The sequence below is a fragment of the Drosophila tropicalis genome, unplaced genomic scaffold, assembly GCF_018151085.1.
Source record: "Drosophila tropicalis isolate 14030-0801.00 unplaced genomic scaffold, ASM1815108v1 contig_859, whole genome shotgun sequence".
In the NCBI taxonomy this organism is placed as follows: domain Eukaryota; kingdom Metazoa; phylum Arthropoda; class Insecta; order Diptera; family Drosophilidae; genus Drosophila; species Drosophila tropicalis.
In genome coordinates, this window is record NW_027173353.1 from 12,790,424 (window position 1) to 12,934,602 (window position 144,179).

At 39.1% G+C, this 144,179-nt stretch overlaps 7 protein-coding genes across 26 annotated transcripts; 3 read left to right on the top strand and 4 right to left on the bottom strand.

Annotated features, from left to right (window-relative positions):
• The first annotated feature begins 14,071 nt into the window (after window positions 1-14,071).
• zfh2 (Zn finger homeodomain 2) lies at window positions 14,072-55,741 on the top strand. Of its 7 annotated transcripts, none has more exons than XR_011033283.1 (12): window positions 14,072-14,100; window positions 16,205-16,587; window positions 36,817-38,607; window positions 40,982-41,163; window positions 41,296-42,969; window positions 46,648-48,153; window positions 48,275-48,948; window positions 49,008-49,151; window positions 49,248-52,241; window positions 52,855-53,458; window positions 54,721-54,791; window positions 54,862-55,741. XR_011033283.1 is itself a non-coding variant. In XM_068296894.1 (11 exons), the coding sequence occupies exons 3-11, from the start codon at window positions 36,845-36,847 to the stop codon at window positions 54,632-54,634; spliced, it is 9,564 nt and encodes a 3,187-aa protein (XP_068152995.1). In that variant the 5' UTR covers window positions 14,072-14,100; window positions 16,205-16,587; window positions 36,817-36,844; the 3' UTR covers window positions 54,635-54,640. The 7 variants fall into 7 exon arrangements, 4 of the variants coding, with proteins under 4 accessions (XP_068152995.1, XP_068152996.1, XP_068152993.1 ...); XR_011033282.1 differs by having other exon boundaries at window positions 54,721-54,787; XR_011033284.1 differs by lacking the exons at window positions 54,721-54,791; window positions 54,862-55,741 and adding an exon at window positions 52,525-52,703 and having other exon boundaries at window positions 52,855-52,995.
• Window positions 55,742-58,797: 3,056 nt separating this feature from the next.
• Tdg (Thymine DNA glycosylase) lies at window positions 58,798-72,200 on the bottom strand. Of its 2 annotated transcripts, none has more exons than XM_068296190.1 (6): window positions 71,765-72,200; window positions 64,961-66,827; window positions 64,162-64,863; window positions 63,896-64,079; window positions 63,453-63,815; window positions 58,798-62,572 (listed from the first exon to the last, which is right to left on the bottom strand). In XM_068296190.1, exons 2-6 carry the CDS (start codon window positions 66,640-66,642, stop codon window positions 59,960-59,962), a joined length of 5,544 nt encoding a protein of 1,847 aa, XP_068152291.1. In that variant the 5' UTR covers window positions 66,643-66,827; window positions 71,765-72,200; the 3' UTR covers window positions 58,798-59,959. The 2 variants fall into 2 exon arrangements, with proteins under 2 accessions (XP_068152291.1, XP_068152292.1); XM_068296191.1 differs by lacking the exon at window positions 71,765-72,200 and adding an exon at window positions 71,485-71,642.
• Window positions 72,201-72,936: 736 nt separating this feature from the next.
• Window positions 72,937-76,511, top strand: Zyx (lipoma-preferred partner zyxin). The gene is made up of 9 exons (XM_068296525.1): window positions 72,937-73,050; window positions 73,522-73,933; window positions 74,006-74,474; window positions 74,537-74,850; window positions 75,168-75,221; window positions 75,294-75,603; window positions 75,673-76,021; window positions 76,078-76,198; window positions 76,258-76,511. The coding sequence occupies exons 2-9, from the start codon at window positions 73,700-73,702 to the stop codon at window positions 76,387-76,389; spliced, it is 1,983 nt and encodes a 660-aa protein (XP_068152626.1). The 5' UTR covers window positions 72,937-73,050; window positions 73,522-73,699; the 3' UTR covers window positions 76,390-76,511.
• Window positions 76,512-77,499: 988 nt separating this feature from the next.
• Window positions 77,500-90,546, top strand: CaMKII (Calcium/calmodulin-dependent protein kinase II). 12 transcript variants are annotated; one of them, XM_068298054.1, is made up of 16 exons: window positions 77,503-77,679; window positions 80,419-80,654; window positions 80,721-80,815; window positions 81,326-81,385; window positions 81,484-81,538; window positions 82,044-82,369; window positions 82,548-82,642; window positions 82,706-82,828; window positions 82,902-83,028; window positions 83,085-83,177; window positions 84,845-84,901; window positions 86,529-86,594; window positions 87,967-88,045; window positions 88,110-88,204; window positions 88,264-88,378; window positions 88,451-90,546. In XM_068298054.1, the coding sequence occupies exons 2-16, from the start codon at window positions 80,590-80,592 to the stop codon at window positions 88,593-88,595; spliced, it is 1,596 nt and encodes a 531-aa protein (XP_068154155.1). In that variant the 5' UTR covers window positions 77,503-77,679; window positions 80,419-80,589; the 3' UTR covers window positions 88,596-90,546. The 12 variants fall into 12 exon arrangements, 11 of the variants coding, with proteins under 11 accessions (XP_068154164.1, XP_068154155.1, XP_068154159.1 ...); XM_068298058.1 differs by having other exon boundaries at window positions 84,848-84,901; XM_068298059.1 differs by having other exon boundaries at window positions 84,848-84,901; window positions 87,970-88,045.
• A 2,823-nt stretch (window positions 90,547-93,369) lies between these two features.
• On the bottom strand, window positions 93,370-96,057 carry ATPsynbeta (ATP synthase, beta subunit). The gene is made up of 3 exons (XM_068296758.1): window positions 95,918-96,057; window positions 94,730-95,044; window positions 93,370-94,659 (listed from the first exon to the last, which is right to left on the bottom strand). Exons 1-3 carry the CDS (start codon window positions 95,979-95,981, stop codon window positions 93,518-93,520), a joined length of 1,521 nt encoding a protein of 506 aa, XP_068152859.1. The 5' UTR covers window positions 95,982-96,057; the 3' UTR covers window positions 93,370-93,517.
• Window positions 96,058-100,646: 4,589 nt separating this feature from the next.
• Window positions 100,647-112,502, bottom strand: PlexA (plexin A). 2 transcript variants are annotated; one of them, XM_068298129.1, is made up of 10 exons: window positions 112,373-112,502; window positions 109,501-110,954; window positions 108,001-108,635; window positions 106,303-106,913; window positions 103,815-106,151; window positions 103,562-103,757; window positions 103,026-103,361; window positions 102,833-102,963; window positions 102,625-102,770; window positions 100,647-102,519 (listed from the first exon to the last, which is right to left on the bottom strand). In XM_068298129.1, the coding sequence occupies exons 2-10, from the start codon at window positions 110,740-110,742 to the stop codon at window positions 102,352-102,354; spliced, it is 5,802 nt and encodes a 1,933-aa protein (XP_068154230.1). In that variant the 5' UTR covers window positions 110,743-110,954; window positions 112,373-112,502; the 3' UTR covers window positions 100,647-102,351. The 2 variants fall into 2 exon arrangements, with proteins under 2 accessions (XP_068154230.1, XP_068154229.1); XM_068298128.1 differs by having other exon boundaries at window positions 103,026-103,412.
• A 3,307-nt stretch (window positions 112,503-115,809) lies between these two features.
• On the bottom strand, window positions 115,810-134,931 carry toy (twin of eyeless). The gene is given in 10 exon segments (XM_068297553.1): window positions 115,810-117,319; window positions 117,381-117,598; window positions 117,730-117,878; window positions 117,944-118,213; window positions 119,956-120,038; window positions 120,110-120,206; window positions 120,208-120,284; window positions 123,610-123,847; window positions 127,204-127,384; window positions 133,959-134,931. Coding segments are annotated over 10 exon segments (1,662 nt in total). The 5' UTR covers window positions 134,213-134,931; the 3' UTR covers window positions 115,810-117,224.
• Window positions 134,932-144,179: the final 9,248 nt, after the last annotated feature.

Below are 144,179 nucleotides of genomic sequence, written 5' to 3' on the forward strand. Positions count from 1 at the left end.
GTAAATCGTCAACTGTTAAGGCACTTAACGAACTTAATTGAAGAATTTAAAAACATACCGACCATCCCCCGCATCACACAACCAGCACAGCACCCCTCCAAGCCGCATTGTCTTCGCACAGTTCTTAGCACCACATGTAAGTCAATAAGTTGTTTCCTTAATAACTAACCAGTCATGGTCAAGTGGTTACGTTGACTTCAACTCCAACGGGTTTTCCATGAACTTTTCCTGTTTGCCTGAAGTTTTCCGTGTCCTTGTTGTGTTGTGTTTTGTTTTGATTTCCAACTGGCTGTGCGTGTTGAGCCATGAGAATCAGCTGTCACTCACAAAGCGATAGTCCGACAGACGCAGACCCGTCTATATATGTACGTATCTATGTATGTATGTGTGTATGTAGGTAGGTATGTGATGATGATGATGACATTTTGCCGGCCTCTGTGGGGCTCCGCCGCAAGCGAAAGGCTACAAATGAGCAAAAATCAGTTTAGAGTGAGGAATTCCCCATCAATTGGTTTTGTATGTGGTATATGGTGGATGAAAAGGGATAGAAACACCGCCAGAGTCAGGTATAGAGTTCGAGCATCAGTGTGGGGGAAAAGGGGTTCTAAATTGATGACGATAGAGATAGAGGGGAAAGCTATCCTTTTGCAAATGTCTTGCCTACGCCCATGCATCACACACTCACCACTGGCCTGGTCGACGCACTCACATTGAGGCAAGTTGGCGTGGCACGCGCCTAAATTTATTACAAGGTGATAAAGTTTTGCGATAACACAAGTCGCCCGAGAGCTTGCCAGAAGTACGATGTCCATTCTGACTTTTTGTCCATTTCCTTGACCACTTTCAAGCTGCGAGTCCAGCCGAAGGTTGCTAACACGACCCTTGTATATACACACGCACACACACACACACACACGTCAAATTTCGGTCAAGTTCAGTTCATTCACGTTTGCTTTCCTCTATTGTTGTTGCTATCAGCACTACATACATATAGTACACAGGATAGGTACATACATACATTCATATATATGTACATAGGTATTTCGATTGAAATTTCATCGCTTCGTCTTGTTATCTGATTTGTTCTCTAAATTTAACGCAAATATAGATAGATCAATTTCATGAGGCATATGTAAATGAATATAACCAAAGGAAGAAAAGGATATTTAACCAATCTGAATCTCTGTAGCCATGTTATGTGGATGTAGCTCTTTAGCCCAACTTCACCAGCCAATTTCGCATAACTTGGCTAGTTTTCATTAAATTTTTATGATATTTCGTTTACCAATAGCCAGATACAAAGCGGAAGATAGAAGGATATGGGCATATAGGCATCATATTGATTCGGTACATACTGAGAGAACGTCCTCTACACTAAATTCTCTGTCCAGGTTCATTCACAAAGAAACTAATACAAATTTTCAACGAAATATGTAAAATTTTACAAAATTCTGCAAAGAAGCAGAGAAAGGAATTCTCTCTCACACACACACAGCCAAGATGGGCTGGAAAAGAACAAAAACAAAAACATTAAAGTTCACACAATCTAACCGGTGCGCAACATCCATAATGTTATTATCATCTCGGCAGTGTTTGTATAAACAACCCTAGAGTTGGTACAAATGACACAGGTAGAAGAGGAGGCAGAGGTAGGAATGAGTGGGATGAACGGCCAAGACTGGCCGGGGCTGGTGTAATTCTTGACAATCAAAATGGGAACGGAGTATCAATAAATATAACCTGATCACTTTAGATCCAACACTCAGTTGTCGTTGTATCAATATCAATGGGACATCGGATGGGGTATGGGCCCACATGGGCACACAACAAAAACTAATAATAAAAAGACAAAAAGAAAACAAACTCTGGACTATAAGTCGGAGTGCAGACGACTTGATACCCTCTACTGTCTGCTTAGTAACTGAATCGAAAGCGATTCTAACTCCGTTTGAGTATAGGTAAAAAACGATGGAAACAGGTGCACGGATCTAAAGGCTTTCTGATCTGGATTGTGGGCAATTCCATATACCCTGCCAATTTCATTTGAATAGGGTATCAACGACATCAACTCGAATACAAATGATCAAAATTCAGAGTCACGAGAGAAATCGAAATCATAAGCACAATCGAATCGAACTGGATAGGCGATACTGGTGCTCGCTCTAATCTGTCAGGTCCATAGATGACCATTCACATACCAAATATTTATGGTCAGACAAAAAACAGATACAGACGCAGTCACAGAAACAAATAAACGCTACTCACACACGCACACACTCTTGTTATGTGATTTAAGGCAGGTACCACTACCACCTACCTACTAATATGTTCTAATCGTATTCACGCTGCTTATTAACTCTCAAATTTACGATTTCATTCATACTTTCGGTCGAGAAACACTCACACACACACAGAGAAAGAGAGAGAGGGGGAGACACCTGTCTGATCTTTCCCAAAGTTAGGATAGACCGTTTTAGGCAAGAAGACTTATATTTGCAAATTTTCAGCTGAAGCTGTCCTTGGAAAAAGCTAAGATTCGTATAATTAGTTAAAACATATAGCTAGATAAGTGACAGACAGATTGACAGATACATATACATACATATGTAGTATGTCTATTAATATGGGTGTGTGCCCGCTGGGCCCTGATCCGCTATACATTTGGACAAATTAGCATTTTATCGCCTCGAATGTTACGGTACGAACTCATCACAAATTCGTTCGAACTGTGAAAACTATCGCTCTTGTCTCGCTCACACCGATAATCGGATAAAACTGATGGGTTAATGAATGGGGACCTCATCTGAATGAATTCATAAATATGCAAGCAAACCGGTCACCGGTGTGGACCAACTGAGAGTCGGAGTTGGAGAGGCGGCCCAAGGGACTGGGGGCAGCACCTAAAACCAAGCCCATGAATGAAGATGGTGAGATTAATCTGTAGGCTGGGCTGTGGTGACATCTATGTAGGTACAACCAGCAATTACCATTAGCCACGTGGTATTTCAAATTCGAAAAGTATCTGTAGATACATATTTAACACTTTGACTCACATTTCGAAAACTTTGTCCAGAAACAAAGCCGAAGACAACCTATCGACTTATAGAAAGGCATACAATTGGTATTCAAAATAGCAAGACAGATTAAAATCTTCGAAACAATCGTATGCGATTCTTATTTTAGATGCTACCAAAAAGTTATACAATTGATTTGGGTTCGTTTTTTCTCTCTCCTTTGTTCTTTGTTTCAGCGAAATCGAAGGCGTTAGAAAAACCCGTTCGGTAGGTAAAAAGTGTCTTGAAGTTGTAGTTTGACCATGTGCGATGTGCCATAAACGATTTTCTAGGTGTTGATGGCTCTTTCACAATTACATCAGACTCGAATTGGCAGTGTGAATAGAGCAAGTTGAAATCACGAGTCTACAATTCGTAAGATGCCCTGACGTTTATTAACTTGGTTAAGGAACATATACCTCAACTGACTAAAACGAAGTGGAAGAATTATAGATTTTACAGAAAATGTCCTTCTAACATGGAATATTTCAATTCCAGTTCCTTGATGATGTCATAGGTGAAGACAATATGTTGATGATAGCATGATTATGGCCATATCCAAACATAGACATAATGCAATAGTTAATGTATGTATATGCAATATTATGTAGCAGGTATAGTAAAGACTTCACTTTGAAGTCTGTGAGTTTTGTTAGGCTAACTGCAAAAACTTTGACACATTTGTGGTACCTTCTCAAAGGACTTTATCGCTTTTCGAGTGATCCGGAGAGCAAATTAAAACTGATTTCTTTAATTTCGAAATTAAAACATTGGCTAGGACCGACCATGTTTTATTCTCTATATCAATCGTAATTCAAATGAGAGAATGACAGTGTAATGTAAAATATGTATATACATATATAGTATGTAAGGTAGTATAAAATCTGCTCAATACACACATTAGATGATCAACGGAAAATGTTTTAAACGACTTGGGAACAAGTATTATCTTTTAATGACTTTGATGTGTCTTGCTTGTATTATATATTAATGATTTTTACAAACAAATCGAAATTTTAATTTTAAATCTAATTAAAAACAGAGTTTTACCTTCGAATCGTCAAAATATAAGAAACAGACAGAATGCATAGATTCTTGCTTAGCCTCAACAGCCAAACCGATATAGCCGGGTCCGTACTCTGACTAGCAAAACTATAACCCAAGTCTGGAGTCGGTCAATGATTGAAGCATTTCCGTACTGAAACAATATATTGAATTTAGAATTGGCACCAAACCGATTCTTCCTTTAGTGCTAAAGCAGTTCACATAAAGAAAACTATTACCTTAGATAGTTTGAGCACATACTAACCATTTAATCATTGACTAGAGCCACAATCCAAGTGTGTGGGGACCGAAGTTTTGTTTCTCTTCGAACGAATAACACTTTAGCTTATAATATTAATATTTCAACATACTGCAGAAAGAATGTCTTCGAATGGGGTAAAACATATGTCGTTTATAAAGCATTTTTCTAACACTTTTGGCTTATTAAAGTTTAATTGTCGATTCGATATTTTATGATACAAAAATGTTTAAAATGTTAATTGTCGACTAAAACCTATGAGAGTAACATTTGGCCTTCTCATTTCTACTATGGGTGACCAAATGACTTCAGACTTTTGGCCAAGAGAGTTGAGTAGTTGCAAAATCAAACGGTCGAAAGATCATCATTGTGGGATAACTTTGAAAGAAGTTATGAGCTACCCAATTGGAGACCGTAAACTGGAGCTATATACTTGGCCCTCGCTCAACACGGACTCTTTGAACACTAACTTGGTCTTACACGGTTACAAATTTGCTCCCATCTCCCCATCTCTCCCATCTCGAAACATTTTTTTTTTTTTTGCTGTCGATTATAAGGAGTGCTATAAGGAGCTTTAAGAGTCACCAAACAATCGAAAATGACTGATTTTTTTGATAAGGAGACACCAAAAAAGAAAACATGTTGAAACAAACTGTCTTAAACTATAAATGCCAACAAATGCATTTCAAATTTGATTTGAATTGAAACATATGATCACCTTAATTTTTAACATTTTGAAGTTTCTATTAAGTTTAACTCTTTAATTAATTATATGAAGCATCTTTTTTTATTAAATACCAATTAATTAATTTGGAAAATATGAATGTTATGCATTTATTAAAGGCATATACATAATAACTTTTAATTAATTTTGAACAAATGTATGAAACTTTAATAAAAACAGACCAAACTTGAATAATAACAAATTTTTTCTCTGCCAAGTTTGAATTTTGAGAACTTAACCCCTTATTTTGTACTGAATCCATGTTTCGCTTAACACGAGGATTTCTAGGAACGTAACCCCCGTGATAAGCGAGAAAAACTATGCACACTTGGCCCTCGCTTAGATCTCTTAAAAATTCGGAGACTTTAAGAGCTTGAACTATCAAATTCGCCTTATAGTCTTATAGTCTTTGTGCTGTAACGGTACATACATTGTGTATGTGTCATATCCTTAACTCCTAGCATCATCGGACCTTCCCGAATTACTAATGAATAAGTTTATAAAAGAAATATATTGATTATTAGCAAGCAGTTCGTCTATTGATAAGCTTGATGGGATTATAAACCTAACGGGAACTACATACATACATACATAAATATTTGCTGTGAACCAAAGTGGACTGTGTCTTTTCATAGAAGTTTATATCTTTGTTTTTCAACTTTACTGAAGTTGAACTCATATAGATTTATAGAGTCACTTCTCCCCCTCTAGGAAATTGAACCAATTCATTTCCGAATTTATAATTAACATGCATACGAATTGATATGCCCATGAACGATGCATATTACCCTACTAGGCAAATGCATTACCTCCAAGTATAACGAACCGATTTGGAAAAGTCTGCGTACACGATTTGTTTGATCACCTGTATTTATTTAAAATGCCTATTTAGTACGTAGGTATGGGTGTCCGTGTGTTTGTGAGCGATTGCCATACACATACACACACACACATGCATAGATACCTACATTTTTGGTGTCGGATTGACGTTGGGGTCTGTGTCTGGCTCTGGGTCTGGGTTAGAGTCTGGTCTGTGTGTTTGTGATAAGCACGAAGAAACTATGGTTTCTAACAGTCAAACAATCATTTTCATTACCTCACTCAAGCCCATGCCCATGTTTACCCATCCCCCTTTCCGCCGCTTCTTTCCACCGCCCTACAAACGATTTTAGGAGTGGTCGCCGGGCATCTGCTCTGCGTACAATTATTTGTTAATGATTTGTGTAATTAATTAATATGCAAACATTATACACTATGTCTCTGGTTATGTGAGTGTGTTAGAAAGCGCGCTAATTAGTTAAGATGATACTGCTCTTGGTTACTAAGAAACCTTTTAGTTGTTCTTTAAATTATGGAAGGAAAAAATGGTAGCATATATCAAATACTACTCCTTGTATACACACCTACATACATATGTATGTCTTTGAAGAGTTATGCACCATAATCCATCTAGACACAATCTCAGACACTTTCGTTACCCATACAAAAAGACGGCTAAGTGAAATGGAATGCAGGAGAAGGCCTTAAGATAGTGTCTTATTTTAGAGGTACATCATCATCTTCTTACCATGCAAAGGACAATTAAGGAGGGATCCTGTTGGGCTGACTATCACACGGCAACTATCGTGTGGACTAATAGACTAAAGAAATACAAACTACAGCCATCTATGAGCTAAAAACGAACCGATAGATATAGTTAGTAGAGGTATAGAAGACTTTGAGGATTACATATATATTATTTGGTATTATATGATTAGAATAAGAAAATTATAAATAAATATTACAGCAGCTTATTTGGCCTACTCTCTCATACAAATTAAAGTACCATAACAGCACGGACTGCTTGTCCTGTATCCTCCAGATCACACGATCTGCCTTCTTCATCAACCAATGAGCCGAATGATTCACTGCTTAGAGTGATTAATAAATTGTTTGTTTTTTTCATTAAGTCAATAGTATTATCATTGAAAGAAATTAAAAATACACCAATTGAAGGGCATATGGATTGAATACTGAATTTTATAATCTATAAATTGGATAACTTATTTAAAACATTGTCCTTAAATGCAGGTACAACATTGTACCCTTGTGATGTTGCTTTAACCAAATTATGCCTTTGCCAATAATAGCCGATATATTAGCCCATTAAATATAGAAAATTAATTGTCAATCTCCGATTGGAATACATAAAATCTAAAATGATTATCAGAACAACGACTTACAACAAGAGTCATATCGTCTAAATGGTATCGAAAGGTTAGTTTGGGTCAATAACTTAGGCAAGTCTATTTTGCGATTTAAGCTGATGCATAAAATAAGATGCATATAATACAGCTTTTGAACGGATTTAGGCCTAGTCTGGTGCGTCTCATGTTGACCAAGACAAGATCCATTATCTACGACATGATATTGGAAATATGTATGTAAGTTAAAAGTTAATTAATGGCCCAAGAGTATGCCAAATCGATTAAGGACTATCGTTTAGGAAATGAGTGAAAATTGAGGAAAATTAAGATTGGTCATGCTGGCATCAAGACTGCAACTTTTTGACAATGGTTTGTATTCGACTAGGTAAATCCATATGTTTTGCAGCGTGAGACAAGGTTTAACATCGTCTGCATACATAAGCACACGCAAATGAATGATAAGTGATGAAAGACCGTTAATAAACAGTGTGAAAAACAATGGGCCCAAATGAAAAAAAGGTTCACTTGATGTCACCTGAATGCAGTTAGAGGACTTTAAAGGACCTAATGCATTCTAGATGTGAGTATCTAACAACGAACACACGTCAGTGCATTTGGCATCAATTTGTTTGTCATTTCTAATCCATTGATTGTCAAAATATTAGTTATGTTCGGTGGTTGTAGATCTTCTTCTAACAACCAATGTTCGGATGGTGAGCTGGAGATGGAGAACTACAAGAATATTTAATTGAGAAGCAAAACCTTTTAGAATTCACAACACCAGATAATTGGAAAATTCCCCTAAAATATAATTAAGTTAATTAATACAAAAAGCATTTACACAGAACATAGGCACAAACCCAGGGATATCTCAGGACCCTGGAGAATACTCGGGTTGAACTAGGTTAAAGAAGGAAGATAACTTTCATCAATCACTGAATTAAATACACTTTTAGGCTTTTTTAACTTCTAGGAATACCAATAATTTGCTTATAATTTTATGAAGGTATACATTGATTTGAAAAAATTCCGCAAACTTGATCACCTGATCAGTATTACCTGATATATATTACCTGATTTTTAAATGGCAAGAGAGGTTGGTGGTTAGATAAAGCTATAAGATAACGAAGGATCTTGCGGAAACTTAGTTGAATTCTTATAGCATTAAATATTAACTGCAAATTTTGGACTTGCGAAAGAATACGGAGTAATTCAGATTTTTATACCATGCACCCATGGGGTGAAATGGTATATTAAAGTCGCCAAAATGTATGCAACAGGCAGAAGAAGCTTTTCCAACCCCATATTATTATATAATCTAGATCAGCATCAACAGCCAGGTCGATTTAGCGATGTCCGTCTGTCCGTCCGTATAAACGCCTAGATCTCGGAGACTATAAAAGATAGAGCCACCAAATTTGATATGTATGCTTGTGTAGTATGTAAAGTGATCGAGTTTATTTCAAATTTTGCCACGCCCTATTCCGTTCCCATAATTTGAAAAAACTCGACTTTCTTCCGTAATTTTCTACCATATGTCATTTAAATTTAGCACACTAAAGTTTGATATTAATATCCAGCAAATTTGATTAAAATCTGACAAAATTAGCCACATTATGGATATAAACATTTTTCCATAAGGCCGTAGTTGGCCTTTGGCTGGTGGGGGCGCTAGGGTGCTCGTATGCTTGAGTGAGCGAGAAACTCAGTTAATTCTTGTAAAAAGCATTTCAACAGAATTTTTTGATAAATACATAAATGGATTTGTTATTATAAATTTATAATATTTGTTTCACAGGTGCATATAATACTTAGATCGGCGAGACAACTTACTTACTTCATTCAACTTGTTATATACATATGCTTTGATATTGTTTTTTAAGGAAACGTTGAAGTGGTCTTTCGCCATACCCAGCGTATCACAATTGGTCCTTGAAATTATTGAATTCTTTTTATTTTGATTAAATTAATAAGTCATCTTAATAATAATGCAACTGTTGAAAAGTCGTTTCTCATTTATTGTACCTAGTTACCTCATTCCTTTGATTCAAAAAGTCCTCACATATTTTAAGATATATTTCAAATTGGAGTAAATTATTGCTAACTTGAGCACAAACAAATAAGCGTCAATATTCTGTTGAGTATTTAAAAATAACTTAGAAACTTATCTGAAATATTTACTTTCTATGTAGACTCTTGCAGATTACGTAATATTTTAGATAAAGAGTAATAAGGGTTGGATTTTGGATATGTAGTTGTATAGACTATCAACCTAACTATATAACCTAACTAACTTTGTAGTCGAACCCGGATCCTCATTGCTCAGTTGCCTAATTGACTTGGCCACTTAGACAACTCATCTACCGAGGACTGCGGACTTGGTAAATAAATGGGATGAATGTCCTTTTCTACAAAGTATACTACTATGTAGTAGTTTCATAAGATATATGTGAATGAATAATCATCTTTCAAAAACTAGAACTAATCAATGCTGTCCATTTTACACATTTTTACTGTAATGCAAGGAACTTTTAGTGTATTTGTGACAATTGTAAGTAAAAAATCCTAAGGATAAGTTAAAAACTAGACTTTCTCAAGCATATTGCTACTCCTTGAGGTGCACCATTTAGAATAAGAAAAGCATTTGGTCCTTGAATAGTATTCTGAATCTCAGATTATTAACCTTTGCAGCCGAGGTGTTAGCTTTAGTTATTATATTCACAGGTTGAAGGACTCAAATTTGAACTTTTTACAATGTATCAATTATTTGAGGAAATGTCATCCACAGGCAACATGAAAAGGTGACCTTTCTATCTAATATTTCAAGTTCTAACATTATCCTGATGACTTCGAACCGCAATAACCACTGGCTAAAGCTACGGGAAGATTGTAACTAAAGAATGGACAGTCCAAGTGTTTACCTTGATTTGTTTGTGATGTTTATGAAACAATATTTTTGTAAATACTTACATCAAGCTGGTTAAGAAAGAGTAAGTTTAAAATGAATTGTTCTTAATACATAGTTACTATTGTTAGTAATGATTACAATCATTGAGATCAGTTTATTTAAAGTAGTTGGGGTTTTCAAATCGAGAGGGGGGCTGCCTATCTACCTATATTATTAGCTAAAAAGTTATTGCCAAAAAGTGTGGTTATTATGCGATGGGTACAGTACGGAAAGCCTTTGAGCTGTCTGTGTACACATTCGTATGTTTATTCGTATGTATGTATGTGTATACCTCCTTACAGTATATATACATATGTACATATGTATATATGCCAGTATTTCTTATTTTTTCTCGCACCCACCCCTCCTACCCCATGACAATACATAAAGCTTCACACACAGTTTCAAAATCGCAGCGTTTTCACGTGAAATTAAAAAGGAAAACTGCCTGCTGACGGCAGCAGCCAACCAACCAGTCGACGTGCTTAAAACCCACCCACTGCCGCCCACCTAGGACCGCGAAATGAGCAAAACTTGTATGTACATACGAAGAGTGTGGGTACACGTATCTACATACATACATATGTACATATGTGTGTGTAATATGTATGTATGTGTGTAATATGTACCAAAGTATGTGTGCACACAGCATACGCTTATGTATGCAAGCACATCTACATACTCCCCAATATACATACACACATACATCATACATACATACATACATACATAATTGCGAAGGAGTTAAAAATGCTTGCTCGTTAGTCAAAAAAGAAAAGGAAAAAAAACACGAAACGAAACCGAGGGCTCTGCCATCGTCAATGCCGTTCTGCAGAGTTGCTGGCGGCTTGCTGGAGATGTAGGAGATGGAGATTCTAAAATCCCCCAACCACCATATCCATGCATACACACACACACACATCCTCGTGTACTCACACACATGTATGCATACATACATCCACAGTACATGTGAGTGGTGTGTATGTGTGTCCAATTGAATGTGTGGGCTGTGAGGAAAGGGGTTTCCTATTCCTCTTCCTTTTCCACTCCGCTCCACTTTCCACTGCCATCATTTGCTTCCATTTGCTGTCGGTTGAGCTCAACTTCTCACACCCCGAATACCCTATGTAAGGCGAAAATAATGGAGATTTCAAATCTGTAAGTTTAACTTTATGGAAGCTTAGTGACAGGGTATTCTGAAGTCGGTGCCGCAAAAGCAGGCAACAGAATATTGTTCATTTATATTTAAAAGCGTAAACGCAGACGCGAATTTTATGTGTCTTCTCTTTTTGGTAGTCGAGTGTGACTTTTTCCTGCGAACTGCGAAATGAGAATATATGAATGTGTGTGTGTGCGTGTGTGTGTGTATACAGGATCAAGGCATACATACATACAAACTCGTGCTGCCCCCATATACATACATATGTAAGTAAGTGTATGTGTGTGTGTGTGTAACGTCGTTGTATCAGTGCAAATGATGGGATGGCAGCGGCAATGAAAATGAATCCAAGCACAAACACATCCAAAGACACACATATACATTTGTACGTATGTACGTATGTTTCAATGTGTTTGTGTAAAGGGTGGAGCATCATGCGGCACCTGCCCTTGTCCTGGTCCTGCTCGCAGTCGCATTGCCGCTACCAACAAATAAAATGGAGTTTGACAACAAGTTGGCTATTCAAATGAAGTTAGTGTCGATACTCAGAAAAGAGGATGAGTTTCGCCTTGCCACAAGTCCAATCAGCGAGCTGCAACTTGCATTTTTGACGAAACATGGAAGATTTATTGCCCAAAACTTACCACTCCAACACACGCAAACACACACATATGTACATCTACAGATAAAAATACATAGTTTGAAATTGGGAGAAACCTTTCATTACCAATTCCAAGCAGAATGAAAAAAAAGGTGTCAATAAGACACAATTTCTTATCGAATTCTCTAGTACAGTTTCTTCAAGACTTCTCTATTTCTCGTCTCTCCTCTTCTACTTATTTATATTTAACTTATTGTTTGTACTTTTCAAATCCTATTTAGTTAAGATGAGAGAATCAGATCGAAGATGGATCCAACGTAATTCTTATGAATGTTTTTCTGACCTATTAGAACTGCTAATTGGTTGAATTTAATGTGTCCATGGACCATAATGAGTAATTTTAGCATCTCATTTCAAAAGTAGAAGTTAACGCCAAATATATCAGACACCCCTCCCCATTAAATATTTTAAATATATGTATATGTATGTATATGTAAGAGTAGAAGTTATAATTTAAGCTCATCGTAAATTTTATATTTACAATATACACATTTTTTATGGGGTGCCAATTGCTTCCCTTTGACAAAAATCTAAGCAAAATCTTTTAAATATCGTAGATTCTAAGTATCAAATCTAGCCAAGTTAAGCCAAACTGAATTCGAAACAGAATCCTGAATCCTTTTTGTGTGTTTGAATAGTTGTGTTGAGATATAATTCTCATTTTATAGGTGTCTAATACCAAATTCGAGGCCTGTCCCACCTAGAATCAGGACTCCCGCTTATACACCGCAGTTGCTGATGCCGCAACTTCCGACGGCAGTTATACAAAAATAATGAACGATGATTGCATCGACTACAGCACCCACTCAGGCGCGAGCAGAGCAGATATATAAATACATACGTATACTTGTAGTCATGTGTGTGTGTGTGTGTTTATGTACAAAACAGAGAGACAAACACACATACAGACATACAATAAAGCACATTGGTACATTGTTTTATCACATCTTGTCTCGCTCTCTCGTAATTACCACTCTGCGTGGCAATAATTACCCCCATCCCCACCACCCCCATTGCCATTCCCATTACCATTACTCTCGCTCTCTTTGTATCTCTCTCCAACTCGCTCGCTCTCTCTCTCCCTCTCTCTTTCCTTTGCTCTTTACGCATGTTCATCGTTACTGTTAAGATTCTCTCCTCCGATTTCTCTCCCCACAGTCACAAGTTTCAGCTTTATTAATTCTATTGTTATTACAAAAAATGTTTCAAAAGTCGAGTTTTTAAAAATATATCGAATTTTATTTTAATTTATAGATTTTTGAACGATAAGAAATCGAAATTCCTAATTATTGAATAATTGCCAAAAGTATAAACAAAACAGAAGGCAACTGCTCTCCTTTCCTCTCCCATTTTTCGTCAGTTTGGGTCTCTCTTCACTTAACAGTCGGCCGGTGCTCTTAACATCGAGAATTGAATTGAAATTGAACAGAAGTTGAACGGAAAACCTAACAGCGGCTTGAGATACTATTGCTACTCTTGCTCGTGCGGCCGTCTCTGTGCCCAACGAAGTCAACACGAAGTACACAGGCTACACGCGAAGAAATGAATGTTCACTTGACAACTTTTAAAAATATGTTGCAAAAGACGAAGAGTGAACAGAGAAAGTGATAATATTTCAAAAAAGAAAACATTTCATTTAATGTTATTATGCAGAAGTAGCCAAACGAGAGCAATCATGAGTTTGTATGTTTACATTTTAAAAGTTTCGGTAAGGCAAGTAAGAGGGCGGGTACCAATCCATTTTATTTCAAGGCTTTTTTTTTTAATTTAAGTTTTAAGATCAACATTTTGTGTAAAGAACGGCGTTGAGGGTTAACTTTTTTCTTTGTTTTCTATTTGCAATTTGCGCAGTGTAAATCAACTTACGCACACAAGCAAACGCACACATACAACGACAACTTGTTTTGGCTCTCTTTGTGCCGACCCCTGCCCTATTGACGAACCAAAGTGCCCGCACGGTGCCGACCCCTGCCACAAGCAAAAGATACTTTTGCTCTTGCCTGTAATCAAAAACAACAAAAATTCAGTCGAAAAAAATCGTTGAACGAGTCAGACGCGAGTCGGATGGTGAGTTGTGTTAATTGTGCCGTAGCAGTGCGTGCCTGTTTCTCAGCGATTTGGATTAAATGAATATGGGATATGAATTGAAAATTGTATTTGAAAGAAAGATACTTTAATTTTTGAGAGTTCGCATGCTTTCAATTTCAAGTGCCGTGCAAAATGAAATGCAAAAGTGAACGATGGCAGTAAATGCCAAGAACCGCAGTGTTGGAATATCTATTACTGCCTTTGATTTAAAAGAATCAAGTGGCTTTAATAAGTGAATGCAGTCTCAGTGAATAACTTAACCTGGAATAACTGTAGTTTACCATGTTTCAGGTGTTACTCTCCCGTCGTACCTGTAAATGTCCCTGTCTCTGTCCCTGTGTACCCGCCGAAAATCGATCGTTAAAGTGCACCGTCTCAATAAAAGTGTTTGTGTGGGTGTAGAAGAAAAAAAAAAAACAAAACCACAATGTCGCCCGAGACTAATGCAATCGGGATTCGGGTTTGGAATACCGCAATTACCGCATACAGTGGAACAAAATTCATTAATAATCGCGCGTTCATCTCATCCCATGCCAATTGCGATCTCTCCTGGTGTCTCATGGATCGTCAAATCTCAAGAAATTTGCTGAAATATCAATTCATATAGAAAAATATATTTTGTATATGTACATACATATATAAGAAAGGACTTAGATACCTAGCAACAACAACAGTAACAACAATGGCATTTAATTCAAATCAATGGGAAAAGAGATAGCACATCGAAGTGAACACAAAAGAAAGAGCAACAGAGATAGCCACCCAAAAAAAAAAAAAAAAAACTTTTTAATTGCATTCCAAGCCGAAGTAGTCTTAGAACGAGGACTACGAGGACGAGAGTGTGCGCCGCGCTGCAGTAAGGGTGCGAGCAAGAAAGAAAGAAAAAGAGACAGCAAGAGAGAGAGAGAGAGAGAGAAAGGAATAGAAAGAGAGAGAGAGAGAGTGCGAGAAAGAGTGAGAGAATGGGACCAAAAAAGGGTGCGAGATGTGCTCTCCAAATCTAATGAGCACGTGGTCCATGAGAGGAAGAAGTATGCAAAAGAGCCAGAGTGTGTGTTTTTTTATAACGCTTCGACGCTGCGTCAACGCTGGCGTCGCCCCTCTTATTGCAAATACGAATGGATGTGTGTGTGTGAGTGTGTGTAATGTATGAAAAAGAGACAACTGTCTCGCTCGTTATAGCAGCCAACTAGGAGTAAAAGTGTTGATATTAAAAATGCAAAACGCAGAAGTTGGCAAATTAAATCGGCGGGCGTACCGCGCAAATGTGCACTATCTGGTCTCTCTCTTTCTCTTCGATCCAGCATACACACACACACACACAGTTGCTAACGTGCAAGACCCTGCATGTACGTGGGACATGTGTGTACTTGATTTAGCTTTTGTTTCATTTATGTACACATATGACAGATGTGTGAATACATACATACATACATACAATTTGTGCGTATAGCGGTAACATACAAAGGTGGTACCGCTTCTCGCGGTGATTTTCTCTCTTTGCCTCGCCTTATCCTTTTTCGTCTGTGTGTGTGTGTGTTTTTTGTGTGTTTTTTACCGCTTTCTCTCTCTCTCTCTCTATCTCTCTCTTCCAATTAATTGACGACGACCGACAGTTTGCCCCGAGTTTTTGTCAAGTGCTCAGCCAATGAGTGGGTAGCTTTTTAGGGAATTAAAACAAAATTTGCATTCGTCTTCCAAGTATGTGGAATGTTCCGTTACCATTACCGTTGCCAGAGTCGTTGGCTATCATCTCAGAAGGCCAGGTCGGTCGCTCACCTGTCACTGGTCACGGCAATTACACCCTCACCTCACCCTCGTTCGTGGTGTTGTTCTCTCGTCTGCTTTGCGGTCCCTTGTATGAGTTTTCGGTCCCTCGGTTTTGTTTTAGCCCTGCCTGCCATATCCTGCTCTCTGTTTAATTAGAATTCCTTCCGTCATTATGCAGTTCCTTCGCAATTCGACCGGATGCCGTTTAACAGTAAACTGCGAAAAGGATGTGAATGTGTGAATTACGATTTAATGCAAAGTTAACTTAAATTGTACATTTTTTTTTCGTTTTGTTGTATTCCTCGACTTCCAGGTGCACACCACTCCCAACTCGTCACGCTACATGCTCGATTCAAAGTTCCTATAATATTTAAGTCTAAAAAAAAATAAATAAATAAAACAGTACAAAATTACTTACGTTTAAATTAATTATCTACAATACAAAATCTACAACAACATAATCAAAATTAACAAAAGAAAACGCAACTAAAACACACAAATTCAAACTGAACTGAGATCCTTCTTACTTTAACGGCAATTAAAATCGCAAAGGAATATCAATGAGTAACAGGAACCGAACAACTGGATTTACAATGCAATTCTAAACCCATCACATGAGGTCATACATCATATGAGATCTCCAATGCAACAGAAACAATTAAGGCGCAACGATTAAGGATGAACTTGACTGTTTAGGTGAGTCCCAAGTACCTATCTTAAGATTTCCTTCCTTCCTTTCCAAAAAGTATGAAATTTGGTACATAATTAGTTAATAAGACAAAAAGTCATTTAAGGTCCTTTGTCAGTTTTCCTTTGTCAATAGTTAATGTGTCATTTAGAGTAGACTTGATCAGAAGCAGAGACATGGCATATAGAAAGGATGCACAAAAAATAAAATTTTAGCTTGATCAGTTTAATTTAATAATAAATTTTAAAATGGTCTTGATGAATTATTCACACATTTTATTCAAATCGCAAACATTTTAATAAATACTTTTATTAGTGGCGGATATTAATAACAAATTAAGAACTTTAATCTTCTGGATGAGATATTATTCTTTTTAAAATGCGTTTAGTGAACTTTTTTATAAGCAATAAAATCTTTGACAAACCTGGATTCGGCTTTGACTGTCATAGAAATAATACACAGATCCGACAAACTGATGATTCGAGCTGTTCCCTAGACAATATAGCAAGTTCATCGCTAAGTTGTAAAACTTGATTTGGTATTATCATAGTTCTGACCTGCCCTAAGACCAAACTTTAGGCAAGATCCAACAATTTGGATTAATTAAGCGAATCAAATTTCGGGCATTATCTAAAATAATATTTGTATCAGAGCTATGCGATTTGGCTAAAAAGACATGGACCTGTTCCAAGGGTTAATTGAGAAAAGCTCTCCCTTTTAGCGCAATCTTCAACAACAACATGGCCAATTAAAATCATTTTTGGGGCAATGACGCGATGCCGAATCACCCTTTGACTCGACGTTAATTAACAGCCACCTCTAATTAGCCAATGACGGAGCAGTTTATTTTTGTATATACAAAAGTACATGCATATAAAGATATATACTTACTTACGACGTATACACATATATATACGTGTTGGTTTGGAGGGAACCGAACCTCGCCGAGCCAGAAGCGAACGCGACTCGGTCGCGGCAGAGTAATTAAGCAGAGCCCCCAACTCAGTAGTCGTCAACAGAAACAGCAGCAGCAGAGGGGAATTGGAGAAGCTAAGACAATGAAATGAGAAGACGAACGAGAAGAGAACTTGAATATTACGCTCTTTCAATTTTATGCGATGCTGCTGTATGGAGAGCAAAAACAGAAGAGTAAAGCAACAGTGTGCGACAACCGCCAACGCGCAACTTGATTGGTCGGTCGATCCACTTCCACCTTCCCAATTCCCCTGCCTACTCATCCCAGTCCATGGCATCTCATACCCATGCCATTCGTATCCGCATCCCCATCGGTTTTTGTGCTGCTGCGGCTGCTGCTGCTGGCACATGTTCATATGTTTTGTTTGATTTTGTTTTTGCTCGCTCTGGCTTTCACATCCACCTTGCTGCTGCGCCTGCAGTGCCATATGTGGGCCTTGGTGTGTGTGTGTGTGAGAGTACGCGTACAGAAAGTTAATTGCTGCCTTTCCTCCCCCTCTCCGCCTATCCCACCACATCACACTCGATTCGTTTGGCATTGCTACTGGTTGGATCTCGCAATCCCGTGATTCGTTATCGTCACCCAGAAAAAGGGAGGAACTCTTGGGTCGTCATTTACTCGCCCAATGTTAATTACAAAAGCAACCAATTAAGCACTCAAGCGCTTAATACGTACATACGAATACATCTACAACTGTATGTCGTTGGTCGTGATACATACGATATATGTATACAATTTTATATTTATTTACTGTTTACTGTCTGTTCGCTCTTTTCTCCATTCCTCATTCGCATTAGTATTCGCAAGCGCAGTGAACACGTAGTTTAACCAATTAAAACCAAGCTCGAGCTTTATTTCCATCCCATCGAGGCGTAGTAACCCATTGTAATTATCAATTTATCGGCCGTGCGTTGGATAACTGATAATTGAAAAGACGTTGGATATCGTCGTCAGAGATGATTCTAGATACCTTTCTTGGATTCTTCTCGCACTAATTGTTCGCTTGGGTGTGGCCAAAATAAAGAAAATTTACATACGTATGTAGATACATGTGTAGTTACTTGCATACATATTATATATACATATATATGTATGTATGCACATATGTACATATATACATAGGTACATGCGAACATTTTTACTAAAACATCATCCCCCAGCCGGCAGTCGACATTCGACAGACCCCAGAATTTCATTTCTTGTAAGAAATGAGCTTTCGCCTTTGCCGTGTGTACACACACACACAACAGCGTGTGTCCTCTGCCTCTGCAGCGGGCCATGTAAAGAAGGCAAATAGCAAAGGGAAGGCGCAAAAATCGATAATGCCGAACAACGAAATTAAAATAAAAAACGACACTGAAACTGAAATAAAAAAAAGCTTCTTGGTAGGAATATTTTTGTCTGTGCCTGGGATTGTGTATGTGTGAGAGTGTGTCTGTTTATGTGTGTGTGTGTGTGTGAGTGACTGGGAATGGAAGTGTGGGTGACTATGTAAATGCGATGGGGAAGAAGGGAGAATAATTCCCGATGTGAGTGGGGGTGGCGTCTGCTGAGAGCTGCTCAGCTATTCTTTTTACTAAACGAAGGAGAAGGAGTTGGGGATGAAACAATTTTTCCTCTATGTGTGTGTGTGTTTGTGTTTGTATGTACATACATTCATATACCGAGGCAAACAAATTATAAACGTAAAAAGCAAGCGAAATGAAAAAGACTTTGAAATTCAACTCTACTTCTTCTTCATTGCAGGAAGAAAATGCCGACACTTTTAATCCTTCGGCCATTATCTTGACAGATCGTCGTTACTAGATTCATGCTCTTTAGGCGGACTAATTTTTGATTTCTTTGAGAACCGGTTCAAATACATAAATTTAAAGACAAAAGGATTTAGTGAAAAAGTTTCGCAAACTCCATTAAAAACTTTTGTTTCATTGTAGATCAACAAATTCTATTTATTTCGATCACTTGTTTTTTTAACTACATACATACATACATATATCCTTTTTAAGCAATTTTCTATTTAAGACAATTTCTAATTTAAAAATAAAATAAAAATTGAAGACCCTTTATATAATTAGTTCTTTCCATTCGTTGAGGGTCCTTTCACCCTATTCCTTTTGTATGTTAGGCAAAGGATGGAGGTGCATACACCGATAGGAGATAAAGGTTAAGGTTCGCAGGTACAAATTCAACAATAAGACAGACACCCTCACCCATAATCTGTGTAACATGTTTCTCCTTTAGTCCTCTATATTCAGGCAACTTGGAAATAAACGGAATAGATCGACATTCACACACACACATATACAGCTGTGTTTTGTATTAGATATCAAAACATTGCGTTGTTTATTGTCCATGTTAAAAATGATTCAATTCAATTCTTTGCTTCATTTCCCTAATAAGAGTCGTCCTTTAGCTTCTGATCCATCATCATACATACATCGATTCATTTTGAACTGGAATATCTATAGTTACATGTTCTACACTTTCTTTGAAGAAAAGTAATAATTACTATGATCAGCACACCACTAATACACCCTTCCAGATTGTGTGTGTGTGAGTTGGCAGAGGGTATAAAAAAAGTCCTAAAAAAGAAACAAAAAAAAAAAGGCCTGCTTGAAAGTGGGGTGACTAAAGCGGGTAAGGGTAAGGGTGGGTGGTTGGCTGCCTTGGTCCTGGTCTAAAATGAGATGAAAATGTGTAACCATAATAAGAAATCTCAAAAGCAAAGAAATATGAAAAAGACTGCAACAAAAAAAAAAAAACAACAAAAAAATATAATAAGAAATCGTCGCTCTGAGAGACAGACGACAGCAACAGCGACAGCGGCGCGACGCGACGCGCGTGTAATTGTGTACTTTATGTTCCTGCTCTTGCTCCTGCTTTTGCTCCTATGCGGGGGCTCATTCACCCCTCATTTCGCATTGCGCTGTCCCTTTTTAGCGACACCCACAAGCCGAAACTGCTTTGCTGCGTTGCCAGCGACGACGTTAAGTTAAAGCTGCATTAAGTAAGGGTAAAAGAGATAGCAACTATCATGGATGGCAATGTCGAAACGAAGCGCAGTCGGCGCAGTCAGCGCATTATGTATAAATTATTTATTTACATTATATTTATACTCGCACCCGCTGGATGGAGTGGGTTGTGGAGGAGGAGACGAGACGATGATATAAGGAGAAAAATCGTGCAAATGTCGACGTCGACGGCGACGCCGACGTTGTGCTCCTGCTGCTTCTTTTTTTAAGTCACAGCTTCAGCTGCGCCCCGCCGTAAGCCAACGTTATTGCCATGGCAGCCGAGCGCTGGTGTCTGCGTGTGTGTTCAATTACAAATACATACATACATAAAATAACAGAAAAAAGGGGTACAACACAACGAAAGCAGAAAAAAAACAAGCTAAAAGGAAAATGAGAATGAGAATTAGTACACGAACCACCCGAACACGAAGAAACCCGATTCAGATGCAGGAGACAGGATTGCGAATTATTCGGAAGAAGAGGTGGAAGGTTTTTTTTTTTTGGAGAGCGACGGCAGACAAAAATAAAAAGAAGAGAGAAAGAGCATTTTATAAAGAGAGCGCAACTGCAGTTTTTCTCTCTTTCTGGCTCTGGCATGCTAATTAAATTAAAAGCCTCGCTTGCTCGCACTCCCTCTCTCTTTCACTCGCTCACTCACTCTCTCAGCACTCTCTTTATGTACGTATACATTCTCAAATTATGTATACGCCGTGGGTACATAAACAAACCTCTCTCTTTTTATATGCTTCTGCTTGGCTAACTCTCCCACACGAGCGTGAGCGAGACGGAGATGGGTGGCAATGATTGTGCCGTTCTTATTGTTTTTGTAGATGGGATGCTGCTGTGCTACCGCTTTGTCGTTTCACTCGCGCTCGTTTTATGAACGCTTTTAAGGGGTCTGGGTCTCATTACAGTTACTGCTTCGTAACCCTAAATACATACATACATACGTACAAATAAACAATCATACATACATACATACAAACATACATTCATTTATATGTATGTATGTATGTAGAGACGAACAGTTCTTAAACCTGGGTATTGTGCGCGTCAATGAATGAGCCGCCGGAGAGTGGAGAGAAGCTAACGAACGCAGCTAAAGTAGGCGTGGCGTAAGAAACAGAACCATATTGGGGCAGACTCAGACTGCCTGGCTGGCTGGGCTTGGCTATAGTGACACAAATCTGCATATCGCACATAATTATCGGGCGTAGAGTTTCCTCCAAAATGATGTATGTATGTATGTACATATTGTCTATGTATTACATACATCTATGCATACATAATTAGGAGATGGATCATTTTGGTTTCATAATTTATATTGTCTCTTCTAATGACTATACTCTGATTCGGCCATACAAATATACTTTTGTTGATAATACAAGCCATTCGAATGTGTACATCCATATAACTTTGCTTTATGATGAATTTCAACTCTTTGAATTATTAAAATCAGCGGTGAAAATATGAATTTGCATGGAGAAGGAATCTACGGCATAGCCAAAGTAAGCCCGGCCCTCTGGTTTTAATTTATACACACATACATATACTACAGAAATGGACGGACGTAAATATGTATGTACACACTTCCAAACATTCATAAATATACACAATATACATACATATGTATATGTACATACATACGTCTTCCGTCTTTGTATGAATGTATGTATGTACACACAATGTTCTCATCCCAATCTCACCCACTCGTTCTCATACGAAGATGGGACTCACACACACACACACATGTCATGGGCATGAGAGTGGTGGTGGAGCTTGTGCGTCGAATATTCGCACACTAGTGCGGTCGCATCTTCTGATTGGTCGTCCACAGCGAGAGTCGAATGCGCCCGCGTCCCTCTTGGCATGACTGCTTTAATTAACTTTCCTATGCCGTAAACAGTGTCCATGTACTTAATTGGTTCAGGGGACTCAGCTATCAGGCCCGGACTCCACCCACACATGTCGTGGTTGACAACTAGACAAGGGGTCAATTCGACAGCGACGACCACCTCATTTGCATTCCAACTAAAAATCCATTCGAACCACAATAAATTGTAGTTATGATCCGTTGGCGTTCAATGTTTTATTTGATTTATTCAAAGAACATAAAAATTGGTTTGCCAAGGTGACTCCCCATATAGTCCTTCCCTTTATATGTTGACTTTGCCATATACTCAGTCAAAGGACATTGCATTTGTATTTAATTAGACTGAACAAGCGGAGTAGTATTGGGAGTCCACGGGAGCGGTCTTGGAAAGGTGTATACAAATGTTGATCAGTTTTTTCTACATATATACATGGTTTCCGTTTCCGTCATTGCCTGATTTAGTTAAGAAACGAGAATTTTTTCGGTTTCACTCACAATTTGTTGGGCTTGTCGCAATTACCGGGTAACCCAGACTCTGACTCGGTCCGACTTGCACTCACGTGAGTGCTGTAAACGTGGGTGAGAGTGTGAGAGTGGGTCAAGTTGCCGGGCGACGACGCGTCATCGTGGTCATTCACGTATATGTATATATATATATATCGCATGTTTGACCACAGTTTGTTTGTTTGTTTTGTATGTGTGCGTGTATTTTAGCACCTACTCCTCGTGTAAGTGTTCGCTTTTATCTTTACGGTCAATAAAGGTTTTTTTTTGTGTCCGAAATGTCTGCATTAGGGGTGGGATTCCACATACACACACACACATCCGAACGTACGCACATTCACCTATAATCCTGCTTGTTGAATGCTCGTTCTCGTGGTGGCCGCACATCAGCTGTCGAATCCGATGGCGATATCCTAGCAGACACACACATCCATTTGTATGTGCTTATGTGTTGTGTCACTGCCCATTTCCATCGGACAATTCACAACAATTGTTGTTGTTGTTGTTTCTCTTTAAGGCGACGACGACGACAAAACATACCATAAATCCCCAATTGAATACCGATTATCGGTGTGGGAATGGTCGACTTATCGTATATCGATTGCATAGGCTGGCCAGGATAACTTTAAAGAGTCCGTGGACTAATCAGTAGGTTTTCACCTCTAAAAGTACCCCCCTCTTTTCCCCTTTAAGTACAACTCTTATATAGATAAGCATGTATAAATTGAGCCAATGACAATCGCTCTGGTCCATGTACAATGTACATGGATGGGGTTGCCCGGCAAAGCATTAATTAGTCGCAGCCAACCACCCTCAATGCCGGTTTTTGGGGTTTAATTGGTGACGGCCACTAACAACGAACAACGAACGGCGAACTGCGAAGATGTCAGCCAACAACGACGAATGCTGTCGCTTGGTGCCAGATTGCGTCGAGGGGGAGAGACAACCGGACAAAGGGCAGAGCTAGATGTTGTGCTGGAGTTGTCGCAGAAGTTCTGTCCTGTCATTGGCCAAATCGGAAAAAAAAAACCGGCATTATCTGCAGAAGTGGATGTGTTTTTGTATTTGTCCTTCTCGGCTGCCAAGTTTCATTCGCTTATTAATGAGCAGAACCCGTTCTTAATTAAGGGCTGAAAGCTACTGAGTGGGAGACAAACCGTTCTCTTAGTGGTTATTAAATGGAGTGAAGCCGAGTTGAAGGGTTAATGTAACCCTTCGCATCGCGATGAAGGATATCCCAACAAGTGGGCAAAGTAAACCCCAAGGGGCGTGGCAATCAGCACTATCTTCTTGGCGTCCCCATTTGCCCATGTTGAGGATGTACTTGGTTACATGTACATACATAAATATTTTGATGACGATGACAAATTACTCTTGCTTATGAACATTGTAATTACATGTGAAATTAATATAATTAAATAACTGTTGTTTGAATGCACACATAGACACATACCTAAAAGACAGCGAAGGCGGCGATGGGCACACACACACACACACACCCAACATACAAATTTGTTGAAATTAAAAATTTCAACGAATTCCGAATTTTAATGTGACCATAATTATAGTTACGGGATAATTATTAGACAAATTATCATTAAATTGGCGAATCATTATCGTCTTCCTCTTCCACTTGGAGCGACGCGCACTCAGGTACTCACTGAGGCACCTAACCAAACCGAGCCAACACCAACACCATCTCCAACTCCAACACCAGACCCAGAAATTGTAGGTATTATGTGTATGTGTGTGTGTGTGTGAGTGTTTGGTGGTAGCCCAAATACAGTGGGTATTCGATATGATTGTTACGCCTGCATAACTTTTTAGGAACTCTTTCTGTGAATGATAGTGAGAGATAGCAGGTCTTTAAACGGGATTCGTTTTAAGGATTCTGATATTAGTTAGAACGAGCTATGACATGAAAATTGCTTCGAATTGGAATCACGCGCCCATCTCTAGTATACGATGATGTACATACATAAGTTAAAGCTCCTTCAGCAATAATCTCTTTTAATTATGAGTGAAAAGGCGTCTCGACAACTTCCGCTCCGCTCGCTTGCCTTGCCATGCCTTGCCTTGCCTTGCCGCTCTTATTGTTCAAATTGCTTTCCGAGTCATCTTCTTCGAATTACAGTTTTGAATCACCCGCAATCACACCTCTTGGCTCATACACACACACACACACACACAGATAAACACACAATAGCTTCCATCTCGTAGTTAACTACAAAAACAAGTTTACGAAGAGAGAAGAAAACAAAGAGCGAAGAGATCCATATTTCGGAAAAGAGTGAACGAGATACACTGATGGTGGGGGATAAAATGAGAGAGACGAAATACTCGTATAATTAGTACTGAAAATATATCAAACACTCAAACCTGGTGGACAATTTGACCTGTTGGGGCCTCCGATATTGACAATGGAGTGCATATAAAAAACAAAGTCTGGCCATGTCTGAACTTGGACTTCGGTTCGCGAGCGAGAACAAAAAGTTCTCATATGCGTGATCGTGATCGGACGGCATTATATGGCCGATCCCAGGCAATCAAAAAAAAAAAAAAAAAAACCAAAACCAAGAACAAAAACAAAAAACTAAAAAAAGGAACAAATTAACAACAATTATCTTCAATATCGCCAATTAAATTAGATTGGCTTCAAAAAGAAAACCTTGCACGGCGGGATATGGCAAAAGGTCCGGTCCATTGATGTAGTTAAGTCAAGGACCTGAGATGCACCAAATTCTGAAATCACCTAACATCAAGATCATTTCGAATAACTTGTCCATCGGTTCCCACTTCTAGTTAAACTAGAATCTTAATTGCCTTTTGCAATTCTCTTATCAATAGGCCAAAAAACAAAAGACGAATGCCCTTTCTCGAATTCGTCTCTTGATTTTAATTAATCAGAATGCTGTGTGTGTGTGTGTGTGTGTCAAGTGACACTCTTTGGCAAATGTTTAAACGATTATTCTCATTGTGTTGGAAACAACACCAAGACCACGTTCCGCATAACTTTTGTTTTTGCTGCTGTTGAAACTGCGCCGAAAATTCTCCGCTTGGCCAGAATTAAATTAAACATCGTGGTGGTGACAATATTGGTGCTCCACTCTGTTATTATCATCCGCGGGGACGTGTCGTCGAAGCAACTTCGTGCATTTGAAATAGTTCAACACCTCGCTCGTGTGTGTGTGTGTGTGATACAAATTGTGTCGTTGCCAGTTTTTGGGCATTGAACCTTCTCATTTCTTTTCATTTTTTAGTTTTTTTTTTTTTTTTTGGGCTTTAATGCTCCACATGCCCATGCGCATAGGAATACTAGTTTGATGGGAGCCACAGTGGCTCCGGCTCAAGTTCAAGCCGCAGCGGACTGAGAGTGTAACTCAGCATTATGCATACTGACAGCGTTTGCGAATAATACCTGAACCAGGTAAACACATATGTATATTGTCCGTCACATAAATACAGACATAGCCAATTACGTGAACACAATAATTAATTAGGGCTCGATAAATATGGCAGAAGGCGCAGGGCAGGGTAAAGTGAAATCGTAAGAAACCAGAGGGTCGGACCAACTTTTGATGATGTACATATCTAAATATATCACATGAGTAGACTCGTCTAGCAATTACATATTTGCCTAATTGGTCCCCTTTGAATTTAAACTACCAAAGCCGTTCAATCGGGCTATATTGAGTTCTGGACACCTTTTCTGTTCGTTGCCATTAGATAAGACTATATCTGAGATATCCGATGAGGTATCATCTCATTGGCCTGATCAGACACTTTAAATATGAATCTAGTTTACAGCTTTTCAATCAGTTAAAGCATATTTAAACATGAAATGCTTTCTTGATAAATCATTAAAATAATTCAATACACATATTTATCTACATAACGACATACACACACATAGATATGTACAAACATATATACATACTTGAACCGCATACATATGGTTCGTCTGCCTCCCTTAATTGCAAGCCTGACCACAAAACATTTTGTAGGGTTATAAAAGCGAGACAAGTTAGAGTGCTAGAGTAGAATAGGCATCGACTACGGGATACCTTTGAAGTTGTGGAGTTGTGGGAAAGGCAACTGGAGTCGTGGCAGGGTAATTAGCGTCTACTTGGCACTCCTGTGGCGTCCTGCAGGTACGAGAAGAGCAATCGGCAGGGCACTTTGTCCTAAGCCTTCTATCAGGCATGTTATACAGGAGGTTAATATGCTCAGTCTGCCCTTCGGGTTAGAGGGTATGCAAAAATTGCATAATAACACATAATTAGAAAGCAGCAGCTTCTTCTTCTCCTCCTGCTTTGCGGCTTTTGCATTGTCGATCGTCGTTTGTTTCCATGCATATGGTCTGCGAGCTTGTGCAAGGGTGTATAATAGCTTTGCATCACAACAACAGTGAAAACCTGCGGTCCTGATGCGGTGATTACCGTGTGACTGCAGGAATCCCTTGGCCGAATCCGAATCGAAAATTTTTGCAGGCTTGTCTTGTCTGGCATAGATGAGTACGTGGGCTAGCAACCAGTTTTTCCACATTCAAATAATCATACTCCAACGCGATCTCCTTCTTTTGGTCCACTTTTGTTCGTTTCCAATGGCGATTTTGGCATTCAATCATTGAACTTCGACATGTGATGAAATTGTTAGTAACTGTTGCTTCCAGTGCAGACGAAAAGGACATCTCTCTCTCCTAGTCCACCTCACTAAAAATCTAAACAATCTCAAAAACAATTGAAAATTCTCTCAAATAAAGCAAAGAATGTTACAACACTTTGTGTTTACCGCTTCAAGTGAGTATGATTTGTTAAATCGTTGCCAAAATTGTCCGAATTCGTATACAACTAGACAGTTTACATTAGGTCTCCGAATGGCTGTTCCGATCATTATCATTGCTGATTTGCTGGTTTCGTTCCTGGCCTCTCTCTTAAAATTAAGCTCATTATGGACGTGATGATGAGTCCACACTATTTGGCCATGAGCATCGCCTCAGTTTATTTGGTCAATGTACCGCTACCGAAAACCCATATGGGAAGGGGGCAGTGACAAAAATAACTGAATCATTTTCCAAATGGTGACAATGTAAATATTTCTTAGGTCAATCTTTAAATTGGAGCTGAAGCATTTTGGCTTTTTGGCCAATCTTCGATAGGGTAATGATATTCTTTATCTCTAATCAAACACGATACACGACAACATCATATTGATGGACTAAAAGTCTGAATTGAACTCGGGAGGTTATTCGATGTCAAATTAGATGACAAGGTGGGGGGAATTAAAAAAGAAATGTATCCATTCCAAACCCTGTCGCAAACTCTATTTGCAATCCATTTCAAATTAATCAAACTAAAAAGAGTTTTCAAACGAAACAAATCCTTTGCAAACACACAACATGTAGAGGGAAAAGTTTTCCATTACTACAGATACAAAGGAAAAGAAATGTATTTGAATTGCCATATCAAAGTACACATTTTGTCATAATTCAATAAATATGTATATCCATACAAACTCAAGTCGGATACTCGGCTAATGATACATGATATTAGAAAATCTTACATTTCTGCATTAGATCTAATCTTGGTATTTTCCTTCATACACTTTTCAAAGTGGAAACCCTTTAGCTGAAATGTCAAATTATAGATATAACGATCAAACCTGCAACTCCACCACAGTCTTGATTCATATATATCATATCTATATACTCATGTACATATGTATATTGAATCCTTTATGAAAGCTGCCTGCAAAACATGGAAGTCTAAAACTAAGTTATTAATAGTTGTTAAATACTTGACAATAAAGTTTGGGTGTATAACAGGACTTAATCAAAAATTCCAGGGGAACTATGTGATGATCCAATTCCAGCCTAGGTGAACTTCTCTGAGGAACTTCTCTTCTTATCGGAGATGCTTCCATCTAAGAGCTACACAAAATATTCCCAAATGATAAGCAAGTTGTGGGGTCCAAAATCTCTCAGTAATTTACAGTTATGTTCAAAATAATAGCAGCGCATATGTACATATAAGCTCTGACTTTAAGATTGATAAAACACATCATACAGCCAAAATTAGTGTATTTTTATCAAAAAGGGTAACTAAAAAATGATAAAAATGCCCTGTTCAAAATAATAGAAGCAAAAATCGAAAATGTTCAATGTGTCAACTAAATTTGATCTTGTTGCTTGTTGTTTGATCTTCATGCCTAAAATATAGTCATATTTGTAAGAAAAAGATGCCCTGCTATTATTTTGAACACAGCTGTATGTTTGATTTGGATAAGAAAGGATAATTTAATAAAAGGTCAAGGAAAGATGTTTTTGTTTTATCATTTGCCCTTTAAAATAGTATTTACAAATCATCCAACTTGAAAAATGAAACTATTGACTGATTGATTCTGAAAATTGAATGGTAGTTTTTTGCAACTGCTAACATCGGTTGAAATACCCTTCAAATTGAAATCGTAGATCTCCGCCACTGTTAACAAATACCTAAATGCAAGACATTCATAAATACACAGTCACACACACAAACACACTCACACACAGAGACGTTTATTCTGAGCAGCTATTGTTGTCATTGTTGGCACATTTTGTCCATTGGTTCTGTGACTGGAACTGTGACTTGGTTCTCCTGCTGAGGTGTACTGGTTGAGACTGCGCTGGTGCCGCTCGTCCAAACATTGTTGTCGATTTAGCAGCTCTAGAGTTGCTAGAGGTCTGCTCCTGCTTGCAACCACTTTGGCCTCCGTCTCCGACTCCGTTTGCGTCTCCATCTCCAGCTCAACTCTCCCTCAACTTCTTCTCGTCCTCGTCAGACATGATCCGCATTGTGTTTTGGTTTACCCTCTACGCACAGCACTCGTTCCTGTGTTACTGTTTCTCTCTGCTGGTTCTGAGAAAAGGAGGCAAAAGAAAACCATTCCTTCAATACAATACATTTTTCTTTTCTTCTCTTTGGGCTTTGTTTTTGTCCTTTTCATATTGTGTCCATATATTTACAGTGCATTAATTCGTTTTATTATTACTTTTTACTCTTCCTCTTCCATATCGTTTATTCCTCTTATTCTGGTCCTATCTTGCCAGTGTTGTGTTCCCCCCTCTCCTGTCCTCTCTCCACTCATTCACATTGTGTGTGTCTCAGCTTGCTGCTTATGAATTTATGGATTCAAATTGTGTTGCGCCTTTTGCAGCAAATACATATGTATACCCTATCCTCAGGTTGTGGCATCCACAAATAATGAGCCAATCTTAGTGACACATTGAAAGATCTCTTCGACTGTTTGAGTTCGCCAATAACAAGTTAAGGGTATCTGAACTTTTGGGTTTTTTTTGTTTTAATTTTCCCTCATCGGCAATTACAATAAGAAAGATTCCGACCCCGAAATATGTAGGCACAATCTTACTGAGCAAATAGAGGGTGAAGCGGGGAAACGACATTAAAGCTGGCTCACTTTCTCGTTATTCATTATATTTTTTTCGTTATCCTGATGGCCAATTTCAGGTTACTTTCGAAAATGATGAATTGCCAAAACGTCGATGGCCGGGATCGATGTCGATGTCGATGGCGATGGCAATGCTAATGTCTATGGGGGTGGCGAATCCTGTTTTTTTTTTACTTAATATGTCATCCCATCATAGACATCCCCATCAGAAAAGTTCTTTTGTATTTACATGAATTCATACATTTATGTTTTATTAGAAAGCACAAAGTCCTAACGAAGTCCTGTTGTCTTTCTCGCTATCTTTTCCACATACGCCAAGTCGGAACTAAAACAATGGACTTGAAGCGAATGCCCCATGTGGCTATAATGGCCAGTTAGTCGTTCCACATTAACCCTTCCCTTCACCCCGCCATCCTTACCTATATTATGTGTATAAAATCTAAGGACACATCTTGATTTCTAAACTAATTTCTTCAAGTTTCTCTTTTGATTGATCTAACCGCAATTAAAAATCGAATTAAGAATATCAGCGATCCGGGTCGTAACTTATGGAACGACCCTCGTTTATGTGTGTAAATATATATGTATTGTATTGTGTATATATGTATGTATTCGCATTTGTTAACAATCATTCATTAACATATTCATACGGTGGAAACAATTCGCGACAATTTTAATGAAGGCTTAAAATAAATGAAATTTATTGTTCTTTTTCTTAGCCCATTCGCTTTTGTCTTGACCACAGGGAGAATTTTGAAAACAGTTCATCACTGCCGATCCCGATTCCGATCCCCGATCCCGAGAACTCTTTACCTTTTGAGCCTCTGGCTTCCTTTTTGTCGCAATGCAGGGGAATCGTATCGATCCATTGATCTTACCGAAATGAATGATTGTGAAGCTTTTGTGGAAGCAAAACAGAACAACAAAAAATCAAATGTCCCTATATATACACAGAGATACACATATAAATAAACAATACACACATACACACAAACACACATACATACATACAAAACATATTCGCAAAAACACAAAACCATCGCCAGCCAAAGGGAAAAACAATGCAAGCTCAACACACAATCTCAGCCTCGCCTGCCTCGGCGGCAAAAACGTACAGCAAGTGACACTTTTGTTTTATATTCGCAACTTTTTATGCTGAATCGGAGAACAAAAGAAGATTTCTCAGTAAAAACCAACACACACACACAAACACTCACACACAGGCACTCATATAAAGCAAAGCGATGTGCATTGTACTTGGAGTCGGAGACGGAGTTGGAGATATCAATACCGGTACTGAGCACCCATATCCATTTGTACCGGTATCCGTTGCCGCTGCGCCAACCGCGGACTCAACCTTTGTCTTTTGTATCCTTAGCGTAGGCTGTATGTACATACATACATACATATTTATGTACTTTGGCTTTGTCGAAAAAGGTGCACATTCACATTCACATCACAAGGGTAATCTCTGTGGCCAGTTTGATGAATTTCCTACTCTTTAAAGCGAACTCTTCATATCCGCTCATAGCCAACCACCAAAAGAGTGAATGCCAAAGGGTCTATAGTACTTCAAGTGCAACCATCTGCTTTATATCAGCCTGAATACAACATCCAAACATACATACACACACACACACACACACACGCCGGTATATAGTCAAAACTAAGCCAAGACCCCATTTTGGAAATAAAATTTGACAAGAATTTCTAAAATTCTGGGTGTAGAATCCATTGCAAAAAGTCACAAGCTGGCAAAAGTGTTTTCTTAACATTCCGATTGTTTTTGCAGCTTATGCGTATATATTCCTGATCAGCAAGCGTCGACTCTAAAAATCGTAAACATGTCGAATTGGTTTTGGCTTGGCTTAAGAACGAAATCATGATTTGCTTAAACATCTAAACGGTCTAAGGCATTAAAGTTATATTATATTATTTATAGACGGGTCAAGTAACCATTTTCGGGGAGGGTCCAACTAAAGACTTCAGATTTTTGATTCATTTTGTCAGTAAGAGTATGAGTTAAAATTTTCCGACTACTTCGGATACTTCAAAGTCAAACTACTGACCTTTCGGAGGGTGTCCATATCCTCCAAACTGCCCCCCGGACTCGTCCATGGTATTTATATATTATCTTAAGTTCGAAGCGAAGCATTAGAACCTTAACTTGTTGCTTTGCGACTAATAACAATTGGTAATTCCGATAAGTTTGATAGCTTTGATAGAGAGTTCTGATAAGTCTAACTTTACTAAACCTAAAGGCAAAATGTGGTTCGATCAGCTCTGAGACTCGCCTCAGAGTATCAACGGAGGGATTCAATGTAGAATCCCATTCTAAAAGTCTTGGGAATATAATTGCAATCAATTGTCTGTCTGTCTGTAGATATAGGATATCATTAACGAACTGCATTCGAGGATTTTTCATAAGAAAATTCGTCATGAATTCATAATGCTGTCCAGGATTACCAGCGCTCTTAGATTTGGTCTGCTAGCTCTGAGCATAGGAGTATTCTGCTTCAACCGAAAGATTTACAGATTCAATGGTTATGGTCACAAATAGAAAAGTTCACTGCCTCTCGGTTGGTACACAAAACAAAGGAAGTCAAGGCTTTCCTGCCTCCTTGCCGTCTCGGGCCTTTGCTTTTGTGTCTGCATCTTTAAGTGTGTGTGTGTGTGTTTGTGTGTTTCTGTGTGTTTCTGTGTGTCTGAGTTGCACGTGCCTTGTTGTTGTACGTCTTTATTTCTGTGGAGTCGTTATCTGTTTTCATATTCCTCAACCTCAACCTCAACTGGTTTATACTCAACCTCCGTCGCAGTCGCAGTCGTACTCGCAGTCGCAGTCGCAGTCGCAGTCACAGTCGTCTTATGCAGTACACCCACACACAAATTCCGTGATATATCAGCTACCACCATCGAGTGGCATGCGGTTTTGCGTTGGGATAGTTTTTTTTTTCGTTTAGGTTTTTGGTTTGACTTTGGCTTTGATTCTCGCTCGACTTGTCGACGTTGACTGTTGGTATGCAAACAACTTCACGCACTCGGGCTAAGGCTCAAGCTCAAGCTCAGGCTGAGGCTGAGGCTGAGGCTCTGGCTCTGGCTCAGACCCAGACTAAGGTTCAGGTTGTCGCAGGCCCTGCGGTGGATCTGCGCTTCTTTTCATTACACCTTTAGTCTTGTTAATAATTTTTGCCCTTTTTTCTGTTTTGTTATTCTTTGACGGTAATACACTGCAATCTGGCCAGGCCTAAACTGAAACCTGAATGCCGTGGCCGTTGTCCCATTCTTAATTACAATTTGAACCATCATTTTTTATTTCTTTCTAAATTCGTTTCTTGATTCCCAACTTGATTATTTGAATTTTGACAAATGGTTTCAAATGTTTTTTAATTGGAGTCCTTATTGCTTTAATTTAACTTCAACTTTAGGTAAATTTCAATATATTTAGTGTTCGAAAATGGAGTTTAAGAGATTGGAGCTGACCAATTAGCCTCGTTAATCGAAGGGACATAAACAGGTAATTTATTTAACTGCATTTAATGCACACATGCAATGACATATATCTATGTATTTGTGTATCTATGTATGTGTATGGACAGCTGTACAAATGTTGCTTCTCCTTGTCGATGATTAGTTGTTTATCAGTGCGTGAAATTTTGCAAAATTACCATACGCGGAACAAATGCTTTCTATAATTGTAACTAGATTTGATCATGCGTTTTTTATGCCCAAGCAAAAGTGCATAAGTCTCTTTCGAACTGCAACTGACATTATGGCGAGATCATTTCGTTGTGCCCCTTCTTGCACTCATCACTTCTACCTGTTGAAAAGAGAATCTTAATTCCGATTAGAAGTTTGAATTTTTATAGAATATCACCTAATGGCTTTACCACAATGTAAATTGAATCAGTTACTAACCAAGGGATGGGATACTGAATCAATCACATGGAGAATCATTATCTCTGTCTATTTTCTTCTAAGTATACTCGTCCCAACTTATTAGCTCATGTCCTAATCTTGATATTGTGCAACTACTTTCCCATCACAAAAAGTTCCAAGTTAAACTAACTGACTAATCCCTTAAACTCTATGCTCGTCTTCTTAGCGAGCTCGGTTATTTTTCGAACGTCCCTCGCAAACGTATAAGTGTGTAAGTTAATACATATACATTCATAACTTGTTCAACTATCTATAACGAGCCAAGAATCTGGGCATTTGCTCTTCACATGGATGGCTGCATTGTGTTTGTCCCTTCCCCTTTCCAATCTTGTCTCCCTTTTTACGTAGGCAAATTATCACATAAATATGTATGTACATACATACATATGTACATACATCTCTGTGGGTAAATGTATATGTGTGAGTGTATTATATTTGTATTTGTTTGGATGCAAATTATAGCTACATTGAATGCACTTGCATGTAGAAGTAACAACAAAAGCTTATTTGTTGTGAACACACACACACACACACGCACGATAGTACTCACACAATATATTTAAGTTGTCATCAGAGTAGACTTGTCATTAAATAGCTATAAAGCAGTTTGAAAACGCATTTCGGATAATTGTCGAGTAATTACCTATTTTGCATTGTTAAAGTTCTCCTACCTTTTGTCGTCATTGCCGTTGTTGTTCCCGATGTTGTTGTTGATGTTGTTGTTGTTGTTCTGGGACAAGCGCACAATCTTTTGGAACAGATGCATTGCCATTGCAAGGGTGAAGTTGTTTCCCTTACACAAAACAACATGTTTCCATTGCCACCTGGCTACTGGTCGTTTGAATTGACCTATGATGGTATCTAAACTGGCAAATCAACGAGAATTTGATGCCTCTGAAACGAAATCGATTCGAATTCAATCTGATTAATTGACAAAATAAAAAGTTTTGCAACCAACCCCGAACTTGAACAGTTTCCAGTTCCTCAAAACCAACAGAGTGCTTTTACAGCCTTAACAAAGTAATGTGAAATAATGGGATTGAATTACACATACATATACCTACTTGCATATAGGATTCGGTGATTTCATTATCATAGAAGTACATACATAACTTATTTCTTCTTCAATCCAATTTTGGAGCATTCTGTGGTTTCAGCTAATTAACCATAACTTATAATATCAGTTAAGTTCATGTTTGATGACTAAATTCAGACTTTCTTCTAAAGAATTGTGGCACATCTCGCAGCCCACTTGGCTTATTTAAAAATATCTACCAAAGACGGACGAACATCTAAAACAACCAAGTTTTCCGATTCACCTTTGAAAAAGAAGTGAATTTATATATATAGGATATTTTGGGAGTTAATTTGAAATGTCTCATAAAAACCCTTTTTTCCATTTTTACGTTTTCCACAATTATTGTTAGCCTGTGCGGTGCAAAAGAATTTCCTCCTTTTCAGGGGACACAGTCCAACCGAAAGCCTTGCAAGGAAAATTGATTAACAGAGTTTTCTAGTCCAAAGGGACCAACCAAAGTCTGATGCATCTCTATTCTTTATTAGTGCAATCTTTTCTGATCATACTTTCCCATAGGCTACGTCTAAGACTAAGGAACATAGCTGTTTGAGTTGAGCTGGACATTCTGTTTGAGCGAGTTTGAATTTAGACAGATAAGAAGCTTCCAAATGGCATATGTTTTCAATCGATGTTAATCGATGTTAATAACGCAACAGAATATCAATTTCCTTGCCGAGAAGGAATCACTTTAATTGTCCATCACATACTCACATTTTGGCTACTTTAACAGACTCATCAATTTACAAAGACCAGATGCACTAAAATGAACCTAAATGTGTTTTGGCCGATGCAATATTTATACGACCATGTACTCATTATTTAAGTTGGCATAACTAAAGGTATGTTTCCCCTTAAAGCAACATCCCTTTAGCCTTTAGCTTAAAGGGTAAAATGGTGTAATAATTGTGCGAAAACGTGTGTAACAGGCAATTCGCAGTTTCGCCCAAGTAATCCTAAGTATTGTCATCTTTCACAGCTCTCTGTGTCTTGCCACACTTACAAAGTCGGCAGGTAAATCAATCCAAAAGTCAGATTAGTTGATTACCAATAGCAGATATCATTAAACTATTTCTACTTCTATTTATTTAATGAAGAGTTGACAATCCTTTTTAAGTTGCTTTCGCCTTGTCTATTGGACGTCGGAATATTCTGCTACCAAGAGAACGAAGAAAACTTTGTTCTTAAACTTGTATTGGGTCAAAGGAGAGTTTAATTTTAACCTGTCTGCTAATTATTATTGAACTCTGCTTTGTGTTTAGACGAGAAACTTGAGTAATAAACAACACCTTTTAGCACACTAATTGAGGGAATTTGTTGCTTTAGAAATTTTTTTAATGTGTGGCTATTTTGCCTGTAGCTAGTCGGTATCAAATTAATGTTGACATATTCTGTGCTCTCTTGTCATTTTAGCACCAATAATGGTAACGACGGCTCTCCAATGTCCAGTTCTGATGTTGAAACGTTCAATGGCAAAATAGTTTACAATCTCGATGGCAGCGCCTTTATTATCGATGCAGACAATGCCACTGGGTCTGTGCCCACCGTCAGTTTAAGTTCCAATCCAGCCACATCCCAGACATCCGGAGCAGAAAAACGAAGAAAGAGATCCACAGAGTTTAAGGTGCAGGACCGAGACGTAGGTGAGCACCCTGAAGAAGAGCCAGAGGTAGAGGCAGAAGCAGACGAAGAGGGGCGCCCAGACAAATCCGAATCCAGCAGTTTTGGCTTGAGCTGGAAAGGATACAGATCCGGTTCCCGTTCCGTTTCCGCCACCGCAACTGGGAAATTAGCCGATTCAAGTGAGAGCAGAGCAAGTCCAAAGATCCACTCATTCCGTGTAGTGTCCGCGCAAGATGCTAGCACAAATTGCCCGGATCCAAGCAGTGCATTTCGTATACAAAAACCAATTTTGATGTGCTTTATATGCAAACTGTCGTTTGGCAACGTCAAGTCCTTCAGCTTGCATGCGAACACGGAACACAGACTTAACCTGCAGGAGCTGGAGCAGCAACTGCTGAATCGCGAGTATTCCAGTGCCATCATTCAGCGCAACATGGATGAAAAGCCGCAGATATCGTTTCTTCAGCCCCTGGACGTTAGTCCCGCTATTTGTGGCTCTGAAGAAGAGTTGCTTCAGCCCTCGGCCGAGAAGCTAGCTGGCGATGCACAGGCAAATATTCCGGCTGACTTAGCCAGCACCAGTGAAGCACCTGATCGTGAGCCGAGCCTGGATCCCGAGGCGCAAGCAGAGACGGGAGAGAAGCGAAATAAAGATCACGATGACTTGGCAGCCGCATCAGCATTATCGCCTAAAGTAGCAGTTAGCACTTCAACTGTGAAATTTGGTTCCTTAAACTCAGTAACAGCAAAGACTAATAACCTATCAAAAGTATCCTCATCAACCACATCGTCCAGCGTATCTGCAACGATAGCCACAGCCACAACGGATGCATCCGAGTGCGGTGGCAAGGGCGACACCTCATCGTCCGCTGAGCTGGAGGACCCTAGTACTGATAATCTAAGTAGTGATAAGTCAACCAAGGTTAGCCAAGGAGTTAAGTCCTCTACGATAGATGATGTTAAAAGCCCCGCAGTGTCTGCTTCTAATTCCGCCTCGCCGACGCAGCACCCTGAGGTCGTGGATCCGGCCCTAATAGCCGCCGACTTCCTGCAACAGCATCTGCAGTCTCTACAGCAGCAAGCAGCCAGCATGTTCCCACCGATGCACCCGCAGGCTCCAGCGCAATCGCAGCTAAGTTCCTTTCACGCGTCCCTGGCAGCCCTTGCGGCCAACGAACAGAACGCCAATGGAGTCAAGCTTCTCACCGAGTTTCTGCAGCAACAATTGCAACAGCAACACTTACAGCAGCAACAACAGTCACAGCAGCAACAATTACAACAGCATCCACTATTCCCAGCCGTCTGCCCGGATCATCCGGATATCAAAGGAGTCGATTGCAAGAGCTGCGAACTCCTTGACATACAGCAGCGCATCAAGTCACCGCCACCAGCTTCGTCAGCATCTCAACAAACATCTCAGCAGCACTCGCAGCGGTCTCCCAGCAGTACATCTATGGCAATTTCACCGAGCGCCTCCTCGGTGGCCAGCGTTGGAAATCCGGCGAGCGGTACGTCCAGTTTCACGATCGGTGCCTGCTCTGAACACATTAACGGCAGACCTCAAGGAGTAGATTGTGCCCGGTAAGTAAACACCCCAAATACAAAGATGAAGTAAGCAAGTAATCATCTAGAGAAATTTTTTAAATATTAAGGGCATAATCACATCTTAATATAATATAAAATAATTTGCTCATTCGGGCGGATGGTCAGACAGATACTTCTCAGTCTTCCCCTGCCGATTACCCTCACTTTGACTCTAAAATACATGGTACTTTTTAAGGAAATGAAATGAGTTGCTAAATAACAGGACAACTGAATACATTATCCCGATCTAGGACTTGTAGCTTAAGTTAAATGAAGTATTTCTCTCATTTGTTGTTAAACTAACTAACTTACAAGTTTTGACAGACCATTCAACTATGTATTCTCTTATATACAAGGAATTACAGTTGAACTATCGATTCTGTGAACATCGGCAGGATAACTGTGCATCACTGGTCAAGGAGCAAACAAGACAGTGAATTGCCAATTTGGACGTGAGAAAACAAGTGCCTTGGGCGCTTCATTTGGCCATTGAATCCACCAACAGGGGTTGTCTGTCAGAAGCGATAAATGATGGGTGGATGGAGCCAGCGGCCTGTACGTGAGCTTGAGGACAAAAGGGTTAGGGTTTAGACTTCATTACGTAATATGCGCAATTATTATCGCTGTTTGAACTCTGGCAGTGAACACAGGGTGGGAGAACGGGAACCCTTCCTGAGATTGCCGACGCCACACAATAACTCATTAGTCTAATTTCCACATACGAATATGTATTCGTACAACAAGACTGTAACAAGAGCCCTTCGGCAGTGCTTCTTGTTCGCCTGGCTGGTTGTTCATTTAAACGCAAATGAACTTTGGGATTTGGGTCTACAAATTGGTCGGTTGATCCACATTGATTGCGTCACCAACATTCCACCTCACCACTGCGCGCATGACAGTTGAATTTGAATCTGAATTCGCACCCCCATCCTCGTCCATTGTAATCAACCATCCACGAGTTATTCCTTGTCAGTTAATTGGTGTTCCGCCTTGCTTCCAATACTTTCACAGCAGATACTCGTTCATTGTCATATCTAATTTAGGGATTATTATTACACTCTGAGAGTTAAAAAGTATTCAAAGCTGAACATAGGAAACAAATATAATTTTGTCTCTGCTGACAATTTATTATTTTAATATTTTTCGAACTGTATTTGCTAGGATATACCTAGACTAATTGTGTAGTCTTAAAAATGGCCCTTGTATGGTCAGGAAGCCATAATGGAGTAAACCGTATTTAGTTATATTTCTGTTTTAAAGTAATTTGAGATCCGTAAAAAAGTGTTGCATACTTCAAAGGGGATGGTGCCATGTCAATGTGGAAAGCAGTTTCTGTTTCTTTCTTTTTGTGAGTTTATGGTCATTATTTATGGTTAATTTAAGTAGCCAGATTTTAATAATGCAAGCATGCCTGTTCATGGATGTCTAAATTAACTGATTGTTGAGGGATCTGTTGTGATAAGCTGGAAATAGAAATCCAACTGAGCTGAGAATGAGCTGGCCGGGGTGGAGGTGGAGGTGATACTTGAGCGTGAAGGGCGATGTGGCTTAACTAAAATAAATTAAACCAATTGCGCTGATTTCACTTAATAAATGCTCGCGCAGCACAGCTTCTGCCGCATCAATTGTCACAATTTAATGGTGATGACTGTGGACCGCCTGGTCCCGGTGCCCGTGTTTGGTGTACGGGATCATAAAATTTCATCAACACCGAAGTGGGGTGGATATGTCGCCTTTGTGTGATGTGGATGCAGTTTCGTTCACAATGAAGTCGGGTCTCGAATTCAAATTAAATAATTATGATAAGTACCCAAACCCAAATAGATGAACAGTCCCGATCCAATGACAATGTAAGCTGCTGGCAAGTTGATAGCCATGGCTGAAGGGTGATGGATGGATACATACAGGTCCGCAATGAGGGGCCCGTTTTTAATTAAAAAATAGATCTTGTCTGAAACCAAACATTTCATTCCATTCCCTATCTCATTTCATGTAAAACATTCTCATTAAAGTTGGACATTTATAAATCTAGGGCCGAGTCTTAATCCGCTCCTGTTTACTTGTATATTGTGATTGTGAGATTAAAGCCCCTATTCACACACATCTCACGGATATGTATAAATATGCTCATATGTATCTGTGGCTCCATCTATTTGTGTACAAAAGATTTCGGCATTTAGTTATTATTACGTGTTTATGCATTAAAGTAGACGGGCCATGGCCTGAGGATTGCTTTCATCGTTGTTGTCACTCCCATCCCACCCCTCCCCCACACTTTGCTGCGCTCCCGTGCTTATTCCAATTGTTTGACTTTCTTATTCTGTTAGATGTTTGATTTTTTGTTTAATTATATTTAAATTATTCTTTGCAGTTGCGAAATGCTACTGAACTCGGCTCGTCTCAATAGTGGCGTACAGATGTCCACACGAAACTCATGCAAGACCCTCAAGTGCCCGCAGTGCAATTGGCATTACAAATATCAAGAGACCTTGGAAATTCATATGCGCGAGAAGCATCCGGATGGTGAAAGTGCATGTGGATATTGCCTAGCAGGTGAGTGTAGCAGTGTTAACCCTAGATTCAATTTGTCGAGCTACGAAGCGGAAAAGAGGGAAACAACTAAAATTAGATTTTCCCTGCCCCTGGGAGGTTTTTGTATTTAATTTGACTTTTTGACTATTGCAGGCCAACAGCATCCACGGCTGGCACGTGGCGAGTCCTATTCCTGCGGATACAAGCCATACCGTTGCGAGATATGCAACTACTCCACTACCACAAAAGGGAATCTCTCCATCCATATGCAGTCGGACAAGCACTTGAACAACATGCAGGAGCTGAATAGTTCCCAAAACATGGTGGCTGCTGCAGCGGCAGCAGCGAATGCCAAAATGCTACTGCCCACCCCTCCAACGCAAGGAGCTGGCGGTAGTGTCGGTGGTGTCTGCGGAATGGGCTCGGTGGCCCCGACCGGAGGAAGCAATGCTGCTAATAGTGTGGCTACCTCGTCTGTGGGTAATTCACTGGGATCGACCACGTCGGTAACAAGCAATGCGGCATCCAGCGCCAAGCCGAAGCCTTCGTTTCGCTGTGACATCTGCAGCTACGAGACATCGGTGGCACGCAATCTGCGTATTCACATGACCAGCGAGAAGCACACCCACAACATGGCTGTCTTACAGAATAACATAAAGCACATACAGGCATTCAACTTTTTGCAGCAGCAACAGCAGCAGCAGCAAGGCAATGCGGGAGGTACCCCCAACACTACCAGTCCAAGCGGCAATAGCTTCCTGCCAGAGGTCGCCCTGGCCGATCTGGCCTACAACCAAGCCCTCATGATTCAACTTCTGCACCAGCAGCAGCAACAGCAGCAGCATCTGCAGCCATCGTCCAATAGCAAATTGTCACCCACATCCTCCTCGCCCGTCAGCACACCGGAGCAATTCGCCTTCTCGCCCAAGCCCCTTAAAATGGCCCACGGAATGGGGCCAATGATGGGATCGGCAATGGGTCTGGGTGTGGGCATGGGCATGATGCATCCCAGCGAGGCTGGATCTGGCTCTGGATCCGGCACTGGTGGCTCATTAGATGTGATACATCCCCTGAACAAACCGGATGTTTGGCCCACAGCACTGTATAGTTGCTTGATCTGCGACTGCTTTAGTTCCAACAATCTGGACGATCTGAATCAGCACCTGCTTGTGGATCGTTCACGGCAATCTTCGAACGCATCCGAGGACATTATGGTCATACAGAACAACAACTACATTTGCAAGTTGTGCAACTACAAGACGAATCTTAAAGCCAACTTCCAACTGCACAGCAAAACAGACAAGCATCTGCAGAAACTGAACTTCCTTAACCACATACGCGAGGGAGGTCCGGCAAACGAGTACAAGCTGCAGTATCAACCGCAACTGGCTGCCAATGTGGTTCAGCTGAAGTGTAACTGCTGCGACTTCCACACCAATTCAATACAGAAGCTGTCGTTGCACACGCAGCAAATGCGCCACGATACGATGCGTATGATTTTCCAGCATCTGCTATGCCTTGTCCAGCAATCCTCCATGTCCAAAGGCTCAGCGGCGGGTACAGAAGAGGAATCTCATTCCCAGTCCATGTGTTCATATCCCTGCGAGGGCGACCAACCGCAAGGCCAGTCAAACGAGAAGGTCCTCATTTGTCAGCTATGCAATTTCGCAGCCAAAAATCTACACGAAATGGTGCAGCATGTGAAGGGAATGAGGCACATGCAAGTTGAACAGTTCATTTGCCTGCAACGTCGAACGGAAAACCTCGAAATGCCGGGCCTCAATGAGGTATTCAAAATCACAGAAAGGATTCCTGGAAGCTCAGAAGGTACGTACCTAATGTATATATTTGCGAAATCCTTGAATGTCTGGCCATCCACGTCAAAGCAATAGAGACAATTGGTCAAAGGACAGTTTAAATAAATCAGTTACTATATATCATTTGTTCCTGTCGATATACACACAATATTTGTTTTTTTTTACGTCCTTTTTGCTGTGACTAGAATTCCTTCTGTTTCATTTGACTCCTTAGATAAGTTGATTTTCAAATGTTTTATATATATATCGAATGTTTTTGAATTTTTAAAGAGACCATATGTAAAGTAGGGTATTAAAAAGTCTTGTAGTTTGATTTTATTGGCCTTTGTTTTGGTTATTAAAACATTTCTATTCACTGACAGTTTCAGTTTTGTGTCCTTTCCGAAATTTAAAGGTGAAAGGTCAACTTACTCTCAGGTGGAGTCATGAGTTCACTATCATCATATACATTTGAATCGAATTATAAACAATCTTCAGTTTTTAGAGTTTTATATATAAGTATTTAGAAATTTGTGTTTTTGGCCTGAGATAATACATCCCCTTAAGCTTAGCAACCTTTAACATATTCCCATTCCAATTCCCATTTCCTCAGACCTCAACCTGTAATCCCCTCTCGGGTACCCCTCTCCTAGGCCGATGAACGTGTCCTATGTGCATTTAATATGTTCTCCTACTCCTACCCACATACCCATAAACATATTGCATTGTATAATACGGTTCGTTCGTTCGTAACTCATCATTAAGCGCTGATTTCAGTTCAATTTCTTTTGCCTCACTCTTCGATTATTATCGTCGTCGCGTCGTCTTGGTCTTCGTCGTCTTCTCATACCAATTCGCAATTCCCAATGCCCAATCCCTGCTCGGCTCTGCCCTGCCCTGCTCTGCCCTGTTCTGGCCTGGCCTTCCCGCTTCTACCGCTTTTCGTGTTGTTCGCTGTTTGCGTTTACGTAAATTCTTCACTGCGTGCCCTCGCGTCGCCCTTCTGCGATTTATATGCACTCTGAGATTTATACGCTGACGCTGACCCTTGAGGAGGAAATTATTACTTACAAATTACTTAAGAATGCAAAAACGATTATGTGTATCCATCGTTCGAATTTGCAATTAGTGACGTGCACACTTTGCTCCGCGCTCCAGCACCAACCTCAGTTTCGGTTTCAGTCTACTCAACGATGGCCACAATCCGAAAGGCAAACATACATATCCACAGTGTGAGATTCCCATATCAGATGCGACGTCGTGCGGGACTGAACCGCAGGCATAGCACCTAAACCACAAGCCATGCAGAGACACAACAACAAACTAGCACCGCTCTGCTCCACACCACGCCACAGCACACGAATTCAAATCTGAATCTGACATTGCATCCTTTACTCACCCACAGCAGGCCGAGGTTGGTCGAGGTTGATAATTGTACATGCCGCTCATATCCATTGTAGGGTGTTCAGGTTTACGAGTGCATATGCAAAATTGAAATGCTTACTGCTAACGTAGACAATGAAGATACCGCCTCCCTGTCCCCTGGCCTGGCTTTAGATGTGGCTCACAGTCTGCTTATGCCTGCGGATTCGAAAAGCAGTTATATCGGATTGCTATAACTATAGCAGACCCCTGCCCCAGCTGCTGCGTCTTCCCCAGTTCTCCCTGGTCTCCCCATTGCGATCGGATGACGAAACCGACGAAGACGACTACGATCACAAAGAGTACGACTTGTTGTGCCATTTAACAAGGGGAGCAACATTAGGGTAGCCTACATAATCAATGGTGGGGGATCAGGTTGCCAATTTTGGCACACGGCCAGGCTTAGATACGACCTCAGAGTATTTCCCTTTCGGTGTGACGAAAGAAATAATATTCCACGGTGCTGGAGCTGGTGCTGGTGCTGTCATCTTCATGCAAGAGTCACACCAAGAACTATGCCTGGAATTATTGTATTCAATAATAAGCTTCGGCGGTTTGCTAAACGCTGCTGCGACTTGCGCATCTGTGCTCTTCATTGGTGGAGATTGGTCTCCCTCTTTCTACTCCACTCCGTCTGTTGCCTTTGACTTTGCCTGTGCCTGTGTTCTGCAACAAAGCGCTACATAATGATACCCATCTTAAGTCATAAGTGAGTCCTACGCTCCTTTTGGGACTTTGTTTCGCATACCCTGGCCATAAATTCATCGTTCCTTTGGGAATGCCAGTTTCGCTGATGAATCTGGACATATTGAAAGTTTGTTATTGAAATGCAAATGGCAAATTAATTGAAATTGTGGTAGTGGTAATGAAAAACTTTTACGGACTTCAGCTCGTGGACCCATTAATTTTAGTTGTAAAATATGCAATCCCTCTGTAATGGGTATTGATATGTCGAGCCTTTAAGTATGTATCGATCTACCTTTCGTGGTAACAGCTGCGCATGATTATTCCTTGGTGCAAATACTTGTGTATGGGTATTGTTTGCCTGTACGTGTAGGTGTATGTGTGTTTGTGAGTGTGTGTGTGTGTATGCAAGTACAACAATAACAACAGCGGCAAGAGAAATACCCGTATGTATGTTCGATTTGTTTAGATTTATTTCACTTCGCTCTTCGCTTCATTTTTATTCCATTCCCCTTACTCCCTTACTGGCGTCTCCGTCACCATCACCGTCACCGTCACCGCCATCGCTTCGTCTTGACTTGATTTTTATTTTTGTATGTCGGCTTTTTAATTCGATGCAATCAGACTGTATGGAAATTACTTTGAAATTGGTAATGGAATTTGAAATACATTCCCTTTTGCCTCTGCTTTTGCTTTTGTTGGATACAAGCAACCCTCCATCTCTCTCATACCCTGTACGCCTGAGTTGAAGGGGTATGCAAGGGTCATGATTGCTAATTCAGTGGGCAGGTGCAGATTTTCTTGACCTTACTGAGAACGATTGAATTCTGAAATGGATTTTGTTGTGAAATTTTGGCAAGTTAATGTGAGTTTAATTTGGCGGTACAGGGTACTTGAAAGTCGTCCCTCCGACTTTGCAACAAAATGTATCCTTGTTGGCAATTAAGTAAAGCAGCTGAGACCATGACCAGTACTTGGGGTCCCGAACCGATGCTGCTGCCTGGTCAAATGGCAAGTCCAGTGCCCTTTCTTAAAGTTGTTTCTATTATCAAACGCCTTGATTAGCCAAAGGGTTCATGCAGGATTGTTGCATCTCTCTGCTGAAGGAGGAGTTGCCAGTTACTCCGGCCAAAGCACTAATCACTTTAGTCAGCCTGTACCACACATATAATGAATAATGAATGTTAATTCAAAACAAGTATGAGGAGAGGTCCGCAAACTTGAGCGCAATCTGTGGGTATTATCTGTCTATAAACTTGATCGGAGCAGAATCTAAATCAAAGTTTTTTCCAACTTGTTACTCATATAGACAATTGTATATCCTACCATCATTGTGTTCGCAAGAGCCATAGCCTTTTTGAATCTATGCAATTTGCAGAAAGACAGAATTAACGAAAGAAATTAAGATTTCCTCCTTCAGTTGATATCGATTTACCCATAAAAGCATGCGGGACGACAGAATGGCATCGCAGATGCTAGACCCAAGCATATCCTGACAGATTTAGGCCCCCGCTAGGTATTCTACTAATCCGGCAACACTACAGCAAAATAACGTATCCCGCTTATTTTCTGATCGTATGAAATTGCTTTTGTTTGCTTCCAGATTGCACCTTAGAGAGTGGCCTGAACTTGGCCACAACAATCGGGAATACCGTGGACAACCCATTCGGAACCGGGGCTGGATCAGTGGCTGGGGCTTCTGCTTCTGAGGTTAATGTGTTCTCACCAACATCTGCTTCAAGCTGCTCAAACTCGTGTGGCAAGAACCAAGGACAACCACGCGATATGTCTCCAGGTGCCGCAGATTTCAGTGTGGCCACCACGGTATTTAAGTGCAATCTCTGCGACTATTTCGTGCAATCCAAAAAGGAGATGGGAGTCCATTTGGAGTCTGTGCATCCGCAAGCCGACGGCGAAGACTTCATCAGCATTCCCACAAACACAGCTGCTCTACAAGCTTTCCAGACAGCCGTCGCAGCCGCCGCCCTAGCAGCCGTACAGCGGTGCGGAGGTGCCATCAGTATTCCTTCCAACGAAGCGGTGAACGAGACGGACACCAACGACAGAGAATGTCCTGTAGATATTAAGCGCGAGCGTTTAGAGGATGAGGATGACCCCATGACCGGCACATCTGGGATTCGGAATAATGTCTCCGATACGAATGAAAACAAGCCAATGGATACATTGGCCCCCAAACCACAGACCCCAGAACCAGATAAGTCAGCATCAACTGAGACTTCTTTGATTCCCCCGATTTCGGGAGTTCAGTGTCCGCTGTGCCTCGAAAGTGGTTTCAGCGAGAAATCAGTCCTGGAGGCCCATTTGATGAACGTGCACAGCGTAACCAGGGACGGCCTCGCCAGACTTCTCCAGCTGGTGGATAGTAAGGCCTTGCGCGAAGAGTCGCACGAGCCTCAATCGGACACAAACAACACTCAATCAGAACCTAAAGCACCGCTAGCTAGCGATGCCAGCAGCTCAGCTGCGGATCTACCAACTACCGACGATCCTGAATCGACGCCCAATTCCGCCATTTCAGCTGCAGTGCCAGTAAGCTCCAGCTCGAGCTCCGTTCCCTCTAGCTCCTCTACCGGCATTCAAGGACTCTCGTGCAAACAGTGCGAGGCCAGCTTTAAGCACGAGGAGCAACTGTTGCAGCACGCCCAGCAAACACATCATTTTCCTCTGCAGAACGGCGAATTTGCGTGCCTAGCCATCAGTCACTCCAGCCGTCCCTGTTACATGAGCTTCTCCGCATTGCCGGCCATGATCACTCACTTCAGGGACGCCCACATGAGCCTAGTTATCTCGGAACGACACGTCTACAAGTACCGGTGCAAGCAGTGCTCGCTGGCATTCAAGACACAGGAGAAGCTAACCACCCACATGATGTACCACAGCATGCGAGATGCCACCAAGTGCTCCCTGTGTCAGCGCAACTTTCGCAGCACGCAGGCTCTACAAAAGCACATGGAGCAGACCCACAACTCAGAGTGTTCCACTGCCACAAGCAACACCAGCCCACGGCCGCCGTCGCCATCGCCTTCTCACGAGATGGACAAAGTGCCAGTTGAATCAAATGTTTTCGAAATACGCGGCAGCGATCCTGGTAAGTTTATTTCGAGGCTAAGATTACCAAATTCAATAATTTTAATAGAGCTATAGAAGCTAATAGGATAAAGGGTAATGGATTTTTAAAACTAATTGTTGCTTGTAATTCTCTATTGCAGTAGCCAAAGCGAATGATATATCCAGGCGATCACCGCTAAAGTTGGAATCGCAGCACCTGAAGGACTCACATCAGATGTCTGCTCCAATGTCGCCAAGCTCCCTCGGCCATGAAGCATCACAAGCACAGCAGCAGCAACATTTTGCTGCCCTAACTGCGGCACTACTAAAGCAGCAGCAGCAGCAACAGTGCCAGCAAGATATTGTTGGATTATCGAACGACGCAATGTCTTTGGATCTGCAGGTCCAGGCGCAATCTCAGTCTCAGCACGGGGCCTTTGGACCCGGAATGGGAACCGCTGGAATTAATCCTCAATCGTTGCAGGGGCTGCAGAATCTACAAAACCTACAGCATATGCAACAGCAGTTGAGCGCTGCCGCGGCTGCCTCGGGAATGCCCATCAATCCCGTGGATATGCTTAATCTTATGCAGTTCCATCACTTGATGTCGCTGAATTTCATGAACTTGGCTCCTCCTCTTATCTTTGGAGGAAATTCAGCTGGCAACACTTCGGCATCCGGGTCTGGAGCTACAGGTCAAAACAATGGCATTCCCTCGTCTTCTGTGGCGGCAGTTTCGGGCTCCGGTGATCTCCCGCAGTCGGGTAATACGGTTGTAGCTGCTGGTGAAGCGGGCCCACCACAGGCCCAGCACAGTGGAAACAGCAATGCTCAGGTAAGTGCAGTAGAGGGAATGAGACGGGAATGCGAATATATTTTTGACTCTTGTAACAGCAGCTCAGTAGCAATCAAAAACGTGCACGTACCCGGATCACAGATGATCAATTGAAAATCCTTCGGGCCCATTTCGACATAAACAATTCACCCAGCGAGGAAAGCATTATGGAGATGTCCCAAAAGGCGAATCTGCCGATGAAGGTACAGCTTAATTCGGTTAAAAAATTTATTCTCGTTTACTTTTAAACTCGATACTGACCAATTGGCATTGCACTGTGTATTAATGTCTCTCTGTAGGTGGTGAAGCATTGGTTCCGTAACACATTGTTTAAGGAGAGACAACGAAACAAGGATTCACCCTACAACTTTAATAATCCTCCCTCGACTACTCTGAATTTGGAGGAGTATGAGCGTACTGGTCAGGCCAAAGTAACGCCGTTAAACGACGTTGGAAGTGCGACAAGCGGTGTTGCCGCTATTTCCACTGGCACACCATCCCTGCCAGCATCCACATCGACGACGACTGCCACTGCTCCCAAGAGCAATCCGGCTCCAGGCCCATCCGCGTCACGTCCGGGCTCAACTAACTCCAGTGGCAACATCTCCGACTACTTGGCTAACAATTTATGTTTTGGACAATCCGGCGACAAGCAGGATCCCGGTCTAGGCGGTTTGCCATTTCCGTTGGAAGTACAAATAAAAGCGGAGCCGCAAGACGAAATAATTGGAGCCACCGATTTCACATTCCAAAAGAAGCAACAACAGCAATCGCAGCAACTACAACAACAACAGCAGCAGAGTCAGCAGCAAGCGTTTAATTTTCTAAAGCAGCAGCAACAGGGTGACTCATCAGAGCATGCAACAATGCTCCACGATGCGGATGTGTTCCATGAACAGCCGCTGTCAACATCAGCCGCCGCATCAGTGTCCTCTATGTCGGGTATCCAACACTTTCAGTGCCAACAGCCAATCCAGTCGAACAACTTTGAAACGAAATCGGAAAGTGGCAGCTCCGACGTAATGTCACGACCGCCAACTCCCAATAGCGTTGTGGCGGGTAATCTGTATGGCAGTATGAACGATTTGCTAAGCCAACAGCTGGACAGCATGGGCAGCAATATGGGACCACCCAAGAAACTACAGATATCGAGCAAGGTTTCATCCGGTGGCTCTGTTTCGGTGGCAATTGCAGGATCGGCGTGCGCACAATTTGAGAATAACTCATCGAACTCATCCAACTCTTCGTCCTCGACATCAGGGGGCAAGCGTGCGAACCGTACCCGTTTCACTGATTACCAAATCAAGGTGTTGCAGGAATTCTTTGAGAACAACTCGTATCCCAAGGACAGCGACCTGGAGTACTTGAGCAAACTGCTGCTTCTGTCGCCCCGTGTGATTGTCGTGTGGTTCCAGAATGCCCGACAGAAACAGCGCAAAATTTACGAAAACCAACCGAATAACTCTCTGTACGAGAGCGAAGAAACAAAGAAACAGAACATTAACTATGCGTGCAAGAAGTGCAACCTGGTGTTCCAACGATACTACGAGTTGATCCGTCACCAGAAGAACCATTGCTTCAAAGAGGAGAACAACAAGAAATCAGCCAAGGCCCAAATCGCGGCCGCTCAAATTGCCCAGAACCTCAGTTCCGAGGACTCAAACTCGTCCATGGATATACATCACGCTGCTGCAGCTGCCGCTGCCGTCAGCTTGGGTACTGGTTCCTCGGTGATCTCTGCAGTCTCCCAACAAACGCCACATGGCTCTCAAACGTTTGGGGCATCGCCGTCGCCGCAGCATTTATTTAGCAAGTCGTCGTCTCTCACCGATTTTAGCCCATCGACAACTCCCACACCGCCGCATCGGGAGCGTAGCAACAGCTTGGACCATCAGCAACAACAGCAGCAGCGTCTCAGCAAGTTTGAATGTGATAAGTGCGACTTGCAATTCAACCACTTGGAACCACTACGCGAACATCAATTGATGCACCTAATGAATCCTGGACTATTTGGTTCGGGTGGTGGTGCTGCTAATCAGGATGCTTCTTATGGCCCCTTTGGCAGCATTTTGCAAAGCCTACAGCAGGCAGCACAGCAACAACAGCAACAACAACAACAACAGCAACAGCAACAACAACAACAGCCCCCGCCGGCAAAGAAGCGAAAATATTCGGACAACTCCTCCAATCCGGATGATGCGACTTCCGTGGGTGAGCTCGAGACAGCCCAAAAAAAGTACGACTTTCTATATCAATATTTCATGCAACACGAATCGAATGCTGAGTTGAAGCAACAGTTCCTTATGCAACAAAATCCTCAGGGAGCCGAGTCGGACTTCGAACTGGAGTTCCTGAGCAATTTCTATCAACAGAGTGAACTGAAAAAGGTCAGCAACTATGATTTTTTATTCCAATATTATCGCAAGAATGAGGAAACTGTTAATGCGAAGCAGCCACAGCAATTGTTCAGCTCCAGCAAGAAGCCAACGATCGAGTTTCTCCTCCAGTACTATCAACTCAACGAGTCGAAAAAGTTTTTTCAGTTAGTTGCCTCGCCCCCAGCAATACCTGATGGCTCAGGCTTTCAACCGTCGCCGCAGCTGCCGAACGCGACGGCGGATGAAGCCATGAATGTGGTCGGCGACCAGGAGCTGGAAACGGAACAGGATGAGGACGGGGAGCAGATGCTGCAAAATCATACGGAACAGGAGCGGGAGCCAAGCTGCGATGGAAACAGCAAAGACAACTTGGACAAAAACAGCCAAGAACGGCTTAACAATAACAACATTAGCCTGAGCTTAAGCGAAAAGCATCATTTTGACGGATTCCGATGTGACTCGGGACAGTCGGTGGAAAAGCCCGTGACACCAATATCGATGTCGGCTAGCGAAGACGAAAAGGACCGACAGAGAGTCCAAAAGGCGGATGATAAGTCGCAATACTTGCAGAATCTCGAGGACTTTCTCGACGCCAGCATGATCGAGAATAACTCACAAACGCTTACATTCAACGACGACGACAATGCCAGCCAAAGAGGAGAGATGATCCCTGCCCCTGCCGTGGCGGCAGCTGCTGCTAAGAGCAATACCAACGAGGTGGAAAAGTCCTCCCTGGACTCCTCGGGTGCCCAGCAACTGAATGCTCCATCGAAACAGAACAAACGCTTGCGCACAACCATTCTGCCAGAGCAATTGAACTTCTTGTACGAATGCTATCAAACGGAGTCGAATCCTAGTCGCAAAATGCTTGAGGAAATTTCAAAGAAGGTGAACCTCAAGAAACGAGTTGTCCAGGTAAGCCCTACTTTTACTTACTTACAAAAGAGAGAAATGCTTTGTCGATTCCATCGAGTCGTAACTGCCGAAAGCCTCCCAGTATAGGAGGTTGAGTTCCTAAGGGTGAAAATCTCACTCGACAAATATAATTTCCGAAAAAAGTTTGGGCTTAGCATTGGCATAACAAACCCTGGCCTCCCGTTCGTTTTTGTTTCTTCTTTTGTTTTGTAATGGATTTTCATTTTATTTTATTTTATTTGTATTTTTTTTCTTTTGTATCTTTTACTTTTATTTTGTTTAGTGAATTGTTGCCAACAACGCGGGAATCTGTTAAGTCGGAAATTTGATTTAAACAAAAAACACTACGATGATCGATAAAGTGCAACAGCGTCACGGAAAGGTGGCAATCACTCTATGACCAACCCTTTCTCCTCCTTGCTATCCTGTAAATAAACAGAGTAACTTGGCCGATTTACTGAGGTAATTGAACGGGGTGACAGTTCTAAGCAAAAGTTGAAGTGGAAGGGTTTCGGGGCGGAACCAAATTCCTTTCTCTTACCCTTTTCTGTGAATTAATTGTTCCTTGGGTCTTTGAAGCGATTAGCTGACGAACTCCTTGCTTACATTACAGGTCTGGTTCCAGAACTCACGTGCCAAAGACAAAAAATCGCGCAATCAACGCCAATACGCGCATATTTCAGATGAGAACAGCTTTGACGGTTCCGCCGGCAGCAAGGAGCCAAGCCTCAAGGGCAAGTCCCTGTCATTCGTGCAGGACCACGACGCCTCCGATCTGCAGGACTGCCAGCTGTGCCACGTGTCGCAGGTCAACATGCAGAAGCATGCCTTCAGTGTGGAGCACATATGTAAGATGAAGGAGCTGCTCGAACAGACCAGCGAGCTGTACGCCAACAGTGGCAGTGGCAGTGGCAGCGACGATAATGATTCTGACCGGGAGAAGCGCTTTTACAGCCTGTCCAAGGCCCTTCTGCTCCAACACGTTGTCTCGAATGCGGCTAATGCGGCTGCCGCCGGAAATGGCCTTGCCAACAATGCGGATGGTATGCCCGATGCCAATTGCCTGCTGTCTTTCGACCCGGCTGCTGGTGATAGAAAGGGCCAAGTTCAGCGAGGCAACAAAGATGAGGACGACGAAGAGGTTGCGGAGGCAGTTCAGAATGCCGCAGGCAATCGCGAACTTATGCAACAGTTATTTAACCGTAATCATATCACCGGTAAGAGTAACGGCCACTTCCCTCAATGTAATTGTAGTCTTGCTGACTTAGCTCGTAGCTCGACTGTGTCCTTTGGTGCATTATCGAATCATTATTTTGTGCGTGTGTTATAGTTTTATGAAAATTACGTTTTGTCAATGTGTTGTTTACTTTTAATTTCAGTTTTGATTTAGTACACCGCTTTAAACACCGATTACAAATACGAATACATGCTCTGAAAGACGATTAAGAAAACCCCCATTAGGGGCAGAATTAGTAGTTATCATTACAATTAGACCTACATACAAGCATACATTCATATATATAAATATATACATATATATATAAAACATTGGCATTGTCAAAGACTAAACACTATGTTGTTTTAAACAAAATCTCACTATATATGCCACTTGCATATACATACATACCTACTACATACATACATACATAATTATATATACATACATACTTACATTTGTAGACTAGAAGTTTTTTACGCCTCGCAATTTATAATTTATGATAGATACGATAGATACATTATACATACACACTCTAAACAACCTATTCTTAGACACTTTCAAGTCAGGGGTTTCCAAGTGGTAATGGCGACACCAACGAAAAAGAAATAATACTACAAATAATAATAATTACATATGTATATGTATAAACTGATCAATCACATGGTGACTTCCAAAACTACACTAAAACACTACAAGTGTATAATTTAACGATCAAAGGTGGTCAGGTTTCGTTTCCGCCGACAACGGGGAAACTTTAAGGAACATTTGAGTTTTGTAGGGTCTGATCATGTAGCTCTAAAGCACCACCTTCCGACTGGATCCGATACTGGTGGGGAAGGTCCTGCTCCTGCATCCAGTACATAGTACTCACTGCAATGGAGCTTGACAATCGGTAGCATAAGTAGTTTATAAATCGCTCAGACCGGACATTCTGCTCCCACTATGTGTATGTGGATGTTAAATGATAAATGTTAGCTTAATTTAAATTCGAATTACGTTAATCACTACTACGAGACAAGATGTACAGAAATAAACCAATTATTTTATTCAAATGTGATTTGTTGCTTTTGTTTTTATTCGATTTTGTGTTGTATTCCTATTGTTTATTGTGTTCGTTTCGTTATTTTGTTTATTTGTTATTATTTGTTTAGCATTTTTCAGTTGGATCCACTAACAGGAGCTAAATATGTACTGTAAATTGTTTGATTGCTTATATCCATTCGAGTGTCACGTAATAATAGTTACATTATTATTTAATAGTTATAGGTGGCAAATAATTCTGTCGCGTCCCAATACCTGGAAACAGTCAACATTCATTGGATTCGACGTAAGTACGTCTTACAGATAATAGATCTCGCCTTCGTGTATTAATGTCCCATATGCCATATTCTATTTTTTCAGGTTTCAATCCACATATAAAAAACTAACTATAAAATGCATCGACCGAATCGATATTGATAAGACAAACCTGACGAGAAACTTAAGGCGGATGAGAAGGAGGATAGTTTTGGCACAGGCAAATGATTCGTCATCAGCTGCGCTCGAAAATGTATAATCATACTAAGAAAACATAAAAGTTCCTATTTTACAAAATCAGAATTGATCAAATTGATAAAATTTGCGTACACGCACACATACTATAGTGCGTCTAAGAGATCTGATAAAAACTAAAAAAAAAAAAAAAAAAAAAAAAAAAAAAAAAAAGCAAATTGCAAATGATACGGAAGTGTTCCTAACTATTCAAAATATATGTAGCAATAATCGAACGGTATATAAAGCATATGAATCCTTCGGACCAGGGGATTCACAACTAGATGTAAGATTGTAAGGAGAATGGCAGCTACCATAATATAAATATCTATATACATATACTAACGCATTAGATTTAGAGAGAAGCAAACTGAGTTCCTAGCATTTGATTGCTTTATGCCTTTGTTTTCTATTTAAGAATGTAATTAAAAAACGAAAAACGTAACCACACCCAAACCGAAAATCTAAGATCCGAGTACAGAGTCCAATTGTAAGCAAAATGAAATCTGCTCGGCATGCCGATGTCTGAACAACGGCATTCAAAAATTAATACAAAAATTTCCATTCTGACATATATACACCCACACCACACACCCACACACACACATCACAACTCATTTGTCGGTTACTTCCAATAATCAAACTATAAACTCATTTAATGTTCGTTTGCCGAGACCTAAAGGTGCACTTTTTAAGGACTATGTGCCCGATGAACAGGATCGAAAGAAAACAAAAAGAATACAAAACAAAAAGAAAGATATATACATAAATATATATATATATATATATATATATATTGATATATATATATGATATATATATATATCAAAAAATGTGCCAATGGTTTACTTTGCGATGCATACATCCTATATCCGATAATTACATTACATTGCATTTGCATTTGCATTCACCCTAGTTTCATTAGAATACTTTTTCTTCAGATCAGACGAATTCCAAGTTCCTAACTAAAGACATTGCATATTAATTTACCCTCGTGCTCATTCTGACAAAATGATTATACATATAGATATAGATGCATACATACATACATATATACATACATACATAACTAAACCATATTATCACATTCGGTTCGACTGACTCCAAGATACACATTTCGTTGAATATTTGATGTAGATTCAGATTCTTTGTTGATCATTTGTTATTTTGTGTACCTACCACTCCATTATTATATTTCGTACTCGACTTTGTTGTAGTATTTCACTATTACATCTTCAGTTCCATGAGGCTTCCAATGCAGAACTGAGCCTTCTAGGGCAGTGGCTCAAAACGATTATCATACCGTTATATTTACATACATACATACATATATAATTAAGTACCTTCAAGTGTGCGATATTTTCGATGGAAGACGATTGATTATTATTAGTTTTATTTACATAGCTTCAATTTTTTTGATTACTTGTTTTGCAATGGACTGGGATTCTATTTCAATATTTTTTGGTGTTGACGGAAAATTTTATTTAGTTATGCAAATAAAACCGGTATAAATAGAGCTAGGAGATACAGATTCAGATACAGCGACAGCTGATTTGGATTATCAGAGAACGCAGATATAATTATGCATACGTACATACATTCCTACACATAGAAGTAAGAAGTAAAAAACAACAACAACTTTACTATGAAGTTCCTATAGTATTAAATTAAATTTAAATTTTAAGATTAAGGAAGCGCAGATACAGATACACACGCCTAATAATCGATATACAAACAATAATTAAAAAGACAAGACAAGATCGAGACGAACCATAAATCATTATTAACTAATTTGATATATTTTAGTATTTGGGCAAGCTCGAAATACACACACATACTTACTCAAGCATATATGAAGATCCATATATGTATGAACATATATATATATATATATATATTTCAACGTATATATACATATATAACTGAATCCTCGCAGCAAAGTGAATAGTTTTAAACACATATATACATGTATCCTGTATGAATATGTACGAACACGATCACGTGTACGAATCATTAAAGCATACCTAAAATTATAATTAACGAATAAGTCAAATGATGATGTACTTCTACATAAACGCGCTCGAACACCCATGCACATACACATACACACACACACACACACACCCATACTGATTATAAACTCACATTCAGAGATAGAGAGAAAACTACACAGATCCAGCAAATAGACCCAGATCGGAAAACTTCCCAAACCTGAGCTAGCTAGCATTTGACATATCAACAAGTATATACCAACATACCCAAAGATCTCGAGATTATTGGGCATTGTGAATAAAGCGGCTCAGGCAGAATTCACACTGAAAGAAATATCAATTCAGTCCGATTTTGGACTGTCAGAGAAAATTTCTATAGACAGTCGATTTAACGATCCCAAACATTTAAAATCATTCATTCTGATGCCTGATTCCATATTTCCGATTCTACATACAAGCATACACATTTCTCCATATCTATACAATTCTCACACACACACCCGATCCGAAAGTGGAGAATTAAGTAAGTAGTAACCTTAACAACTACAACCTATGTATGAATTAATCAGAGTTGCTGCAAGAATTGCGTAGAATTTACAGAAACAAATATGAAACAAAAGATTAAAATACATATTTATAAAGTTCCTATATATATTTAATGAATGGCAAAGATGTGCATATATTATAAAATTATAACTAAATAAAGATATGAACAATACCAAAAACCAAAACCTATTTATTCAAGATAAATATTCTGCTCTAGGAAACAAAAATTGAAAAATAGGAAAATACAAGATTTCAGCGCTGTATTGAAAGCGGCCTACGAATAGTTTGAGTTGATCTAGACGGACATGGCTAAATGAACTCGTCTGGCGGCACTGTTCACATATCCTTTATATGGTCGAGGATACTTCATTCTATGGGTTGGGGACTTCTAATCAAAAATAATAATCCCGGTATACTTGGACTGTATTGGACTTTAAGACGTATGGATCTGACCTAACACCTAGCATTTCATTTTAGTCCGTTTTTTGAGTGCCAAACTAAGACGTCTTTGAAGATTTGTAAAAGAACTTACCTTAATTGTATACATTATAACTTAAAGGCTGATGTAGATGGTCGTTGTAACGACCCAATAGAAAGATTCTTTATATGCACCTCAAAATGTTGGAAAAGTGCAAGTAATACTTAGACCATTTGTGATAAGAGTAACCATTATGTGGATTTATTACAGATAAGAACATTGTATTTTCTACAATTGTCTTTAAGATACACATACGCGAAGCAACTAATGCCGAAAATATACATTTATCTTAGTAGAACAAAATAAAACATATGTATGTATGTACTTACGTAAGTATAGTATTAGTTAATAGATAAAGATAAATATACACAATTCGTCATAGTCACAGTCTTCAGTGTTACTTATGTATGTATGTCACAATATTATAAGTATGTATGTGTAGAAATGTGTTCCACCTAAATAGATTGGACTTGGGTTTTCGTTATCTGATGGCAAATTTTACAACCAGGATCATATGATGGGAATTGGATTGGGAAATTAGCACAAGACAGGAGACTCTTGGAGCCCTGTTCTGCATAAATTGATTGATGGCTGTTGTAGCACAAAATTTAAATTGTACTACGTTTCTAATATTCAGTGTCATCGAATAGTGCTAGTGCTAGTCAATCTGAGCTAATCCGGACAATAGGTAGTTGCAAACTACTCATGTTTGGGGGTTACATTTTTGGGATCTTTTGGAACTACATGTGGGATGGAAAGTTTCTTTATGATTACTGTTGTAGAATTGCAAACTTATTAAGTCAGATTTGTTTATTTGAATCAAATTGAGATTAGTATTGGTATCGGTATTGGTATATTGCATATAAGTTATGTTTAAATGTAATTTGTTATTGATTGCACCTTTTTAAACAGTTTTATTGTTATATTTGTATTGTTCTTGGCTGCCAACAACCAAATTGAAGTTACATAAATTACAAAATATTCACGTACCTACTAATATATTTGCAATATACGAAGTACAGAAATCCTTTAGCTCTAAACTTTAACATTGTGTTGAAATTAAATTCGCCGTATGCACAGATACATTAATATGTATTTGGATTTAAATTTAATTGTATTTCAGTAGTAGTGATTAAGTAGGTAATTAGGACACAACGCAGTAGCATATATAGTTACTAACAATAGTAATCCATTTCGATTCCAACTCCGTTACGAATCCGAAGTGGGTGTGTAAATTTTGTATACATGTATATATATCTATGCTTATACTCGATTTCGATGCGTCGGGGCTTGCCATGGTCTAAATACAACAGTGAGTATGTGTACTTCTAGTGTACGCTTCTATGACTATAGTATCCGTAGTACATATACATAAGTATAAATCATCTAATACGATACTGATAGGTGTCTTGTTTTGTGGCAAATTTTCGACAAAAATTCGTTCAGTTAATATTTTGCTGTTACGTATGCGCATGTTCTATATATAGGTATTGTATATATATATATATATATATAATTCGTAAACCAGAAAGCTGATTAGCATCGGTAATCCAATGCTTCAAATACCGCACGTGCATACTTATATCGTATCAAATCGAGTCAATTTGAATTGATATATCTAATATGTAGGTGGGTATATACATACATATACATATACACATACATATATAAACATAAATGGCTATATGAAACTCTATATCTAAAACTGTATCTGTTCTGTATTTATGCATGGACGAGTAAGAGTAATGTTGTTATATTATTTTGTAATCTGTATCTGTATCTCAGTATGTTATGTAAATTTCTGTAATGCTTACAAAAGAAAATTGTATTAGGCGGAGTCTTTGGTTATCTTAAGTATTTACTCGTAAAATTCACTTAACCTACAAACGGCATAGCCGGAGATTGCTGATTATTGCAAATATTTCATGCTCCTCACACCAAGCTAAGCTATTGTTCAAAACCCGGTGTATCCGCTTATATCGGAGGGCTTGAGACGCTCGAAAACGCTGAGATGGTGGGTCGGGTGACCCGGATGGTGCGAGTGATGATGATGGTGGGCATGGGCATAGCCCGGGTAGTTAGCCTGCGGCGGTGTGTGCCCATAAGGATGAGCATACGGATAGTTGGGACTGGGCACATGTAATGTTGCCGGGCCACCTTGGACGGCTCCTTGCACTCCCACTCCCACCCCAACTCCGTAATAATCTGTTGCTCCCGCACCACTGGTGCCATGTTGTGGTCCTGGCGAATAAGCAGCTGCCGCCGGACCATACATAGAGTTCACATTAACTGGAGCCATATGGGCCATGTGGGTGGTAATGTGTGCATGGTCCATATACATCTGCGGATGTGGATGTTGAGCTGGATGTGGATGCGGATGTGCCAAATGATGCTGATGCGGATTGACGCCTGCCTGGGGACTGTTGGCCGAAGCTGCTGCAAAAGCGGCGCTAATCAGATGATTGGCATGCTGTGGATAACCAGCGGGATTTGTGGGTGTTGGGCTGTGGATGGCGTATTCTCCGCTCCTGCTCTGATTTTCCGGACGAGAGGCATTTGGATTCGAGCTGCTATTGTATGCCGTATCCGTTTCTGCAGCCGTCGACGATGCGGAAGTAGCAAGATTGCTTACAGAGAAATTACTAGCTAAAGCGTGAGCATTGCTGTTGTCCGCAGAGCTCAAAGACTCTGATTGCACGGCTACCGGAGGATCCTGCGAATGGCAACGTTTTTGCTGTTGCTGCTGTTGTTGCTGCTGTTGTTGCTGCTGTTGTTGCTGCTGCTGTTGCTGTTGTAGCCCCAAGAGTCGACTTTCGACAGCAGCTGCAGCGGCCGCAGCTGCAGCCGATGATATGCTATTAGATTCATGCTCACTCATTGCTGGTATCTGATCCACTAGACTCTCCAACCCCGATAAACTCTTTCGTGCCACATCCGAACCCATTTGCTGGACCGCTGGCCCTAACTGAACTGTACTTTGGTTTAGGTTATGGACCTGAACACCGCTGTTGCCGCCGATCTGGGGGCTCAGATTAACATGGTGGTGCGGCGAGGCTAGCATGTAAGGGCTGCCGTTATGGCTGTGATCCTCATAGCGAGGCCAATGCTCAGGCTGTGTCTGCGATTGCTCCTGTTGGTAATGCATTGACGGATGTGTTATAGATTTCTGTTCGGGTTGCTGACTTTGCTGGAGATGTGGATGTGCGAGTGGAAGTGTAGGTGGGTGTGGCAGCCACTGCTGATAGTGTTCCTGGGCATGAGTGTGTGTTGTGCTTGCATCTGTGTCGTGTGCTGGACTAGCGTACTGAGACTTCTCCACACCGAGAGTCTGTTCCTGGGCAAGTCCTTGACCTTGTGTTGCACTACGTCCCTGGCTGTCCGAGTGATCATCTGGCGGTTCGAAATCGACAACGGAGCACATGTTTGGTGAGTTGGGCGGCGGTGTCTCACCAAGATGAGGATGCGGTGGATCTCTTATACTCCCGACAGTATTAACGTTCTGCCCTTGAGCCTGTTTCTGCGATAACATATGATCTTGAGTTTTCGGGCTACTCAGTTCCCCAACGGAGGTTGTGCCCTGGACAACCGACGGCATTTGAGAGTGTGTGTATGTGCAGTTCAGCGCTGGCGATGCCATGGGTGAGGCAGACGATGTGTACAGCATATGAGATGGCGGCGGCGTATTATACAAGCTTGGCGGCACCTGATGACTGCTGTTCTGCGGCGATCCTGCAATATGCTCCATGGTCAAGGCGTGCATGTTGGGTACGCTTCCATTCACATTGCCTGTTGACTGGGACTTGGGTGTAGAGTTTGAGTTGGGATTGCCGTTCGCATGAGAGTTAGGATTGGAGTTGGTCATGTTGTCAAGTGATGGTTTCAACTTCTTTGGTCTTCCTCTCTTTTTCTTCGGCGTTTCACTGCCACCAGCGTTGCCCGATGTGAGCATGGACAGATTCAATATATTATTAAAATCGTGATTATGTGGTATCTTTTGGCCAACGATGGTTATTTTGTTACCGGTGGAGGGATCAATCAGCTCTTGTCCCTTAATTTTTTTTGGTCGGCCGCGCTTTTTCTTCTCTTGAGGCTGCACCTGCGCCTGCCCAAAAACTGACAAATAGTTCTCATTTCTCATGACGTCTTCAGCGTTCGCACTTCCATATTGGATGAAAGGAGAACGGCCAACGACATTTGTGCTATTAGCTGACTCATTAGCGGCCAAATGAGGCAGAATTTTCTCCACGTTTTGACTAGAATTACCGCCTCCAGCGCCACCCACGGCTCCGTCACCACCAGCACCACCACTGCCTGTGCTATCAACGTATAATAAACTGGAGTGTTGTTCGGAACTCGTGATGGTCTGGTTGATAGGGTGGGGCTCCTGCTGCTCGCAGCATTGTCTGATGCGTTGTTCTGTGAACACGCATTCAGACTCATCGATGTGTGGGATTAGGCCATTCAGATAGTCACGGAACTTCTTGAGCGCGGCGTAGAAAGGAACCTTATCAGCCGCACGGGGCAACTGAGCGCAGCGCGCGGAGGACGATGGCATAACCCAAATGTACTAAAATTATAACGAAACATAATGTTTAGAAACTTATTTATATTTATACCCTTGCAAAAAGGGTATATTCATTTTGGCCAGAAGTGTGAAACGCATAGAAGGAAGCATCTCCGACAATATAAAGATCAGCACGACGAGACGAGTTCATATAGCCATGCCCGTCCATCTAGATCAGCGCTAACTTCTCCTAGACCGCACAGGTTGAATATCCCGGACATAGCCGAATCGGAACACTATATCATATAGCTCCCTTACAAATGGCAAAGTCACAAACAGTGACTTTTTTAAAAAACTTCGTTATTTACTAAGCCATAGTCATAAAAATAAATATTTGTTAGTAGTTGTTTGTTTACCTGTTATGGACTGTGCCAAATTTAATTTAGGATCAGGAACGATCGGTCAAAAACAGTGTCTTTTATCAATAGCTTTGTTACTTTTTACAGGATTGCCATAACATTTAATGATGTTCAGTATAAAGCTGTTAATGATTGTCCCAAATTTAATCAAAATCGGCACATTAGACTTTAGGAAAATATTCGTAGATTAGGAAGAATAACAAACAACGGCCCTCTTGGTTTTCCCATAATATACATATCCCTCTTATGATATAGTAATCCGATCTTGGTAATGTCTCATGGATGTATACCAAAACATATGTATATACGCTAAGTTGAAAGATAACCCCGTAAAAACGAATTGATCTTGGGCTGTATTTTGATGGGCGGATGTATATCCGGATCTACGGTATGTCTGCGGACAAAATTTATTTATTTTGTATGATCTTTGTCGCCTTTCTCTATGCACTAAACACTTCTGACCAAAATATATACCCCTTTTGAGCAGGGTTTAATATAGCTAAACGGCACTAAATTATACTTACAGTATCGGTGCCTTCAACGCGGTCCGGTTGTCGTCCAAAGTGAAACTCTTTTTTCCCCGAAAAGACCTCAAATATTAATTTCCCATTAAAGACGGCTACTTTGGGCCTAAACCGTTGCAGTTTCTCAAGTAGAATCCGACTGCCTTCCTTAATTTCCTTACGAGTCAAGTCAGCCGATCCCTTCGTTGCACGAGCCACCATGTTGGTGAATCCGATGCCCTGCTTGATCAGCTTATGATCTTCATCCGCACTCATTTGCTCCTGTGTGAGTCCAGCTAAGTATAAGCATTTCCAAAAGTGATTGCCGGGACCGGCATAGTGGTGGCCTTTGTATGCGGCAAAGAGGCCTGGATTAATTCCGACCTAGAACAACAATTTCGATTTAAAATTGAGGCACTCAAATATCGAATTATATCGACATGGAAAGAAAGTTTACAACTCACTATAACGATATCTAAATTATCACACAGATGGTCGGGAATAGTTCGCTTGATGACCTCTGCCTCTGACATGCCATTAAATCGATCATGTTTTTTCCGCTCTTTCGGCTTTGCGGCCAGTGTATCACCCATGGATCCTATGATTTCAGGTGTGGCAGTTAGAATAGTTGGGTCGGTGGTACCGTCACTACAAACAAAACAAATTCTCATTAGAGAGATGTCAACATAAAACTTTAAGGAATGGCTTGTCAGGGACAAAGCAAACTTACCACTGATGAGAAACTGCAGAAGACATTAGCATGGCGTCGCCAACTGCGATAAGTTTTTTCTTGCGCCCTCTTCTTTTGGGAATTGGTTTTGTGGCAATTTCAAGATTGTCTATATCGTTCGCTTTCCCATTATTGTTAGCTTCAATATCTTTGGAATCTTCATAATGTTGGGGCTCCTGCTGCTGCTGCTGCGATTGATGGGTGCGATAGATATCACTGCGACACTCAGTATCGTCGTTTGGCACTGACATTGGCACTGGAGCATAGGTGGACACTGTGGGTGCGGCTCCTTCCACATGTGTGTGACGACTAGCTGGCGAGAGCATGCGGATCTCTTCACCCATGAAACTATAGGGATCTACGCCAGCCATGCTGGGCGTGTTCCTAGTATCTGCTAGACGATCCATTGACAAGCCCAAGTGAGGTGGCGGAGGGGTGGCATTCACTTGTATTTGGTTGCTGCTAGGATTAGCGACAGCACTGACTCCAGAGTTCTGTGATGGGTGAAGCTGCTCATCGTTCTTGTTCTGATTTTGGCTTGAATTTTGTGCCATAAGTCCGATAACATTGTGTTGCATATGATGTTGCGGCGTCACGGAGTGCGTAGATGAACTATGCGAGTTGGGCGTAAGCACATCGCCAGCACTAGTTTCGTATCCGTCATCTTGGTTCTCGGGCTTTGCATTGGCAGGCGAGAGAGTTCTAAAATACAACGAAAATAAGTTTCAATTACTCAATACAATGATAAAGCGAAATGGGGTTTTAGATAGTTTTAATCGTCTAATTAGACATGACTTACAATTTGTATGCTGAACTGGGATCTTCGTGAAAGTCGTCCATCATGAGGTCGTGGTAGGCTTCCTGCATCTGTTGTTGTTGTTGTGAGTGCGAATGGGATGACCTTTGCTGCAGATGACCATGACACTCCAAATCCATATGATGTGGGACGTGTTGCTGTTGGTGCTGCTGATGATGATGTGGGTGCTGCTGATCAGGATGGTGGAGGCCAAAGAGTTGTTCATGGGGATAGTGTTGTTGATTTTGCCCATAGTTGGCATAATGTTGATGCGGATGCTGGTGCTGATGTGGGTTCATATTTTGCATGTACATATTTTGTGCGTACACGTTGTTCTGAATTTGGTTGTTTGCATCGAGATGATGGGTCTGCTGTGCCTGCTGATGGCTGTAGTGCTGTTGAGCTGTGCTCTCATGATGCTGATGATGATGATGCTGGACGGGCAAGGGTAGCATTTGCGCGTATCCGCCAGTTCCAGCTATCCCAGTCGTTTCCTTTTCAATCTGCAGCAGAAGCTCACTCTGTCGTTGATGTTGCTGATTGCGGTAAGTGCCAACTGCTGGATAAACTGCAGATTCAGGGTTCGCACTTAAAGTTTCCGATTCAGGTTTGACATGCATGTCGCCACCTGGAGCCTCCTCCTTGTTCTCATTATGCGGCGTCCATATGGTGGCACGCCGATGATCAGTTAGCATAATATCACCCGGTGTTGCTAATGTTAAGTTAGTAGGAATTCTTAAATTCAAGTTGGAGGAGGAGGAGGCAGGCGTGTCCCTTGCACAACCATCGATTTTGTTGTTTTGCGAGTTGGAAGATCCAGAAGAATTATATAGGACGGCTGAATCATATTGTAACTCGCCGTGAATATCACCGTAGACGTCTCTGTTTACCGGTCCCGTTACCAAAGTCTGTTCCACCCCCGCCTGAGGCGGAGCTGGTACTACTAATTCCACACTGGTAACCAACGCCTGCTCGGGCGCAATATAAACATTATTTGCATAAAGATCGCGAGCTTTTTCTTCAGAACCAGCTCTTGCTGTTTCTCTGCAACTGGTTTCCCTGGCAGAATCAGAAATAACGTTCGGAACTGTAGGTGCTTCAGTGGCTTCATCGATGGTATTGGAAAGAGGATGGTTTGTGCTCCCAATTATTTTATCTGTTTGTTCTTCGCATATATCGTTTTTGTTTTCAGAATCTATGTTATCGTTGTTATCGCCATCTTCATCGCCATCACCTACATCTCCATCCGCGTCCTCCTCACTGCTATTCGGGTCGATCAGATTGGAGAACTTGGTTCTCTTACGGTTTACTTCTTCATCTTCTACTTTGTCGTGCAAAGATCTGTAAGCTTTCTTATTCTTGTTGGGCAACAATTTAGTGTTGTTGTTGTTGTGATTGTAATTGGTGGCTTGATAAGGGGATGGGGTCGTCTTGGGCAGTTTGTCATCCTCATCGGAGCTTACAGTTGAGGCCATCCCAGTGCCCAGTTGTTCTATTAGCCTCAGCTCTGCTTCAATCAATGCTGCGTATAAAATTCGTAAAGTATCGATACCCCGTTGTGCTTGTGATAGGTTTTTTACTCGATCGGACACTCTTCGGTCTGCGATTGGAGCTACTTTAGGCGTGTATGTGAAGGAACTACTTATCAGTGGGATTTTCTCTTCCAATAAACTTTCCACTTGCATCTCCCTTTCATTTATCGGCTATTAAGTGTTGGAACTCACGAGCAATTATACCTAATGTGTGTATTAAATCTTTGCAAGTGGTTGTCTGGGGTCGGTCACAAAAGTCTCTACCGCCCACTGCAGCTAACACTCAAACTTGGCATAGCTATTTTGTGAAAACCTTCCATGGGGCGCCAGTATTGACTCTGAAAATAAAATAAACACATAAAATTGGATATTGAATCAACTACATTGTCCATCTTGCTAATTGGAGATCAACCAAAAAATTAAGGTTTTATAAATGTGGTTAAATGCTTGTTAAGCTGATGAAAAGACATGGTCGCATGTACTCGTATTCACTTCCTACTATCAGTAAGTTGAAGCCCAATTCCGAATAAAACTTTGTGTTTTAGCTCATTATCTTTATAGTTAAGAAAAGCTTATCCAATCGGAGTTGGGCCATTACCATTTAATAACATAGAATTAGAATTTGGAACTTAGGTATTAAAGAAGATAACTTCGGCTATGCCGAAGTTTATATGCCCTTGCAGTCCTTGGTAATAATATTTTTACATGATCAAAATTCTTTTCTGCAACTCCACAAACAAAACAATATTACTCTTTTTACTACAATTTTTCTTCTTCTTTCCTCAACCCGCGAGCAATAGCACCGAAGGACAGACGGTCAGAAGGGCATGGCTAAATCGGCTCAGCTTCTCATGCTGATCAAGAATATACTATAAAACGTCGGAAACGTCTGCTTCTGTGCGTTACAAGGGTATACAAAATTTGTAGATATTTTTTGTGGGTAAGCTAAAACCTATTTTAACAGTAATGATTATAACTATAATAATATTTTTCTAATTGATTGTTTTTAATACGAACAAATATTCAATATTCAAATACCAACACAGTTCTTAATAAAAGTAATCGTGATCGTTAGGATTCTAATAGGATTTTAAAAAACTGGTCAGAACCGACTGAATCCGAAATACACAATGCCTACACTCTGGATCCTTTGCTTGCCGCATACATACATATATATGTACCTGTACATATATAACCGAAAGAGTATCTAGTATAAGTAATATTTAAAATTTAAAAAAAAAAAACCTCTTAAATATGTATGCCCCCAAAAACGGATTAAACTATGAAGACAATTTTTACGGTTCATCATCTGAATACAATAACCAACAAATTACAGAATAATGATTCCTATAAGTTATTTATGAACCGAGAAAATCAGAACAAAAAAAGTCTTTAAAAAACGGCCGACACTGTATTTGTTGATTTAAAAATTGAGACTTCTAGCAATACTCTTATAGAATTATGATGAATAATATAATATTTTGCAATAAGCCTTTCTGTGGCTTTTCTCTGCTTACTACCTTCTTTCCGTCGTAACCAGCTCACAGTCCTGCCTTTACTAAATCTATCCTTTCTTATTAAGCTCTTAATTGACATAGACCTCTATTTCGGAGAATATAGAAGATAGCTCCAAAATTAGGTATGCATTACTAAAATTTTTATTCCATTACAATTTTTATCCCATGCACCGACAGGATGGAATATTTAAGTCACCAAAATGTATGCAACAGGCAGAAAAAGCTTTTTCGCAACACAAAGAATGTATCAACAGCGGAGTCGATCTAGCCAGGTCCGTCCCTCCGTCCGTCCGTATGAACACCTAGATCTCGAAGACTATAAGAGCTAGAGCCACCATATTTGGTATGTAGACTCACGTAGTATGTACAGTGATCGAGTTTATTTCTTTTATTAACTACATACGATTTTCTCAAAGACTATACTAGCTAGAGGCAAACAATTTGGTATGTATACTGGCCTAGTATGCACAAAGATTTAGTTTATTACAAATATTACCACACCCACCGCCGACCGATAATCTCGAAAACTAACAAAGGTAAACTCACCAAATTTGGAACTTAGATTTGTTTAACAAGCAGGGCCAGTGCTAGCTTAAGCAATACCAAAGTTTTTATACCCTTTTTAGTTTTTCATCAAAGTTTCATCTAAATGTCTAATACTGGCTAAATGATGGCCCAAAAACTATAGCATGTCATGTTTTCATGATCCGAAGGCTGTGCCTGACTTTGCATCCCCTTGCAAATTTTATGTCTATCTTAAAAAAACTGATGAAAGCCTTAAATACCAAGTTTCCTTTCAAGTTGGAGTCAAGAAGTTAATTTTGACCCGCCATAAGTATTCGACTACACTTCTCACACATACTTTATGAGATCAGAACCTTCTCCTTCCAGCGTTAGAACTATCTGTCTAGCCTAGCTCTGCAAGTCCGAAGTCTTCATAAAAGTGCCAGTAATCTAAAAATCTTTGTCAAAGTTTGGTAAATTTTGTTAAGCTAAAGTTTTGATTTCAATCATTAAGAAATTTAGCTTGTCTGTAAAAAGTTGGAAGGCAGAATCTTCTAGTATAGATCATAATCTCTTGTATTGTATTGTGAAAAGGATTCTAGATATTGGGTAATGCAGTCACGTCATTATTGTTATTGCTTGCCACAGGACACCAAATATCAGATAGTGTTAATATGGGAAGAGATTTTGAGATACGTTTTTGGTTAACATTTGGGGGTCTTCTAGCACCTAGTATACATACAAGCAGAGGCAGGCAGAGGCACAGGCATAGACAAAGTACATATGTACAAGTGTATGTATATACATACATATAAGTTTGAATGTACATACGTACGTACTTATGTATATACAGATTGAAATATGCATACACATAATATTTGAGCAAAAAACCCCAAATGCACCGAAGCGAGAAATGGCAAGCTATGCACATAGATACATGGATACATACATACATACATATGTATGTCCCAAACTACTGTACCAGAAAGTTTAGCAAAATCAACAACAACAACAGACAAACCAGCACGCACTGATGAAAAAGCTCCTATGGCAAGTACATGGCATGATGTTTGTATGTGCAGCTGTACGAAATTACAGGGTTCCCTTGAAAGTGTTTGTGTTCCTGGCCAAATAGAAATGATTTCGACCATGAAACGATAGTGCGTTCCTAGAATGTGGAATATACACTTCTACCCATACATTCCTATATGTATTTTGTTTCATGCTCCACTATTGAGAGTGTACACCGGGAACACCCTGTTTATCACACTATGTGTACATGAGCGAACGTACGTACGTATGTATGTAGGTATCGCTGTCATGAAAGACCACCGAAAGCAACGAGTAGAGCATTGAGTCAGACCCAGAGCTAGAGAGCCAAAACCAGCGGAGGCAGCATGGCAGGCGGCAGAGGTTGCTGTAGTTGCAGCAATGGGAATAAATACTAATACTAATGCGAAATCGAACCAAGAAGAAACAATTGCATCAAATAGTCGCATCACTGCGAACAGGACATTAGGCGTAGGGTGGACATAGGGCATCGCGCACTGAGCCGAAATCTATTAAAAGCGATGGCAATTGGCTCCCGTTCCATCTGCTCTCCGTGAAATTACAAAATTTCAAAAAGTATCTAAGATCGATTTCCCTTTCACTCGTAGGAGCAGAAATTCAAGACCAAAGTCAAAAGCACGAAAATTCATCTAACGTAGGTTCGGTTTTTACCTTATTTCTGATCGGACAATTTTTGGAATCAATAGCTAATACTTGTTAACAATGAGCGACCCTAAAAAGAAAGGATTTTAGTACATATGTACATGTGTACGATGTGGTACAGACAAGGATTTGGGTTTTGGGTGACGTTTTCATAAAACAAGCAGAATTCCCACAACCATCACTAGCACGTTTCTGCCTGTAGTGGGTGGGTAGTGGGGGCTATATGGTGGTGGTGTGAGGCGAAAGAGTAGGGCAGGCCGATCGGCTGAAAGACTGGCGAAATTGTATTTATAAATGTTTGTACACACTCACATACTATGCCTCAGATGGATACGTATCGCAGTGGCTGTGTATGTGCATACATATGTATCTGGGTACATTTAGGAGAGGAAGAACCATCGACGTCGTTGTCGTCGTCGTCTTGTGTCCAATGAAATTGTTTGTACCGCATCAAAAATACTCTTTCTTATGTCAACCATAGGAATTAATGATAAATTCTTGGCGGGATTTAACCGACTAGTGTGATAAATTTACAAGCACTTTTCCCCCGCTCCGGTATGGAATAACATGAATTTAGCAAGCATCTACCTATGTATGTATGCTGGTTAAGGAGGTGGGGAAAGCGGTAGGGTATTCCCCGCGTACCAGCTTACCAAAAAGTGAACTGACCACCCATACTAGCACACATCAGCTCAGACGTTGCATTGTAATACGGACATAGTGTATAAGTGTATGTATCCCAACCGGTTCATGCGCCTACATACGAATTCGAATATTTAAGTGTGTGTGTGGTACGGACAGACGTGTACATACATATGTACATATACGTATGTAAGTATGAATATATGATTGTTGTTTCGCTGGTGAAATGCAAAATCTCTGGTTTTTCGGTACAAAAGCACACCTGGATTCTACGACGGATCGCCCAGGGATACAAATCTGACTATGATGCACTAGCAGAGACATACTTACATTCATATGTACATATCGAATAGCCTGTTCATTGGTGTCGATTGTGAAATTTTGCGAGTTACTTGAACAATTTAAATATACACATACATTCACACTAAATATCTACATACATACATAGATATGATGTAGTCTACCTATGTATATATACACTATACATATGTATGTATATATATACATAAGTATACATACATAAAATCGCACCTAGTCACGACAGATTCAGATTCAGATTCAAATACGGATACAAATACACAGAGGAGGAGATACAAAAATAAAAGATAAAGATACTAACGGCGGGTCGGCGGCACTCGTATTTTATGTACCTACACATATGTATATATATCTACACATGTATCTATATATTTCAACTTTGTGGTTTTTGCTAGAGATGCTTCTGTTTTAGCTTTAGCTTTTCACACTGTGTGGATACGACTGTCGATGTATGCATGCATGTATGTATGTATGTACACACAGCCGCACATAAAATAAAATGTACGTATTTGTATGTCTGTTTGTATTTACATAACATGCACGACAGTAGTATGTACATAAATATGTACACACATACTCACGTTTCACATTTCTCGAATACGGGTTTGGTTTTGAATGATAGCATGTGCAATTGAAAGTCCGTATGATGTATTATAACTATATTCCCAAAGACTTTCACACTTTGGCCGTCCAAATTTATTTTGTATTTGTTTTTGCGTTCTAGTACACATTCTGCATAATTTCAATTTCGTATGTATACATATGTGCATACTAGTATCCGCCCCCGCACTCGCACACACGTTCGTTACACTCCGCTCCGCTCTGTTCCAATTTGATTCGATTCGATGTAACAACAAACACCGCTATTTTAAAGCGATTCAAAACTTCAATTACACAACCGAATTATAAATCACACCAAGCACGCATCCTGCAGGTATGCAACCCCTCGGAATCAAAACAAAACGCTGGATAAGATTTATGGTAATTTTTAAACTTTGCTCATGCAATGAGCATGTAAATTGAATGCTATGTTTATTAATGTTAACTCACAAAGGCACTGTAAGCTCACAGCGCCACTGTTAGCTCACAATTGAGTACAGTAGAGTGTGTAAGGTGTGTGTCATATTTATTACCCTATTTAGATTTTTAAAAAATCCAATTAGAATATGCAACCCGGAATTCCATTGTCGCCAATTCGAAATTTTAACTTATTTTTAATTTTATATGGTATTCGTTTTTAACAAATAAAATTGTCTTATAATTAATTATAGAAACGACGTATGTAACTTAGATGATTCGATGAAAAATATTTAAATCGTTTCTCTAAAATCTTGAATTCTACACATAAATTCATTTAAAAACAAATGGCCGAAAAATTTCGTCATACAGACACAAAAACTAAATAAATAAAATAAACTTTTGTTAATTATTTTTTTATTCGTTCGTTTAAATAATTGCAACACGAACATATGTACATACATATATGTATATTGTTTCTAGATTGCGAGAGGAGGCAAACTACATACATACACACATATTTAAAATATTTCATATTTTAATGTCAATTACAAAATAAAACATAAATAAATTTTTAAGCAAATCGGTAAAAGTACATAACTTCCAATTGATTAAAACGATTAGTGTGAATTTTCGACAACAGCTGATTTTGGTTTTTGTTTTCGTGCGCAGTGATGGACTTGTGGGTAAAACCTAAGTACTATCGAGTTGGGAAAAAACATCGTTTTTATCGATGATGCCATCGATGATTCTCCAGCTCTAGTTTTATTCGCCTATTTGTTCTGTTATTTTGTAACTTTTTTTTAATATTTGTGGTGAATTTATTCTGTTTAAGCTGTATGCTTTCTTGGTGAGTAATAAAATTAGTTTTTGGAGCCGTGGTTAAAAGAATTTCCAAAGATTTGAGATGTTTCCATAAATCAATCAAATTCAATATACTTATGTATTCGTGTATGTATGAATGTGTGTACATTTGGTGTGTATGCATTTATCGCAGAATCCAGAAATTGAATTCATCAAAATTTTATTTACAACAACGTAATCTTTGCAACAAATAAAAAGTGAGAAAGTTTTGTACATACATATGTACATTTGTATATATGTACATACATACGTACATATAAACAGAGTATACATACATATGTATATGAATGTGGCTAAATATTTGTTGGTATTTCTTTCCAGAATCATCTTGGTCATTTAAATAGTGTTATTTAGTTTTATGCACCTTTAAAAATTACATGATAAAATTTAATAAGAATAGAAGAATAATATAAAATGTACTTTTGATTTTTTAAAATTAACTTTTAATTTTCTTTAGAGATATGCACTTCACCACGTGGGCGTGGCGCCCGGATTTAAATCTCTCGGCTCACTAAACTGAATGGCATTTAAATATGCAATCAAAGAAAATAAAAGCACTGGTCTAGATTTGGATCGAGCGACCCTCGAAGACCGCAAATATTTTCTAGGATTTAATATTCCGAACAGTTTCTACAATGGACGGGTTGGAACAGCAACTGAGAGAGCTGACTATACTAAATAGCAGGCCACTACCACCTCGTATGTCCGCTGATGAATATGTTCGGCATGGAAATGTGGCGGAACTGATTGAAAATTTACAGCATCGGTCGTCACCATCTGCTGTACAGAACACATATGCATCTGGCACTAGAAAGACAGCTCCTTGCATTCCACCCAAACCACAAAAAAAACAAAATGATTTGCCCCAGGTATAACATAAAAGATCCACTCTTAAAGTTTAATTCAAAACCGTAGTATACAAATATACTTATATTTTTCAGGTTCCACTTAGTAAGCGGGTTACCTGTTCCCGAGAGCCGCTTTACTCGCAGCCTTTACACGGGTTAGACAAAGTCACAACGATGTCTGGGTCAACTGCTGAAGACAGCGATTGCGGTCCTATACTTATGCGAAAGCAGCCTATATATGCGATTCAAAATTCCGAAAAACCAAACAGTAGTAAATCAACGCTGGATAACCCTGCCGTTTTAGAACAACAATTGGAAGCTCTAGCTTATCATAAACTTCAAATGGAAAAAAGGGGGCTTTTGGGGCCCGGAAATATGAAATCCGTAGCTAGCATTCCAAAGTTGTCGTCAAATTCGTTAAGTAACAGTTCATCGGATATCATTTATAGCAATCTGCGACCTTCAACTGAAAATTGCACAAGTAGATCTGGAGATTTTAAAGGTCTCTATGGTAACATGTCTTCTCTGGCTGAATCTGCTGATCCGAATGTACATTTAGCTGGTATGTCCTGGATATTTCAATATTTATGTAATTATAGACACCTGTTTTACGTGTCTATTTAGATTCTAATACCAATACCATTAGGAGGGGTGCTGGGTCTGAATCTGGATCTCGAATGCTTTCCATTTGCACCAATTCAATGTCAGATAAGGAAATCGAAGAAGAGCTGCCAGCTCCTCCTAGCCCTGTGAGCGCCGTTAGTTCATCCTACAGTGAACTTCGTCGAGCCACCGATGTGTTCAGCAACAGTAAATCTATAGATCTAATGGAGAATACTACCAACTTACTGGCGTCGGGGGTTCAACAGTTACCACCAGAATACACTAGCAAGAATTATCCCGAGCAGCACTATGCAGCATACAACTCACTAAACAAGGTACGAGTAAACTTTTAGATAAATTTATTTAAATATGAATGAAACTTCTTAAGACAATTATCACGTAAAGCTACCGTTAAGTCGTGAATGAAATTAAAATTAAATGTAGGATAGGAATAAAAGCGCTTATAAAGAAATGGATGTGGTCCTGTCACACTAAGCTTACTTAACGATTTGGGATAATTCGCTCGCAGCTTTCTTTTCAAAGTTTTGCATAAATGTATAACAAAGTATTCGACTGACAAATTACTTTCGAATGCATTCGATAAAACTTAAAAATGTATATTTTTCTGAGCTGTATGTTATTATACTTTTAGAATCATTCGAACAAAGCCAATGGAGACTATTATGGATATGGTGTATTATCTCAGGTAATTTTTGAATTTATATCAAAAAAATTCCAAGAAATCGATAAACAAAAAGTTTGGCTGGTCTTTTTTTAGAGCTCTTCAACCTATGATTCAATATACGAGCCAATAAATCCTCGACCACCTGGCGAAATAAATCCCCGCAGTTGCTACAATATGTACGTAAATGATCCCAATATTTTGGGCAATAATTTGGACAACAACGCCAGTGGTGTGGGAGTAGCAAGTATGCCCATGTACGTTAGTGGCGATGAACATGCTATCGCAGAGGCCAATGAAAAACATATTGGTTATCCCCAAAAAGGAAACAACATTGATGGCAATGTGTCCCAATATGTGTTATCTCCTTCCTCCGTTGATACCGTAAACGAATTCGAGAATTATGGTAAGCAAAGCACATTGTTTTCATATATAAGAACACCGTGACAGATCAGTTTTTCGCGTTCTTTCTCAGGTCGATGCGTAAAATGCAACGAGCGTGTATTGGGTGAAAACAGCGGATGCACTGCAATGGATCAAATTTATCACATATCTTGCTTCACGTGCAACGATTGCCAAATCAACTTGCAGGGAAAACCGTTCTATGCGTTGGAGGGAAAGCCATACTGCGAGTACGACTATTTGCAAACGCTTGAGAAATGCTCTGTCTGCATGAAGCCCATTTTGGAGAGAATTCTAAGGGCTACTGGGAAGCCATATCATCCCCAATGCTTTACATGTGTTGTATGTGGTAAAAGTTTGGATGGTCTTCTCTTTACTGTCGATGCCACCAATCAGAACTACTGCATTACCGATTTCCACAAGTAGGAAAATACATAAAAAGTAAAATAGCGTAGTATCTAAACACCCTTAATTTCAGAAAATTTGCTCCGAGATGTTGTGTTTGCAGAGACCCCATTATGCCGGAGCCGGGGCAAGAAGAAACGGTGCGGGTGGTTGCCCTTGATCGGAGTTTTCATTTGGGATGCTATAAATGCGAGGTAGTTTAACTTCAAATTATATAAGGTATTTTTTAAAACAGGTCGTTCTCCCTTTACAGGACTGTGGTCTTCTATTGTCATCGGAAGCGGATGGTCGGGGATGCTATCCCTTAGATGATCATGTTCTCTGCAAAAGTTGTAATGCCCAACGTGTTCAAGCTCTAACAAATCGGATGACATCGGAAAACTAAAGAATAGTCAGCTCATTTATAAATTCCATACTCGTAGCTTTACCTATTTAAAAGCCATTATAATAGAAGCATTTAAAATATTTAAAAATACATACACATCTCCATGTCGTGTCGTTAATATACTTTGGCGTATTGGTGTCTTTACTCCCTTGTCCTACAATTATCATAGTTGCCCTTTTATACGGCAGTCGCTAAGTGAGTATTAGAATATATATAAACACATGTATAAATATTTTCCACAATGACAGTACAAAAATATACGTCAAAGTGTTTTTTAGGGATTAATAGTTTGCACGGTTCGTATTGGATTAGTAGTTAGAGAAATTGGATAGACGCTTCATTCATTTCACTCACTCTATCTTATCACCAATTGGAATTTTCCGAAGCGAATGTCCGTTTACTGCGAATAAATATTTTCGAAATATAATAATATTTGTATTTTACAAGAAGTTTGGAGTCACGATTGATATTCTTTTATTTATTTGAAATAATGGAGATCCTGCAACGCGCAGAAAGAAGAAGATACAACTATGGCTATGTACATATGTATGTATATATATTTCTCACAGAATCATCGAATTTGAATTTCGTGTACTGTTATTTGCCCTAACCAACAATAATCGATAATTCCTCTTTATTGTTTTGTTATCGACAGATTAACTTAAGGGCTGCCGAAAAAAGTACTGTCATAATTACCTATACATATGTATATATAGTCGACAAATTTATGATTTATTTTTAAAAAGTGGTTCATGAATTTTATGCATCTTTACATTAACCTCTTTTTATAAATTTCACCATATGAAACTATGGTAAGTCTAAGAAAGAAGCGAACAAAATCAACATTTTCTATAGGGATCATGTAAAAAAAACCATTGCTTTACCAGGATTTTTCGATTAAAATAATATCCTTGCTGCTTGTTATCGATAACCACGGCAATGCGAAAGCTTCAACTTCTGGAAAACAACCGCTGATGTTAAAACATATTCATGGGATACGAATGAGATATATTTTAACGCGCATGCTCCTGGCATTCTGCCCTATTCTGGTGAGTTTAGTGTATATGTGGACTTGTGCTTTTGCTTTAAAAGAAAGATTGCTCGTCATCAGTATAGAATTCGATTTTCAAGCCATCGGACGTTATGTTTTGAAGTTCTGTAACTCATTAGCGCGTCGGCTGTCGACTTTTCCTGTTCGTTTCCCGTTACACTCATCTGCATCTGCATTAACATCAATAGATATATATATATCCAAATATATATATATGTACACTACTTCGTACATACAAAGTACGTACCCATATCGGTTTCGAAACAATATATTTACCGCATTGGCATTGACAAAAAATCGGTTTCGGACTGTCTAACGGTGTACGGTTTGTGGATCTTTTCGTCCTTGTCCTTCACACACTTACATAAATACATACATACATATGTCCAAATTAATTCATTATTGAAATGTAATGCATTTGCAAATATATATGTACATATGTATGTATGTATATATTTTACGATACTGGTTCGGGCTAGACACAGATTCAAAAATATACACACATGTATACTTATGTAGATATATGCGAATGAATTCATTTGTATGCGTGTGTGTATGCGTGCATAAAACATATTTTAAAAATGTATCCTAATATAAAAAAGATATGAAAAATAATTTTCAAATTAAGTTTCATAGACTTAATGTCAACTTGTTAGCGCAAAGGCCGTTAAAAAAGTGTTCTGACATACACTTAATTTGCCTTTTCGGATATTTGTGATTTTGTTCATATATTTGTGTATTTTGTACATACATACATATGTATAAATATAATATACATGTATGCATATATCGGTTATAAAGATACATACATACATTAGATATATGTGCATACATACATATGTACATATATGTATATACATATATATACAGACCAGGCAGAATGTGTGTGCTTTTATATATAGACCTATTTCAAAAGATTTGCAGGGTTGCTACACAAAATATCGACATCGTGACACGTATGTTGGAAGTCACATTATACACAATAATAATACAACAATGGACAATATACAAATTTATGTATTTCAGCGAATGATCTATGGATATACATACATACATATGTACATAAGTATTCACATACATATTGTACGGATAACTTTATAAATGCATGTTTTTGTACATATGTATGTACATATCTTTATGTACATATGTATGTGTATAAATGTACATATATACATACATACATATGTATGTATGTATGTACAAGTATTTAATAACCGTTTGTCCTGCTAATCCGTCCGCCATAGTATTATTTTAGTATATAGTATGGATGTACATATGTACATTAATAAATGTGTAGGTACATAGGTGTTACTTGGCGATTGGAAAAACCGTGGAAAATTCATGCGCATAAATGAAAGTTGGAACTAAGAGAGTTAAGAAATGACATGTGCGCACTTACACACACACACAGACGCATCAGAGCTCGTGCCAGTATATTTGCCAACAGAGCGAAACTGATTAAAAGGTGTACACACACAACATTTTCAAATAAGAAGAATTGCAACAAGTTTGCATAGAATTCCAAAGTGCTTTTGCCGTCCAACTCAATCTCGATTTGTTCGTACATACTATGTACATACTTATGTAGGTACCTACGTATGAGTCGCCGCCAGCATCAAGGAAAGAAAGGACACTCAGATCTCTAAAAGGTGGGGCGCAATCTCAAGAAAAGCTCGCCCTAACCATAAAGCCTGCAAAGGATACACATATACACCACAAATACTCGTCAGCAGATACACGCTTTTGCCGATGTGTGGAAGCTCAACTCGCCTGATTCTGCAGCAATATTCAGTTTGTAATCAACATTACTAGAAGACACCTGTCGCGTTCCGCCTTAAGTTAAACATTTTTATAGGGTTCTAGATTTCACAAGTGAAAGTCCTTGTTATCAAAATGTAATATTCCTAATTGCTTCGAATCAATTTTGGGTTTTCATATTACATTTCTACGTTTTCCCGATCTCAAATAAATACAAGCAGTATTTTAGGACGAGGTGTTGTGTTGGTGCTTGTGCCTGTGCCTGTGCTGTATGTGTATGTACTTTTGTGGTTGAGGAAAATCGATTTTCATTTCAATAGTATAAACGCGTGGGAAACTAGCGAGTAAGAGAGATAGGAAAAGTAATGCGTTTCAGAAGGTAGCTTTCGTAAAATACATACGAATATTTTTCAAAATATGTATTTGCACACTACAAAACGAAAATTTGGCAAAAGTGAAAAAATTTTAAAATTTAAAACCGTGCCCTTATATTTTTACATGTGGCCTATTTATCTGCGCAGCTGGGAAACCCAGTTTCGTTACGATGGGGTACATCCACACACATATGTACATATGTACATACATACATGCGTACATACAAACATATATACTTATATGTGTTAAAAAGTATTAAATCTTGGATTTACGCCCCTTTGTTTATATATTACTTTAAAATCGTTGGTGTATTTTTGAAGTAACGTTCATCCTTGATCTTTCCAATTGTCTATGTACATATATATGTACATATGTATGTACATATATATTTTTGTTGTGAAGTAAAATATGTATGTACATATGTATCTCAAAATGTTTAAATATTTATTTAAGAATTCGCACTAAATCGGATAATTACTCGAATGAAGTCGTTAAGTTAAAGAAAAACAGGATGGGAGTGAAATTTTAATTTTAAACATTTTAAAAATTAAGAAAAGGTGCTAAATTTATACTAGTCAAGCCACCTTAAAAAAAGGAAAGTCTTGCTTAAAGTCTAAACCGACAGTTACTAAAAGCATTAGACCATATTGTGGTTGAAGCACCTGCTAGGTCTAAAATGATATTCGATGTACGTAGATCAATCGAATAGTTAGGCCCACGCGTCATCGGCATCGGTATCGCTGTAGTCGCCCCCGCCGACATTGCGAATTGGGAATTTAAGCATAAACCAGGATATTTTGCAGTTCTCGTAAATTTTTCTAAATATACACCCCTTCCCTTTTTAGATCGGACACGTAAGCTCGGATTTGCCGCCAATTAAAATCAGTCGTAAGAAGGAAAGAGCATAGGAGCAAACACAGAAGAACAGGCTCATACGTAGACTCTATTAAAGACAACTACCACAACATTGCTGGAATTTTACTGCCGTCATAGATTTTCTCAAGTGCGCCATCGCGATGGCTGCTCCAGCAGCCTGTACGCGTTTTTCGGACAATTACGACATCAAGGAAGAGCTGGGAAAGTACGTTGAGCAGCACATTAATTATATGCACATATGAAAATAAAATGCACTCCTTTCTTTTCGCAGAGGAGCGTTCTCTATTGTGAAAAGATGTGTCCAGAAGTCTACGGGATTCGAGTTTGCAGCTAAGATCATAAATACGAAGAAATTAACAGCAAGAGGTTAGTGCCTATTATAGCCAAATAGCTTAAGCTAGATATAGTAATAACTTAATATAACATGTTCATTTAAACTTGTATACACACATAGTCTAGGCTCTCAAAATAATTCTCTGTTATACGAAAATGAGTTTAATTACGGATTTGTTAGTTAACCTAGTAAGTGACTAGTTGATGAAAAACAGAAACGTGCGTCTTAATTAGATCGAACTGTTGGTTAAGTATTGATTAGAATCACCATCTAAAAAAGCTCTAAAATAAGATTTATCCAATTAAACCTACGTTATTATGATATTCTTGTTTTAGAATGGTAACCAAAACTTATTTTATTGCGTAAAATATTTGAAGATGGTTACTGTTTTTTAAGGTTTGTTGTTTCAAAAAGGATTTTGGTATTTCTAGTTTTCTAGGATATATCCGCTGTATATAGAGATATAAGAATACATGTACACATACATTTATAGATATAAATGCCCGCTAGTTAATACAAACTTATTATTTGTTTTTATAAAGACTTTCAAAAGTTGGAGCGGGAAGCCCGGATTTGCAGAAAACTTCATCATCCTAATATCGGTACGTTAGAAAACTCACCATTTCTTAATGCTTTTTTTTTTGTTTTATTTTGTTTGTTGCTAAACAGTGTTAATGATGCTCTTTCATGACTCTTTCAGTACGTTTGCATGACAGCATTCAGGAGGAGAATTATCACTATCTTGTGTTTGATCTGTAAGTAACCAAGCCCAAGCCCAAGCACACCTGCAAGCTTCGAAATATTTGTAACTGACAACCAATAATCGAAAAACCAAGCCTGTGATGTACATAGATACGTATTTTCGATTCCGTTATTGTTGACGATTTTGTCTATGAGCTGTGTTAAAGTTCATATATTGCAATGACTTGACGATTGTTTATTGAGATTCATACTTCATCCTTTCCCCTCCGAGTCCGAGATAGTTAGTTATAAGATAGATGTATGCTAACCCCCAAAATGTGCACCCTAGATATGAACTAAATATGTATATAAAATAGCTACAGTAATTCTTTTAGCTCTGTTCGGTTCTGTTGTGTTCCACTGTTAAACGTTATACACCCCGAATTGAATTGTGCAACTTATCCATTTGCAAGTAAATTAACAAGCCTGTAACCGAAATCCAAACAGACACATAAAGAATTAACCATTCCAACAAAATTCAAAAAAAAAAAACCAAACTGTCCTAACATACATTTGCAGTGTAACTGGCGGTGAACTTTTCGAAGATATTGTTGCACGTGAATTTTATTCAGAAGCTGATGCATCACATTGTATTCAACAAATATTGGAATCGGTCAATCACTGCCACCAAAACGGTGTGGTGCATCGAGATCTGAAGCCAGAGAATTTACTGTTAGCTAGTAAGGCAAAGGGTGCAGCTGTGAAACTCGCTGACTTTGGTCTAGCCATTGAAGTGCAAGGCGACCATCAAGCCTGGTTCGGATTCGCCGGCACTCCTGGCTATCTGTCGCCGGAGGTATTGAAGAAGGAGCCCTACGGCAAGTCGGTAGATATATGGGCATGCGGTAAGCATACGAATTTTTGACGCAACATCTAAAAATACTTGAACAGTGGAAAATAAAATAAGATTCAAAGCTAATACACTAACTCTTACTTTTATACATGTATGTATGTACGATCTCTCCTGCACTCAACACGCCATCCCATCATGGAAAAATTAAATAAACAAATATGCATACACAGGCGTTATTCTCTATATATTGTTGGTTGGCTATCCGCCATTCTGGGATGAGGATCAGCACCGATTGTACTCACAGATCAAGGCTGGAGCCTATGACGTAAAAAAGAATTACAATTTCTTAGTCAGTTTTCTGTTTAATACTTCAATTCATTTATTTCAGTATCCTTCACCAGAATGGGATACGGTAACGCCAGAGGCGAAAAACCTGATTAACCAAATGCTTACAGTGAACCCGAATAAACGAATAACTGCTGCAGAGGCCCTTAAGCATCCATGGATTTGTGTAAGTACAAACCTTTCGCGAATATCTTTGAGATAATCTCTTTATTTTTCCAATATTCGTATCCTTTACACAGCAAAGGGAACGCGTTGCTTCTGTTGTCCATCGCCAAGAGACCGTGGACTGCCTCAAGAAGTTCAATGCACGTCGTAAGCTTAAAGGTGCAATTCTTACAACCATGTTGGCAACTAGAAACTTCTCAAGTAAGAAAAGAAACACATGACCTGTCCATCAGTTTTCACTCATATGCAATCAACAGGCAGAAGCATGATTACCAAGAAAGGCGATGGATCTCAAGTTAAGGAATCGACCGATTCGTCCAGCACCACCCTCGAAGACGACGACGTCAAGGGTAAATATTTGAACCTTCTAGTATTCCAATGAGTCAATCTTATTATAAAACTAAAACTAGAAAGTTGAAATGGTTTCGACTTTCATTTTGATTAAAAAGTAATGAATGAGAGTTGTTTACCTTAGCTTAGTTTAGTTTGTTAGGTAGCCACACCATTTGTAGGCGAATGATTGCTAGTATTGCTATTATACATACATACGGCATACGACAATTCCAGGATTCAATTTATCGACACTTGTGTTGATATGTCACACACACACACACACACAGACCCACACACACACACAAAGACACATACAACTAAAAAGACAACTGTAGAAAAGTTGATCAATTAAAACAATTATAATTCTGAACCAACATATACATACATTTTGTGCAGATCGAAAGTTTTGCCAAGACAAACGAACAATCGTTATTGTCATTCGCAATCTTGTTTTTCAACCTTATCGTTTCAGCAGCACAAGTTACCTATTCCCTTAGAGGAGCCGCACGTATTTCATTTTGCTCTTCAATGTCGTTTATTAGCTTTGATTATGATGTCGTACATATTTTGTATGCCTGTGTGTATTTGCTTTTGCGTTGACTTTGACTCTCTTAATTTTGCACCATTCAACACAATAACTCGACCCCATCTAGCCACATAAACAAATATTACCAGCCACCGCTCATTGTCTTCAGTCACCCAGTTGGGGGATGGCAGTTCACAAGTCCGACTTACTCCGCTATCCCGCTGAAAGCGGGTTAACTCCCCAAACTATAGGGTTTCGGAATTTTGAAAAATTTCAAATAAATATATGTAGTATTTGAATGTTTTATTTAACCTAATCTAATACCCGGAGTGTTACAAACAAGAACAAATTTAACCTACATTCACGATCAAACATCCAATGTTTAAAATGCACATGTCCGCGTTTCATTATGTTTTTAGCACCATTTAACACTTTATAGATATGTGAATGACAGACTACAAAAATTTATTTATATTTAAATCGGTTCGTTTCGTTATGTGTAAACCGGTGTGACTTAAGTTCGATCGAATCATAAACAGAATTTAATAGTTAGACTACGCTTAAGATGCACAGTGGACAAGTGGGAAAGTTACCATTTTATATATATATTATAAACTATTGAAATTACTAAATGTTTCTGCATACACTTGGAACCCAGTTTATTTGTATAACTAGAAGCCCTGTGTTGAATAATTCTTGAGTGCTAAGCTTAACAGACAGCCCATAGCGATATCTAGCGAGATATCCAACAATTTTTATCCCTCATCGAATGATGGGGGACTTCGCTGATGAGAACAAATGACTCTTGCTCCTGAGTTAGTCAGAATATCGGAAGTGCCTTTGACAACAAGATGAAAACCTTGTAGAGTACTGTTATCAATTTGGGTTAAATAAACTTATCAACGTTTTCAAAAACCCTTGATCCACTGTGCAACATAGAGCAAGTTGTTTAGCATAGTTTTAACATTAGTTCTGCTTTGATTCGATCCGCACTCAATCCAATGGCAATCTAAATGCCTGTCTAATTTTCGTCAAAAACGAATATTTTGGGTTGTTCGAGGCACAAGGACTCACATAGAATAGAAACGGCGATACATGATATTGGAACCAATACAGCTACATTTTCAAATATGAAATTTGTTTTACTTTTTTTCCTAGAAGATAAAAAAGGAATCGTTGATCGCAGCACCACAGTCATATCAAAAGATCCTGAAGGTAAATGTTACATGCACTTTTTTTTCTGTTTGACATTCTCATCCTCATCCTCATGGTGTCCACATTCAATGCATATCGCATATCTCTAAGCTTAAGTAGCTTGCATTTATTTGGCAGGCACTCGCCAGCATGTCCTGCCAAGTTGGATCCAGTATTTACTTAGAGTTGAAACTGCCAGTGGGTTCTCCAAAATCGACAAATCGAAACTGTTCCTTTAAGATCGGTTCGAGCTCATCGCTTTGGTTTTTATTTCAGCGGTGGAGTTGCTGAATTTGGATTAATTTCGATGCATTACTAATTTAAATCCAAATCACAAACAGTTCATTCGGTGTCGGCCCATGTTGCTCAATCCCCACCATATCCCCAGCTAAAGGACATGCTGGCATCTGCCAAGTATCTGAACTACTCGATTGGGATGTACTTCAAATATTTGCACTTTACTCCAATGGGAATCAGGGAAAGATACTTCGACTGGATGCGGAAGTTCAACCCTCTACGCTCGCTTCTTCATGCTTGCCACATCAATAACAATTTGCGTTTTCGCGCCATGATCCTGGCTTATCGATGTCTGTCCCCATCGCATTGTACATCGCAGACGGGGAATGAAACCAATCCGATAACTAACAATGGGGCCATTCTCCAGCCTTGCCGATAACTTTGTTGTACATCGCCCAGCATCAAAAGCGGGTTCTTATTGCGGTTTCGTTCCCTGATTGCCAGACATGTGTAAATTGTACTAATCGCGCAAATCATTCAAACACTAGGTGGGCATCCCCACATCCACAGCCATGAAGATCTGATGGGCTCGCCCTACGTGTCTGCGTCAACCAATAGCAGCAACTTGCCAAGCCTAAGTCCAAGTCCTAGCCCAAACACAAACTCAAGCAAATGCAAAAGCACTCTAAGCAGCCAACTTTGCCCACGCCAACGCCTCAGAGGTGAGTATGCGCATCAACTTCAAATCGGAGAGATACCTTTATACCTTGGCCAACTGGACAAAAGCACAGAGGCCTCTGTGCCGCCCCAGTGCCCTATCCCAGCCATTTTGTTTCTTTCATTTTCTCTCTGACCTCTTGCAGATCGCATGCTAAATTTTTGGTGCTTGGGCAAAAAAGGAACTCTCTAGTGCTTAGCGGTTGCGGCTCGACTGTATGTAACGTTATCGAACTTGAATTTCTTCAACTCAACTGTACTTACATATTAAACTTTTGTTGACCAAACCCTCCATAATCCAAGTAAAGCGCTTGGCGCACTTCCACTATTGTCGTTGTTGTCCTTCTTCCTGGATCTTGTCACCGCGCAGCCGTCGTATAATATTGTGTACTTTCGAATTCAATCAAGAATTTTGACCTTTTGCACTTACATATGTACATACATCTGGCTAGTTGAGCGATCTCTGTGATTGCTAGGATCGTCATATAAATACATAGAGCATTATCATCTGAAGCCGCATCCATTCACATTGTATTGGTATTCCCAATCAAAGCACTAAAAACAAAACCAATAACAAATATCCACCTTCCTCAATTTATTTATTGAATTTTTTTGTTTTCAAATACAATGCATACGACTATTGTGTGATCGGTATTTAATTGATATCGGTAATACAAACGTGTATGCGTTCTAGAAATAAGGATTGTGTGTCCTGCAAAGACTTGCCAGCAAATATCAGGAAACTCGCAATGCTCTTCAGGTATGTATGAATGCTTGAGTTCAATCCCATTTCCATCACCATCACCATCGCTTTCTACATTTCGGTGTCTACACGCCCCAACTCACACATACGCACACACACGCACACTACATTGTACATGTACATATGTAACACTTTAAATCTCGCACATGCATTAGTAAAAAATTTGCATTAGAGCTTTAAAGGTGACTCTTTCTATAAATGTTGCATGAAAATTATAATATTTTGAAATTTTAGCTGAATGTGAATTATCATTTTGCTGCCCAAGTCACAAAAAGTCACCCCAGTGTCTTAGTTCCTGTGGTCAACCCGTTCGCTATTTCTATTCTGGTAGCGCATGGGTCCTTTTCCTTTTCTACCCACATATCATTCAGTATTAATGTTGTCTTCAATCAAGTTTTACTAGCCATTTTCTGGGTTTTCTGACCGCTTCCTGACTGGAACTTGAAGAAATATGTAGCAACAAACCGAGTTCCAAATGTTTAAATGGAACACTTTTTTTCTTTTTGCAGTTTAAGTCTTAATAATTAATATTTTCGGGAAATTTTGCAAACCGACTACTAAACTATAATGTTAATGCATGAGATTTTTATCATCCGATACATACTTACTACAAGCATGCCTCATCGTATACGTTGCGAGCTCCATGAAATAATTTTTTTTTTTTTTTTTTGGTTTTTTCAATGATTGTTAAGATTTTGATTATGATTATGATTACATGTTTTATATGGGAACATAGGAAGCAAATGTGGCATAATAGGAATCCACAAGCGATGGTTTAATGGCTCGTTTACGATTTATGAACGCTAGCCATAAGGTCTCGAAATCTTTTGAAGTATTAAGCAGTTAAGCATTGTTCGAGATGTGGCAACCTGTTGGTTTCTAATCCTTTACAGCTCTCACCATCATCTTGCATAACTATTAATTAGAGCGTTTGTAGTTAGAATTTGAGTTTATGTATTTAGAACAAGACGCTTTTAAATGATTTGGATTTGTCATGTATGTATGTACCTATGTATATTCGTGTATCAACCAGTAGAGATACATTTATACATGTGTACTTAGTCTATACATATACACAAGAACACACATACACATACATGCATACATTGTAATTGTTATGTTGTGCTGTTGCCGTTGCCATATCTTTTGGCGCGGGCGATCGGTTAGATCGTTCAAATGTAGCTCCATTTCATTTGTGGATGTAATATCTATATCTGTGCAAAATGGCTATGGCTAAGACTACCTACTATTTAGTGTTATTATATATCGTACTGCTATCATCGTTTCAACAACTCCATCCGAATTCATTGCGCGATCCCGACTAATTACGAATTACCTTAAACCCATACTACTATACCAATATACAAAGCAGCCAGACGACAGGAAATCATCAAGATCACAGAGCAGCTAATCGAAGCAATCAATAGCGGCGACTTTGACGGCTACACGTGAGTTGGTGTCCATCCAATCGACTGTGCACATGAATCACCTCGAAGTTTTTGTTCGTTTCAGTAAAATATGTGATCCACATCTGACTGCCTTTGAACCGGAAGCATTGGGTAATCTAGTCGAAGGAATTGATTTCCACAAATTCTACTTTGAAAACGGTAAGTGGGCGCATGGACTTACAAATTAAAATAATATATATGTATCTCTGTGCTTTCAGTGCTTGGTAAGAACTGCAAAGCCATCAATACAACAATATTGAATCCCCATGTGCACTTATTGGGAGAAGAGGCAGCCTGCATTGCCTATGTTCGGCTTACGCAGTACATTGACAAGTAAGCTTTCAAGTTTCAGTGGCAGTCTCCATCCAATTACGGCCTCTCTCTCTCCTTCCATTTTTTCCTCAGGCAAGGGCATGCGCACACCCATCAGTCAGAGGAGACACGCGTGTGGCACAAGCGTGATAACAAATGGCAGAATGTCCATTTTCATCGTAGTGCGTCGGGCAAGATCAGTGGAGCCACGACCTTTGATTTTATACCACAGAAATAGGCGATGCTAATCGTCAGCAATGAGCATGGGCACTCGAAATACAGTCCATGTTAGATGCAACTCAACTCTTTCAGATGGCAGCCGGCAATGACGTTGACGTTCTGCAAAGAGCAAAATGTAATACTTAGTATAATGCGAAAGCAACGCGTGTTTTTGTTTCTCCATTTGTATTTAATATGTCTACTTACACGAACTTCTGCATTGATATGAATATGGATATGTATGTATGTAATGATTATGTGTTTGAATGTGAAATACTTTTGAAACTGGTCCTGATCCTTATCCTGAATATTGTGTGTAAAGTGTAAATCGGAACAGTTAAAGCCATAGCTTCAGTCCGAATATATATATATATATATATACAATTGTGTTATAAAATATGCGACTAGCAGGCGTTAAAAGCGATACCAAAATTTAAATGTGCTAGCCCTAGTTAATAGGTAATATGATCTGAATGAGAAGTTTTTTCTATTTCCTTTTTCACGGCACTAAAAAAGCTTTGTATGGGCAGAGTAGCTAGATCGTCCATGATGTGAAGAGATGTGTACACATACATAATTAATAGCTTATCTATGCGAATGGCGGTCGAGTGTGAATAGTGCAAAAATGAATCGAAGTAGCAAACCTAGACATACATACACATACACATACACATACACATACACATACACATACACATACACATACACATACACATACACACATTCAAGGCATTAGATAATTACTAAATAGCATTTACAAATTTAACAATGCAAAACCAAAAACAGAAGCAACTAAAATGCAACAGCAAAAGTAAGAGCGTATTGAAACAAAAAACCAAAGAAAAACCAAATTAGCTAATTGTTATAAAAATTTAGAAGATTGGAAGGGTGAAACGATGAGTGTCGTTTGACTGTTAGCAGCTAGACATCGCGGGCGAATATTTTGCTTCGCTTCCTACTGCAAACATATCTGTTTGTATGTACATACGTACGTATTTATCTGCATCCGCAAACAGATTCAAGGATGTTGCCAATGCCGGTGCAGACGACACAAAACAGTTGAATAGAAATTTTATTATGTATTACTATTATTATTATTTCTTCGAATTTTATATAACAAAAAAAAAAAAAAAAGAGAAAACAAAAACAAAAGAAAACAAAAAAACAAATTTACAATACATACTACTTAAAGAGCAACGCATCATGATCACTATAATGAAAATGAAACCCAAAACATAATAATAATTACAAATAATTATAATATTGTACTGCAATTCGCATTAATTTTCCTATTCCGATATTCAGAAGCAAGTGTTTTAGGTTAAGGTTTCCCTTTAACTGTATGCATGTGTGCGACTGGCGGATTTAGGATTTTACTATCCCCCATAGATCCCCTAATACGACATGCATATCTTGTAATTCTGTATTTGCATCTGTATCTGTATCCGTTTTTGTATCCTTGTCCAAGTCCAATTATTCAACATTATTATCACTGACTATCCGGACTGAGGATCGTTCGAGAGTGCATTTTCAATTGAACAAACCAAACAATGTTATTATGAACCATTTTCTAGAATTTAAATGTCTTCTTAAATAATATTTGAAATATATATATGATAAATATATATAAATATATAAAAAAACAAAACAAAACAATTACAAATACAAATAAGTTCAACTCTACAAATTAACCGCCGAGTCTAACCTCCTGGCGAACTCAAAAAATTTTACGGACACCACAAAGCATCGAGCCTATTTTGAAAAGGCGACGACTTTAAGGTCATGGAACGGTTGCCTAAACAAATTACTTGCTGTAGTTGATGTCCTCAATATTTAAATACAAAAATTTAACGCAACTAATACAAATACAAATATAACGGTAATAACTTTAAATATTAATTATTCCACATTTATGATTTATGAAATATAAATAAATACTTAATAAAAATTATTACAAATACAAACTCGAATTTTTAAGAATGGAATATTCGCTTAGTTTTTACTTTACCATAGCTGGAAACATTCAAGTGAGTCGAAGTCTTTTGTCATTTGTAACCACAAGAATATTATGTGTGTTAGTTTGTACATTTTTATACCATACATCCAAAGGGTGAAGTGCTGTATTAAAGTTCGACCCTTTTTAGTAAATATATTCTTGAGCAGCATCAATAGCCAAATCTAGCTAATCGTGTGCGATCGTCCTTTAATACGAGCTTTGAACTAATTGAACAAGTTGTGGATCCAACAAATCTCAGACAAACTGCATACCCAAATACTCAGAGACTATCAGGGAGATATAGCCACTAAATTTGGTAGGTACACCCGTGTGATATGTAAATTTACAGTTTGTTTAAAGGTTTTGCCACATCCCCTACCGAAATTTTAAGAAATCTGTTTTTCTTTTCTCAAGACATGTATAAGGGATGTGCATTTGCGATGTGCATCAATCCCACTGTACACGAAGACGAGAGACGAGACGACGAGCAAAGAGAGAACGCGAGCGTGTAAAAAAGACGATCAATAGGGATGACGAACGAATGAGAGATGACGACGATGGAGTTGGACCTCAAAACACGTCCGTCTTGCGTCATAGTCGGATGCAAGGTCAAGTCGAGTACCATAGACGGGTGCTAAAAAGTCGAGTGTCAAAGTCGGACACTAAAAGTCGAAGCGTCATAGACGGAAGGCAAAGTCGAGCCGAGCCAAACGTCGATTGTCATTTTACATCTTGTAATCTCTATTTAGTCTTATTTTTATGTAAGCCCCCTAGACTATAATTAACTTTTAAATAAAACCCCACATGTATACTTATTTGGAATACGCACACAAGGTTTGCCACGCCCCCGTAAATTCAAAAAGACCTACTGCAATTGAATTTGACACACTATGAAGGTCGCTATAAAGCACCAAATTTTATCAAAACTGGACTAAATAGCCAAGATATGCCTAAAATCGTTTTTCAAGAGGGTGGTCATAAGGGCGGAGTTGGCCGTTAGCCGGAGTCGGTGCTAGATTACTTCGGTCCTTGTTGGAGTGATTCAGATATGCTTACCTAACAGAATGTAAATCGAATTCGATGAGGCGACTTACTTTTAAATATGAGTAATAAATATACAGGATTTTAAGTTCCAACTTTCGCTTGTTACACAGGAGAAAAAACTATGGCAACTGCCAAGAGCATGACGAGTTCAGAACTATAACTGGGCAAGTTGGTTTACCCTAATATTTTAGAAATATGCAAGTGTAATGCATAAGAGAAAGCGTTTCCGAATATGTAACTTGAGATGAGTTTAAAAAGCTATACCCGTTTGTAGATTGTATAGTTTATAAAGGTTTTTTAAAAACTTATTTCTGTTACGAAGTTTAGTTTGGGTCAAGGCCTAGGCTGAGATGACAAAATTTACGATTTAATATCTAATTTTTTCACTGATTTACCTGAGAGTCTAGAAACTCAAAACAAAGAACGAAAATCCCTAATGGGCTAATTTCGGGTACGCCACTGTATATAAACCCAGCGAAATTTGCAAACGAGACAGAAGTGGAGATAGGTACTCTCAACCGTGACTCAGTGTCCAAGCATGCGGGCTGACGGAACAAAGAAGGGGAAGCAGACCAACATGTTGGAAGAGTGGCAAGTGGGCAGCAAGGATTCTTTGTGTGCTGCTCAGACTCTGGAAGACAGACGTAACGGAGGAAACCCTATAAATTTCTCTGTGACTCATTACAGAGGGTTAATTACTCTGAGCGATTAATTAAGGAAGGAGCTCCACCGCGGAGTTCTTGAAGGAAATCTTTGAACCATGTCTGTAGCTGTGGTTGAGGATATTCATTCTAAGAAGATTTCGAGGCATTGGATTTTATCATATGTATTGCATCTATAGACTACTAAAATGCAGAAAGCTGCAAACTGAATGAGGAGCTACTTCTATTCTAAAGGAAACGCATGGTGGAACCCTCTAAAGGGGAGTTTTACCATGAAATTGTAATTAATGAGTTTCTGACAAATACAAAAGGACTAAGTTAAGAATTAAATCCTATGCGGACAACTTAAGACGATTCGCAATGCCCGTTTACAGTTCAGCGTTTACTGTGTAGTAGTCCCAACCCAACCTACTTATAATTCGGTATGATTGATTGGTATGTTTGACCGTAAAGCCGTTTACAAATCAAAACTAATTCAATCAGGGATACGGGCACACTTTACTATCCAGGACGAAGAGTGTTGATGAACCCAAAATACAAACAACATATACACGTATACTATCCAAACCCAACTATCCACCTCTGATGACAGCAGCTTATTATGTTCGATAGGAAAAGTTGCAGAGGATCGGCAGCGACAGGGAACGTGTGAAATTCTTTGTGGACAGCCAAGCAGTTATTCGGTCAGCCAACATCCTATCTCATCATTAAAGACTGCACAAAATGTATCAATATCTGGTGACTAAACCATATATGTAGCTCCTTTGGAATCGATGGCACTTGTTTGCCTATATGCGATTGAAATCGGTTCACTATGTCATATAGCTGATATACATTGACTGTGTACAAAAAAATTATGACTATCAGCGGTACATCTCGAATTTGAATTGGGTTTGGTGTTACAACTAAGAAAACTTTTAAAAATTTGCGTCAGACTGATAAACATTAAAAAACCATATTATGGTCCATTGAAGGTCATTCGGTCATATTTTCTATTAATGATAAATACCTTTCGAGCACCCTTTTAATACGAGCTAGTTGTAAATGATGCCAAAATAAAATGTCACTCCCAAATCCTCGCAGTGAAAATGTTTTTGTTTTGAGTTTAAATACGTTTTATTGATTTCCTCTAGGTCGGGTTGGGAAGTTCCCTTCAAAAGATACAGTGTCTGTGAGAACAACTTTAATGCTTAATTCACTTGATCTTAGTCATCATGGCTTCATGACGATGAAAACTACTTAGGCGGCCTCCTTAGCTAGACGGTCGGCCTTTTCTACAACTTCTTCAATGGGACCAACCATGTAGAACGCAACTTCGGGCAAGTGATCGTACTCGCCACCCAGAATCTGTGAGAAGCCCTTGATGGTTTGTTCCAATGGAACGAGTTTGCCGGCATGACCTGTGAACACCTCGGCGACTTGGAATGGCTGTGACAAGAAGCGCTGAATCTTGCGAGCACGGGCCACTGTCAGCTTGTCCTCCTCAGACAATTCATCCATACCCAAAATGGCAATGATATCCTGAAGCGATTTGTAATCCTGCAAGATCTTCTGAACGCCACGAGCTACGTTGTAGTGCTCCTGTCCGATGATGTTGGGGTCCATGATACGGGAGGTCGAATCCAAGGGATCTACAGCTGGGTAAATTCCCAGTTCGGCAATAGCACGGGACAACACAGTAGTGGCGTCCAAGTGAGCGAAAGTGGTGGCCGGAGCGGGATCGGTCAAATCATCAGCTGGCACATAAATGGCCTGCACGGAAGTAATGGAGCCCTTCTTAGTGGTTGTAATACGCTCCTGCATAGAACCCATGTCAGTGGCCAGAGTTGGCTGATAACCCACAGCTGAGGGGATACGACCTAGCAAGGCGGACACCTCAGAACCGGCCTGAGTGAAACGGAAAATGTTATCGATGAAGAGCAGCACATCTTGTCCTTCCTGATCGCGGAAATACTCAGCGACGGTAAGTCCAGTAAGGGCAACACGGGCGCGGGCACCTGGGGGCTCGTTCATCTGACCGTAGACAAGGGCGACTTTGGAGGTCTTGTCCTTAAGCGAAATGACGCCGGACTCAATCATCTCGTTGTACAAGTCATTGCCTTCGCGAGTACGCTCGCCGACACCAGCGAACACGGAGTACCCACCGTGAGCCTTGGCTACGTTGTTAATCAACTCCATGATCAACACAGTCTTGCCGACTCCAGCGCCTCCGAACAGACCGATCTTTCCACCCTTGGCGTATGGGGCAAGCAGATCGACGACTTTAATGCCAGTGACAAGAATCTCCTGTTCCACGGACATCTCAACGAATTCGGGTGCCTCAGCGTGAATGGGGGCAGTCTTATCGGTAGGGATAGGACCACGCTCATCAATGGGCTCGCCTAAGTTGAAATTTGGTAAAAAGTTATTAAACCATCATCATAATTCTTGTTTAAGTAACAGAATACTAACCAATCACGTTGATGATGCGACCCAAAGTCTCGGCTCCTACGGGAATACGGATTGGATAGCCGGTGTCCAGAACTTTCTGGCCACGCACCAAACCCTCGGTACCGTCCATGGCAATGGTACGCACGGTGTTCTCTCCCAAATGCTGGGCCACCTCTAGCACCAAACGAGGTGAGCGGTTGTCAACCTCCAAAGCATTCAAAATTGGGGGCAAATTATCGTCAAACTGTACATCGACGACAGCACCAATGACAGCGACAATTTTGCCGTTGCCTCCAGCGACTGCCTTGGCAGCTGCCTTAGCGGCATGTCCTCGAGCTGCAATGAATCAGAAAAGTTAAAGATGAAAATAATAGTTAATTTTGTTGAACCATTGAAATCCTCAATGTATTTTCCCTTCAGCTGTATTAATAAAAAGCAATTGGTGTAATTAAGGGTTGCATATTAAGTGAAAAAAGATGAACATAATTTGTCTGGCTTGTACACATGATATAAAATCCATAGTTATAAAATGCAAAATAATTGACCGGTCAAAGCTTTCAAGTATCGATGCCCCAGGATTGAAAGCACATTCTCACAAAAATATAATTTATTGGATTTCAAATTCTTCTGCTTCCCTGTTACATACACTTTGGGTATAGGGTGTAAAAAGTGTGAATGTATTAACATTAGAGCAAATTGCTGTTATGTAAACTCTTGTGTTTTATACCAAATGAATTACTTTCTTACTTTAATAACTAGCTTTTGACTAAAACTGAAACAATACTCAATCTCAATTCCCGAATAGTGTTGTGTTCTTGCGACTTCGACCATTGCGTAAGTCTCGCCTGTGCTCCTGTGTGTCGGCCGCCATTATTACATACATTATTACGTCACAAGCCATCTTCTCAATTATAACATGTTAAAAAGCTAATAGCACATAAGGCGCAGATATTTCAAATCCACATAATTCGTTGTTACTTTTGACTTTTATTATTAAAAAATCTATATCCCGAATACATACAAGACGGGCTACATACATAGCTCGCACTAGTGCACAATTTTCCATCTTGCATAACCTTTAAGGTTATGTTCGCTTCATTTTTGATTCGCGAGTTTTGCAAAACTTGATTTCCCCCACGATATTAACGTTGACGATTATCCGTAGTTAACGCTCCAATTTGTAAACCAATTTATATCCACTATACTTACAATATTGCCCCAAAAATGGGAGCAAATTCTTATCAGCTTTAGCGGCAGCACGTAACACGAACATTTTTTCGGTGCAAACTCTTCTGGACTGAACTAGAGGTGGGAGATGTTTCGCCGTTAGGTAGGGACATCTTAAGAGTATCGAGTGTCGAGTATGTTCGTTATTGATACCGATATTTTATATTCGATATTTCTATTTCGATATTTGTTCTAAGGTGTTTAAGAAAATAAATATTTCAGTTTGCTGAAAAAGCTAGAATTCCCACTACCCGCTGTTTCCAAATTTTTCCCGCAATGGCATTCCCAAATCAGTCAGATCTGGCTGGAAAATGCTAAAATGTCATCAGTGCTTCTATGCAACAAAAAAGAACGAAACTCTTCTGGACTGAGCGGAATTCCGTTAGGCGTTGCCGTTACATGTGAGGGACTACCGCGCAGTGTTGCCGAGTCAGCTACTTTGTAGCTAGATCTGGCTACTTCTCAAGGCTGATTGCCACAAAAATGGTTAAACAGCTATTATCTTTTCAAATTTAGCTACCACCTGAAAAAAACGGAACATTTTAAAATTTTATTTCCAGAATATTTTAATGTGTTAAATAAAATTGACCTACATTCGATCAAACCAAGAATAAAAGTATCGATGAACTTTTTAATTTTTTTTAGACCTAGATAACCTAAAAAGGCAATATGATAACTTGCAACCCTTGATATACAAGTTAATATGAGAATTGACTTATAGATATGAAACACGCCGACACGAAAAATGTTGTTTCAACTATGACGGCACAGAAAAGTACCTTAGAAAGGTTAATCACAAAAGCGAGAGCGTTGAAAATTATAAGTTTGGGGTGGTCGATGGAGTAATAACAACATTGAATTAAAAAGGGTGATTTGTCATTAAAAAATCAAAGAAGCTAACATCGGCTATGCCGAAGTTTGTATACCCTTGCAGTCCTTGGTAATAATAATTTTACATGTTCAAAATTTGTTTTCTGCAACTCAATTCATCAATATACAAACAAAACAATTTTACTCTCATATTATCACATATGTAAATTTCATAGCATACTCGATTTTTATGAAAATGTTTCTTCTAGAGCTACATCTATGATATAGTGGTCCGATCATTATGGTTTTCATACTTTTTTTTTGCCGGGTAATAAAAACCCCCGAAAAAAAAATTTCAGCCCGATAGCTCTTAAGACGGCTGAGTAAAACGCGTACGCACAGACGAACGGTCAGACGGACATGGCTATATCAACTCAGCTTCTCACGCTGGTCAAGAATATATATACTTTATGGGGTCGGAAACGTCTCCTTCTGTGCGTTACAAACGTCTGATCAATTTTATAATACCCTGCAGGGGTATAAAAATCTCACAATTTTGTTCGAAATAGAAACTGATGAATTGATTATAGTATATTAATATTTCGAACGTAAAATCTAGGGAGTGCCCACTGTCCCAAGTTAACTTCGCTTTCGCCGTCAAGAGAACGTGAACCTTCGTATTCGTCGTAATCTAACCGCGCGGTAGCAGTGTTGCCGAAACTTTTTCAGCATCAGTAGTTAAAAAGAGGGTTAAAAGTAGCTAAGTTTCTTCAAAAATAGCTAAAAAAGTAGTTAAAATAAAAACAGATTTTTATACCCTTTTTACTCTCATATTATCACATATGTATTAGTACATATGTATGTATATATAATGCTTTGTTCGGCGAGACGACATTCTTCGTTTTGTTTCGAGTAACTATAACTATATATATGTATATACATATAACAATATACATATTTATACTATAATGCATTGGATAATGCAAAAGCACATTTAAAAATTCTGAAATTCTTGGAAAAACAAACTCTTTCCTTGCTTTTTATATGTATAGCATACAGTCCTAGTGTTTATGAAAATGACAGGAATTCTTCTAAGAATCAACATACAATTTTTAAACTCATCATAATAGGGCCAAAAAATCAACTTTTGCAATAAACGGTTTAGATAATGATAAATTAACTCCGTACCTGTTTGATTTCACCACTGTCTATCGATCACTAAAAACAATGGGAAGACATAAAAGTGGTATATCCAAAACTATGTGAAATAGAAATACATACATATGTATTTGGAAGTTCCTGTGAAGTCTGAACGTTTATTCTCTAATGCCGGGAGTACCATCACACAACAAACTCGGAACCGACTTTCACCGAGACGGCTTGATTGTTCGGAGGAGGAGTGGATATTTAACATCATGTTTAAATGTACTTTTGTTAAGCCAAGAAAACATAAAAATCTAAAATTTCCACGCCTGTCGTTTTTATAGCAAGTTAATTTTCAAAAATATAGCGCGCCACGGCGTTGCCAGCAATACTTGTCTGGATACATGTTGCATAGGCAAGGATGTTAGACATCCGCATACGCTGCACGGGAGTATTGTAGATTAAAGGCGACGGTACCAGCTTCAGCTCCATTGTATTAGGGCCAAGCCCCATGGTTCGATTGGTGAGTCGAAATTATATTAAAATCAATCGTCGGCTGATAGTGCGGACTATTTTGTTTTACAATTGGATTATGATTATGACAACGAACCTGACTTGCTGCCACCCATTCTAATGAAAAAAGTTATAGCCTTTACTCGGCAATTAGTCTTAGGTAAGCTTACACCAAAAGATTTATTTACCCATGACTAATTTTATACGTAAGTTAGTGTTATGTTTAGTTACCTAACGTTAGCATTAGCTTTCCGCTTGTCGAGACAGAAAACTCCAGAAATATAGCCAGAACCAAAGATCACAAATACGCACCGACTGACGGACTACATCGACTCAGCTTCTCATGCTGATCAAGAATATATACTTTATGGGGTCGAAACCGTCCTCTTTTTTTGCCTTACAAACATCTGCTTAATTTGAATAAGATCGGATAATAGATCATAAGTTATAGTCAATTTAAATCGGCTTTGCTCAAACGCTGCCAGTAGCCTACGTCATTGCTCGAAACCAACAGAACAATACAACACAAACTGCATGTGTATGCGTGTACACATAAAGTGGGCTTGCAAAGGACATTAAAAAGGGCGTGAATAGCGATATTGAAATGGATAGAGTGAGAGATTGATTGCAAATTTAGATCAAACATTTTGCAGTAAATTTTTACTTTGATTTAAATTGATTTGTTCCATTTTTGCTTCAATAGTCCGGAGTTATTCGCAGTATTCATGCAGAGTTGCATCAAATTAATGCTTTAATTTCACGCGGACCCAAAAAAAAAAAAAAAAAGAATCATAAGAAAAGTCTTTTGCACAGTTTATAATTGTATATTTTAAAATACAAATACTTTACACACACATTCACACATATATGTTTATAGTTTAAATTTTATTACATACATAGGTTTTTCGTTACAATATATTGGGACTGGGTTTTAGAGCGGGCATCAATTTGGATTCGGTTTCGAATCGCATGGGAATTTGTTTTGAGATTCGTTTCAATTTTCATTTTATAAGCTAGAAACGTTCATATGGCTATCTGTATACATGTACGCCCAATAGATTTAATCTCGACTCTATGCAGATTTTATGCAAACTTATTCTTAAATTAATGCCCCTACTTTCTGTATCTAGCCGATATGTTGACAATGACGGAAGCTATTTTATTATTATTTTCCATTTGCATCGCTTTCAAGCTCGAGGTCTCGGTCGAAGTCGTAGTTTATCTGTTCAAAATTGCGAGAATAATAGACATTTACATAAATCTATCGTTTAGTGATCTATATATAATATATATTTACGCACAACCACAAATATTTTTTATATATGTATTTTTATATATACTTTTTAATGTTATGACGGGAATAGCTCTTAAATTATAGGCAAAGTCAAAGCGCTCTGGAGACCAGACCTCACACTACAACAACTCATATGATTGTGTTCCAATTTTCATAAATTACTTATGAATTAGTATTTGACTTCCGACTGCTGGTTTTTGCAGTTTCGTGGGGATCAAATCGCATAAAATAGCTGTACAATAATTGGGATAGCGGAGAGTGTGGTTGGTCCTGGTCCTTATTCGGTGGTTCAAAAGTGCCAATAGATCAGTATAAGAGATATATGAGCAGAATGATTTTTAAACAAATGGGGAGAGTTGAGGAAATAACAGAAACTAATCCTTATCATCTGACCTTGAAAGCTTTTTTTTATCAGTCTTTGAGATGTAATTAGTTAATGCAAGAATCGAAACGGAACTTAACTTTATATGAGTATGTATTTTTTTTTTTTTTTTTTTTTAAAGAAGGAAGGGGAATTCGGCTTGGTGGGCAATTTAAAAAAAAAAAAAAAAATGTTTTTGGTTAGCTATGCAAATGCTTATTTTCTAAAAATACAAACATACATAGATACATCAAGGATATAGTATAAAACATTTACATACTACAATTTATTATCGTAATTTCATATCTATGGTTAAGTTTTGTGGTTTTCTTTATGTTTTTGGGTTTAATATGGTAAAAGTGATATTCAATTGACCTGTTAAATTTGTAAAATTAAATATTACTAATAATACATATACACTCAAAGTATGGCGAGATGAGTAAGGCAGCCCCAGCCTAGTCGCCGGTTTGCTCGTTGTACAACAATGGAAGGAAAATGCGTTTTCCCCAATACATATATGGCATTACCGTCCCACCCAAGTTTCCTATCGTGTGTCACAGTCGAAACGAAAATGACAACAGCAACCCAAATGAAAAGTAAATAAAAATTTATTTCCATTAATCTATGCACTATAAATAAATAAATTACAGGATTTACACACATAAAGAGATTAGGATAAGATAGGGCAAGAGCCAGACTTAGAGAAAATGCGTCCTTTCTTCCTACCGGAAAATAATTGAAAACATATTTGTAAACTCCATCAATTTGATATAATGAACGGAACGCTTTGCTTTAAATCCGGCCCTCTACTCTTAGGATTAGTAGACACACAATACATACAAACTTATAACAATAATGCACATTATCTGTTCTGTATAAATGATAATAATCAAAGTAAAAGTATAAAAAAAGAAAAATATCTCAACATCGTCATAATCCCATGTTGTAAAGTTTAGATTTTAGTGATAGTAATAGTTTGTTTTTTTTTTGTGGCTAGGGCTCGTTGCCATTAGCGGTACACGGTATTATTCATATTCTTGCAACTAAAGTAACCATATTATTTAAAAAATATAATTTTATATTTAATTTAAATTAAAATCAGTCGATTTTTACGAATGGATTATTTTTATATCGAATATCGGGCTTACACATTAATATTACATACATACAATACATTTATAAATATTATTAAATGAGCAATGCCGACAACGAATACCAATCTGATTCTTATTTCTCATGCTAACTAATATACAATAGAGTATTTCATTGCATCATGAAGGAATCAAATGGCAAGTTAGTCGGGATCGTGATTCGTGATTGTTATCGGAATGCTACAGTGCATATATATATATAGTGTATATATATATACATACATATGATTTATGCGTTGTTCGTCAATGGATGAATGTGTTCCGGGATGGACGCTATTATCCAAAAGGTAATGCAATTAGATATGAAAGAATACTTTCATCAGCTAAAGCATCATTTTGCTTATATTCATCTATATACCAGTCCCTATTCCAATCCATTTTAGGTGGCGTGCAATGTTTGATCAGAGTTGTTCCTATGGCAGTATTGGCAAAACATATTTTCGAGTTAACGCTAACCTATCTCATAAGCGATCAACGATCTGCTTGGGTTTAAGTTTATAATCCACACACACATAACGTATTTCACTTAAATATCACACCACACAGAGCTTGTTGTTAGGTCGTAATTCGCAAAATAGTTAGTTTTTGAACAACAACAATTTAGACATTATTTCATATTATTTCTTGGTCCGAGATTAACCTAGCTGTTGAGCAATATTGGAACCCCCTTTCAAGATAAATGCGAGCAAAAACCAATATGTTTTGGAACTTGTACGTTTCACGGCAATAACTTCTATATATTGTATTAACCCTAAACATTTAAATTCGTAATATAATGGAAATGTGGTTCAAGACAAGGGTCAAGGATAAATATGCAGAGAAAAAATATATAGTCTCAGGAAACTTATTGAAAAAATATAACTATTTTGCGAATATACCGATTCTAATGGTGGCATGTTCAGTTATCTATAAATATAGAACTCTACGATATTGCTAGTGAACTCACTTCCAAATGGTACATGGTATATACATACAGATTCATACATACAGAGACTCGTACATACGTACATGGTGTACAATTAAATACATAGATGGTGTTGCTTAGAAAGATTGGCTTTTACCGCCTAATAGGTGAGGGTTTCGAATTGTGGGAGTATTCCCTCTTTTTCTGCTGATGATTATGGTGATTATGGGTACTGCAGTTTTATTCAGACGACATTATATTGTGAACCTGTTCGAGTTTGAACGCCAGTCGTTGCTTTTGTGAGAACTCGTCCTCTTCTAGTGTAACGGTAAGTTGCTCGTTGTACTTCACCGCATAGGTGTATAGTTCGTGTAGTGCACAATTCGTGTTGAATTCCGTTGTGTGAAGCTGCAACAAAAAACAACAACAGCAAAAAACAAAAAGAGAAATGACACGAGTTGAAAAACACTTTCACTCAATCCTACGAAATAAAAGAATGAACACTTCACATACCCTAGACTCCTCGGCTAGCATAGCATTCATATCTTGATCGGAGATGGGTGACATGTCGCGAATATCTCTATAATACCGATCCACCCATTTGCGATACTCTGGTATATCCTTGGCATACAACAGCTTCGAGCTGGGCGAGTCCTTACCTAAAGTTAGAAATGAGGCAAAAAGGTTATTCTGTTTCACTCTTAAAAATTTATGTACTTACCCAATCTATGGTCTGAAGTTGAGCAGGAATCCATAAAAGTTTGCGCCACAACCGACAGGCAAGAGTCAACAATGTTTGACTTGTGTATGTCAAACACAAAATTGGGATTTTTGATCAAATTCACCCAGAAGCTGCAGGAGTGTAAAAAACTCTTGGATTAGTTGTGATTTGAAAACGACTGAGCTGTACGAACCGTAGTGGCAGGCTGTTGCTCTTCCACGTATGCACCACTTCGGGATCAGTGATGCCATGCAGCAAAGCTTGGTCGTCCAGGAAGTCAAACATATATTTAATGGCCAATGGCAAAGCCGAACCACGATGAGCAGTACTAAAGATGGTCTCAAATAGATCGTCCACGAATTTTTGAAGCGTACCCTTGGTTGCTAGGAGCCGGGTTAAGTAAATTTCGGAGACCAGCTTGTTGACACGTTCACCTTCCTTTTGCATGTCGCTGTCATGGTGTTTTACCAAATGCCAATACTTCAGACCACTTTCATGCATGTCGTTGTTTAGAGGGCTGCCGGCGCGGCTAAATGTCGGGGAGGAGGAGTTGTACTTCGATAAATTAAGAGTTTCATACCTAGAGGATGGCAATTTGGCAATGTTACAGAAGAGGTTAAAGATATGCAAATATACTGTTAGAGCAGGTCAAGAGAATTTCAGGATAATGAAAAGACATGTTTGTGTATATGAAAGGCAAGGGTGTGTAGTGTTTGGTGGTTAACATACTTGTGAGACTTTTCGTTTTTATCTGACAAAATACTGAAATTATAGATGGAACTCTGCTTGGGCACTAAGCTTAAGCCGGCTCCATCTGGAACATTATAGTGTTGCAGTGTGTTCAACTTCTTCCATTCACTCTCTGTTTTCGATGTGGCATCTTCATCGTAAAGAATTACGCGTCCAGTAGCTCCCGTTCGCCATTCTGTTAAAAGCATGACTATAATTAGATGAATTTCTGTATAACACTGTTGATACGTACCCAGGTCTAAGTCATCCTTTCGAGGTCTTTGGCTAGACGGTATATTTCTGTAAATGGTTTCCAGACACTTCTCCTTTACTTGGCCTATAGTGTCGCAATCTAGAACTTTCACAGACACGTTTTCGGTATGAGACGGCAACATGTCCAGGTTATTGCAAAATATTGGCTGTTGGATGATGCTAGCATACACAGTCATTGGTCGGAAATCGATAGACTGGCGGATCAGTTTCTCTTCGCTAAGCGAATATCGAGCTTCGTGAGTGCAAGCATCCACAGGGCCCTTGTCTACCTGTCCTTTAACCGCACGGAACAGCATGTATAATGGTTCCCCTGCGCATTCCTTAAGAAACTTGTAGAGTAGGAATGTGAACCATGCGCTCAACATTTTCTCTGCTACACTTTCAGTTCTCCGCAGCAGCAATTTTGGATGGCTTTTGCCCTCAATACACTTCTCAATCAAATCTCCCAACAATGTCTTAAGAATATCGGTGCAGTACTCCAGCTTTGATTGTAGCGTAACCATAATTAGGGAGGCAACATTAACTCGCTCGCGCATCGAGAAGTAGCGATTGGATTCCAGAGTTCTTATAAACAGCAGCAGAAAAGTTTTGTTCATAATTAACTGACCAAAAAGGCGTAAGCCTTTTTCCTTGCGTAGCAGCTCAGGTCGTTCCCATTGAAGAACAATATGGTCTTCATGGTTGGGAAACAAAATTTTCATTGCATACGATCGATAGTCCAGGAATGGAATGCCGCCCGAGGTTAGATCGCCTGTAAGATCAGTCATTTCTGTTTGCAGTTCAGCAAAAGCCTCCTTGCATTCGGCTGCCACACGTAGTTCGAGAATATCCATTTGCTCCTGCATGTTACGTAACACGCGATTCGATTCAGAACTCTTCTTTTTGTAAGCCACGAGCAGAGCCACAAAGATTAGTAGCAAAATAACAATGCTTGCGATAACACCAAAAACTACATTTTCGCCCCAATCTAAAATTATGTTGGACGTCTCGTAGCTGAGGATGCCGATCCGATACTCTAGTGAAGATCCGATTCTCACAACCACTTCGGGGCCTCCGGGGCCATCGCTGGCGGCTGCAGCTTCAGTGGGTGGCCGGCATGTCAATTGTTGTCTCGATAGGGACGTAATGTTGCAATAGCCATTACCAATTTTAACTTGAACATCGCTCTCCTTACAGGCCCGATCTAAGTTGCGGCCGTTAATAGTCAAATACTCGCTCTTAAAGTACTTGACGCGTTCCTCAAACACAAAGTATTCAGGATTGGGGTAAAGCTCGAAGTGATTATTGTGCGTTTTTGATAGATTTTGTACACGCAGTACATTGTCCATAAGGAACCCGTACTCAAGAAGAGTTGGGTTCTCGGCATCCAAGTTTTGACTATCGGCCTCAATAATTGGTGAAGCGCATTCCATTTCTGTATCTGACTGAACGCGGCATTGGCTGGCATACATTTCCCCCTTATAAAAGACATATATGCTAGGATTTTGGATGCTAGTAAATTGGGTTCCAGTCACCGAAATGCGTATTCCACCTGCAGGTATACCCTTGGGAACTTTTATCTGGCCACTTGGGCCCGAACTTACATGATCGACGGTGGGATCTAGGACATATCTAAAGTTGTAGTCATTAAATTCTCGAGGTCCATTGTCAAAGGACATTTTTAGACGGCCTTCAATGATTCCCGGTGAGGGTGATGTGCGGCAAATGGCTTGCGAAGAGTCCGCGCTGAGAATTCTGCAGGGCAAATGATCATTAATGAAGGCCTGAGTGCGAGATCCTGCATTTAGGTGTTTGCCGATTATCCGAATTTCTGTGCCTCCAGAGGTCGGGCCGAATGTTGGGTAAAAATTTGATATTTTGGGATCAACAAACTCGTAATCCTCTTTGGATTCTCCACGATAGTCGCCGATTTGCACTACGATGCGACCGTTACGGTACATTTGCTCGCCCGGACTGTCCACGGTGCACACAATTTGTTTAGTGTCGATGTATAACTGTTGAAACGGCATACAATTGATACCGGCAATGCGAACGCCGGAGTAAATATCATTGTAGTTTTTGCCAAGATTTATTCCTCGAATGGTTATGTTAGTGCCACCTTCCCATGGCCCTGTTTTCGGCTCAAATGTGTGGATCTCGGGATTTGGGCAAGTCTCGCTACGGTTTAGCCAGTCTGTCTTGCCTTCGTTGTTTTTATTACACTGTTCCTCCACCTCGCATGAGTTGGTAGACGAGCACCAGCCGCAATTGTATTTTTCGGCTAATGCAAGGCAAATACCGCAACTGTCAGCCATGTCCCGGCAACGATAAATGACAACTGCGAAAAATTAATAAAAAAAAATTGTAGATTTAATTAAAGCAGTATTCTTTTGACCTTTTGATTTTAAAAGTGTAAGTAACAGTTTACAAAGTACTTTCAATGAATTAATAGAATCATAAAGCTCACTATCATTTTTATCGAAACTTACCATGAATGTTATGGGGGTTGTCCAAAGGTTTTGATCCTCCCCAGATGACAGCGAATGTGGCGGTTAAGTTGGGAGATCTTGACGTATACTGGAACTCCATGCTATCGCAATAAATTGTATCTCCAAGCAGTTGTGCGTTGAGACTTGTTACGCGGCCCTCAATATTGAACTGACATACAAATCGCGTCTGCACGATGAACTGTCCAATGATATGCACTTTCACTTTAATAGACTTGCTGGTACCGGCGGCCACAAGCACCTCGCTACCATCGCCAGTGGCATTAATTGTCGGGCAAAAGCCTGGGCCGGACCGGTAACTGGGACCTATGCGGCTTACTCCTGTAACCAGAATGTCGTTGCGACAGTTCTCGGCGGTATCATGGGTGCATCGATGGGCCTCCACGCACCAGTCGCATGGAAACTCTGAGGACACACAACGCGTGCATGACGAGTGAGTACTGCAGTCAAAGAAGGTAAAGTCGGTAGATACCAGGTCGGGTCCGTTCCTTGTGCGTACTGAAAGTTTTGCCGTAAAGTGGTGCTTGCCCTGCTCAATTTGCGGCAGCATGTCTGTCCGTGGCGTGGTGCAATTTACGCCGTTTCGTTTCTTCCTGCCATATGTAAAGAAAACATTTAAAAAAAAACATTAAAATATCCATTATCCATCTAGAGCTCCAGGGTTGAAATTTTGCATGTAGACTTATATATGTATGTATACTGCACAGTTTGTACAACTCGGGTTCAAGAAGATCAGACCACTATATCATATAACAAACTTCAAACGCGAACATAGCTAGTGTTGTGAAATTTAATATTGGTAAGATTATTACAAATATAAACGACTGTGCCAAATTTGATCAAGATCGGGTGACTATATCATATAGCTTTCATAGGAACAATCGGTGATAAACAATGACTTTGAACAATAACTTTGTTAATTTTCAATTTGACGGCTGTAGAAAGAGTAACAAAAAACTTGCAAGGATGAAAATTTGATGCTGTTTAAGTTAGCCCCAGCACTCTGGTTATTCCCTCACACCAGTTAAAAATTTGTACAGTTAGATGTTTCTTAAATTTCATACGAAGAAGAGATCAATTACGAATCAAAGTATACAATAAGAAAGAATCATGTGATTGAATTGCAGAGTATTGCCGATCATTCATTTTAGCATACAAGGATGTCTTTAAATATTTGCATGGCTGATTTGCAAACGCGAAAGAAGACCAAATTGAAACCACACTGGCAACACTAAACTGTTATTGTTTAGTTTACAATGGAATTGGAAGTGGTGTATGAAGAGTGGATCACAAAATTAACTTGACTGGCAGCAAAAACCTACAGCAAATGCAGAGATTATCAATTTTTACTCAATTCTTATAACATTAGCTAAAAACAATATAACACGAGTTTTTTTCACAACGGCAATAATAGGGACAATGATGAAATCAGAAAACAAAATGCGCAAGGAAAATAAATAATTTTTGGTAATGTAGTCCCTTGAAAAACAGCAAAATTACTAATCTAAACTCTGTTTTGGACTGGTCCTTTCTATAAAAGCTTTTTAATATATTGATCATTTTTGAATAAGTTCCAGACAGTGTGTTGCACACTCTGACAAAAATAAATATATAAACTCTCTTTGCAAAACTACGCTTGTACTTATATTTAGCTTTTGTATTAGTTCAGTGTCTACTTACGTAGCATTAGTAAAAAGTGCTTTATCCTCAGTCGTGAAGGCGCAAATTAAATTCTCCTTAAGCTGAGGCAGATGATCAATGATCAGCTCCAATGTGCGGGCAGTGGTGCGTTGCAGTTGGTGAGGTACCACGCTGGTGATGGTCGTGCATTTGCCAGTCTTGTAGCTAACCCAATAAAGGGGGTCGTTAGCGTCGTCCTGGCAGTTGGAGCGAGGACTGCACTTATTCTCCAATGAGCACCAACCGCAGTAGGGATCCCTGGCACCCAGGCACTCACCGCATGTTTTGTAGTCGGCGCAGTCGAATACTTTCACCTTGGATACTCGTCGCTCCGACATGGCGTATATGTATAGGTTTTGGTTATCAAACTGCATATCCTGATTGATAGGCGACCCTTCGTCCACTGGTAAACTGGCATACTCATTGGCCATGGTCGATGACTCAACGACAACCTTTTTGATGTACCCGTTGGCCGTTCCAATAAAGACAACTGTATAACCGCTGGTACTGGTTGCTGCCACAGCGGTAAGTCTCGTATTAAACATTGCAACTGGCACGGATGTAATGGGGTTCTCTCCGCCTAGAGGCGAATTCACATCTAAACCGCAAAAGTCTTCTCCAATAGTTTGAAGTTTCTAAAAGAACGAACGTTTAAAAGAAATTGAATAGTATATTGCTAATTGGTTTTATTTGATATTAAAAAGATCTTGACAGTATTTTATGTTTGATTTCGTGAATAAGACTCCTAGCTGAAATTCTATAATTGTTAATTCTAGGCCACTGTTAATGTGTTAATACCTATTTAGCGTTATTATGAGCCCTACCAAGTTCTCTCATCAGATTTGTACGACAGCGCTATAATCACTAAATCTAAATAGAACCATTTTGTATATAGTCCAATGTATTATTTACAAATAAGTATAGTATAGATTTGTAGTAGTGTTTTGGCAAAGCAATTCAATCTTGGGTTATTAATAAATTGAGCTAAATAGAGGAATTACTTCGATTCGAAAGTTTTTAAGTTTAATTCTAAAATAATTATATACTGTCCATCCCTGTTCGCGCTCAAAAGAAAGTTGAGTTCCGATTCGAAAAAGGTCATATAGCTGCTATAAAAGCCCTAGAAAGGATCTTCCGTTGTTGAATATATACATCCAAATAGGCTGAGGTTTAACTAAGTTCATTAGAATTTTCTTTTAATTTTCCATTTAGAACTTAAAAAAGCGTGAAAAAAAGATAATAAATTTTACATTATTTAGAAGTGGTGAATAAATATTTTTTTTAATACAAACTTTAAAGTCTACCTTGGGATTTTTTTTTGGGAATTTTTAAAGGTGTTGAATCTTGGTGTCTAATTTGTTGGTTGAAATTGGACTGGTCGAATTACTTAATCACGCGTTATTAAAAGGTCGACTTTTTCTCTCACACTTATCAAAACTTCTTATACAATAGTTAGTTTTACAGAAGTAGTTTAGAAAGTGGTTTAGTATTAATACATACCGTTAGAACACAAGACATGCTGGGTGATATAAAGTCAAGTCCTCGCATTCCGTTTCCATTGAAGCAAGACTTAATATTCTGCATGAATTTACGCCGAATTGACTTTAGTGAGTAAATACAGAGCGCCGAGTTATTGCTGGGAACGTTGCTGTTGCTTTTACCCTTGGAGAAGGTGGCAAAGAGAACATCGTCTTGAATGGAAATACCTAGACTCTGAGCCAGGTCCAAGCTGGGCTTGCCCAAGAAACCGGCCTGAACCAAATTGAATTTGGTGCCGCCTTGAGCGTCGCTGATACATTCAACTGGTATTTCTGTGTAGGAATAGTAGTTGGAGTCCTCCTGGCAAATGCGTACCAGCTTAGTGATGTACTCCTTTGGGGATGAGTGATGGCTGTGCTTTAACTGAGTTGTGAGGAAATATGAAAACCTCTCCGAGCTAAACCCGTACACATAATTAACGAAATATGTTTCTCGAGCGTAAGAGTTTATGAAGGTGCGGGTGCCAGTTGTCACCGCAGACGAGGCGATCTGAAACATCTTGCTCTTTTCGAGAGACCGTGAGGCCACTGCTGGTATTTCACTGCGGTAGGGTGAGTTATTTGTGTAAGTTACACCTACATACATGACATTGGTGACCGGATGCTGTGGTGGTCCTGGAGCAATAAAGGCCACTGTCGAGGAATTGGCATCATTGGCGACCACCGCATCGGGCACTTCGTGCTCTACAATGCTGACATTTTGTAGGTTTCGAACAGTGCATGTGCCCTGGAATAAAGAGCCGCAGGCTATCAGCCGGGAGGTGGCACGGTCGATAAGCAGCACCTTATTGTAATTGTCCGTTGGTTTGCGTACTGCATTCAGCGGACAGTCCAATATACTGCACTCTACCGAGTCGTTATGCGGTCCTGTTCGAACTGTCTCGTGGAGCTCTAGGTCAGGTGATAGCTGAAATAAACGATTCACGCCACCGACAAACACCCTACCGGTGATACTATCCACCAGCAAATGATTAAGCTGAGTGTCGAATTTGGCAACATTTGTGATAATGCTGCTGAAGTTTTTGGTTCGCTCTGTGTTTAAGCCTGCATCGATGCCATCGCCGGCGTCGTTGGTGAAATTGACCACAGTGGGTGCGCGTTCCAATCGCACGTGAGTTCCCGCACCAAATCCTGTTGCTCGTGCACCATTTGCCAGATTTATTGTTGCTGCAGTAGCAAGCATCAGGCAAAATAGAACATGCATTTCAGGTCCGCTTCTCCTGGGACTCCAAGGATCTGTTATCCGGCAAAAATAGGCGTGCGTCTATCCGTTTGCGTCTCGGTTTGAAAGTGTATAAGATCCGTTGGAAGGGAACGGCAAATCTTACAAGTTCTAATTGTTATCCATTAGACACAGAAATGTCTAAAGATATCTATTGTAACTGCTTATGGTCATGAGCAGCGACATAATGTTATCTAAATGAATAAAAGAAAACAATGTTTAGTTTTGTAAACGCGAGGAACAAGTTACAGAAATAACTTTGAAAATATGTAGTTTGTAACAAGATGCATTGGTGTTGGGGTCATTGTCCTTATCAGCGCTCTTCCGCCGTAAGCTGGTGACGATAGCCTCTATCGTCATTGCGACTATCGTCGCCCGGATGACTGGTCATGGTGCTTTCATCCATAAACCAGATAATAAACAAACAATCTGGTGCCTATTGAAAATGGCAAAGCAAATGAGATTCCATCAATTTTCCCCATTGTTTTTCTTTCAATATGTAAAATATTAAGTAATTTCTCTTTCGTTTATACCTTATTCCATTTAATAAATGTATGTATGTGTGTAATTGTTATTTTGATATGTATTCAATTGTGCAATTTGTAAGAATATCAAACGCATTAAAACATAATTGCATATTAAAAAAAAATTTAAATTTAGAGTATAGAATGTGAAAGTTCACCGGTAAGTTTTAATATCAACACATTAATTAAATTAAACAAAATGAATGTACATACATACATATGTATGTAAAATATTTATGGAAGTACATATGAATTTATGTATGTATTACCAATCACAAGTTCACTAAAAGATGACTGTTCCTATTCAATCCGAGTCGTCATTTCAAATTTCTTTTTTGTTTATTCGGTGTGACGTAAAATATAATTTACACAAGGGTTTAATATACCGGCATGGTCAGATATTGAAGGTTTCTTACTCACTGGATGGGATAGGATAACTTAATCATATGATCTCCCTGTAATGAACGCCCCTGCGCAGTTTTACCCCCACCCCACTTGCACTTGGTTGTAGTCATACGTCCTGGTAGATCACTTCGATGTATGGATGAAATATTTTATGTATGTACGAAGTACAAATGCATGTGTATACAATTAAATGGAATTTCTACCACGCCCACGCCTTTAAAGTTCTAACAATTGATATATAAAACATATGTGTGTACATACATCCGCATATTTGTAGGTATGTATGTATGATTCGAGTTTTGCATTTTGCACTTTTCAGTTAGTTTCGGATGATTGAACTGAATATATATATTTTTTTTTTTGGTATGTACTATTTTTTGGTGCATACATACACGCACATACACACACACACAAACACACTTGCAAACAAAGCCATGGGCGATGTATCATATTTTCTTTTAGATACCGTTTTATTCTGTCAACATTTTTCGCACGGCGGCTTAGTGTTCATATACTTTAGTACCGAGTACATACCTTAATTTAGTATATAAGTATATATGTACATCGTTTTAAGTAGCAGACAATGACACACACAAAGTCCCACCCACACACGTACACACACTCTCACTTGCACCTGTACAATCGAAAACTAATAACTCGCCCAACTTAACAAAAGAACTCACACTTGTCTCTGCGTTTCAGTTCTTGCTATAGAGTATTTCAAGATATTACTTATATATATTTATCTTTTAAATTGACAAGACGCTGCGCTTCGATTTTATTTTTCACAAATTTGTTCACAAAATATGTTTACCAACACTAATGAGGAGGTTTGAGAGCGCTGCTGTAGAACGTGAGCAGGCTCGAGCAGGCTTGAGAGATTTTTACACCGCAGTATGTCAATGCGGCCGAACTATGTAAATAACATGTCAAAACTTATCTACGTCAGAAATGGTTTGCAAAAATCAGTAATTCAATTTGCAATGCAATAGTAATTCTCCTAGTGAAATAAATTTTATTTTGTTATAATAAAACATGTTGGTGTCTGCCACTTTACAAAAAGGTTTTATTTCACATAGAAGATGGTCATACTATTTTACGATGAACAGGCCAAAACTGCAGCCAAAAAAAAAGAAAGCAGTGTGAATAAACATTTTGCATATTCATTTGACGTGAACTGCTTTTTTCTGCCCTTACGTCGACAAGATTGTCGTTACTTACATAAATATGAAGAAGATTATAAATTATTTAGATCACACTATTTGGGCCCAAGCATTTCAAGAAGCAGTTCGTGCAAATCGTTGAAAATTTTCAGTTCCAACTGAATCTGTATGAAAAGATGGCCTTGGGTAAAATTGGCCCCATTTCCAGCAGTTGCATTTTGGCCTTTCTAGAATTCAAGGCTATTAGAAACTTGAAAAAATCACTTATATTAATAAAAAACTTGTTTGAAATTCCAATGTTACCTGCATACAAGAATGTTTTTATGATGGTTTCGTGACAGTAAACGTAAAGTGTGCGGGTGGTCGATAGTCATAATAGAAAACAGTGTTTTTAAAATCATCACAGGCTAATATATGTAAATTGAACCAAAGGGATTAAAAAATAAGATTTTCGTTTCTCTTTCAAATTCTTTCTCCTGAAGAGCGGAGTACAAACTTTTGCTGGAGTAATATGTGACATGACAGATTACATGGCAGCTGTATAATCAACCTTATTATCGGATTTTAAAGAAAATAGCCAGAAATTATTAGCTCGTTGATAGGTGATAGTCGCAAAAATTCGTTTTTAGCAAAATTGTTAATCAATCGATATTTATTTTTTTGACAATAGTAAAGAAACTAACGAAGTTATTGATATAATCGAAGACGAATTATTATGTACATATAATTGTTGCGTTTATTCGTTTCTAATGATCGTTTGGTGTTGAAATTTAAATGTTACATTTAATGGTAAATAAAGAACATTGACTTTTGCTGCTACTAACGCTGTTGCAGGAAGTAAACGAAATGTTTTTTTTTTTTTTATGTTTACTGAGAAAATAAGAAAATTTTTATAAGAAACAATTAATGTTTAGTTTTGCTCGTAATTTTAAATTTGTTGTATGCGAATGTATACGGTATGATTATGTCGGGGCAACCTGCTATAATGACAGAAATTAGAATAGGTTTTTTTGTTGCTAGATCTATGTAACTGAAACGGAGCAATTGATGAACTCGAGCAGTCATTAAACGAAATGGAACAAATCCATTGGTTTGGTTTTACCTGATGCTCTATCTTTTTATTAACGTGGGAAAAGGAAGATAAAAGGAATAAAAATAACTCAATTGAAATAATTCTCTGGACAAATTATTTTCTGTGAGCTCTATAAAGTGTATTTGCAGTGATGTTTCTAAGAATTATAAAGGTTCAAAGTCGGTCAAATTTTAAATTGACAAATACAACAAAAAGTACTAAAAGTAATAGAAGCGTTTAAAGAGCTGAGAACACAGATTGAACAAGTTCCCCATGAAGTATCCTTATATTAAAGCATAGTTTGATATTGATGAAATTTGGTGTTTTGTTCCTATTAGTCGATCTAACCATGTCCGTCTGTCTGTCAGTATACACGCCTTGATCTTTGAGACTATAATGGCTAGTTGGTCTAATTGGATAAAATTCCCTAAGAGTACTCAATAGTGTCTGATAAAATTTGCGTAATCCCATTTTAAATTATTTAAATTTTCTCTCGAATCTTTGTCATTTTCATCTATTATCGGATATCAATTATTTTCATAACCAAGTCAGGAAGTCGACTCACCGAATTCGGTATACCATGCACCAAATGTACATATGTATTTCTACACATGTCATTAACCTCTTAGCGCTGCGATTAGCCAACGACCAACTGTGTTCTTACCTGTCCATACCTAAGAAGTCTTTATATAAAATTTAGGTCTTCATCCGGACAGACAGACATACATACGTTTAGTTTATGTGGTCGGAAGAGCTACCTTCTGTCTGTTACACACATTTTGGCGACTTAAATATCCCCTGCATTGTATAAAAGTTCCAAAAAACCGAAGCTAAAAGTGGTCTACTGAACTGCTGATCCATACATAACTAAAGCTATTTTTACTTCAATTATCCGCCTCATCGTATCTTACCTCGCACCAGACAAGGCTTGAAACCGTGCAAAAGCACTTTTCCGCTATTTGTTCATTGTGGCTTAAGCTAGGCTCGTAATGTCAGTTTGTCTTATGTCTGAGTCTACTTAGAGTCTTCTATTCCTCTACGAAATTCGTCTATCCTTTCTTATTTAGCTCACTGATAGATGTAGCAGGTGGGCAGATTTCTGCTTGAGCTGGTATCTTAGAGTGCAATAAAAAAGGAGAATGAAAAACAACAGCATAATACAATTGTAAAATTTGTATTTTATTTGTAAAATTTAAAACATTTCATATAAGTACACGTAAAGTCGCAAATACGACATTTTGTCTTATAATACCTGCAAAACCCTAAAAGCTAAACAGTGAAAATACATCTAAAATTCGAGGTCAACTATTCTGTGGTTTAAAGTCAATCTCTCAAAAATGAAGTTATGCCTGAAGGATATTTGGGGATACTTTGAAGATTTTGTCACCACTGTCATCAAAGTTTGTAGGAGTGGGCGAGATAGAAGACAGGTAGCTTACATCAACAACTTTATATTAAAACATTTGGACTTACAAGTTTAAAATACAGTTGGACCTCGTTCAACGGAAATGCCGGTACTTCAAGAACAAAATGTCAACATATTTCCTGGTGTACATTTGATAGCTACAAATCCTTGAATCAATTTACAAACAAATATTGTTTGGTCGCACATTCATTTGCGTGTTTTTATTGATTGCTGACCAAAACAGGGAAACCAGAATTGCATTTTGTTATTAAAAAAAAACAATTTTCTTTTGCCATCCCGGATAATACCTTCATTGTCACGGTTAACCGAGACAAGGGAACAAACTCAATTACGTTCCCGATAACAGGGGTGTCGTGTTCAGCCGGGTCCAACTGAAGTTTTTCTACTTAGTGTATCGAAGTAATTACATCATTTCCTAACAATGTACTCCCAAAAAAGTCTCGTTTTTTCAAACAATGCTGAACGAATGAGAAGTACATAATATGTACGATTTTATTAAATCTTTGTTAAGAACATTAGACATACATACATACATACATACAATACCTTTTGCATGTATATGCATTCCGGTATGTTACATTAAGTTTCCCTATATATAAATTCGAACCATAAGTTAAATACATACATAAATACATAAATATCCGTTTTTAAATTTAATTCGTAAAACTGAAGACTTACTCTAAGGAGGTGTGTTTGGATGAACTGTCGACGTAATAGTACATATTATTGGAATTTTCGAGTTTCGTTGCAATTTTCGATTATACATATGTATGTGTGTCTGTGTGTCGGTGTTGTAAAATACCCTAAGTAACCTAAGCTTAAAGTGCATCCGTGCATTTGGGAGAGCTTTCCATTGTAATTGCATTCACACACGTTCACTGCCGGAAAGAGAATCAGCGAGACTAGCTGAAGTCCAGAGGTCCGGACAAGCTTCGACCATGCCGCAGAATGTATACCCTTGCAATTTTCTATTTGTATTGATCAGTCATAAAGAGTTCTTTCATTTCATTCATAGAGTTCATTTCATAGTCTCTTTCGATACGCAGTTAATGTGTTCGACGTTGAGGACGGACGGACAAAAAATGAGTTTTCTTAACTCGTCATGGTCATCAGGAATATTATATGTTTGAATACATATGTGAAACGTTGCTTTTTGCAATGGTATACGTAAATAAAAATGCTAGGTAAGTAGTTTCTTGAAAATTGGCAAGAGAATTATTAAGTTTTTTTTGGGGACTTTTCTCTTTATTATTTTGGCTTTTCTAGCTGGGTCTCTAATACACATCTGTCTTACCATTTGTAAGATGACCGCCCGCTCGATCATAGATTGCAAGCACTTGCAACAAAAAAAATTTGATTTCAGTTTTGTGCGTAAACATCGAATATATCGCTTTGTCTAATGAAGTGAACTGAATGTTTAACGTTTGGCCTGCTTAAGTCCCAATCTTTTGAAGGACGTCCTGGGGCGCTCAAGATTCACAATGCTATGGCTATTGGTGATGGGAAAGGGTTAGGGGACGTGGGTAGTTCTGGTGAAACTTTTGTGATTCATTATCCGGCTGACAACTCAATCCGGGGCCAATGATCATAGGTGTAGGCGCAGACTGGGATGGAGAGATCGGAGGAGTGAGGTCCGGATTTGCAGCTCCTGTCGCCGTTTCTCCGGTGCCAGGGGGCAGCGGGCCCATGTTGAAATATATTGATGAGCATGAAGCCATTTGGGGTAATATCATTGGTGGGCTATCGTTGTGCTCTGTGGTATTTTTGCTGGTAGCACTGTGCTGATGCTGCTCCTGGTGGTGCGCGGCAGCAACAGCAGCTGCAGCAGCAGCCGCCTTTGAGAGCAGATCTGTGGGCAAGTTGAATATTGACGATCACTGAAGACGCGGCCAGTAATTACTGCCCGCTAAGTCCGATACATTTTGCGTAGATATTTGCACTGGCACCGACACTCCGGCAGATATTACTCCTGTGAATATGAATGGGATGTGAATATTGGCTGTTTACCTCACCCTGAATGCACCTCCTACCTGTTCCTGTATTCGACGAGGTCATTGCCGCACTATTCCCATAGACACCTCCATGTTGTGGGGGCTGCTGGTGAGCTGCAGAAGGATTGCAAGGAGTGTTTCGGTGATGAGCCGCATATGGAGATCCCAAAGAAAGCGGGTCGTGGAACATGTAAGGATAACTGTCACGTTGCTGCAAACACGAGGGCGTCATTGATCCTAAGGTGGAGGTCATAGAGCTGTCGAAAGGTTGAATATATTTAATTACTTATTCAAATGTTCTTATCTCAGGCTGTAAACTTGTAAAGGTTCCTAATGGACCAGTTTCAGTTTTAGCAATATGAGAAGACTTTCTTTATTGCACCCTTACTTGTAATTCTCTGCCATGGTTGCGATAGGTTGCGGGATAGACGAGTACATGGTGTTAAATCCAGTATTTAAAGGTAGTCTTGGGGCTACAGCGTGAAGTGGCGGGCTCTCTGAGTTCGCATGCGCTGTGTTTGCCTCGCCACCCAAAATCTGAAATATGGAGAAGCCGAAATTAATAAACATTCAATTGAGATTTCCACGTTGGCAGAACTAACAGTTGGACCATTCGGAGAGTCGGCTAAGGTATTGTTTCCCCCGACAATGGCCGACGAAGATTCCTCTGAACCGTTAACAGCTGCCGAGCTGATAAGGCCGGGAGTTCCATTGCCCGTCGCTGCGGCCGTGGTAGATACTGACGTGACCGATGGATTGGGATTGTTGTTTGTGCTGGTCCGCCCGCTGCTACCTACATTGTCGACAGATCGACGTTGGGTACGCAACTTTTCCTCCCGGCGCCATTTAGCACGTCGATTGGAGAACCACACCTAAATGCATGCAAAGATCGACATTGTATATTGGGTTGCTCATGGGGACATTAGGGTGATATGTTACTTGCTATGGTGAAAATTAAACAAATTCCGTGCTAAACAAACCAGGTATGAACTTATCAAAATAATGCAAAGAAACCAAAAATATATGATAACAGAAACGACAGACTATAAGTTGGGGCATACTGAATTATAGTTGGCTGGATGACAATTCTTGGGTTAAAACGGAGGTCATAGAACAGTGGGCGCATAAATACTTTTCATTACAAATGCGAACCCTCAGACAAGAGCAATAACAACACAGTTGACACAAATATGGTACTTTGTCACAATTCGTTCGAGCACATTGATGACTTCTCTCGTTCTGACCCAAGACGGGGTTCGAGTTGAGGCAAACACTCGAAGCTTAATGAAGCTATTGCTGTCGTCCTGTCGTTGACGTCTACTGTGGCTTTAGCTGTTTTATTTAAAGTATTTACAAAGTTGTCGTTGTCGTAAAGCACAACAGTGCAGAGCGGGGAGGTTTGAGCCCCGATTCCCGATTCCGGCGTGATGACAAAGGGGTGAATTAGGATTACAATACTTGTTGTTGGGCTCTAATATTTTCATCATGACATTTATTATTTTGCGTTATTGTAGCCACGACCACTCTTTGCCGTGGCACTTCCCTTCCGAGCTCTTCAACACACACTACACCCCATCAATGCGAAAATCACAAGGAGTTTCAAGTGTTTTTACAGTCAAATTGTTTTTATTCACTTATACAAATAATCACAAGCGGAACGTTGAATGTTGCATCCGACTCAGAAACGGAGAATAAAAAAGCATTAATAATAAATATCAAGGCAGCCACAGGGGTGCGGATTGAGGTTGAAACATGAATGTGGAGGGTTGCTATGTCCTTCTGTAACTCTATTTCTAAAACTGACTGACTCCAAATGTGGCTGTGACTCGCGTGGCTAAAAGGCGTAGCAATTGCATTGAAAAATTCAGTTACGAAATTCATCAGCCCTGGGCATAGCTCATTGAGTGTTCAAACACAATTAGTTTCCCATTTTAATAATGCTCCAGCGCACCCTACTAATTTGTGTCCTTTGGCTTCGATCTGTGTTTTTCATCTTCCAAAAAGTAATATTGCATTTTCTTATTTAAAACAAAAGGTGTGGGCCGTAATCACGTCTTTAAACTTGTTGTTTAGCCTTCAATATTCTCAAAGAGTTCTCAAAATGTTGGCAAATCATAGAATTTGAATGGATAATCTTCATTTTACTCAGTGATTGAGAGGATGCTCATCCTCTTTCTGAAAAGTTGTCATGGACAGAGTACGTCCAAATTCTTTACCAAAACCTGGGCAGATCGTCAAATTCTCAAACCAACTATTTGGCCAGGCATAGATATAAATTCCAATCTTTTTAAACAATATATATGTATGTAGATTTCGTGAGTTGTTTTGTGGAAGAAGCTGCTAATTGCTGAGGGAAATTAATAATTGAAAAAGAAAACTAAAATCAGATTATTTTGTAATCCTTTTGAATGAAAATTTAATGAAATGAAATTTCGAAGTATTGATAAGAAGAGAAAGTTTAGACCAATCTAGTAAACAGTTTGTCTAATTGTAAGACCCCTCTCATTTGTCTGTCGCAATGCTTGAAATGAACAAAATTAAGAGGAACTAATAAAAAATTAAACTCAGGTCTCAAATAGAACAGAATAGAATTAAACGAAACTGAAAGACAAACCTGAATACGTGCCTCTGGCAAACCAATTTTTTCAGCAAGTCGTTCTCGTGCAAAGACGTCCGGATAGTGGGTCCGCTCAAATTCTGGAAAAAATAAGTATTGCAAATATTGTTTTCACATTTTCAGTAAATCAAGCATTCCTCCTTCTACCTACCTTTCTCTAGACTGTCAATTTGTTCATTGGTGAAAGAAGTTCGATTACGCTGGAGTTTCCGCTTTAACCGAAGTCTCATTTGAGAGTCCTCATCCCCCCGAAGAATTGTGATCGGAGTTGCCATCGGAGGTGCTTTCATGAGAATTGGGATGAGACACATCGCCAGGATATAGATCTAAAATTATTAAGCATTTCAAGATGTAATTTAACACATATCTAACGGATGGGAAATCGAAGGTAGTATACAATTGTATATAGCCATATGGCCTAGCACACTTTTGCCAAAAGTTAGTCAATTAAAATTGAACTCTTAGCTGAAACGAAGAACGAATGAAGATAAGTGCCTGCGCCTGGTATACATATGTATGCATATGTACATACATATGTACATATGGAGCATTTGTAAAGTAATTTCGCCGATTGCTTATCTCCCATCGTTCCGGGAACATCGATAATTTAGCATTCACATGGCTGGGCAAGGACAAGAACGAGGGTAAAGGACATACATATGTCAGCCCTATAAATCGATCGGCGAGTAAACAAAAACAATCAAAGGCAACAAAGGCAACAGAAGCCAAGGCCTAGTCCCAATCTCAATTAGGTTGAATGACAAATAATAAATGACCAACAAATTAACTGTTTGTTTGTCCTAATGTTTGATCATCTGTGACAAAATACTTTCAATGTTGCAACTCCGAAGGATTTTGGGATGCTGTACTGATACTGAGGGTTGTTTTCCGGTACTGCGCAGAGTTTCCTTCGCCCTCCGCTACTTTTGTATAGTTTGGCGGCCTCTATCATAATTGCTGTAAGTGGCCAGTGGGTAAGTGCAAGCAATTTTTCTAACTCTGAACTTTCACATTTACTGAATGAAAAAAAAAAAGAATTGGTTCAACGATGCTATTCAGATTTTTCTACATAGTTCCTAAAAAGGCCAAAAGAGTTTTGCCCCATTTTAGATCTGCACTTATGTGATAACTTGCCGCAGAAACAGACAGAAGAACTTTCAGCGGATGTTGATTCGACTTATGTATGTATATTCAAACCGGTCCTTATGGTATGCAACAGTCACCAAACTACTTCATGTGCTTTAAAGAACATAAGCAATATAATACGAAGAATTGTATTAATATCCATCTTCCTATGGTTAATTGTTTATCCAATCTATACTCTCTATATCTATACTCTTGTAACAGTTTGGCTACAGAGCTAAACTCGTTTACGTGGAATTCTGCATACATGCAAAAATTTCCTTTATTGCGAGGCAAAAAAAAGTATCTAATTTTTATCCGATTTTAATAAAAAATATGTCAGTCGACGGGAAATTCAATTCACTTTCTTTCTTAGCTTAAAGAAGTAGAAGAAGTACAAAGAAGTGTCGTATAGTAGCCTCGCCCCAGGGACCAAAAAATTCCATACAAATTTCACATTTTCAATTGGCTCCAAATCGAAAGTTGGGGCTAAATTAAAAATTTGTGTAGTCTGTTTATCTTAGTTATGCTAGATCTACAACTTCTGCAAAGAGTTCAAACTTCTACCTGTAACACTTAAGATTTTGGAAAAAACGTCTTAAATATATGCCCCCCAAAAAACGGACATTTCTTTGTTCAAATGCAACTGTGAAAAAACGGATTAATCTATGAAGACAATTTTTACGGTTCATTATCTGAATACAATAACCAACAAAGTACAAAAAAAAGTATCCCATTTACTTATTTAGGAGACGAGAACGTTTAACGTTTTTTCGAATTTTGTCGATAATCTAATTGATTAACCATTACTAGGTTTCACTTTTTTCGATTTTCGAAGTTTTATTGTTTTGGGTTTATGTCAATACATTTTAATCATTTTAATCACATGTCACAGTTTACTAACATCAACTATGAATTCTAGACTTTTTGGCATTTTCCGAATATTGAAATCTCTTATCATTTGCCTTATTTTGGTTCCCTTTCTTTGCTTTTTTAAAAAATAAAATTTACCGCCAAATCAAATTATCATATTTGTTTATTTAATGAAGTTTTGAATATATTTTTTAAAAAAACATCCTGACGGGGAAAGGAGTTTTATTTTAGTTAATTTTAACTTAAAACCAGAGGGCCGGGGCTAACTTCGACCGCGTCAAAGTTTGTATACCCTTGCAACTTTTTTGGTAACTCTTTCCTTACCTATTAGCCATCAATGTGGAAGAACGTTTTATCTAAAAAGGCTTATGTTTGCGAAAGAACGGCCTACAATCATAGGAAATAACGAAGATATTGATCAAAGTCACTGTTTTCCACCGATCGTTCCTATGGGAGCTATATGATATAGTCATCCGATCTTGATCAAATTTGGCACAGTCGTTTATAGGCGTAATAAATTTTTTTTAATATAAAGTTTTACGATAATAGCACAGAAAATAACGAAGTTATGGAGAAAAGTCACTGTTCGTGACTTTGGGGTTTGTATGGGAGCTATATGATATAGTGGTCCGATCCGGCTGCATCCGAGATATACAACCCCTGCAGTATATACAAGCCTATGTTCAGCTCTGTAGCTCTTACGGTCTAGGAGGAGTTTGCGTTGATCCAGACGGACGGACGGACGGACATGGCTAATTGAAGTCGTCTCGTCGTGCTAAACAAGAATATATATACTTTGTATTTTCGGAGATGCTTCGTTCTATGCGTTGCACACTTCTGACCAAAATTAATATACCCTTTTTGCAAAGCAAAAGCTGTTCAGAAAACGTTGGAACAATTTTTTGTTAAGGATAGTCAGCTTACAAAAACAGGCTCACTTACTCACCGCTCAAGGCTCATCAGAGAGCGAATAGTTTTAATTTTATTTTTCTTAGTTTATGCTATTTTATTCCAATTTGTTTATGTTTTCTTTTTTATGAATCTAATATAAATTTTTGTTCTTTAAATGTCTAACCCGTTCCATTTTTGTTTGATTAGTTTTTTCGTATCCCCGGTCGATCTTTACATGGTTTGCTATTGAAAATATGGATTCACTTTCGTTGTTTTTTTTTTTTTTTTTTAACGTATCCCTATCACAAAGCGAGGTATATATGTAAATCTATATTGCCCGTATAAAATTAACTCATCCTCTGCAGTTACTTTTGATTTTTAATTGAATTTGTGTTGAATGTATTCCTTTTTCTCTCCATATGCATAACAGGCGTAAAAGTGAACAACTTTTTTCATGAAATTTCATTGTAGAATTGTGTGACATTTATATGATACAGTCGACCGATGTTGAGCAAATAATGGTAGTTAACAAAGAAACGAAAAGATTAGCCGCGTTAGCTTGGTGAAGTTTTGGCTGAAACCTGTACGTCTTTTGGTATAGAGCATATTTTCGTTGATCCAGGTATTTTAATCCAAAAGTTTGTCAATTAAAGATACAATTGGAGACGTGCATTTCTTTTCTTTTGCTTCCAACATATGGGTCTTAATCAATATACAATTTTTGTAATGCCCCCAGTGTTTTTTACGGCTTGGGAAGTGACTTACCACGTTTCTGAACATCATCCCGGGTAATTTGCCCTGACAAATTCGTCGGTGTTGGCACCGCTGTGGGCGTTGGAGGCAGAGCTAAATGCGCCGTCGTTGTATTGCTTGGGTACCAAGCCCATCCGCCGGATTGTCCATTGAACATGCGAAGCTTTTCATAGACAGATTCGTTTTGCTGCTGCGCCTGTTGTTCCTTTTGAGACGCCAAATTGCGCAAGACGCGATTTATGGATGAAACCTGCAATCAGAATTACAAAGCAGAGTCCAATAACTTGATGTTTAGGTATGGGCTCAACTGCCAGCTTGCTCTGGAACATACAAACACTAGACCATTGCTTAAAAGAGGGCGAGTAGGCTGTACTCGCCCTGTTTGTTTCTTAGACCTAACCTAACTTACCTACCCTCCTGCTAACACAGCAACGGCGTAAACGACGCGATTGGATTGGCTGGAATGGAAGCGTTGCCAGCCAATCCACGTTCGAGAGCAGGAGAGATATAGCGACTGAATGTTCACTCTACCTCGACCCTCTTCTATGGTAAAACTTTTCACTTTAATCTCGCAATATGACATAGCAGACTTTCGCCCATGGGTATGGTGACGGCCTTACCCTGCACCAAATATAATAGAATTCAAGTCCTACTCTTTAAGTGTCCCGAGTTCGCTAAAAAACAAAAAAAAAAAACGCCTCTATTTGCTACCAAAACTCCCTTTAAAAGTTCTGACCTAAAATTTCCCACATTAGTTCTTAAAGAAACATAACAAACATATAACATAAGAAACATAATACTCGATTGTGATAATAATGAAATGATTCTGAGAAAGGGTCTTGCTCGGAATCGGACAGTTTACGTGGAAGCTATGTCTTAGAGAGGAAATCGAAGCAGTGTTAAAATTTAAAAGCCAAAGTTTAAAATGTGTAAGCCTAGCAGTTTGAGCTGTCATGGGCGGCCTTACAGTTGGAAGGACACTGTAGAATTGTCTTACCTTATTGTCTAATCTGGTTTGACACTATTTAATTGATAATATTATTTAAATTAACAATAATCTAAACGAAACGTAGTCGCCACATTGTGGTTTATTGACTCAAAATTGGTTTTTTGGTCTTTCCTCTTATATACTTATTATCCTACCGTTTTGGTACCCTGTATCCCATGCAGTGAAGCAAATTAACTGTAGGAACAAATGGATATTTATGGTCTTGACTTCTCTCTGTTCAACCGACAATCCGCCCACACCATATCCACATGAGAAGCTTTTGTCGAATTCACGAAAACACAGGGACATTTAAAATTAAAGAGGGTCAAATTGTTCAATTATAAAATTAGTACAGGGTATCTTTAAGTTGCTAGCTGAATCATTTGCAGTGTGCATGCCCGAAAAGGCCACCACTATGACACAATGGCCGGTTGAAGAAGTGAGATGGATAGATAAGTCGTAACGATTTGGGCAATGGCCACCCCTTTTTTCTTCGGTCTAGAAATAAGAATGATGAGCGAGTGTTCTAAGCAGAGCAGAATAGCTTCGAAAAGAAAGTTGGTGATCAATAAAATTGGGGAAAATGCAGCTCTACTGCCATATGTTACATTACATAATTCCGTTTCCGAAGGCATTTCTGGACCTAAATAAATGGACGGAGGTTTTCCCATTCTACTAAACTGTGTGGTTAATATCGAAGTTGAGACAGGATTGTGGGTGGAGAAGTGGGGTTGCTTCTGGTTCGGTTTGGGTGAATTACATACAATGTCATTACCATGAACATGGAAAATGCCACTTTGGAGTTTAAGTGTTGCCACGTGTCGATGTCGGACGCGGGCTTGACATTTCTTTGGATGCGGAGGCAGTTTTGTGCACCTCATTTAGGTACAATTGAGATGACGTTACGCTGTAACGGGCGCATAATGAATTACTGGCCATTCTTATTTGTACATAAAGACATCAAAAGACTTCAAAGGATAATCTGTTCAGTGAAAGGGATTCCCATAAGCGGAATATATCTCCAAATGTGTGGGAGAGATGGCAGTACGTCTGTGGACCACAATTTTTGCGCTACTTTAATTCGGTGTTATTATTTCAGTGCTTTGATAGTAAATTAATGTTGCTAACTAATTCCTACAAAATTCAAAAATGTAAGTATTTGGCGAATACAAAAGTTTCCCTTACTTAAAGGAAAGACTTGATTATTTATATATATTTAAAATGCGGATTTGTTGACTGATTGGAAAAGTATGCAAAACAGTAATTCTTATCATAATTTTCATGTTCTACTTTGAAATAGACTAGAACTCGGTTTGGCCATACTCCGACACGACGGCTGGGTTCCCTAATCTATTCAACGACCGTCCACAGGCTAATCTGAGTACATACACAATTAGAGCTCAGGGCGAGATTAGGTGAACTAGATACCATGTATTTGTTTACCTGATCGAATAATGAAAGTATCTTTTCCGGACAAAACAAGAGAATATAATGGAAAAAACACACAAGAACTCTAATCCATTTTAAAAGCAATACGGAGGCATTGTTATGAAATTATTTAATCCATTGTGCGGGCTGGCTTACCGTGTGCCGCCTTTGAGTGCGGATCCTGCAGGAGAGTGCGGATCTGCAATCTAGATCGAGCCTATGGCTTAGCTATGTATCAGCCTCTCCCCCTCCTTCTAATTCCGTAAAGATATGGAACCACATCAATAGCGGCTTTTAGTCCTTGCAAAATGATTGCACGTAAGTACATACGTATGTACATATATATCCTTGGATTGAATTAAGGAAGAGAATCTTAAGGAATAGCGTCAGGAGCCACAAATTGTTCTTCTGCGAAATGGGCTTTTACTTGTTAATATATGGAAAAGATGTATCACCTAGCCTCTCCATTCTTTTCCATGCCCATTATGTATATTTTGGATTGAACTGTATTTAGATCTCTAAGAAGTAAGATTTGTGTACTTAAAAAGATATATCAAGTAGACTCTAAAGTACATTGAATGATTATATTGGTTAGTAACTTATTCAAGGTTAAAATTTTTCCCCTTTAAATAGATATAAGCCAAGAAAGCTTTGCTGAAATTCCGCACGAACCAAAATGAACTTGGATTTGTCAAAATTATACCATACCGATGTAAGAAGATCAATATATGCTCAAACAAGGTTTGTTTAGCATACTCTCAGGAATATTTTGAGACTATAGCGAAGGTAAATCTAAACTAATACTAAACTTTTATAAACATATATTCTCTCATACCCATTATGGGGATGTGTTATCCGTATAAATGTTTTTCACTGGGTGAGCAAAAAAGGCGGAGTTGGAGTTGGAGATCAAACTTAAGTTGAAAGTTTATTGATATAAGCTAAATATAGCTGTTTTATGGAAAACGTGTTTTTGGCCTGCCGTTATCAAAGTCATACTAAGCTCGACTTAACAGAGAAACGAGGATGGGCAGATAGACAAATATCAATGGTTTGCTTTACGTAATACCTAAACTTAACTTAACTTAACTTTTAAACATTTAGGGCACATATGTATATAATGGAATGTTTCACCAGTTCGCATATAAAGTAGTGCAGATAGACGTGTGTGAATAAAGTATAAAACTTACACTTGGAATATTATCACTATTACAAACTTGCTCCGACAAAAGTCTATCGCGAATTTCCCATGCAAATATGCTGGGACATTCGCGCTTGTAATCGGCGATTTTCTGCACCACGGGCGTTGTGGCTACACGCGGTTTTGAACCTCCTATCGCTCGGGGCTTAATTGATCCTGTTTCGTAGTACCTGAAAAAAACAACAAACTCGGTCAGATACAGATAATAATAATGAATATAAATGTTTTTACGAAAAGTTAGTAATTTAAAGGAAAATATTCTTTAAGGGTTTTGACCCATGTCAAAAACATGAACAACCGATATATATTTAGTCGTTATAAGTTTAAGCGTTAAGGACAACTGAATGTACACCTGGCATCGAAACTTTGAGGCCCGACAATCTATATTGAAAACGGAATTCTTAACTGTAAAGAGTTTCTGGTGCCTTAAAACAGGACTTGAGGCTAAAAGTGAATTTTTCGAGAAGATAAAAGTCGTGTAAAATATTTTTATACCCTTGCAAAAAGGGAATATTAATATTTGATCAGAAGTGTGCAACGCATAGAAGGGGGATCCCCGACCCCAAAAAGTATATATATTCTTCATCAGCATTACGAGACGGGTTCAAATAGCCAGTCCGTCCGTCCGGATCAGCGCAAACTCCTAGACCGTAAGAGCTACAGAGCTGAAATTTTGCATGTAGGCTTGGGTTGTTGTAACGATCCTTTTTCGTCCTTCAGGATAATTTCAATCTTTAGGGCGAGGTTCGGCACAACAAATTTTAATTTGTGCCCCAGTGAAATCACGACACAATAATTTATGTATATACATATATATGTATGTTGGAGTTTATTTCTATGTTTTGGGTTTTTGGTTAAATGTTTATATAAATCACGACACAATGATTCATGTATATAACTGCTTTAGAATTTTTGGTTAAATGTTTAGATATGATTCTACACTGATTCGGGTTGATTTTTTGTGTTGGCTGTGTACTTGTTGTAATTATATTTAGACTTTTGTGGTTGTTTAATGAGTCTATAAGGTTACGTAAGGCCTTATAACTCGATGACTTGCACTTGTAGATTGCTAGGCGCCAAATATTCTTAAGGTTACTCAGAGATTTGTTGCTTCGCTTGTTGTTAATCAGGACTCGATGACTTGATTGCTTGATCTTGACTCGACGACTTGATAAAACAGCCGAGTCGATCTAGTCCTGTCTGTCTGTCCGTCCGTCTGTCCGTATGAACACCTAGATCTCGGAGACTGTAAAAGCTAGAGCCACCAAATTTGGTATGTAGACTCGTGCAGTATGTAAATTGGTCGAGTTTATTTCAAATTTTCCACATCCGCAATTTAAAAAAGGCGTTTATCTCGAAAACTATTCTAGCTAGAGACACCATATTTGGTATGTATATTTGGTTAGTAAATGCGCAAAATATGTGTGTGTAAAGATTTTGCCACGCCCCTTTTCGCCCTCGTAATTTGAAAAACTCAATTATCTCCCGAATTTTTTTATCTTCTGCAATAAAATTTGGCACATTTGATCAAAATCGGGCAAAAAATAGTCGAATTATGCATATAAACGTTTTTCCAAAAGGCCGGAGTTGGCCGTTGGCTGGTGGGGGCGCTAGGGTGCCCGTATGCTTAAGTGAGCGAGATACTAACAATAAGATATGCTTGTAAAAAGCATGTGAAAATGCATTTGTTTAATAAAATTAAAATATTTGCTTTACTGGTGTATGGTATACCTAACTCGGCGAGACGACTTACTTCATTTTTTAATATTTTCAGGAATAGAATTCAGCTTCTACTAAGACCCTTCTAGCTGTTGTTGTAATATCGGTTTATATTATGACCTGTTTCAGTCATACCTTGGACTTCGGTATTGTAGGCCCCGCCAATCTTTTTCCACTCTATTTAGTTGCAATTCCCAAATAGTTTTAGCGTTGAGGACTTGGTATGACTATTGCAATTATGGAGTTGATAAAATCTCCAATATCTATACTGACAACCTGCTCACCATTTTGTGTTGCCTTTGAAATAATTGGTTTTGTAAATTGACCTCGGCTTAAATGCAAGTTGGAATATATTTATAAGTATTATACAATAAAATGTTTATTTTTATTTTTGATATCAGATCACTTAGTCCACTGGAATCGTGTTGGCCAAAGGAGTGTCTCTTTTTCCCTACTGTGTCATCCAAAGTTCCAACAATTCTCAAAATGTATCATGCTCTCATATCTAAATTTGTCGACACACAGATACATAAGTATTGCAGTATTTGGTGACATTGAATTGAACGAAAACATTAAATTTAATTCAAGCGACAGAAATAAGAGTTTGTAATCCTACAATGTATATACATATATACTCTGTACATATGCAGATATCGATGTTTACATTTTGATATAATTTGAAATCATTTTAAAAGCTGATGGTATCTTCCACACAAAACGTAAACAAAAGTATTAGACATTGCCAAATTTGGAATTGCACAGAACCATCTGATTTGATTTTATGTTTAACATTATCTGTACTATCACATCGTAATGACATTGTTTTCCTATTTACTGCTTTCGTTCTATCTATTCCTTCCATAAATCGGTCTCTTCTCGTCTTGTCATATCAAAAACCCATTTTACATAATGTTATACTAAAGTCGACTTTTCCGAACCCATAAAGTGTATGTACATATGTATGTATATGTTTGTATCATGTATAGTGACACTAGAATGCTATGTTTTGGTAAGAGTGAGCTAAATTCCATATATTTAAACAATTATTTTACTTGGTCAAAGTCAACGAGACGATATATGTACTTACTTTATTTTGACAGCAAGTATTAATTAGATAATGCGCCGACTTCGATATACCATGCACCTAGTGAAGCAACTTAATGGCCAAATAAATGAAACGGTGTGTTGATAGGTATTAATAACACCAACGAGTGTATTAAATTTGTATTATACTTAGTTAAAAATTGCAGAGGGCAAATGGAAATTTGAACTACGGAACTAAAACAAACCCAGACGGCCGGGTTTTTTTCGAATGCGTCAAAGTTTGTATACCCTTGCAATTTTTTTTTTTTGTAACTCTTTCCGTACCTATAGCCAACAACGTGGAAAATGTTTTATCTAAAAAAGCTAATGTTTGCGAAAGAATGGTTTTCAAAGGTAATAACGAAGATATTGATCAAAGTCATCGATTGATCGTTCCTATGGAAGCCATGTATATATTCATATATAGTCACCCGATCTTATACAAATTTGGCACAGTTGTTAAAGGGTGTAAAAAATTCACCAATTTTAGAAAATAACGAAGTTATTGAGTAAAATCACTGTTCGTGACTTTGGCGATTGTATGAGAGGTATATAATATATTGGTTCGATCCGGTATAAGAGGAGTTTGCGGTGATCCATATGGACGGACAGCCGGACTTGGCTATTAGAACTCGTTTCGGATATGGTCGGAGATGCTTCCTTCTATGCGTTGCACACTTCTGACCAAAATCGAAATATCGTTTTTGCAAGGGTATAAAAAGTCTAATGTTCGCGAAAGAACAGCCTTCTATCAGAGTCATTAAAAAGTTTATAAAACTGGTAATTTCGCATATTTAGGAAAATCGCGTCATAAGCACCAAAGTTAATTATGAAAGTCGCTGTTTTCGGTCAATCGTTAATATGAAATAGTCACCCGATCTGAATCAAATTTAGCACAGCCATTATTAGATATGTTAATAAACGAAATATAAATGTTTCTGATAATTACTTCAAAAGTAATGAAATTATTGTTAAAAGTCACTGTTTTCGACCTATCGTCCCTTTGGGAGATATATGAAATATTCATCCGATTTTTATCTAATTTGGTACAGTTATTATAAGGTATGCGAAAATAATAACTGTTAATTTTTATGACAATAGCTCAGAAAATAATAAAGTTATCGAGAAAAGTCTCTGTTTAGAACTTTGCCGTTTGCATCGGAACTAAATGATATAGTGACCCAAATCCGAGATATACAAACTGTGCAGTATATACAATACAATTTCAATTTCAGTTGCGTTGATCCAGACGGCTACATGAACTTGTCTCCTCGTGCTGATCAAGAATATATATACTTCTATGCGTTGAACACTCTTGACCAAAATTAATATAACCTTTTTGAAATGTTATACAAATTTGAGTACATAATAAATTTGGTGTCTCTAGCGATATAGTTTTTGTTAAACTTTGAAATAAACTTGAGTCTACAAACGAGTTTAACTATAAAAGTCTCTAATAGTCTCTGAGGTCTAGGTTTTCATACGGGCGGAAATATCGACTCGGATGATGGTTTTGGTGAAGAATGCATATATATATATACATATGTATGTATATATAGTCTGGTCTAGTTTATAATGTACTGGCTTCCAACCGTGAGAATTATATTTTTTGCGTACCACTCAATAAAATCATTAGTTTGAGTAGGTAAACCTCAGCACCAAATAGGAAATATTAAATACTTAGTTATACAGATAATGAAGGCATGACAATAAAATAGGTCCTTCCTCGGACCAAAATAATTAGTTTTAAGGTCAATTTTTGTTCTTAGTAGTCCTAACGCGTATATTAAAATCCAAAATTGAGTGAATTCTGAAAACAAGTATGAACTTAAATGCTCTAGAGACAGCTGACTCCTCTGTATATGTCTGGCTAAACTAACAAATATAAAATTGTTATTGTTATTATTATTATGAGTATACGATATCAATAATATTTTTACAAGCACTGGCAACTAAGGTTGTCGGCTTAGACGATGGATGTCCTTACACTAGCCTGGGATTCGAACCCGGATCCTCGTTGTCGTTGACAAATATGAAATATTGTAATAATTTGTTCGTTAATAACGATAAGTATCTATTGTTTGCTTGGCATGTTTATTTACAAACTAATTTACTAATGGCTAAAATTGTCTTGCATATTTTGAAGAATAAGAGAATAATAGTGGAAGGGTTGTAACTTAAAAGGGTCAAAAAGACGAAAATTCAAACTTTAACGACTGACTAAATAAACTATTATTAGAAGTGTACTAAGCTCTCCGGGTCTGAGTTTGTTTGTTGGCCTGTGTAAATGATTGTACTTTTTACACGATGTGGATGCAACATATTTCAAAAATTAATTAAAAATATCCAGTAGTTGTTTTTTACCTTTACAAAAGGCGCTTTTTGGACGTGAGCTTTAATTTAATTTAATTTTGAACCTTTTTTTTTAACTTGGGACTATCAGCAATATTTTGTTGCGAGATACTCCCAACCCCTTTTTTCTCTGTCTCTCCCATTCAAACGATCGGACAAGAACTTATTTGGTAAAAAAAATGTTTCTGCTTATTACGTGTCTATCACCAAAGTAGGAAATCAACTTATGCATATGATAATCTAAAATTCTGGCAAATTTGATCAAAATCGGATAAGTGAAAAAACTGTTTTAAATTTGAAGGTCCAAATAAATGTGGTTGAAATTTGGTACACCTCCACAGACAACTCGACTCTTGTGACCCACCTAGGGAATAACTAATATTCCAACTTTGCTTGCGACATTCTAATTATTGGGAGAGCAAATCCTTTCATTTTAAAATGGATGCGTGGTAAAATTTATAATAAACATAATTTCTGTACATACGACACTAGTCGACATAAAAAATGTAATGTATCTAGCATTTACAGCCTCCGAGATCTAAGGTCATATGGACGGACATTCAGACAGATCGACTCGGCAGTTGGTGCTGATCTAGAATAGACATTATGGGGTCGGAAAAGCTACTTACCGCCTACATACATTTTGGCGACTTCAATATACCGTAAGTGTGAATAAGAAGGGAATAGGCATATGCTCATTAGTCCGAGGTTGTAACCCAGAGAACTCTCCTTCTTCATCAGTATGAAAAGCCGAGTTCCTATGTCCGTCGGTTAAATGCACACCCTCAATTAGTGTGAGTTGCACTATAAGGATTTTTGAACTTTGGAGAATACAACTTTATCTAACTCATATGTTTATGTAGGTTTATAGTAAATGCTTTGCCATACATTTGAACGAAACTAGGTAAAGGTTTCAAACAATTTCATAGAGAAACTACGGTTTCAAAGATAATTAGAATAAAATATTAAGTGTATCCATAAACAAATTCGTGAAAATTTACATTTTCTGGGATCGATGGTGGAGATGCAATGGAGAAAGACACAGGACACCATTTCTATTTTCAAGCTGATTTGAATCCTAACACACACTTATCACTTAAGGGCACTGTAAAAGCTCTTGTATTTGTATTTTGTATTTGTTCGTAATTGTAAATTTATAAAAAAAAAACTACTTCAGATTCACTTGCAATCATGTTTAAATATCCAGCGCCATGATCAATTTCAACTAATTTGACTAGTTTTGGATAAAACTTTGTTCCATTTTCACAAAGCTCAGATCACGTCTTCCTAAACTTTCCATCTCGCCTTTAATAACAAGTACTTAATAATACATTAACTCTTCAAGGGTATAATGAAGCAAGATGTGTGTCCTCCTTCAAGAGTAATAGATTAAAAACTACTTTAAATTAATGAGACGAATTAGAATTATTAGACAAGGACACCTGTCGACCAACGATACCCTTTTGAACAGCGAAACAGCGAAGATGTGTTTATATTCTTTGGTTGATTTTTAATTGGGATTCGATATGGGATACCCCTCATTCGGTTTGCCTCGATTTGTAAGAACTGAGAGGTCCTAAAGATCCTTACCTGCCCAAAATTTTGCTAACGCAACCATTGGAAACTTGAAGTATACGGGATATATCACAAGGCCGAGCACCCGAGTGCGCCAATTCGACGATCTTCTGCCGTGTGGAATCCGGCAGTGGTCGTCCATTCACATACACTCCACCCAGCTGATTGATACCGCTATGACCAGCTGTGGAGCAACCGAAGAGCGCGCTCTGGCCCATTCCCGATGAGTGGGGATGGCCATGCATTATGTGTTCTGTGGTCAGCATCATTTTGATGTCTTGGAGTTACTTAACGTTTGCGTTCAATTTTTGCGTCGGAGGATCGTTGCCGATGTATGCTTTGGGTTCTCAACCCTATTTTATTAGGTATGGGTATCACTGCCGCTGATAGGGCGAGGTCCTGTCACTGGAACTGTTAAAGTGCCAGAGAATGGTATATCATTTCGTTGTTGTTGATTTTTGTACTTGCTTCACTTCTCCACTTGCTTAACTCTTATACATATATGTATATATATATATTTATGTATATATGCGTTTATATAATTCTCGATTTCGATTCCACTTTCGGTTGCGGATTTGGTTTGTGTTTCGGCGGGCTTTCTTTGTACTTGTCACCAGTTCGTTGACGTTTGGATTTTGCTCGTTCACTCGCGCGAATCGCACTTTTGAGTTTGGTCCCTTAAGATCGCGTTTTCGTTGACGATTCCGTTCGAATCGATCAGCCGTAGGTGCTGCAGGTGCTGTGCAGGTCCGCCAGCGACCCGGCGGCGACGCCACGGACTGTGAACTTGTATCCTTCTTTGGCACTATAGATTGATAGTTTTGAAAGTTTTGCTTTCGAGGCGATCTCAAAACTCGCGGCGGTAGCGGTAGCGGTGGCGTGGCGGAGGCGACGCCGGCGTCAGCCTTAGCTCGTTCTGGGACAAAATGTTGCACGACTAACTGGTTTCAGTCGGTGACGGTGACCGAGCGGTGGTAGCAGCGCGCACTTAGCCAAGCGAAACGATAATGAGCTCTCATGCGAAAAAACACTGGCAGCAGGAACAGCAACGGCAACAGCAAAGTCGTCAACGCGCCGGCCATTTTGAGTGAGCTCTTCAAGCCGTCTCTTTCGCTCCCAAGGGTTTTCAATGGCGTTTCGTATGTGCGGAGGCGGGATGGCTGCAGTCTTAGCGCTCAACGAATGGGATTGAAGTGAATGGGGGGATGCACGTACGAGTGTGACGAGTACGGCGCTTGTGTAATACAACGACGCAGAATCATCAATTGCTGTGTGTGTTGGTAAGAGGGGAAGCCAAGGAGTTCCCTGTGGCAGTCCTAGGCATTTATAATCACTGGAACTTTAACTTTATGAATTCACGATGATAATAACGTTTGCAAATAAAACTACATATGTGTATGTATTTGTATGTTTGTGTAGATGAACCATTTCCATTTTCATACCGAAACCCGAACCAACGGCTGCGTAAATACTTGCGTGAGTGTAAGTTTGTATGTACATACATACATATATGTACCTATGTATGTATGTACATATGTATGTAAATTGAGTATGTAAGTCTACATACATGCGTTTTGTTTTTGTTTGCCCTTTGTTTGCATACATGTGTCTACATCTGCCAACAACATACATACATACATATGTATGTGCGGTCGGACGATTATATACACATACATACACGACATACATATATTTTTCAGCCCATTCTCATTCAGTATCATGCAGCCATTACAACATTTTGCTTTGTTGAAGACCACGAACCAGGAAAGGAACCGAGAAACCGAAAATGTGGGGTGGTGGGAGGAGCCTGGGCTGGGTCGTAAATAGGGGACAAGAAAAAAGGGGTCGGAGTCGAGGACGAACAACTAAGTATAATCAACAAAGAGCTTCTAAATAAATATACATATGCACTTTTACATACATACATACATACATATGTATGTACACACATATGAAGGTATGTATATACATAAAAGTACATTATTAAGTGCATACTGAGTAGAACTCAGGACTCTATCCTTTTACTTACTAGTTATAGTTGTTGTGTCAAAATCACATTCCTTACGCTCACTCTCTTTTGGCCCCGTCCATCGGCGTTCCGTTGCGATCCATCAGATCAGATCGTCATTGCATCGATTGTTCTAAGTGAGCACTCGGAATTGAGCCGTCAATCGCACACAATCTGAATAAAAGGAATGCTCAAAATTGTGCCATAACTGCACCCGCCAACACCAAGAACCACCCCCAACTCAACCCCAACGGAACGTCAATTTCAGCATGCTGCCCGACACGTTTTTGGGATTTTTTGAAGTCACACGCACCAATGGACCTGGTCTCGGTACTCGTTCCTGCACAGTCAGTCCAACCACCCAAACAAAAAACCAGTCGGCAAACCACCCACCAAGTCAGCCTCCCCACTCCCACTGCCGGCATCCAGAGTTTACATCATCCAGAGCAGTGGGTGTGGATGTGGTTTCTTCAAAGCGGCATTCCCGAATCGACTTTTTGTAATTCCTTTTGCGTGTGCCAAAAATTTCATGGAGACTTGTGAAGGTGACGAATCAGATTTTTTCTGGAATGTGTGAGAAACCTTAATTTATTTTATACCATATTATTTTTTGCACACGTACCATCATTCGAGGTCTGAAATCTTAAAAAAAAAAACAACGAAAAGTCGTAATAGTTGGGAACCAGCCAGTTGAATAGGAATACAATACAACTACACATGTCCAAAGACACTAAATCTAGACCTAAACAAAAATTGTGGTCCTGGGTAAATACACGCGACCTTTGTCTCTCTGCCTCTACACAAACACACACAGAAACATTAGGATGTATACATACAAATGTGAGTTTGGGATGAGGGCAGGAATATGGGTGTGTCCTAGGAGGCTGGCCAATTGATTAGCCTTGTCATCGAATCAACACCAGACTCCGAATACAGGCGAGTGTTTCGGCTACTCGTGTTCCCGGCCAAAGAAGAGGAACTAAAACAAAGCGAAGGACAAGTTAATAATGCGAATATGCGCAACATTCGCAGCCTCAGACACCGATTGTGATTCCTCTGCTGATCCCGAACTGTTATTGATGCTTCCCTCAGAGTCGCACCCGCTGGCAAAGATGATGAAGACGGAGGGAGCGTTGAATGCATAGGACGAGGGAGTAATTTAGCTTAGATAACAAAGAGAAAACAAAACGCAGACTCCGGGACGGAGACCAAAAAACCGCAGTTGATGCCGATGCTGACATGGTTTTGTAACAAACAAAAGAGGTCAAAATTGTTACACTAAAAACACACGAACAAATCGAGTCCCAGTGAGTCCTCATCGGTAGCGTCAGCTTCAGCTTCACTCTCAGTCCCCTGACCCTGCCCTGCTCCTCTCTATCCAGACGTTTTGACAGTCAACCCTACTTAGGGGTGCGCTGAGCTGAGCCTACCCTTGAACAAAACAATTAAATAAAATGCATTGTCCGTGGATTTGTGCTTGAATAGAAGTGGAAATGCATGTACACACACACACACACACACACATAGGTAAGTAGTTGTGAAAAGGCGGGGTGTGTGCGGCTAAGAACACCATTCAGGCGACCGCTGATCCGATCCCGATGCCTCTCTCACGCGTGGAATGCTTATCTATTTGGGAAAATGAATAAAAAAAGAAAAACAATATCAACGGGGGATGCGGATGGCTATAGGCAGAAAATAATGGAGATGGCACAATGGAATAGGCGAATAACCAATGTAAAAGTGCCGACAATGCACCAAACATATAAGCCGAAACCAAAATGGAAAAACGATGGAGATAATGTTGCGAACAATGGCTTTTGACTGTCAATGACTTTTGTGAAGGCTCGAAATGTACCTAATAATGCCCCAGTTTTCGATCTTCGGGCCATTGTTAAAGCCAGACCACTACCCACGCCGGGCAGGTAACGATAAAACTTATATTCGCAATTACCATCAAGACAAACTACAAGTCCTCAATTATTAGAAGCATTACAGAAAGTCTCAAAAGGGTGCAGGAGTTTTGGCGTTTTAAATTATTTAAAAATCTTGACTTTGCAATGGCGATAAATATAAAATGGAAAGTGGAGAATGGATGAAATGGTCCTGGATAGACCGTGGACCAGTGCCGGGGCTGTAGCAAGCAACACGCGTCTCGTATTATTTGCCGGATACGGAAATATTATTTTAAATAACTGCGCACCATCACGTAAGACGGGGCGGACGTATGGGCCATGCCAGAGCCTGTTTTCGACCATGGACAGGGGAGAGTGTGCGTGTGCACGGGAAATTAAGAGAGAAGCGTGCAGAATGCGATTCGTAATATTTGCTTACAAAAAGCTGCAATCGCTTATTAATTTATTGCTTGAACTTAGAGGCACACGATATACTTATATCGTTGTCCCTTTGCAATTGACGGATGTTCCCGTTTTCAGGCACATCAGCAGCAATCCCTGGACCCACAACCCAGCATCAGACAGGTTGCCCACACACTACTTCTTTGAACGGGAAGCTTTGTTAAGAGTTTGTGTAATTATCCTCCACATGACACACAATTGTTCAAATAATAGATACTACCCAAAAGTAGAAACATAATCCAGCGAGCCAATGGATAAATAACTTTCAATTATTATATAGACCAAGTCAGTCCGAACAAATTGATCCTTGGAGTTTAAAGCTTGCCTTTCCAATTCATACACTTCAAATACACAAAGTGGAAATAAATACATGGGAATGAGCGGTAATACAAAGGTAAAACAAAGTTCAATGCAAAGGCTCTCTAGCCTGAAAACGAGACGAATTCCTATTGTAGGTATATTTCCGCAATTGTGTAAGGCGCGGAATGCTTTCAGGCACGTGTTGCCATTTGAAATGTAATGCAAGCAATTTACACCTCTTTGGCTTTGCCCTATTATTGAAAATTATTAAAGTGATGACGATTGAGAACGGTTGGGAATGGCGTCTTCTGGTCGATAATTGGGAATACGCAATTGGATAATTTGCACACTGCTCGTGGATAATGATCGGAGGAGGTGAAAGGGTTTTTAGTGGGAATCGATAGAGTGATGGCAAGATAAATGGCAATTATTCCCCAAGGATGAATCAATGGAAGCAGCAGGACCAGTAGCGCTCAGACATTTCATTGCATTGGCTGGATACCAACTGAGATTGAGACCGGATTGAGTCATTGTCGTGGGGTTGCGTTGACAACGCCAAGCGGTAAAGTGGCCAGCCGACTTGTCAGGGCGTTGAAATCTCTATTTACTGCACCTTGTATCCAGCAGCGTGTGAGCATGAGCTTGAGGGGGGTTGCCCTGGCGCTCGGCACACGGCCTGCTCGCTCAATTCTCTTCTCTTCTCAATCCAATCCGCTGTAGTCGAGCGGAACATAACCCACTCCCATTCCAATCACTAGAATCAGCCACCGCCTGCTGGTGCCAGCGAACTCGAAGGAAGGGCTAACAGCGGCTGCATTGCCACGTGGCGCTGACAAACTGCTTAAACACGCCGTTGATGTTGATGAATTTGAATGAATGCTCCCTGGCTGCCGTTGCCTGGATCTCTACAAATTACACACTTTGCGGCATTTTGCGCTTTTAACAATTTTATTGTTATCGATCGATGGTCGCCTGGCTGCCAATTACCAAGTGCTATAGCAGACGATATGTGCCCAACTGCTGAAACCGTTCTGGAGATGCTGGCAGTGACTGAGGTGGGGGCCAAGGGCGAACTAGAAGGACCTGGCGCGGATTTACTCCTAAAGATAATAATTTGAATTTCTATTAATTTTAAATAAAAGGCGGAAGACCCTTTTAATCATCGTGCTTATGTACGGCAGACTAAGCCTTTCCTCTAGGAGGTTTTCCCAAGTCCAGAGTCCTGACATAGGCGTAGGCCCGATTACGTGTAAACTCTATTTTTGTATTTTCGATGGCTTTTTACATTCGTCGTCGTCTCGTCGAGTTAGGTATACCATGCACAAAAACATAACTTGGATATTTTAAGACCGATTTCTATTAAACTTCATAGGTTTTTGGATATTAATATCAATTTAAGTATGCGAAGTCTGAATGCATAAGGTAGAAAATTACAGGAGATAATCGTTCGTGTTCATACGGACAGACGAACGGACGGACAAAGCTAGATCGACTCAGCCGCTGATCCAGAATATATATACTTTATGGGGTCCGAAAAGCTTCCTTCTGCCTTTGCATGTAATGTAGTGAAATCACAGGTTACCTACAACTAAATATGTTCTCTAGAAAAGTAAAACAGATTTTACAGGAGAACAACACGGTAAAATATGCTTTGCGTGGGGCTATGCCCACGGTTTTGAAACGAAAAATATAAATTTTAGCTAGAAGAATTAAAAAATATAGTTTGTTTCGACGAAAAAAGGTTTAACTTAGACGAGCCAGACCGTTTCCAAAAGTATTGGCAGGATATAAGGCAACTATGCAAAACATGCCAGAAGGGCAACAACGGTCGAAGATCCTTGATAATATATGCAGCATATGGTTGTGCAAAATAGTCTCCACTATGTTTAATACCCACGAAAACCAATGCAGAAATATGTATAGAATTGTTATACACAATACTCATTGAGTTTGTTGGAGACCTAACCGGAGATGACTGGATTTTCCAGCAGAACAACTCATCAAAACAAAACAATTTTTTGACGATAAAAAAAATCTGTTTTAGAATCGCCTGCGATCTTTCAGGACCTAAACCCAATTGAAGATCTATGGGGAGTACTGCCATACAAGGTGTACAAGGATAACCGCCAATTTGATACTGTTAAGGACCTTAAGAAGGCACTAATCGAAGAATGCGATTAAATTAGCCTTTCAACACTACAAAACTTGTCAAATTCAATGGAAAGTCAAATAAATCGAATGCTTGTTAAAAAGGATTAACTATTAATTAACAAATTTTATTGGATTCGAGGTGGGATAACATTACGATTCTAACGTATTTGAACTAAGAACAAACTTCTCCTTAAACTCTGGCTTACTTTGCAGAAAGAGTGAAAATTTGAAAAAAAAAAAACATCATTATTTTCACTTTACTTTGACATCAAGTGAAAAGATATAACTATCATAAGTATAATAGGTAGGTACAAGGTAGTCATTATTGAATTTGTTTGCTTGATTGTCAATGTTTTTCTTAACTTTTAACAAATACAAACATTCTTTGAAGAACTTTCTTTGTGGGCTTTTTAAAGACTCTCAAGGGTAAAAGCCCTGTAGTAAGCGGAGAACATTGATCGAAGTCTTCGGTAGTTCGTCGTATGGGATGAAACAGTTTCTTAGAAGTACACAGTGAACATATTATGCTTTTCTTTATCGGATATATACAATTTTGCCTCTACTTGGAAGAGATCCATACAAATACAACAAATTAATAGATCTGAAAAAGCTTTAAAAATATATGTCGTTCAAAAACACCATCTGTTTCAAAATAAGTTTGCGAAAGAACCTTTAAATTTAGAGATTTTTTCTAGCTCATCATGATTTGTAATCCCCTGAGCAATGCGAAACTCTCTTAAAACTTTTACGGATGATGACACTTAGGAAAAGACTCATATGGTACCTCACTTCTCTGATACATCATCCAATCCAATCCCTATTATGAGCACAATGTTCAACAATATTCTGAAATTGCTGTTGTGTAAACTGCCATATTTGTATTTATTTTCGAAATTTGTCATTTGACTGATTAACATAGCAATTATGTAGCAGCAACCCGGCACCCGACAGGAGCAAAATGTCATTTACATACTTTTCGAGCATATAAACACAAACGTCATTAATTATATGGACGGCTGGGTATTCGCATTTCACTTGGCCTTGGCCCCATCGAACACAGACAGGCACGTGTAAAAGGGGGATTAGTAGGTGGTCAGCAAAGCTAAGTCCATACACACATAAATGTAAGTATACACACACCCACACAGAGACACACACCCACATAGGTGTTCGTCAAGATAAAGGATTACACGAATTCTCTCACTTTAATGTGTCCACTTAATTGAGTGCAGCGGTAGCCTAATTTCCCTTAATAAACTGTCCACCAGAGGAAAAATAAAGAACCTATGCCCCTTCAAGTGAAAGGTTAAGCATTATAGACATATGTATGTACCTATATATATAGTATAACAAGTATGTACATTCACATCGGCTTTTCCTATAGAATTATTTATGATGTATGTATGTATGTAAATGTACACAGAAATGCTTCTCTATGTGGTTCGCCATTAAACAAGTAGTACAAGCTTCTATATCTTGACTAATTTTATAATATTTATTTTATTATGCCAAAGATTCAACAACTCGCATCGATTTTTCATGAAGATATATGTAAACAGGTGGATTGGAGCAAAGTGGGCACAGCTGCTTTGATTCCGAAAAACAAAGGTTCCATTAAAACATACTTTTTTTCATCTCTATGATATCGAGTAGGATGGAATTTTAAAAACGTGCAATGTCTACATTCAAATGAAATGTAGGTTTTGCGAAATGCTAATGAAAGGACGAATTTAGCTATATACCGATTTCTTATACCGTTTGCACGCTTCGGACTAAAATGAATTGTCCTTTCTTTCGATGGAATTAGAATCATATGCCCACGCCAGCAAAAACTATTACATATTAGTCCATTCGAAGGCTTGTCACATATTGAATCCTCTTTCATTCGAGTCGGTAAAGTAGATTTGGTGGCTCCAATTTTAATAGTTTCCGAAATCTAGGAAACTTTTCTTCGACTTTTAGATATGATAATTTTGGCAACTTTAATGTACTATTACGCCCCATGGTGTTCTTTCTGTTGTGTACTGTCATGTCATCTATGTACTTACAGATGGAATGACATTTACAATCAAACAAATATACATATTACGTTATGTAATTAAAAATGCAGGTCGTTGCTTACCACCATCAGTCTCAACGGACTAGCAAGTGTTCTCCTCTGATGATTGTGGCAATCAATCACATTCTGTAGATGGGATCCGTTGACAAGCTGAAGTCAATGCATCTGCAATCGAAGGTGAATCACTCAAGCGACCCTCGATCATTTATTGATAAGAATCTGATAAGAGACGTGTTTTATGAGTACCTGGAAGCCGTGGAATGTGCGTTTTAATAGACGAATCGATCTAGTAGCAGAAATGAAGGTATTATCTTTTGTGTGTCCTATTTGGCAGAGACAACTTGGCATCGCATTCTCCCTGTCCGCATATGTATGTAACAAGGTCGGCATATACACACATACATACATATGTATTATAACTATAATGATATAACTTGATAATATCATCGCCATTTTATTTCTGGGTATCAAAGCTTAGACACCCGGCCCAATAATAATTATGTGTATGTTGGTTGTTTAATCTAAACCTTGGGCGTTCTATAGGATGGGCAGAAAATTAAATTATTGTATAACAAATGTCTCGGCAATTTTCATGAATTCAAAATCATTGAAATGAAATAATGAAAATCCCAAAAAACAATCAAAGGGATACCCACGCCACAACAGAATCGAAATCAGAGAGCCCAGCCGGGGCCCAGGCCAGACCCTTGCTCATGCCTTTCGTTTTTTATATCCTTTGTTCCGACCCGTCTAGCCCACCATCATCATCATCATCATCAAAATCGGCGCTGATCCTGGCTCACCCTATTCTGTTCCTGTTTCTGTTTCAGTACATGTCTGTCTGTCTGTCCGCCTGTCCGTCGGTTTGTCTGTCTGTGTTCGGACTCGGGGTTCTTGAAGGTCTGGTGGTGTCTGTGCACGCGTGCGTGTTTGTCGGTAAGCCACACACACATTTGCGTCACTTCAACTGCGATATGAAAAGTAGGCGTAACTTCCTTGATAAAGTTAAATTAGCAGACGCCATTCAATCCCATCTCTATATACGCAATGATTGCCAGGAATTTGTTTTATAAAAACAGTTGCCTATGACACAATTTAATGCGAGAATTCGTAGCTCATTCAAATTCATTGTCTCTCCGATTCCAGCTAATTGAAAATCACAAACATATATGTTCCTTTGTAAAACATCAAAATGATGCTGTTGTAGAAATTGTGTACCTGTTGGAAAATAATGCCTGAAATTGACAAAAAAGATATGATGAATTAACTCCCTTCATACCCTTCGACACTTTTCGGTTCAGAGTATCAAATTTAAAGATGCATGATATAGGAGGGCTGGATTTGTGTTTTGCAGACTCTACAAA

Coding starts and splice junctions, on each gene's coding strand:
- PlexA (XM_068298128.1), bottom strand. CDS start 110,742: ATGCATGTTCTATTTTGCCTGATGCTTGCTACTGCAGCAACAATAAAT. Junction 103,413..103,561: donor AAAAACGAAAAGTCTCACAA/GTATGTTAACCA, acceptor GCCATCCTCTAG/GTATGAAACTCTTAATTTAT. Junction 102,771..102,832: donor AACTTCAGACCATAGATTGG/GTAAGTACATAA, acceptor TTCTAACTTTAG/GTAAGGACTCGCCCAGCTCG.
- zfh2 (XM_068296892.1), top strand. CDS start 36,845: ATGTCCAGTTCTGATGTTGAAACGTTCAATGGCAAAATAGTTTACAAT. Junction 38,608..40,981: donor CAAGGAGTAGATTGTGCCCG/GTAAGTAAACAC, acceptor TATTCTTTGCAG/TTGCGAAATGCTACTGAACT. Junction 41,164..41,295: donor ATGTGGATATTGCCTAGCAG/GTGAGTGTAGCA, acceptor TGACTATTGCAG/GCCAACAGCATCCACGGCTG.
- Tdg (XM_068296190.1), bottom strand. CDS start 66,642: ATGCAAGTGGAAAGTTTATTGGAAGAGAAAATCCCACTGATAAGTAGT. Junction 64,080..64,161: donor TCTGCAGTTTCTCATCAGTG/GTAAGTTTGCTT, acceptor TTTTGTTTGTAG/TGACGGTACCACCGACCCAA. Junction 63,816..63,895: donor ATAATTTAGATATCGTTATA/GTGAGTTGTAAA, acceptor TTGTTGTTCTAG/GTCGGAATTAATCCAGGCCT.
- ATPsynbeta (XM_068296758.1), bottom strand. CDS start 95,981: ATGTTCGTGTTACGTGCTGCCGCTAAAGCTGATAAGAATTTGCTCCCA. Junction 95,045..95,917: donor CCCATTTTTGGGGCAATATT/GTAAGTATAGTG, acceptor GATTCATTGCAG/CTCGAGGACATGCCGCTAAG. Junction 94,660..94,729: donor TCGCATCATCAACGTGATTG/GTTAGTATTCTG, acceptor ATTTCAACTTAG/GCGAGCCCATTGATGAGCGT.
- Zyx (XM_068296525.1), top strand. CDS start 73,700: ATGGACGGGTTGGAACAGCAACTGAGAGAGCTGACTATACTAAATAGC. Junction 75,604..75,672: donor AAACGAATTCGAGAATTATG/GTAAGCAAAGCA, acceptor GTTCTTTCTCAG/GTCGATGCGTAAAATGCAAC. Junction 76,022..76,077: donor TGCATTACCGATTTCCACAA/GTAGGAAAATAC, acceptor CCTTAATTTCAG/AAAATTTGCTCCGAGATGTT.
- CaMKII (XM_068298054.1), top strand. CDS start 80,590: ATGGCTGCTCCAGCAGCCTGTACGCGTTTTTCGGACAATTACGACATC. Junction 80,655..80,720: donor ATCAAGGAAGAGCTGGGAAA/GTACGTTGAGCA, acceptor TTCTTTTCGCAG/AGGAGCGTTCTCTATTGTGA. Junction 82,370..82,547: donor GGTAGATATATGGGCATGCG/GTAAGCATACGA, acceptor ATGCATACACAG/GCGTTATTCTCTATATATTG.